Source organism: Physella acuta, unplaced genomic scaffold (assembly GCF_028476545.2).
Source record: "Physella acuta isolate Inbredline_101_S28 unplaced genomic scaffold, ASM2847654v3 ptg000124l, whole genome shotgun sequence".
Lineage (NCBI taxonomy): Eukaryota > Metazoa > Mollusca > Gastropoda > Physidae > Physella > Physella acuta.
The window spans coordinates 410,342-551,554 of NW_026731643.1; the positions used below are offsets into that span (position 1 = coordinate 410,342).

Here is a 141,213-nt window from a genome sequence, read left to right on the forward strand (position 1 = left end):
TTTCATGTAGACTTAGAAAATCTTCGGTATCCAACGTTGTCAACCGCTGTCTACTTTCTATATTATATACTAAATATCTAAAGTGGTCACGTGACTAAAATATGACCTCCATATTGGACAATTTTAAGACAGATTAAATAGGATCTGTGTATTACACAACAATGTACTAAAAATAAACTGGTTGTTTTGCAACAGTGGTACGTGTAATGTTTCAGAAGAGCTTGTAAGTGTCAACTTGTCTTTACATTCCCCGACAAGTTGAGTAAGTGTTTGTACACTGATATTTTGTGGCACAGAGCTGTTCATACAAGAAGCTGACTGTTAAGTTTTTCAAGATGTAGCACACAATTGTCGAGTGGAAACATTTACAGTGAAAGGATGCAGCTGGCGACATATGAAGTGACTTAATTGTGTAAGTAGCTTGGATTTTTATAAAGAACAGAATGGTACACTAAGTGAGATGTTATTTTTTTTTACTTATGATGCGCTTATAATGAGAACCCCTGATAAAAATAAAGTTACAGCTATTTAATTCAAAATTATCTTTCTCACTTTAAGCTGCCTAAATTATTTTTTGATGAGTTACTGAATCCCCTTCCCCCTCTTACTAAAAAACCTAGAGTTAACAGATGTTTTCAGAGTCATTTTTAATAAAAACAAGTAATGAAATAATCTTTAAATCTCCCTTCAAAACAATAATACCGGTATCTACTCGGCTGTTGCATTGTGTCATTGTGGCTTCACAAAGTTGAGTATTTTTTTCTCACTTTAAGCTGCTCAAATTAGTTAGATAAGTTACTGAATTCCCCTCACCCCCCCCCCCCAAAAAAAAACACACACACACACACACAAACAACAACCTCAGAGTTAACAGATATTTTTAGAGTCAATTTAATTAAAACTAGTGATGAAGTAATATTTCAATCTCCGTTTAAAACTATAATACCGTTATCTGCTCGTCTGTTTCACTGTCTTAGTGGCTTCACAAAGTTGAATATTCAATTTGATTTTACTGTTTATTTTAAAAATTATCATAATATTTATATTTTTATTATTTTTAAATGAGTAATCATTAAAGATTTAAATATATACGTTTATACATTAACAATTAAAACCTTACTATATATTACGTCAATCATAGTTTTTTTCTTCCTTATCTATACATATAATACTAGTCAGAGAGGCACCATGCGGGACACCACGTTAGCACGCCGAACCGCCCACTCACTCGCTCTCTAGGCATATCGCTACAACAACACCCCCACCTGTCTGATGAGCTGTGGTCCATCACAAATGTTTATAGTCGTAGAGCCAGGTCGAATTAGTGACAGCAATTACTAGTATTGGAAACTAAGAGGAGGTAATAACAAGTTATGCTTGATCTTTTCAATGTTGTCTGTAAACTGTCGTCACGGACGGCTGCTTTCACGGAGTTCGGGGTAGGGGGTGGGAGTGGGAGTGGGGATGGTGAGGATAATCGTCCTTCACGAGCAACTGATAGTGATTTAAAGCAAAATATTTTCACTCGCAACATTGGTAGTGTTGAATTCACTTTACAAATTAGGAATTACTAAATAGTAGAAAATAAAACAACTGAATAGCGGCGAAAACTTACAGCGCGCGTCCGCTCGTTAATTGTAAATTTAGAATACATTTTCCCAAACACAAATAAGTATTTCGTGTAAACTTATTATGCACTTTATTAGCCTTTTACTCTAATTCCAGCCTGATTTTCATTCTGGATTTTCTCTCTTAGGTGTAGTGGCTCTCCCCAGTTATCGAGCCTCTTCAGCCTGAGGGTCGAACACGTGACTTTTCGGTTCAGCAACAAAGACCTTTACCTACCCGACTACCCCGACCCCGTTAATAACACTACTACTGCTGCCATTGGATTAACATCTTCCAATAATTACAATGTACGTTTCAGAATTTAGTTTACTTATTAACACGTTTTTATTTAGTTCGATTGTCGGAAATGTATTCTGAAATGAATGTTACGTCTGTTTGTGCGTTTGTTGCAAATCTTGCAACTAATTTTTGTGTTCATCAAAAAATTACGTCACACTTTTTAAAACGATTCTTATCTGCCCTACCCCCCTTTGCTCCGTCACACATATTCACAACAAGCCAGACTCCCATCCCATAAAACGAAGTCACATGTCCGCCTACAACCCCCCCCCCCCTTCAAAATTGCAATTGAATTTTTCTTAAAATATCAATATTTATAAAAAAAAATCTGAACGGAAATAGAAACTTTTAATCAATTCCTATTTCAATTAATTAAGTTTTCTAAAACGCGAAATAACGGCTAAAATTCGTTTTCTAACATTGCTTTTTTATAATGCAAGAGTATGGCGTCACACATCTGAACCCCCCCCCCCACTCTCCCTCATCACACACCCTCACAAAATAACGGATCTCCCACTCCCCCCTACGAGTGTGACGTCATTTATTGACGACCACTTTGACCCATTTCTAGTGCAGCGATTCCGTTCAATCTGTTCAGATACGTTCCACTTCGAAGACAATACAAATCTTTCTATTTTTAATTAATTAGTTGTTTAATTAGTCATTAAATTTAATTAGGTTCATTTTCTTATTTTCAGTGTATTTTATAGCTTGTCGCTATTAGGATTTTATATTTGTTTTATTACTATTGTTCGTTTCTGAATTTTAAATTTAGGAGTTTTTGGTGAACGTATTTACTCTACGTTATGAAGATATATTCTACTCTAAAAAGTCTTCACTGTTGACAATTATGAATGAAGCACACCTGGATACATCAATATCATAATCAGGAGTATTAGCTTATTGGCAATTAATTTAGGAAAACTCGAAATAATAAGATAGCTAGAATTGGTGTAATTGGTGCAAAACAAATCTGGAAGGATGCTTGCATTATAATTGTTTTTTTAGTTACATCTCTTTGCTTTTTAGCATCAATAATTAATTACTTGGCTTATTCCTTTGCTGCACCAGGGGAGCTAAGTGTTATGGATATTAGAAGGCTAAGTATTTTTTATAGAGCCTCTTGTTTTTCATAATCAAGGTTTTACAGCTACTCTTCATGCGACACTATCTGAAACTGAGTAGAACTCTAAAAAATCTGAGGGGTTCGTTTGTCGGAGGTGTATTCTACAATGAATATTACAACTTGTATAATATCTATATCTCCGCCGGTAATTAATACAGGTAATTGTATAGACTTCTTATAAGCACATCTGACAAACAACAAAACAACAGCCGATAGACAGGTATATTAAAGACTGCAAATAAGGATGGATTAGGAACGCAATGAGAAAAGTTGACTTCAACATCGCGAGGAAAGTGAGGAACTGGAACTTCCAGGGGAAAATAAAAGTTGGTGTAGCTGCAGCCATTTGTTCCTTATAGGCTTAAAAAAATAAATTCCGTCAAGTTGAAGAAAATTAATCTAAATACATATACTTCTAGGGTCCCTATATAAAGTAAGGCGGCTATTGTCTGCTTAGACTGCTTTTAGTCTCCAAGTCACACTTGTCATTGTCTGTCTTATTTTTCCTTACAGTGCCAAACTCTGAGTCATTAATCTTATTTATTCTGGTTTCATCTTAATTACATGACCCTTCTAGTATTTACTTCATCTATTTACTTCTGAGACGGCTTCATCTCCAATACCGATTGTAATGAATTTATTAAAATAACAACACTATAATTATAAAGATAATTTTTTAATGTATTAACAAATAAAATTAATTCCATAATATTAAGAGTTATAGAAAGCTAATAAATTTATTGAATACAACATTTTAATGCATCCAGCGTTAACTTAACTTACTGAAATATTCCTAAACAGAAACAGTAACAGTAACAGTAAACAGTAATTATTTAAATTATGTATAAAAATGTATTTTTATACTACGAAACATAACAGTACAACATTTTAAAATATTTCAAATCTTCTAGCAAGTATTTAAGCAAATATTGTACAGAATATTGTCCACACTATTAGCACTGAACAAATTTCCTTTTCTGCTTATATCGAGCGTAATTTCATCTCAACAAACTTGGCATATCCATCCCAAAAAATTCCTTCATCTGAAGAGAGATTCCATACACCATTTAGATTTGTGTGGTAACAATTTATATTATACCACCAGCCACCCTTGTATAGCTGGGCACAGTTCTCAGTATTAACGTCGTTATCATTGTCTATTGTAGAAAACATCATTCCATTGTGGTAACTTAAACGGTCTGTAGCGTTTCCCCTAAATGATGATAAGCTCATCTTGTACTTGGCCGCTTCGTTGTCAACTTTAAAATTACTGTACTCTGCATACAGTCTTGTATTTCCAATGATTAAATCAACCCTCAACTCAGTGTAGTCATGAAATAAGTGTAGATTGTAGTTAGATAAGCGTTTAGTTATAACGTCGCCAATCAAGAGAGAACATCAACCCAGTCTTCAATATCACTAAAAACTTATTACATACCTTTATCCTCTCTATTTACATATTTCATTTATTATTTTAATGCACAGAGGAAACAACAAGACGTAACACTTTAGTAATGTAAATCCTGGACTATCTTATGACCCTTTGGGAAGGCGTGGTCGAATGGTACAGCAAACAGATTTTTACCGCAACGTCTTGAGTTTTAATCACAGTTTTATGTCAATACACCTTCCCTGAGTCCACTCAGCTCTAATGGGTACATGATTTACGAAAGAGAAAGTCATGTCGTCTCAGTGCAAAGTGCTTACAACAATAACTCTTTATATACCGAGAACACTAAAAGTGGTGAACTCTACTTCGATTGTTCACTTGACGTCAGATTTGAAAGAGCATCTTGTTTATATTGCATATCTGAATAAGATTTGTTCTACGCTTACGACTTAATAACTATTATTATAATTGCACATATTTTAATTTTTTTAAATTTATTACCATTGTAGTATTGAGGTGTTGCAGATGCATATTCTCAAAAAATTGATTACAGGCATGTAGGCATAAAAAGTGTAATCCTCTTTTGAGTATTACTCTTTGAAACCTTTTTAAACCTTGAGATACGTTGAGCAGAAGAATTATAGTTCATATGTTTCTGGACATGGGCACATGAAGGGAAGGTGTGGTCAGCACTTTGCCCAGCCACTTTTACTTTCCCTAACATGAGTTAAGAACCCATCAGTCTACTGACTTGGCCCCAGATTCGAACTCGAAACTTTCGAGTTAGCAGCCTAGCGCTCAGCCGCTTAAGCTAGGCCATCTCAAGTATGTATGGATGTTTAATTGTTCTACAAGTTAATGATAAGTAAAAGAATAATCAACACTGCATAAATTGTTTGCTTTCTCATTATAAATTTCAATATAGAAACAGTGTGTGAGATATAGATTTTAACTGACTATCGCAGTAAGCCACAAGATCCAGTCATTACCAAGCCAAAAATCTCATGCCGTTGATCCAAATCCATTTTTATAATCGTCCCATTCTCTCGTGAGGTTTAGAAAATGTGTCTATTTGCGATAATATCGTACGACATTTTAGAATATCGTTTGGATTTAAAATCTTTAAATCAGCTCATTCTCAGACACTTAGTTCATTTCCACAAATTGTGATTAACTAAAAATTTAAATTTAATAATACAGTAATCTAGAAGGGTTTTTGTTGTTGTAAATAGAAAACTATAAGTATAGGAAATATGCTACAACCATGAATACAAATAATACGGTGTTTTTTAACATACCCATAACCACATCATTCAGTATGATATGCAAATGCAAAAAAAAAAAAACATTTTCAAACATTTTTTTAAATAAAAAAATATCAGGCTTAAGCTAGCATACTTTAGATTTTAGTTTTACACAAATAAACTTTACATGGCGAAGTAAGAGATAAAGTATAACTCACTATCTTAGTAAGATAGGAGATCCAGTCATTCCCAAGCCAAAAATCTCCTGCCGTTGATCCAAACCCATGTTTGTAGTCGTCTCATCCTCTGGTGAAGTTTACATAGCCCACAACACGGCGCTGGTGTAGAATTTAGTAAAATACATTTAAAATATGTACGAACTAATGTTTAATCTATAATTAATTTACCTTGTTTTGGTGATTTACTGTTAGTAAGCATCTGCCATACCACCTTGCATAAATCGGTGAAAATAAAAGATTATTTATAAAAACAAGTATACGCCTACATCATAAGTTTACAGTCGTTTACTACTACGTTTTATCCACAATAACCTAACATTTTCTTCACAGTACCTGTATTAGGATCCATCCACCGTAGTCAGTTTTAGTGTCACACCAGGTCAATTTTGATACGTCCAATTGCACAATCTGACGACTTGGCCATTGTGAATTGAAATTTTTTGTACACTGAAAAGAGATTGAAACATAAAGACATGAATAGTTATTTTTAAATTACAATATTTTTTAAGAACGGCAGAAATGTCCGATTTAAATATGTCGATTTGTGTCCTTAATCTCGCATAAGAGAAGCTAAACAGCTGATTCACAAATTATTTGACATATATATATATATATATATATATATATATATATATATATATATATATATATATATATATATATATATATATATATTTCACACATAGCCTACCTGATCTATTGCCCATTCTGAAGACATATTTTTTTCCTCTACGATATCATTAGGGGTAATACATAAGCTTTTGGTTTTATTTAGTTCAGTTAAAGTTTTGTTTAGTTCCTCTTCGACCCCACTTAATCGTTCATTGATAAAGTTCATTTGCTCTCTAAAATCACGTGTTAACTTGTTTAATGTTGATTGAATGATGTCCAGTCCATTAGAAGATTCATTTTGTTTATGATTATCCGTGATTCCTTTGTTCACAAGATGGCTGATACTGTCAAGTTTATGTTCATCGCTACTTGAATGTGACATCTGTAATGACATTGACATGTCAGCTCCCTTAAGTTTATCTGGATCTTCAAACGTTTTTAGAAAACCGGTCATAGTGTCCACCGTTTTAACATAGTTCACAGTTTTCGCTTTTAAATTCATCATCAAATCTGATTTCCGAATGCTCTCTTTTCTGTATGCTGCAGTCTTTTCTTCTGCGAACCCAATCTCTCCTGTCTTATACGTGAAGTATATTTCACATTTCAATGTTTTTTCGTAGCAAGCGGAATCATTGGACAAAAACAACTGCAGCTCTCCGTCATGGTGGGATATATTCCCGTCCACAAAAACCCCAGGCACTTTGTAATCTCGAGCCTTTGAATCTGATCCTGAAACAGACGCCAACATTAGCTTGTCCCCTGGTTCGTTGACCACATAGACTGACATGTTGACCAGAGTTGATATCTGAGTGTCTTCTCTTATGTTTTCTGTACACTGGAGTTGTGCACAAAACAAATCCCTCCCCTGGTAAAATAATTCTCTCTTCATGTCTATTATTATACCTACAAATTGTAAATACACAAAACATTAACTGTTTCATTTTGCAATTGTTTCATGATTTAACGTTTTCAAAAAATAATTTAAATTCTTGTGATTCAGAACTTATTTTCGGAAAAAGTAAAATAAAGAGTGATACTTAAAACAGATTATCTTTAATTAAATATATTTCATAATACATATATTTAAACAGAATGTGATGTTTTATCGATTAATAAATAAATAGATTTTTGTGAAATTCAATGAGCACTGGACAGTTATATTTAACAAACTTATAAAGTATTAATCAATAAGAATTCTTGAAAATGTGTAAAATTAATTTTCATATAGTTTACCTACCATAGCTCACAAAGAAAAGTGTGGTCAACAGAGTGTACAACACTGTTGAAGACATTTTCATGTAGACTTAAAAAAATCTCCGGTGTCCAACGTTGTCAACCGCTGTCTACTTTCTATATTATATACTAAATATCTAAAGTGGTCACGTGGCTAAAATATGACCTCCAGATTGGACAATTTTAAGACAGATTAAATAGGATCTGAGTATTATACAACAATGTACTAAAAATAAACTTGTTGTTTTGCAACAGTGGTACGTTTAATGTTTCAGAAGAGCTTGTAAGTGTCAACTTGTCTTTACATTCCCCGACAAGTTGAGTAAGTGTTTGTACACTGATATTTTGTGTCACAGAGCTGTTCATACAAGAAGCTGACTGTTAAGTTTTTCAAGATGTAGCACACAATTGTTGAGTGGAAACATTTACAGTGAAAGGATGCAGCTGGTGATATCTGAAGTGACTTGACTGTAATAGTACTAGCTTTGTACAGAGAAGATACTGGTACACGAAAGAAGATGTTATATTTTAAAAAATCTTTTGATGTACTAAATATTACAATGGCTCTTTACAATAAAATCGCTGCTATTTAAAGCACATATTTTTCTCACTTTAGACTCCTCAAAATTAGTTTTTTGTGTAACTGTAACTACAATATTTTTTTTCACCAAAAACAGATCTAAAAGACACTTTAGAGTAGTTTTTGTTAAACCAAGTGATGAAGTAAAGTTTAAATCACTCTTTATTTTAAAAAGTACCGATATCTAACCCGCTATTTTACATTCTAGTGTCTGCAATTTTTATTTCTTTTTTAATTTTACATTTTTTTTTCGATTTTATTCTCATTAAGTAAATAATCAGTATACGTTTCTATACATAGGCCTACGTTTATTCATTTACATTTAGAATATTTTTTTAAAAATATAAGTCAATCAAGCCTAGTCATGGAACAATAATTATAGATAAACACATTATACTTTCCGTTAATTATACTTCGTTCTTCATTGTAACGTTGAAAAATATTTCCTCCAACACAAAAATTAAGCAATTGTCAATGAAAGTGTCAAATTATTTTACATTATTTGGGTTGTTGTCTTCAACTCCAGCCTATTGTTTTTTTCTGGATTTGCTTCCATAGCGTTTGTTCAACGAAGAAAAAACTACAAGCCAGTTGTTTGATTTTATACTTATCTCCGCTAGATGGGTTGCTGTCCTAAAGTATCGAGATCATCTACAGAAGTCGAACTCAGGACATTTAGTTTAACAACAAGAGCCATACCGACTCGACCACGCCAACCTCCATTAATCGTACTGCATTACAGATGCGTGAACAGTATAATCTCTGTCATTTAAATAACACCTTCTAGAAATCACAATGTACTTTTCAGAATACGGTTTAAATGTTTTCCGCTAATTTTTAAAACATATTTGTTAAACTATCATAACAATTAAAAACAACAATATTACGATTGCTAGTGTAATAATTTTTATCTATCATTATATATTCTTGAGTTAAATAAAATACAAACAATACTAAATCAATAAATCACTACACGTATATGACTTAATCAAAGGTGACTGGCTGTGTCCAATAGGCCCGGGACATTTTAAAGGGTCCAAAGGCCCTGATTGAAAAATTTTTATTGTGCATTTTTTTACCCAACCAATCATTAATCTATAAACGCCTTGGTATGAAATAATGGTTAAATTTTAAAATACCAGCAATTTAAAAAAAATAATCAAAATTCTGATAGGACTATTACAACACTGTTCATAAGGGCCCACATAGAGATTCCTAGGATGTAACAGGAATTTTTCCCAGTAGACTAGAGGGCCAGTCATCATGTGGACTAAATAGGCTCTATTTTAATGAATATTTTAATTCATATTTTAATTCATATTGAAATTTATGGACAAATTAATTTCGTCATTATTAGAAAAAAAGGCGGTTTTAAAAACGCAACTCTCTAGACTATTTTAAAAAGGCTCGATATAAACTTGCCCGATAAACCGGATCGACTACATACTTGATTTATAGCTTGATAACACTGTTAGAATACAACATCAATAGCATTTATTTAATACAAATATTTTTAATATTACGAATAAGTTTAGAATAATAACAATAAAACACAGTGTATATTAAAGCGATGTGACCAAAATATAATTGATAAATCATGATTTACGTCATTTTTAAAACAATGTCTTAAGTTATAGTAATTTTTACTATTCTTGAGAATAATTGACACAAAAATATCTTTCTATAGGTTTTTGCAAATTTCGGACTCAATCTGACATAAATGATGAAATTAACTGAGGCGTTGAGTCCATAAATTAAATTTACAAATGTTTCTACAATTCTTAGGGCGTCATAGGTAAAGAGCTGACCATAACCAGCTTCAAGGGTGAAGGCGTATGCATTCGTTGGAATCAACACTAGACAAATTGCAGATAAACAAATTGTCAGTGATATTTTAGCTGTTCGAACATCCTTAGTTCGCTTGGAGTGTGACTCAAATGTTGATATTCCCTTCATATTTCTGCTTGACGCTTTAAGTTTTATAATTATAGAAAACGTACAAATCATAATTATCGCTGTTGGAAACAAAATGACTAGTACTCCGAGTCCAGTGTTGTATAATGTAAACAAGTCATAATTGTATCGTATAAATTCACCTTAGTCAAGAACCGGAATTGTACTATTGATTTTATCGTAGAATATCCAAACAACAGTATAAAAAAATGCCCGAGGAATATAAAACAATGCTGAAATTATATAAAAACTAACCACAATACACTTGATTCTAAATGTTGTAAGTAGTTTAGATGCAGCGAAAGGAAACACCACAGCTATCATTCTCTCTACTGCAATGACTGTAGCCATCTGTATACTGGTGCATATGGCATACTGGTTCCATCCTAGAACATACGCGGTGAAATGCGAGAAGATGTAGTAAAACACGGCGTCATCAATCAAGCGAGCCAAGCTCTCCAGTGGAAAATGTAGCTGCGTAAGGGAGAAGAACAGATCCGACACGGCCAAAGCGGTTAAAATAATAGTGGTTATTTCCCTTAGTCCATTGTAAACTAGGATTAAAATTTTGAGGCTGTTCCCCGCAATTCCAATGAAACAAAAAGCTGGAAGAATGATGCCACTGAATATAAGATTGATATAAAACAAGTCTGTTTTAGAAATATCAAACATTGCGTCTGCTACAATACTATTGTTTTTGTATTCCATCTCTTGTTTATCTCTTGCTATGTAAATTAGATTAACTATTCAAGTAATTATACGTGAAAACAAAAAATACATACATCTTCGTGCCACAAGACAATTATTTTTAAAGAAAAAATTACTCGAACCTTTACAAACACACACTAAAGAATTTTACTATGAATAAGATATCAAGCTCTTTTTACTATTGATCTTATTTCTATTTTAAATTTAAGAGTTTTTAATGATCGTATTCATGTTTACTGCTTGCAACTTTTATGAATATCCTAATATATAAAACCCCACGTTCGCACCTCTCTCTCTCTCTCTCTCTCTGTCCGCAAAATATTTTCCCCGGACATCACGTCAGAATCGGCAGCGATATATGGATACCTTTATACGGACTTTTGTTGAAAATAATATGTTAGATGTTTTAAATGTATAACCACAATTTTATTTAAAGAAGAAAAATAAAAAATAAAGGCGTATTCGAATGTAAAGAAACAGTACTATTTATGCAACCGGAAAAGTATTTAAACTTGGGAAAGAACGCATTTAACAATGACGTCGCTTATTGTTTACACTTAAAAAAGAGCACTAAACTGATGACGTCATCTTCCGAGTTTAGAATAAAAAGAAATGAACTATTTCATTCAAATATGATTTAGAGCTATGTACGCTATGAAATGTATACAATACGATTTTCTCGGCCTAAACTTAAAAAAAATTATTTTATATATTTGGATTCTGGATCTAGATATTCTAGATCTAGATATTGATCTAGATCTAGATATTCTAGATCATCTAGATCTAGAGATTCTAGATCATATAGATCTAGAGATTCTAGATCTAGATCTAGATGATCTATAAAGCTAAGTTGTCGGGTGCCCGATAGGGGACTTCCCGGCGCCGCAGGCGCTTCAAATTTTGCAGGATCTTGCCTTGGGGCGACAGAACACGGGGGCCGGTTGGCCGAAAAGTCTACGATGAGGGGGTCAAAACTGACCTCGACTGACCGGCGCCTTATATGGGCGAATTAATTAAGCATTCAAATTCTCAATGTTTTCGAAAGCCTAAGCGAAGCTGGGCAGCATGCCTAGTATTACCTAAATAGCGTAACGTTAAAAGATGTGTTATATTCCAATAAATCTTCGGTTTAGAAAATTAAAAAGGAAGCACACATCGATACATCGATCCCGTAAACAGGGTTATCAATTTCTTGTCTACTCATTTAGAAAACCTAGATATAATTAGATAGCTGGAACTGATTGTGTGTAATTATTGCAAACGTTAAATTGAAAGGTTTGCAGCATAAAAATTATGTTTGCTAGTTGTGTGACAATGTCGCATTTTATTTAACATAAATATTTTTTTGTTTGTTATCTATTTTGTAGGGTTTCTATAATAATATTGACTATGTAAAATTTGTCTTTTTTATTCGTCGATAGGTTAGCATTTTTCCTCTCCTAGGCCGTAGACCACTGACAAGAACTTTCCAAGCACCTCTGTCAAATCAAATTTTTTTTGTCTTTTTCCAGGTTCGGTCTCCGGGATTTCATTAGTCCGATTTTTTTTTCATTTATCTAATGGATTCCAGTTGAAGACGTAGGCCGCTGACAAGAGCACTTCAGGCTTGGATGTCCTGGACTATGTTACGGGTCAGTTGTAGGTTATATAGAAATAGGTTAGAATAATCTAGAACTAGGGGAGAGTTCGTATGTGGGTTGAGTTTACCCAAAAGTATTGTTAACCCCGGTGTCTTTATGTATTGTTATCCCAAGTGCAAATGCGGTATAAACGGGGATTAGTTGGTAACGGTTAGGACGAGGGCTGCTCTGTTATGTAAAGAATTGAGTGCAAATAAAAGTATTAAAGTTAATTACGGATCGTTTCCTGAGTTTAACCAAACAAGGAAGTAACAGGCTAGTCTTTTTTACTGTCCTTAGGTGTATCGAATTTTCATGGCGTCATTAGCAAGATCAAATTTTCAGGTCTTCCTATGTTGGTCTCTTCTACTGTTAGCCCTGTGGATTTAGCAAGGTGAGGGCCTGTATTGTTTTTCGTTTTAATATTTCCCTTTTTTTTTAACAAGATTTATGTTGTTTTTCTAAATATAATTGTCACCCTAACAAACATATTAATTTGCATGACTGAATCACTTGCTAGAGTGTTAAAAAATAATTACATCATTTCAATTAAAGTGTAAACATTTTTTGTACTTAATCGAACCACTGCGTTTTTCGTTTCGTCGTTATTGTTTTAACTTACCCTGGAAATATTTCTATTTTCGATCTTTTTATTTATTATTCAAATGTACAAAATTTAATCACGACAAATGCAAAGTATCATGTAATAAAGTTCATGTTTAAATTTTATTCTATGTTACACACACATGATACAAATAAAATGTGTTTTTAATTAGTTTAATCGTGATAAATGGTTTAGAAAAATATATAGCAGCGGCAGAAATATTTCAAGATATAAACAAATTGTAACCCTTTTAATAATTATTGTTTTAATGTTAACTGAAAAAAAGTTATTATATTAATTACGATATACTATCTCGAATGTATGCATTAAAAAAAAATATGTTCACTATTTTTTACAAGCTTTTTATTAACTTGCTTCCTCTGATTTTTCTTTCTGTCTTTCTGTCTGTCGTTGTAGATTACGACTACCGAGCGACATTTCAATCACATGTAACTGACCGATTCGTTTCAAACTTGGCACTTCGGAAAAAACCGATGACAATGCAATCTGACATAAAATTTGACTAAATTGGATGCCTATTTCTTTTTAATGAATTAATGAAAATGTACTGATTAAATGAGTGGTGGTGTATTATTACTGCTCACTTATAAACGCGCATTTTCATTTGGTGATCAATTGTTTTTAGTAATGAAAATCTAGTGTATAAAAAACAATTTAAAGCACTAAAGGCAAACAGCATACAATCTTTTTACTAACAAGCTTTTATCTAATAACACACCTTAAAGGAGAATATATATATATATATATATATATATATATATATATATATATATATATATATATATATATATTCACTACTAATTAAATAACTATAAAAAAAGGCAAGGGTCTCTTCCTGAATATTATTAAAGCTATCCAATAGATAGTAAGCTGACCTCCGCTTTTCACTATAGATATTTAACTAGTAGTGAATTATTATATTTTTAAAGACAATTATTGATGTTCTTTCTTTTAGTGTATTATTATATACAAATTTGTTATTATAGCGTTTTGACAGTTTTCACCGTTTTACACCTCAGTCTTTCAACACATCCGGTGTATATATGACTTATTTTAATCGGGCAAAAATTATGATTCCAGATATTTCAAAATTTCTGCGTTTTATGCGTAATCGTTGGAAAAAACTGGGCTTTGCAATTCTATCCGTATGTGTGTGTGTGTGTTTGTGTGTTTGTGTGTGTGTGTGTGTGTGTGTGTGTATAAACACGATAACTTGATTACCGTTACAGCTAATTTGGTAAATTTTCATATTGAAGTATTGTATCAAATTTTTGGTTCTGTGTCTACTCTTCAGTGATTTCCGATAATCGGAAGTGGAACTTTTTTTACTTTCAATTATTCAAAAGCCTGTAAATTAGGTACTGTTTCGGATAGATAAATGAAATTTCACAGATAAGTAAAAGATCTAATTCTCTGCTTTTAGTTACTTTTTTATTAATTTCCGTTGACCGGAAGTAGTAATTTACGCTATTTGTGAATTCTAAAAAAACGCATATGAGTTTATAAAGTACTAATAATATTCCGCACTATTATATACATATTGTTCTTCGTTCACTTGGTGTACAATTCTTTTTTCTACAAGATTTTATTCTTTCTTACAAAGTTTAAGTTATTAAAAATGGATTAAAAATCATTTCTATATCTTGTTGTGTCATCTTCTGTAGTGCTATATAAGAAAATTTAGGGAGATCACTCCCTTTTTTTTATATTTCATGTGCCAATAATTTATTCCTCATAAAATGGTTAACACATGTATATACAGGAGGACAATATCTTTATAGAAAATATCCAATTTCAACTGTATTGCTTGTTGGTTTTAATATCAGTATCAAATACGGTTATTGTATTAATAATGATATACTATTTTTGTACACGCTATATATATATATATATATATATATATATATATATATATATATATATATATATATATATATATATGTCGGGCACACTCGGTTTTCTTACTTAAAAAAATTTTGTATTATTTTTGTTTATTAATCATTAACGTAAGTAGAGCTACATTATCAGACCTTACTATACATTTGGCAGATAAGGTAGATTCAGTCTGTTTCTGTGATGTCTTCATATTTTTGCTTATTTGTAATCATTAACGTAAGTAAAGCTACCATTTTTAGACCTTAGTATACATAAGGCATATGATGTAGATTCAGCCTGTTTCTTTGATGTCGTATTAAGAAGGGATACTGTTGTGAGTACTATGCCTACCGCTTTATTTTCCTAAAGTAAATCAAGTACTCATTAGATTTGAGTTAATACACTGCAGTGTTCTACGGCATTTATCCCGGAATCCGAACTCGAAACAATTGGGTTAATATCATTTTCTCTGCTCTTCAACCACGCCTTCCCAGATGCAAAGCGATACTAAAATGACAATAGATCTCAAACAAACAAAAATTATTTAAAATGTTCTAAATGATATGCAGATAGGATTAACAAAAACTCATTTATTATAGGAATGCTCGATATTTCTCAATGATTATATTTTACGTAGTTTGATCTCCACAGACTTCACATCTCCAATCCAATAAACCCCTGTAGTTCCAGAAACGTTCCATATTCCATTTAGATTGGAATAATGACAATTATTATACCACCACCCACCGTTGAATGACTGAGCACAGTTACCACTGTTTTCATCGTTATCGCTGTCTATAGTGGTGAACTTCATACCATTATGGTAGCTTAAACCGTCTGTAGCGTTTCCCCTAAATGATGATAAGCTCATCCTGTACTTGGCCGCTTCGTTGTCAACTTTAAAATTGCTGTACTCTGCATATTGTCTTGTATTTCCAATGATTAAATCAACCCTCAACTCAGTGTAACCCTAAAATGTAAAACGTATGTAGATTGTGGGCAGATTAGTGTTAATTATAAGAGTAAAAATAAAGTAAAAACCAGTACAGACAAGCAAAGTAGAACCTTAACGGAAATCTTTGAGCAAAATATTCTCACAACGAATGCTTTTTCTTTTGAAAAAAAAACTTGAGCCACTCTACAAATAAAGTCGTTTCCGAAATTCTAGACATTTTAAATTACTCTTCGTTTTAAGCACTATTCAACAGAACGTTTGTGCTTGATCGTTAACTTAACCACAATTTAGTCACATAATAATCGGGCTGTTTTTGGTACATATTGTATAAACAAAGGTTCTTTTGCATGAAAATATTTTCTCTTTTATCCGAAAATGTTACTCTGGTATTTTGCAGGATTATAAACGTTTAAGACCAGCCACGATCTATTTGATTTTAGAAAATGTGTCTATTTGCGATTATTAACCTATCTCTCCGAAATGTGATTAACTTAAAATCTTAGGTTATGAAGGATTTTTGTCGTTATAGACAGAAAACTACAAGTGTAAGAAATATGTTTCAAGCATGGATTTTAAAATAAAATGGGTGGATTTTAACATTCCTAATCGGATTCTCAAACATATCTTCATGAATAATATGCAAATGTAAAAACATTTTAAAATAATTTTAACAATTGAAAAAGAACAGGTTTAAGCTAACATTATTTTCATTTTATTTTTATCAATTAAATTTTGCGAAGCAATATAAGAGACAAAGTTTAACTCACTATCCTAGTAAGCCATGAGATCCAATCATTTCCAAGCCAGAAATCTCCTGCCGTTGATCCAAACCCATGTTTGTAGTCGTCCCATCCTCTGGTGAAGTTTGCATCGCCCACAACACGACGCTGGTGAGGAAGTTAATAAAATACAATTAAAATAAGTACGAATTAATTTTTAATCTATAATTAATTTACCTTGTTTTGATGAGTAACTATAAGTAAGACTCAGCCATACCACATTGCATAAATTGGTGAAAATAAATGATTATTTATAAAAACAAGTGTACGCCTACATCATAAGTTTACAATCGTTTACTACTACTTTTTATCCACAATAATCTAGCATTTTCTTCACAGTACCTGTATTAGGATCCATCCACCGTAGTCAGTTTTAGTGTCACACCAAGTCAATTTTGATACGTCCAATTGCACAATCTGACGACTTGGCCATTGTGAATTGAAATTGTTTGTACACTGAAAAGAGAATGAAACATAAGGACATGAACAGTTATTTTTTATTTACAATTTTTTTTCAGAACGGCATAAATGACCGATTGAATTATGTCGATTTGTGTCCTTAATATCGCATAAGAGAAGCTATATATATATATATATATATATATATATATATATATATATATATATATATATATATATATATATATATATATATATATATATATATATATATATATATATATATATATTTCACACATAGCCTACATGATCCATTGCCCATACTGAAGACCTATTTTTTTCCTCTACGATATCATTAGGGGTAATACATAAGCTTTTGCTTTTATTAAGTTCAGTTAAAGTTTTGTTTAGTTCCTCTTCCACCCCACTTAATCGTTCATTAATAAAGCTCATTTGGACTCTAAACTCTTGTGTCAACTTGTTTAAAGTTGATTGGATGATGTCCATTCCATTAGAAGATTCATTTTGTTTATGATTGTCCGTGACTTCTTTGTTGTCAGGATGGCTAATACTGTCAATTTTATGTTCATGGCTACTTGAATGTGACATCTGTAATAACATTTACATGTCAGCTCCCTTAAGTTTATCTGGATCTTCAAAAGTTTTTAGAAAACCGGCCATAGTGTCCACCGTTTTAACATAGTTTACAGTTTTAGCTTTTAAACTCATCATCAAATCTGATTTCCGCATGTTCTCTTTTCGGTATGCTGCAGTTTCTTTTTCTGTGAACCCAATCTCTCCTGTCTTATACGTGAAGTATATTTCACATTTCAATGTTTTTTCGTGGCAAGCGGAATCATTGGACAAAAACAACTGCAGCTCTCCGCCATGGTGGGATATATTCCCGTCCACAAAAACCCCAGGCACTTTGTAATCTCGAGCCTTTGAATCTGATCCTGAAACAGACGCCAACATGAGCTTGTCCCCTGGTTCGTTGATCACATAGACTGACATGTTGACCAGAGCTGATATCTGAGTGTCTTCTCTTATGTTTTCTGTACACTGGAGTTGTGCACAAAACAATTCCCTCCCCTGGTAAAATAATTCTCTCTTCATATCGATTTTTATACCTACAAATTGTAAAAAAAAACATTAACTGTTTCTTTTAACGCTAGTTTAATTTCATGATTTTACTTTTTTTTTAAAATATAATTTAATTTTTTTTGTGATTCGTAACTTATTTTTGGAAAAAGTAAAATAAAGATTGATGCTTAAAAAATATTATATTTAATATCTTAAATAATACATATATTAAAAAAGATTACTTAAATTGAATGTGATGTTTTATCGATTAATAACATACAGACGTTTGATCGAATTCAATGAACACTTGACAGTTGTATTTAACAATCTTATAAAGTATTAATTCATAATAATTCTTGAAAAAGGCGTAAAATTAATTCTCGAATAATTTACCTACCATAGCACACAAAAAAAATGTGTGGTCAACAGAGTGTACAACACTGTTGAAGACATTTTCATGTAGACTTAGAAAATCTTCGGTGTCCAACGTTGTTAACCGCTGTCTACTTTCTATATTATATACTAAATATCTAAAGTGGTCACGTGGCTAAAATATGACCTCCAGATTGGACAATTTTAAGACAGATTAAATAGGATCTGAGTATTATACAACAATGTACTAAAAATAAACTCGTTTTTTTGCAACAGTGGTACGTGTAATGTTTCAGAAGAGCTTGTAAGTATCAGCTTCTTGAGACATTCCCCGACAAGTTGAGTAAGTGTTTGTACACTGATATTTTGTGTCACAGAGCTGTTCATACAAGAAACTGACTGTTAAGTTTTTCAAGATGTAGCACACAATTGTCGAGTGGAAACATTTACAGTGAAAGGATGCAGCTGGTGACATCTGAAGTGACTTGACTGTAATAGTACTTGCTTTGTACACAGAACGGACTGGTACGCGAAAAGAGATCGTATATTTTTTTTAAATCTTGTGATGCACTAAAAATTACAATACTATCTCTATACTACTAAAACTCAAGCTTGTCTACATGTTTGAATATTTATTTGTTTGTTGTTTTGTTTGTCTGATTGAGTACTGGAAAGTTGTTAGTGTAATCGGCTTGCATGCGGGTGGCACAGGTTCTAGACCAATAGGTCAATGATACATATTTTTTTTTCAATTTTTATTTAATTTTTAGATGCGAATGATACAATTGCATTTCTGAACTTGGCGGGATACAGGGCAGGTGAAGTAGAGTTAATCTGTTTCTTTGTCCTAAGCATTATGAAGGGATAGTTTATTCAGAGATATGCTCGGCTGGAATCGTTTTTTAAACGATAAAAACATGATGTCTGAGACTTGGAAGTACACTGGGCAGGTGAAGTAGAGTTGAGTAGGTCACCTGTCACGTCAGTATATGAAGGGATAGTCAAAAATCGGTGTTTTCGGTGTTTATAAAAGATAAAAAACATCTTTTTGAATGTGGGGTCTGGTTTTTTATGACGATAAGTGACAGACGTGATGTTTTTATGGATGACCCCCGAAACCCACAGTTATCCAACGGATGACGGGTAGTCTAGTTAACAATAAGATCGCTGCTATTTAAAGCACAATTATTTTTCTCACTTCATACTATTCAAAATAAGTGTTTTGTGTTACTGCAAGTTCAATTTTTTCCTTACCAAAAGAGACCTAAAAGATACTTAAGAGTTTTTTTTTAAACCAAGTTATGAAGTAATATTTAAATCACCCTTCATAAAAATAATACCGAAACCTGCCACGTTATTGTATATTCTAAGTGTCTTCATAAAAAACTACACTTGTCATTCCTTTTTTATTTTTCAAATTTGCTTAATATTTTCGATTTTAATATTATTAAGTAAATAATCAGTATTCGTTTCTATATATAGACCTATAGGCCTACGTTTATTGATTTACATTTAGAATTGCATTTAAAAATCTAAGTCAATCAAACCTTTAATGTTTATTATTTAAACTAAATATGTGAAAATAATATGTCTCTATGACGGGAAAAGCTTCAATTGTTTACACAAAGATCTAAAGCTGCATAGATCATCCGAATTACATTAATAAGATTTTATATATAAATATATCTAGTCATGGAATAATATAAGCACATTCTTATTTTACATTCCGTTTATCATACTTCTTAATTTCTTCGTTCTTAATTGTAATGTTGGAAGATATTTCCTCCAACAAAGAAAAGTATTTTGCACTATGTGGGCCGTTGTCACAAATTCCAGCTTGTTTTATTTCTGGAATTGCTTCCATAGCCATTGTCCAACCAAGAAAAAACGACATGGCTTCTGTTTGAATTTGGAGTTATCTCCCCTAGATGGGTCGCTGTCCTAGGTTATCTTGCATCATATGCCAGGGGATCAACCTCGGGACATTTATGATGAACAACAAGAGCTCTACCGACCCGACCGCGTTGACCTCCGTTAATGGTAATGCATTAACGATGCGTGAACAATAGTATCTCTGCCATTGTATTAACGTCTTCTAATAATTACAATATAGGGCCTACTTTTCAGAATATATCTCTTGCACTATAAATATAATTTAAAAAAACAAAACAATAATACGATTGCAGGTGTAGTACTATTTATTTTTTAATATATATATTCTTGAGTCAAATAAAACACAAACAACAGTATCACTTATTCAGAGGCGACTGCCTTTGCCCAAGAGACCCAGGATATTATTAAAAAGACGAATAATTTTTGTCATTATTGGGCGACATTATTATATTACATCATTATTATGTTGATAACACTATTAGAAAACAACATCAATATGAATTGAATTTTTTTTATAATGAATAAGTATTTAAGAATAATAGCTGTAAGACAACGTCTATAATTAAGCGGTTGGACAAAAATATGATTAATTAACTAATATTAACGTCATATACCATCGAAAGTTTCATTAAATTTTAATATTCTTGAGAATCATTGACACAAAAATATTTTTCGATATGTTTTTGCAAATTTCGGACTCAATCTGACATAAACGATAAAATTAACTGAGGCATTAAGTCCATAAATTAAATTTAGGGCGTCATAGGTAAAGAGCCGACCATAACCAGCTTCAAGGGTGAAGGCGTATGCATTCGTTGGAATCAACACTAGACAAATTGCAGATAAACAAATTGTCAGTGAGATTTTAGCTGTTCGAACATTCTTAGTTCGCTTGGAGTGTGACTCAAATGTTGACATTCTCTTCACATTTCTGCTTGACGCTTTAAGTTTTATAATGATAGAAAACGTACAAATCATTTAATCGCTGTTGGAAACAAAATGACCAATACTCCGAGTCCAGTGTTGCATAATGTAAACATGTCATAATTGTATCGTATAAATACACCGTAGTCAAGAACTGGAATCGTACTATTGATTTTATCGTAGAATATCTAAATAACAGTATAAAAAAATGCCCGAGGAATATAAAATCCTGCTGAAATTATATAAAAACTAACTACAATACACTTGATTCTAAATGTTGTAAGCAGTTTAGATGCACCTAAAGGAAACACCACAGCTATCATTCTCTCTACGGCAATGACTGTAGCCATCTGTACGCTGGTGCATATGGCATACTGGTTCTATTCCAGAATATACGCGGTGAAATGCGAGAAGATGTAGTAAAACACGGCGTCGTCAATCAAGCGAGCCAAGCTCTCCATTGGAAAATGTAGCTGTGTAAGGGAGAAGAACAGATCCGACACGGTCAAAGCGTTTAAAATAATAGTGGTTGTTTCCCTTAGTCCATTGTAAACAAGGATTAAAATTGTGAGGCTGTTCCCCACAATTCCAGTGAAACATAAAACTGGAAGGATGATGCCGCTGAATATAAGATTGATATAAAACAAGTCTGTTTTAGAAATATCAAACACTACGTCTGCTACTATACTATGCATAAGATGAAGTTATAGAGACGTTCACTAAAAATAACCAGGCGTGTCTGCGGTCACACCAATAGGGTACGATTTGGCGCCCTGTGCTATCCTATGAGCACTATGGTGCATACGTTATTTTTAATTAGCACCTCTAAATATTGACAAGATGGCACACGACATTCAACGATTGTACCGAGCCAGGGGCCGTACGCGGCAACGCTGCATAATGTAATCGGGGGCTCACAAGAGTGTCCCCTAAGTATCTGCATTCGGTGAGTAATTGATAGTGGTGTTACTGTTAGTAATAGATGTACACTCATGGACATCCGTGCCCCGATAAATATGATTCAAGTTAGTACAGGCGTTGCCCCGGCAGGTTGCAATATGACGACCCGATTATCTCGTGAGCACTATGGCACCTACCATCGTTTTAACCACTTCGATTGACTATTTATAAGATGGGGCATTATAGACGTTCACCAAACGAATCAGGCGCGTCCGCCGACGCCTCTGGAGCATTCGCTTTGCCCCGAGCTTCATCGGATTTTTTTCTAGCCCGGCGTAAATGCGCGGGGACGGGCACTCTGTAACATGTCATTTTCATTTGTGCACACATTTTTCCAAGGCAGAAAGATCTATGTCAACCTAATGTGTGATATAATCAATCCACAACCAGATATAAGCGGTGACTCAGATTTTAACCACATATTCAAAGCTGTCAATATTTACTTATTTTTAATGTAGCAGATGGTGTGTTTAGAAGGTTTTCTATTGTTATGAAGCATATCATTTTTTCCAAATCAATGTAATCCATATTTATTACAACATAAAGATTAAAACCCCTAAGAACAATTTTTTTTAAATTGCATAAAAACGTTTTAATAACAAGCTTTTATGTAATTATGCACTAAAAAGAGGAAAATAAATAAATGTCTTTAAATATATAATAATAGACTATAAAAAAGCGTGGGTACCTATATTATCTATTGGATACCTTTACTAATATTTTGAATCGACCCACGCTTTTCTTTATAATTATATAAATAGTATTATATTATTATATATTTAAAGAATTTTATTTATTTTCTTCTTTTTAGTGCGTAATTACATAAAAGCTTAATCTTAAAACGTTTTTCATGAAAATAATATCAGTACTTTGAATGTTCTTAATTTTACAATAGAGTTGCATAACTAAAAACCATTGCGCACCTAATGAACATGATAACGCGAGTATAATAGTGCGGAATAGTTGGTTAAGACAACCTACAAATTTGGACACAATTTTAATTAATTCATAAAAATTAATTAGGCATCCAATTAAGCCAAATTTAATGTCAGATTGCATTCTTTTCATGTCTTGACCCGCGTGCCAACTTTGAGCCGAATCGGTGAGTAAGAAGTGCCAAACATTTCGCTCGGGCGTTTTGATCTAGACAGACAAACTGATAACAGACTGACGACAGATAGACAGACTGTCGACAGACAGAGGAAGCAAGTTAAATAAAAGAATGTAAAAATATGTCTGTTATTTTAATTATTTTATCATCGCATGATTTTAGAACTAAATCGAGGATCATGCTTAGAAATATGTTATTCTGTATGATTTTAATAATGAAAGAAGCTTTTTTTAAAAACTCTTGCCTGTTTTAATTCTTTCAAAACACTTTAATACAAGTTCTGTGTTATATTTCAGAAACTGTACAACCTATTACCGGGCATGGAATATTTTCTGACCAGCCAATATTTCACAACCAATCAGCAACAAACAGAAGATAATTCTAAAAACATCTTTTAACGAAAGACAAAAATATTAACTTGCATGAATGGATCACCTGCTAGAGTAGAGAAAATAATTACATGGTTTTACTTACAGTGTAAAAATGTCAGTTTATTTTGTCTAAACTCCCACTGTTCTTGCGTGCGATACATGCCAATAATCAGAGGCGCAGCTAGGGGGGGAGCGGTGGGGGGGGCGGCCGCCCCGGGTGCCGACCCTAGGGGGGCGCCAAAAGGGGTGAATTTTTTTTTAAAAGCTGGTTTTATGCTGCAGTTTTGAATTATAAACAGTTTAAGTTAAGAAATGTAATGGCTAAGAGCCTTTACCTACTGATTTAACTGTTTTCTACCTTGATTATTAACTGTAAAACATATACTCTTAAGAAGCAGTGACCGGCAAAACCGCTTTCCAGCTTTTCATAGATTGTGTGTTTGCGGGGGGTGGGGAGCGCTTTTTTGAGACTAAAATCGGAAGAATTTACACTAGATTAATGGATCAATCAGCGCTACCACTTATCACAACAATCAATTGTATTAAAATGTATTGTACGATTGTTTAACCGCAAAATACGTTAGTGACTTATCAAGATGTTGAAGGGGGGGGGGGCGCTTTTAGGCTTACTAAATTTGCCAAATTACACTGGATTTTGAGTAAACAACCTTTAGCACTTCTTTAAGAAACTAATTGTGCTAAAGTGCATTGTACGATTGTGTAACATTTTTTTTAAAAGTTAGAAAGTTGGTTGCATTAAAACCCGCTCTACAAACTTTGTCCAATATGGTTAGGAGATGTGCGGGGGGCGCTTTTTTCGCGAACAAAAATCGCAAAGTATTTGTACTGGATCGGTAAGTAGATAACTCTTTTCAAACTTAGAAAAGAAACCAATTTTATTAACGCGTCATGTACAATTTCACTAGCCAGTGTTATTAAGTAATGACGCGACGTTAGAGATCAGATACGTTTACTTGAATGCATTACATCTTGCCTGGATCACTGTATTAATGAGGACTAAACATCACGGATTCTTGAATCGCTATCCGATCAGTAAAATATCATACGTTCGGAGCGGGTGGTAGGAAGACGATATTCTTGCCGAAATTTTAAGAGATAAAAACATAAGTATATTGTTTGAATAGATGTTTGTTTGTTTGTTTTTCCAATCAAATCTTGCGATCGAAATTTCGGGCACTTCCCAGTTAGCTAGCGCGCTGAAATTTTCAGGGAAGCTTTGTTTCGGATGACAATAGAATATTCAACTGTTATTATAACTAAATTGATCCATGGAAACATTTTATTGATCATTTTAGACCGCTATATAATTGTACAAAAAAACGTGGGGAAGAAGGGACATAACCCAGTAACTGTAATTTGATGAAAACAAGGTTCGGTACTCTCCCTCTTTTTGCTTACTGAGTAGTTGTCACGCGGTGTATGTCTACAAACAACCAGAACGTAACAACTGGTGGCCAGTATGGGGGAGACGATATGGTCGAGTGGTTGGGCATACGATTGCTAACCCACTCGACACGGGTTCAAATCTATGTGTTCTAGTCAGTAACGTATTCACACAACGTGTTTTTTACGAGTTGTCTTTTCCCACGTTTTCTTTAACTTGCTTTCGTCTCTGTCTTTCCAATCAAATCTTGTGATCGAAATTTCTGGCACTTCCCAGTTAGCTAGCGCTCTGAAATTTTCAGGGAAGATTTGTTTTGGATGACAATAGAATATTAAATTGATATTATTACTAAATTGATCCATGGAAACATTTTATTGAGCATTTTAGAGCGCTATATAATTGTAGTAAAAACGTGTGGAAAAAGGGACATAACCCAGTAACTGTAATTTGATGAAAACAAGGTTCGGTACTCTCCCTCTTTGCTTACTGAGTAGTGTTCACGCGGTGTTTGTGTACAAACAACCGTAACAACTGGTGGCCAGTATGGTGGAGACGATATGGTCGAGTGGTTGGGCACACGATTGCTAATCCACTCGACACGGGTTCAAGGCACGTGTTTTTTACGATTTGTCTTCGTTTACCCAAAAAAAAGTGAATGCGAAAAGATAAAATCGATAGCAAGATTTTAATGCAAACAAACAGACAAAGACTAAAAAGTAGAAAATAATTATCATTAAAAAAGTTAAAAAAAAACCCACGTTTTCTGATTGAACTAAAAAGTAGAAAATAAATGCTATACATCACAATAATGCAAGCGATCACTCTACTATAAGCGATGAAAAACGTGGGGCTCCGTGATTTTCTTACAGTTTCTAATACTGTTGACTCTCTACAAGCTCCCTAAAAAAAGTCAATAGTATTATCTAATCAATAGTAATATAACTTTTACTTCGGCGCCCCACGTTTTTCATCGCTTATAGTAGAGTGATCGCTTGCATTATTGTGATGTATAGCATTTTTTTTCTACTTTTTAGTTCAATCAGAAAACGTGGGTTTTTTTAAACTTTTTTAATGATAATTATTATTGCTTGTTTCATTACAAGTCCTATTACTGCAATTTTCATATAGTTAAGGCCACTAGACCTACTAAACGATGTAAGCAACACGACAACAGGTGATGCTTTATCACTTTGTTCAACCTAACTGACAATTTAAAACTATAATACACTATTATCAAAATTGTTCTAAAGACATATCCAAACTTAGACCAAATAAGCTTGCATCTTATACAAACTACACTCTAAAGCTGTGTTTCTTAACCTTTTGGAGGTACCGAACCCTACCAGTTTCATATGCGCCTTCACTGAATTCTTCTTAATAGTTTTATCGTCCATATTGAAAAAATCTTATCTGGAATCATATATACATATATATATAAGGGGGGCGCCAAATTGAAAGTTCGCCCCAGGCGCCGGGAAGGGTCGCTACGCCTCTGCCAATAATGAACAGTAATTTGTGTTAGCACATGTGCTAGTATTTCGCCGTCATTGTTTCAATCTCCTGTAGAATTAATTTTCTGTCGATAATTTTTTTGCTCATTATTCTAAAGTGGTATGTTTTTTGTTTCCAACGCAAAAGTATTACTGCATTGATGGTTGTTAATACAATAATCCTTTATGTTCTTGCACCATAATACATCAAAATACGATTTTATTCGGATTATTTGAAAATCTGTATTTCATTAAATAAAGTTCATATTTAACGTTATATTTTAGAAATGCAGGGGTAAGCATAAAATTTGTTTTTAATAGTTTATTCGTGATTAATGTTTTACAAATACATATTCATTTAGCATTCCTATTTTTAAAAATGAACAAACAGTAACTTGTTTTATGATTAGTTTTTATGTAAATTGAAAATAAAAATACTGTATTAATTATGAAGCATTACCTCGAATGCATGCTTTAAGTTTTTTAATGTTCACGACATTTACATTTAACGTAGCTAATTTAATTTAAGTAACGTAAAGTGCATGTAAAGGTGAATGTGTTAGATGTTGTGTTAGAATCCATCTGATTCTGTCACCTGGGCATATGAAGGGATAGTGTAGTCAGCACCTTTATTTTCTTTAAAGTCAGCTAGATACACATTAAAGCTGCGTAGACTTAGAGACGGCCTAAGGACATGAGTCCGCAATTCGAACTCGAAACTGTTGGATTAATGTTGTGCGCTATGCTGTTCTACCACGCCGACCCAAACTCAGTAATATAAAGCGTCACTAATGACAATCTCTTTACTACAAAAACTCAATTTGTTTACATGTTTGAATATTTATTTGTTTTTTTTTTGTTTGTCTGATTGACTAGTGGAGAGAATCTGCTCTATGTGGAGAGCTGTAAAATAGTATGTAGGTAGAGAACAATTTTTGTTTTCAGACAGACTGTTAATCACACATTTATTTAAAGACGTTAATTAATTTATTGATTTATTCATAGGTAGATTAACCACATTAATTTTAAAAGTTTAAAACATTGACTTTACTTTGTGGGAATAGTGACGTCTCATGATTTGTTTACTTTTTAGTACAATGAATGGCGGCTTCAATCCAAGATTTAGTTTCCGATTCAGATGTTAAACGCGTTTTTAAACTAATTTTCTGTGGGCGATAACTTTAACAATACGTCCGTTTGTTATTTTTATTACTTTTCAACACTATTATCAATGTTTTAACACTTCTTTTTATTTTATTATACAATACATTTCTCTAGATCTACAGAAATATGTCTACATTCTTACGCCGCTTAGATGTAAAATATATAATTTATTAACTTCTCCAGAGTACGAGCCTAGATATCTAAAAGGCTAACACATTAGGTTACCATGCCGGTGGCATGGGTTCTTGACATGTCGGTGTTTCTTTTTTTCTTTTCTTTTTTTTGTTTTTAGTTGTGAATTATAATGTTGCCTTTGCAAATTGGAACTTAACGGGATACAGGGCAGGTGAAGTAGAGTTCACCTGTTTCTTTGTCCTCAGTCTATAGCGTGGATAGTGTAGTCAGAGCCATGCTCGGCCGGACTCTTTTTTTTTTTAAAGATAAAACATATTGTCCGAGACTTGGCGGAACACTGGGCAGGTGAAGTAGTGTTGGGTAGGTGTAAATTTCACCTGTGACGACAACATATGAAGAGATAGTGTGGTCAGACCCACGCTCAGCCAAAATTTGTGTTTTCACAGACAAAAACATGTCTCAGTTGGGAGGACACTGGGCAGGTGAAGTAGAGTTTACTTGTTTTTTATGACCTCAGCATATGAAAAGATTATGTTGTCAGACCCATGCTCAGACGAAGTCAGTGTTTTTAAAAGACAAAAACGTCTAAGGTTTGACGCCTTTTTTAATGTGTAGTCTGGTTATTTTGTGATGATAAGTGACAGAGGTGATGTCATTTATGGATAACCCCCGAAACCCACAGTAGTAACAGTTAGTCTAGTTTATATCTAATAATTCTATAAAGTCAGTATTCTAATCAATGTTTTAAATGGTGTAGACTATTTAGACAGCTCGTTTACATAATACTGCTTCAAGATTTTCAATGATTATATTTTGCGTAGTTTCATCTCAGCAGATTTAACAGTATCGGTATTCCAATAAATCCTTACGAGGCCTGTACCATTCCAGATTCCATTTAGATTGGACATAAAACAATTGCTATACCACCACCCACACTTGTATTTCTGAGAACAGCTTTCACTATCGCCGTCGTTATCATTGTCTATCGTGGAGAACTCCATACCATTGTGGTAGCTTAGATTGTCTGTAGCGTTACCTCTAAATGACGATAAGCTCATCTTGTACTTGGCCGCTTCGTTGTCAACTTTAAAATTACTGTACTCTGCGTATTGGTTTTTACTTTCATAGATTAAATCAACCCTCAACTCAGTGTAACCCTGAAATGTAAACAGTATGTAGATCGTAGACAGTTAATTAATAAGCATAGGCATAAAAATAAAGACATTTTTAATTAAGCTTAGTTTTAAGCACTACTCAACTAAACTCTTGTGTTTAATTTTTAACTAAACAATTTAGTCGCATAATAATTGCACTATTTTGGTACAAATGTTAATAGCATTTTTTTTAAGTTTATTTATGGTTTCTCGTTTGTTCGAATAAGCAACTATTGTATTTTGCAGCATTAGATTTCCATAGATATATTTTATTATAGAAAGTGTGCGATACTATTTTACTACATTTTAAGATATCGTTTCAATTTGAAACACATCATTTTCAGAAATTTAGCCTATGCCCAAATGTGATTAACTAAAAATCTTAATTTATTGATACAGTAATCAAAAGAGTTTTTGTAGTTATAGAAAGAAAAATACAAGTGTAGGAAACATGCTACAGCCATTAATAAACATTCCCGTGTTGATTTATTTTGAAATCACACCATACCGTATGATATGCAATTGTAAAAAAAAAACATTCTTTAATACATTTTTAACAACTAAAAACCACGCTTAACTAACATACTTTAAATTTTATTTTAAAAATTAAGTTTTGCGAAGCAGTATAAGAGACAAAGTATAACTCACTATAAAAGTAAGATAGGAGATCCAGTCATTCCCAAGCCAAAAATCTCCTGCCGTTGATCCAAACCCATGTTTGTAGTCGTCCCATCCTCTGGTAAAGTTAACATCGCCCACAACACGACGCTGGTGAGGAAGTATTGAAAATACATTTAAAATGTGTGCGTATTTTTTTAAAACTATAATTAATTTACTTTGTTTTGGTAGAGTTTAGGATCAATTATTATTAAGACGCAGCCATCACCACCTTGCATAAATCGGTGAAAATTAATGATTATTTACAAAAACAAGTAAACACCATTAGTTTACAACTGTTTATTGTTACGTTTTATCCATAATAATCTTAAATTGTCTTAACAATACCTGAATTAAGATCCATCCGCCATAGTCAGTTTTAGTGTCACACAAAGTCAATTTTGATACGTCCAATTGCACAATCTGACGGCTTGGCCATTGTGAATTGAAATTTTTTGTGCACTGAAATGAGATTAAAACAAAATACATGTTCAGTTAGTTTTCATTTACAATTTTTTTTAAGAACGGCATAAATCACCGATATAATTATGTCGATTTATGTCCTTAATCTTGCATAAGAGAAACTAAACAGCTGATTCACAAAATATTTGACATATATATAACACGATTTTCACACATAGTCTACCTGTTCTATTGCCCATACTGAAGATTGATTTTTTTCTTCCACTGTATCCTTTGGGGTAATACATACGTTTTTGGTTTTATTAAGTTCAGTTAAAGTTTTGTTTAATTCCTCTTCCACCCTACTTAATCGTTCATTGATAAAGTTCATTTGGACTCTAAAATCTTGTGTCAACTTGTTTAAAGATGATTGGATGATGTCCATTCCATTAGAAGATTCATTTTGTTTATAATTATCTGTGATTCCTTTGTTGACTGGAAGGCTGTTAATGTCATTTCTATGTTCATCGCTACTTGAATGTGACATCTGTAATGACATTGACATGTCAGCTCCTTTAAGTTTATCCAGATCTTCAAAAGTTTTTAGAAAACCTGCCATAGTGTCCACAGTTTTAACATAGTTTAGAGTTTTAGCTTTTAAACTCATCATCAAATCTGATTTCCGCATGTTTTCTTTTCGGTATGGTGCAGTCTTTTCTTCTGTGAACCCAATCTCTCCTGTCTTATACGTGAAATATATTTCACATTTCAATATCTTTTCATGGCAAGCGGAATCATTGGACAAAAACAACTGCAGTTCCTCGCCATGGTGGGATATATTCCCGTCCACAAAAACCCCAGGCACTTTGTAATCTCGAGCCTTTGAATCTGATCCTGAAACAGACGCCAACATTATCTTGTCCCCTGGTTCGTTGATCACATAGACTGACATGTTGACCAGAGCTGATATCTGAGTGTCTTCTCTTATGTTTTCTGTACACTGGAGTTGTGCACAAAACAATTCCCTGCCCTGGTAAAATAATTCTCTCTTCATGTCTATTTTTAAACCTACAAATTGTAAAAAAGACAAAACATTTACTGTTTCATTTTGCAATTGTTTTATGATTTAACTTTTTCAAAAACTAATTGAAATTTTTGTGATTTAGAACTTATTTTTAGAAAAAGTAAAATAAAGAGTGATACTTAAAACAGAGTGTCTTTAATTAAATATATTTCATAATACATATATTTAACAGAATGTGATGTTTATCGATTAATAAAAATATGGATGTATAATGGAGTTTAATGAACACTTGACAGCTATAATTAACAAATTTATGAAGTATTAATTAATAAGAATACTTGAATTCTCGAAAAATTTGTAAAATTAATTTTCGAAGAATTTACCTACCATAGCACACAAAGAAACATATGGTCAACAGAGTGTACAACACTGTTGAAGACATTTTCATGTAGACTTAGAAAATCTTCGGTGTCCAACGTTGTCAACCGCTGTCTACTTTCTATATTATATACTAAATATCTAAAGTGGTCACGTGGTTAAAATATGACCTCCAGATTGGACGATTTTAAGACAGATTAAATAGTATATGAGTATTATACAACAATGTACTAAAAATAAACTTGTTGTTTTGCAACAGTGGTGCGTGTAATGTTTCAGAAGAGCTTGTAAGTGTCAACATGTCGAGACATTCCCGGACAAGTTGAGTAAGTGTTTGTACACTGATATTTTGTGTCACAGAGCTGTTCATACAAGAAGCTGACTGTTAAGTTTTTCAAGATGTAGCACACAATTGTCGAGTGGAAACATTTACAGTGAAAGGATGCAGCTGGCGATATCTGAAGTGACTTGATTGTATAAGTAGCTTGGATTTTTATAAAGAACAGAATGGTACGCTAAGTTAGATGTTATTTCTTTTTAATTGTGATGCGCTAATAAATAGAATACATGATAATAATAAAGTTACAGCTATTTAATTCAAAAAATATTTTTTTCTTATTTTATGCTGCTCAAATTATTTTCATGAGTTACTGAATCCCCCCCCCCCCCCCCCCCCCCCGTCACCAAAAAATACCCCAGAGTTAACAGATGTTTTCAAAGTCATTATTATTTAAATAAGTAATGAAGTAATAATTATTTAAATCTCCCTTCAAAACAATAAAACCGGTATCTGCTCGGCTGTATCATTGTGTCTTAGTGGCTTCACAAAGTTGAATATTCAATTTTTATTACTGTTTATTTTAAAAATTATCATATTATTTTTGTTTTTATTATTTTTAAATATCTAATCATTAAACATTCCAATATATAAGCTTATTTAATTATAAATGGAACTGAACTTTTTTAAAAATCAATAGTCAATTTGGCCTACAATGTTCATCTATATATATAAAGCAAAGTGGTCTAGTGCCCGATAGGGCACTTCCCGGCGCCGCAGGCGCGTCAAATTTGGCACGATGGTGCCTTGGGGCGATAGAACACGAGGACCGGTGACGGTTTGCCGAAAAGTCCACGGACAGGGGGTCAAAACTGACCTCGACTGACCGGCGCCTAATATGGGCTATATTACGAAAAACAATTTCATCCGACGACCCCTCTTGAAATTGTGTGAGGTGGTAGAAGAACACCTTGGGGTGTCATAAAAAACTCGGCATATCTGGGAAAACTTCGTAAAGGGGTCAAAACTGACCAGTTGTATTTCCCTATATAATCTTTGTATTTTATGGGAAAAACAGGTGGTCATTTCAACGCGGATTTTAGGGTACTTAAACTCAGTATATCTGGCTAATGTTTTGCATACTCTTAGGTAAATGGCTTGACCTTTAGGGGTAACTGTCGGTTTGACTCAAAGCCCTCGTCGAGGGCTACAAAGTGACCACGAGTGAAATTCTCTTTATATGAGCTCTATTGTGAAAAACATTTTCCTTCGACGACCCCCCCTTAAAATTTTGTGAGGTGGTAGGAGAACGCCTTGGGGTGTCAGAAAAAAATCGCCATGTCCGGGAAAAATCGGGAAATGGGTCAAAACTGACCAGTCGTATTTCCCTATATAATCTTTGTATTTTATAACAAAAACAGGGAAAGTTTAACACAATTTTTAGGTTACTTAACGTCTGTACATCATGCTAAGTTTTTGCATATATAGATGACTAGGCCGTCTGGAAAAACTGTTGGTCAGACTCAAAGCCCTCGACGAGGGCTAAAAGATGATCGTGAGTGAAATTCTCCTTATATGAGATATATATATATATAAATAAATTGACGAACGATCCCCTTAATATTATGTGACGTCGTAGACCGACCCTGGATGGTAACAAAAAAAACTTTATTCCCGTCGGAAACAGCCATTATAGTCGTTAAATATGTTCATATACCGTAATTTCTTATATAAGCATAGCAACTGTTTGTTTAAAAAAAAGTAAACAAAGACATACGTCATACGTTCAGTTTTCACTATTTTAAACTGTTTTCACTGTTTTAGTACAAAATTAAGTTGTTAATTTATGTTCGTATCCTAATTAAATAAATTAATTAATTTCAAAAGGCAATGTAATATAAATTATGAGATATACTGTTCATGGAAACTGTGTAGTTATAATTCCATTTTAGTTATACATAGTGTACTTTCCAATATTTTGTCTGAGAACGGAATTTAAACCACAAACATTTTTTCTAAAGTAAGCATTACTGTTTAAATGTAAGCACTCCACACCTACTCCATCGCTAAATGATCTAGGTCTATCTATATACTACTAAAAGTCAAGTTTGTTTACATGTTTGAATATTTATTTTTTTTGTTTTTTTTTGTTTGTTTTTTTGTTTGGCTGATCGAGTATTGTACATGGTTCTATTCATCGTGGAGAGCTGTAAAATAGTATGTAGGTAGAGAACAATTTTTGTTTTAAGACAGACTGTTAATCACAAATTTATTTAAAGACGTTAATTAATTTATTGATTTATGCATAGGTAGATTAACCACATTTTTTTTTAAATGTTAATACATTGACTAAACTTTGTGGGAATAGTGACGTCCCTTGATGTGTTTACTTTTTGGTACAATAAAAATGGCGGACTCCATCATAGACTTTGTGGCCCATTCAAAAGTTTAACGTGTTACAAAGCTAATTTTCTGCCGGCTATAACTTAAACAATATGCCCGTTTGCTGTATTTATTACGTTCCAACACTTATATCAATTTTCAACTCTCTTTTTTCATTTATTTTTACAATAAATATCTCTAGATCTAAAGATCAGCTGTCGAAGGAAAGTTATGAATCTAGCCTAGACCTAGATCTAGAAATCTAGATTCTAGATCTAGAAATCTAGATCTAGCCTAGATCTAGATCTTGGTCACTAGACTCAATGTAAATTCTAGATCTAGACTTAATGTAAATTCTACATCTACAATCTATTTCAGGCCTTAATTATTTGATATAAATCTTTGTTTAGCTTCAATGATCATCTAATTCTAGAATACATGGGATTTTTTTTTTATCTAGGTTCTAGATCTATATATAGTAGGATTACTCTCTAACTTGGAGGCGTGGTCGGCTGCTAACAACAATATGGCGTCCGGACCGGACGCATGACTTCCTACCATTTTTAGGCCATGTTTACCACAAGCAAAATGGCGGGTGTTCACATTATTTAAACATGGTATAGGTGGCCAGGGCTAGATATGCCAGAAAAGCATTTTAAAATTTGCTTTGGAGAATGAAGGCTAAATTTTAAAGTCAGTGTCATTAAAATTAATAGAACTTTTTTTTTTACAACGTTTTCAATTATATTTTAAGCCCTATATGTGAATGATTAGGGTGGCTATCAGGACCTCGCGGGGCACAGGGCAGGTGAAGTAGGGTTCACCTGTTTCTATGTTCTCAGCATATGAAGGGATAGTGTGGTCAGTTAGCAAAGAGTAGAACATAATCTCAAACCAGAGAGTGCACACAGTAATATGACGTCATTGATTCTCGCGTATTCCACATTTTCAGTGCTATGTGTTACTGCTATGTGTTATTGAATTGCTTTATTTGTTTAAACGGCCAATGTGAAAAAAGGCCTTTGTGCCTACAATTGTAACCGTTGTTTGAATAAATTTGAAATTTGAAATTTAGAGCCATGCTCGGCCGGAATAGTTTTTTTTAAAATTCAAACATGTCTGAGACTTGGCGGGACACTTGGCAGGTGAAGTAGAGTTTAGTAGAGTTTTTAAAATATAAAAACATCTTTTTGAATGTGGGGTCTGGTTTTTTGTGACGATAAGTGACAGTCGTGATGTTTTTTTTTATGGATGACCCCCGAAACCCACAGTTATCCAACGGTTGACGGGTAGTCTAGTTAAGCAAAGTGGTCTAGTGCCCGATAGGGCACTTCCCGGCGCCGCAGGCGCGTCAAATTTGGCACGATGGTGCCTTGGGGCGATAGAACACGAGGACCGGTGACGGTTTGCCGAAAAGTCCACGGACAGGGGGTCAAAACTGACCTCGACTGACCGGCGCCTAATATGGGCTATATTACGAAAAACAATTTCATCCGACGACCCCTCTTGAAATTGTGTGAGGTGGTAGAAGAACACCTTGGGGTGTCATAAAAAACTCGGCATATCTGGGAAAACTTCGTAAAGGGGTCAAAACTGACCAGTTGTATTTCCCTATATAATCTTTGTATTTTATGGGAAAAACAGGTGGTCATTTCAACGCGGATTTTAGGGTACTTAAACTCAGTATATCTGGCTAATGTTTTGCATACTCTTAGGTAAATGGCTTGACCTTTAGGGGTAACTGTCGGTTTGACTCAAAGCCCTCGTCGAGGGCTACAAAGTGACCACGAGTGAAATTCTCTTTATATGAGCTCTATTGTGAAAAACATTTTCCTTCGACGACCCCCCCTTAAAATTTTGTGAGGTGGTAGGAGAACGCCTTGGGGTGTCAGAAAAAAATCGCCATGTCCGGGAAAAATCGGGAAATGGGTCAAAACTGACCAGTCGTATTTCCCTATATAATCTTTGTATTTTATAACAAAAACAGGGAAAGTTTAACACAATTTTTAGGTTACTTAACGTCTGTACATCATGCTAAGTTTTTGCATATATAGATGACTAGGCCGTCTGGAAAAACTGTTGGTCAGACTCAAAGCCCTCGACGAGGGCTAAAAGATGATCGTGAGTGAAATTCTCCTTATATGAGATATATATATATATAAATAAATTGACGAACGATCCCCTTAATATTATGTGACGTCGTAGACCGACCCTGGATGGTAACAAAAAAAACTTTATTCCCGTCGGAAACAGCCATTATAGTCGTTAAATATGTTCATATACCGTAATTTCTTATATAAGCATAGCAACTGTTTGTTTAAAAAAAAGTAAACAAAGACATACGTCATACGTTCAGTTTTCACTATTTTAAACTGTTTTCACTGTTTTAGTACAAAATTAAGTTGTTAATTTATGTTCGTATCCTAATTAAATAAATAAATTAATTTCAAAAGGCAATGTAATATAAATTATGAGATATACTGTTCATGGAAACTGTGTAGTTATAATTCCATTTTAGTTATACATAGTGTACTTTCCAATATTTTGTCTGAGAACGGAATTTAAACCACAAACATTTTTTCTAAAGTAAGCATTACTGTTTAAATGTAAGCACTCCACACCTACTCCATCGCTAAATGATCTAGGTCTATCTATATACTACTAAAAGTCAAGTTTGTTTACATGTTTGAATATTTATTTTTTTGTTTTTTTTTGTTTGTTTTTTTGTTTGGCTGATCGAGTATTGTACATGGTTCTATTCATCGTGGAGAGCTGTAAAATAGTATGTAGGTAGAGAACAATTTTTGTTTTAAGACAGACTGTTAATCACAAATTTATTTAAAGACGTTAATTAATTTATTGATTTATGCATAGGTAGATTAACCACATTTTTTAAAAAATGTTAATACATTGACTAAACTTTGTGGGAATAGTGACGTCCCTTGATGTGTTTACTTTTTGGTACAATAAAAATGGTTGACTCCATCATAGACTTTGTGGCCCATTCAAAAGTTTAACGTGTTACAAAGCTAATTTTCTGCCGGCTATAACTTAAACAATATGTCCGTTTGCTGTATTTATTACGTTCCAACACTTATATCAATTTTCAACTCTCTTTTTTCATTTATTTTTACAATAAATATCTCTAGATCTAAAGATCAGCTGTCGAAGGAAAGTTATGAATCTAGCCTAGACCTAGATCTAGAAATCTAGATTCTAGATCTAGAAATCTAGATCTAGCCTAGATCTAGATCTTGGTCACTAGACTCAATGTAAATTCTAGATCTAGACTTAATGTAAATTCTACATCTACAATCTATTTCAGGCCTTAATTATTTGATATAAATCTTTGTTTAGCTTCAATGATCATCTAATTCTAGAATACATGGGATTTTTTTTTTTATCTAGGTTCTAGATCTATATATAGTAGGATTACTCTCTAACTTGGAGGCGTGGTCTGCTGCTAACAACAATATGGCGTCCGGACCGGACGCATGACTTCCTACCATTTTTAGGCCATGTTTACCACAAGCAAAATGGCGGGTGTTCACATTATTTAAACATGGTATAGGTGGCCAGGGCTAGATATGCCAGAAAAGCATTTTAAAATTTGCTTTGGAGAATGAAGGCTAAATTTTAAAGTCAGTGTCATTAAAATTAATAGAACTTTTTTTTTACAACGTTTTCAATTATATTTTAAGCCCTATATGTGAATGATTAGGGTGGCTATCAGGACCTCGCGGGGCACAGGGCAGGTGAAGTAGGGTTCACCTGTTTCTATGTTCTCAGCATATGAAGGGATAGTGTGGTCAGAGCCATGCTCGGCCGGAATAGTTTTTTTTTAAATTCAAACATGTCTGAGACTTGGCGGGACACTTGGCAGGTGAAGTAGAGTTTAGTAGAGTTTTTAAAATATAAAAACATCTTTTTGAATGTGGGGTCTGGTTTTTTGTGACGATAAGTGACAGTCGTGATGTTTTTTTTTTATGGATGACCCCCGAAACCCACAGTTATCCAACGGTTGACGGGTAGTCTAGTTAAGCAAAGTGGTCTAGTGCCCGATAGGGCACTTCCCGGCGCCGCAGGCGCGTCAAATTTGGCACGATGGTGCCTTGGGGCGATAGAACACGAGGACCGGTGACGGTTTGCCGAAAAGTCCACGGACAGGGGGTCAAAACTGACCTCGACTGACCGGCGCCTAATATGGGCTATATTACGAAAAACAATTTCATCCGACGACCCCTCTTGAAATTGTGTGAGGTGGTAGAAGAACACCTTGGGGTGTCATAAAAAACTCGGCATATCTGGGAAAACTTCGTAAAGGGGTCAAAACTGACCAGTTGTATTTCCCTATATAATCTTTGTATTTTATGGGAAAAACAGGTGGTCATTTCAACGCGGATTTTAGGGTACTTAAACTCAGTATATCTGGCTAATGTTTTGCATACTCTTAGGTAAATGGCTTGACCTTTAGGGGTAACTGTCGGTTTGACTCAAAGCCCTCGTCGAGGGCTACAAAGTGACCACGAGTGAAATTCTCTTTATATGAGCTCTATTGTGAAAAACATTTTCCTTCGACGACCCCCCCTTAAAATTTTGTGAGGTGGTAGGAGAACGCCTTGGGGTGTCAGAAAAAAATCGCCATGTCCGGGAAAAATCGGGAAATGGGTCAAAACTGACCAGTCGTATTTCCCTATATAATCTTTGTATTTTATAACAAAAACAGGGAAAGTTTAACACAATTTTTAGGTTACTTAACGTCTGTACATCATGCTAAGTTTTTGCATATATAGATGACTAGGCCGTCTGGAAAAACTGTTGGTCAGACTCAAAGCCCTCGACGAGGGCTAAAAGATGATCGTGAGTGAAATTCTCCTTATATGAGATATATATATATATAAATAAATTGACGAACGATCCCCTTAATATTATGTGACGTCGTAGACCGACCCTGGATGGTAACAAAAAAAACTTTATTCCCGTCGGAAACAGCCATTATAGTCGTTAAATATGTTCATATACCGTAATTTCTTATATAAGCATAGCAACTGTTTGTTTAAAAAAAAGTAAACAAAGACATACGTCATACGTTCAGTTTTCACTATTTTAAACTGTTTTCACTGTTTTAGTACAAAATTAAGTTGTTAATTTATGTTCGTATCCTAATTAAATAAATAAATTAATTTCAAAAGGCAATGTAATATAAATTATGAGATATACTGTTCATGGAAACTGTGTAGTTATAATTCCATTTTAGTTATACATAGTGTACTTTCCAATATTTTGTCTGAGAACGGAATTTAAACCACAAACATTTTTTCTAAAGTAAGCATTACTGTTTAAATGTAAGCACTCCACACCTACTCCATCGCTAAATGATCTAGGTCTATCTATATACTACTAAAAGTCAAGTTTGTTTACATGTTTGAATATTTATTTTTTTGTTTTTTTTTGTTTGTTTTTTTGTTTGGCTGATCGAGTATTGTACATGGTTCTATTCATCGTGGAGAGCTGTAAAATAGTATGTAGGTAGAGAACAATTTTTGTTTTAAGACAGACTGTTAATCACAAATTTATTTAAAGACGTTAATTAATTTATTGATTTATGCATAGGTAGATTAACCACATTTTTTTAAAAATGTTAATACATTGACTAAACTTTGTGGGAATAGTGACGTCCCTTGATGTGTTTACTTTTTGGTACAATAAAAATGGCGGACTCCATCATAGACTTTGTGGCCCATTCAAAAGTTTAACGTGTTACAAAGCTAATTTTCTGCCGGCTATAACTTAAACAATATGTCCGTTTGCTGTATTTATTACGTTCCAACACTTATATCAATTTTCAACTCTCTTTTTTCATTTATTTTTACAATAAATATCTCTAGATCTAAAGATCAGCTGTCGAAGGAAAGTTATGAATCTAGCCTAGACCTAGATCTAGAAATCTAGATTCTAGATCTAGAAATCTAGATCTAGCCTAGATCTAGATCTTGGTCACTAGACTCAATGTAAATTCTAGATCTAGACTTAATGTAAATTCTACATCTACAATCTATTTCAGGCCTTAATTATTTGATATAAATCTTTGTTTAGCTTCAATGATCATCTAATTCTAGAATACATGGGATTTTTTTTTATCTAGGTTCTAGATCTATATATAGTAGGATTACTCTCTAACTTAGAGATAGGTCTGCTGCTAACAACAATATGGCGTCCGGACCGGACGCATGACTTCCTACCATTTTTAGGCCATGTTTACCACAAACAAAATGGCGGGTGTTCACATTATTTAAACATGGTATAGGTGGCCAGGGCTAGATATGCCAGAAAAGCATTTTAAAATTTGCTTTGGAGAATGAAGGCTAAATTTTAAAGTCAGTATCATTAAAATTAATAGAACTTTTTTTTTTACAACGTTTTCAATTATATTTTAAGCCCTATATGTGAATGATTAGGGTGGCTATCAGGACCTCGCGGGGCACAGGGCAGGTGAAGTAGGGTTCACCTGTTTCTATGTTCTCAGCATATGAAGGGATAGTGTGGTCAGAGCCATGCTCGGCCGGAATAGTTTTTTTTTAAAATTCAAACATGTCTGAGACTTGGCGGGACACTTGGCAGGTGAAGTAGAGTTTAGTAGAGTTTTTAAAATATAAAAACATCTTTTTGAATGTGGGGTCTGGTTTTTTGTGACGATAAGTGACAGTCGTGATGTTTTTTTTTTATGGATGACCCCCGAAACCCACAGTTATCCAACGGTTGACGGGTAGTCTAGTTAAGTATTAAAATTCTCAAATGTTTTTTAAAAACCTAAGCCTCCTAAGCGAAGCTAGGCAGTATGCCTAGTTATTAAATATGTGATAATATTATATTTATAAATCAGGAAAAATTACCATTTTTAACATAGAAGTACTTAAGCTGTCTGGACCCGAAAAACAGTGATCAGATTTTATAAATTAATAATTTTAATCATGGAATTGTAAGCACAAATAAACACATTCAGACGTGCTTATTATATATATTGTCAATCATACTTTTTTTCTTCCTAATCTATACATATAATTCTCGTCTTAGTGGGACCATGCGATACACCACGTAAGCACGCCGACCCACCCCCTCACTCGCTTTCTCTGCATATTGCTACCACCTATCCCCCACCATTCTGGTGAGCTGTGGTTCACGACAAATGTTTACAATTGCAGAGCCGGGTCGAATTAGTGCTAATGTAGTTTTTAAACCATTGGAAATTAAGGGGAGGTAATAACAAGTTCTGCTTGATCTTTTCAATGTCGTCTGTAAACTGTCGTCACGGATGGCTGCTTTCACGGAGTTCGGGGGAGGGGGGTGGAGGAGGGATCGTGAGAATAAACGTCCTTCCTGAGCTACTGATAGTGTTTTAAAACAAAATATTTTCAGTCGCAGCATTGGTAGTGTGGAATTCACTAATTATGAATTAATGAACAGTAGAAAATAAAACAACTAAATAGCTGCGCATATTTACGACGCGGGGCAGCTCGTTAATTGTAAAGTTAGACGAGATTTTCCCAACACATATAAATATTACATATAAACTTATTATGCATTTTATTAGCCTTTGACTCCAATTACAGACTGATTTTCATTCTGTATTTTCTCTCTGAGGTGTAGTGGCTCTCCCCAGTTATCGAGCCTCATCAGCCTGAGGGTCGAACACGTGACTTTTCGGTTGAGCAACAAAGATCTTTACCTACCCGACCACGCCGACCCCCTTTATAAACAATTCTACCGCTGCCATTGGATTAACGTCTTCCAATAATTACAATATACTTTTCAGAATATAGTTTACACTGTTACACTTTTTTATTTAGTTCGATTGCTGGAAATGTATTCTATAATAAATGTTACGTCTATTTGTGGGTTTGTTGCAAAACTTGCAACTCAATTATGGGTTCATCCATATACGAGGTCATGTTTTTTACCTCCCCCTCACATACGTCACACATCTTCACAAAAAGCCAGAACCCCCCCCCCCTTAAATGACGTCACATGTCAGCCAACAACCCCTTCCAAAACTGCAATTAAATTTTTCATAAAACATCGATATTTTTTTTAAAATCTTGTCTGAACTCTGTCAACATAGGGCTTTTTAATCAATTCCTATTACAATTTATTAAGTTTTCTGAAACGCGAAATAACGGCTAAAATTCGTTTTCCAACATTAGTTAGTTAGTCCTCTTTGCTCCTTATGGAGCATAGGGCCTCCACCATTTCCTTCCATTTCTTCCTATCCTCGGCTATTAATTTTGACATCTCCCAAGACATCCCTATTGGCTTCAGTTCTTCAAGAAGACTCCGCCTCCAGGTCTGTCTTGGGCGCCCTCTCTTCCGCTTTCCCTGGGGGTTCCACTCAAGCGCTTGGCGTGTAACATTTGTGTGAGCCTTTCGCAGTGTGTGACCCACCCAGCGCCACTTCCTCCTTCTTATTTGCACACATATAGGCTCCTGCCTAGCTTTCCTCCATAGTTCCAAATTCGGCACTTTGTCCTGCCATCTCAGTTTCAGTATCTGTCTAAGGCATCTATTCATGAAGGTCTGTATCTTTGCTGTGCTTGCCTTGGAGACTCTCCATGTCTCTGCTCCATACAGCAGAACTGCCTTGACATTAGAGTTAAATATCCTAATTTTTGTGGTAATGGAGATGGCCGAACTTTTCCATATGGGTCGCAGGACTGTGAAAGCGCAGCGGGCTTTATTAACTCTAGCGCGTATGTCCTCCTCTGTGCCTCCCGTTTTGCTGATCTTGCTGCCAAGGTAGACAAACTCTTGCACATCATTTACCTGTCTTCCGTCTATTGACACTGGAGCCTCCTTTTTATTGTTAATTCTCATCATTTCCGTCTTTACTTTGTTGATCTTCAGACCTACGCGCTGCGAGATGGCTCCTAATGCATCAACTTTTTCTTGCATGTCCTGTAGCCTGTGTTTTCCAACATTGCTTTTTTATAAATCATGAGTGCGACGTCACACATCTGAACATCCCCTCCCTCACCGTCACAAAAATACCGACCCCCCTTCCCCCTACGAGGGTGACGTCATTTATCGACGACCGCTTCGACCCACTTCTAATGCAGCGAATCCGTTAAATCTGCTCAGATACGTTCGATGACAATACAGGTCTATTTATTTTTTTAATTTAATTAGATGTTTAATTATTATTATTATTGGCTAATAATTTAGGAACCCTCGAAATAAAAAGATAGCTTGAATTGGTGTAATTGTTGCAAAAAAAAAATCTGAAAGGATGCTTGAATCATAATTGTTTTTGTTAGTTATGTTTTCACATCTCTTTTTTTTTAACATAAAAAATTAATTACTTGGCTTATTCCTTTTTTTGCACCAGAGGACCTAAGTGTTATAGATGTTAGGGCTATGTCTTTTTTTATTAAGCCTCTAGTTTTTCTTAATCAAGGTTTTACAGCTACTCTTCAAGCAACACTAACTGAAACGGGGAAAGACTCGGAATAAACTGAGGGGTTCGTTTGTCGGAGGTGTATTCTACAATGAATATTACATTTTGTATAATATCTATATCTCCGCAAGTATAAAATATTATATATAGGGGCCTATATATATATATATATATATATATATATATATATATATATATATATATATATATATATATATATATATATATGTGTGTGTGTGTGTTTATGACACATGATCTCATCGTAGCATAGCAACATTGTTTAAAGTGTTTCGGGATTTTTTAGGTATATAGCGTCATCTAACTCAATGATTTTAATAAAACACAGAGTATTTTTTAAAATATATATCCAAATAGCCTGTTAGAAATAATTGTTCCGGCTTTGTCAAAGTAACAGTTTTCAACAGTAATTAATACATGTAATTGTATAAACTTCTTTTAAGCACATCTGACAAACAACAAAACAACAGCCGATAGACAGGTATATTAAAGACTGCAAATAACGATGGATCAGGAACGCACTAAAAAAAGTTGATTTCAACATCGCGAGGCAAATGATGGACTGGAACTTCCAGGGGAAAATAAAAGTAGGTGTAGCTGCAGCTCTTTGTTCCTCATAGACTTAAGAAAATGAATTCAGTCAAGTTGAAGAAAATAAATCTAAATACTTATTCTTATAGGGCCCCAACAAAAAGGTAGTCGGCTCTTGTCTGCTAAGCGTTTCCAAGTCTAACTTGTCATTGTCTGTCTTATTTCCCATTACAGCGTCAAACTCCAGTCATTAATTAAATTTTAATCTAGTTTCATCTTAATTACATGACCCTTCTAGTATTTACTTCATCTATTTACTTCTGAGACGGCTTCATCTTCAATACCGATTGTAATACATTTATTGACATGACAACACTTTTAGTTTAAAGATTATTTTTTTAATGTATTAAAAATTAAATAAATCCATAATATTAAGAGTTATAGAAACCTAATAAATTTATTGAATACAACATTTTAATGCACCTAGCGTTAACTTAACTTACTGAAATATTCCTAAACAGTAACAGCAAATAGTAATTATTTAAATCATGCATAAAAAACAACGAAACATAACAGTACAACAATTTAAAATATTTCAAATATTCTAGCAAGTATTTAAGAAAAAATTGTACATAATATTGTCCACACTATTAGCACTGAACAAATTTCCTTTTCTGATTATGTGGAGCGTAATTTCATCTCAACAAACTTGGCATATCCATTCCAATAAATTCCTTCACCAAAAGAGACATTCCATACACCATTTAGATTTGTTTGGTAACAATGTTTTCTGTACCACCAGCCACCCTTGTATACCTGAGCACAGTTCTCAGTATAGGCATCGTTATCATTGTCTATCGTGGAGAACATCATCCCACTGTGGACACTTAAACTATCTGTAGTGTTTCCCCTAAATGATTATAAGCTCATCGTGTACTTGGCCGCTTCATTGTCAACTTTAAAATTGCTGTACTGTGCATATCGGATTTGATCTCCGATGATTAAATCAAACCTCAACTCAGTGTAGCCCTGAAATAAGTGTAGATTGTAGTTAGATAAGCGTTTAGTTATAACGTAAACCAATTAAGGGAGAACATCAACCCAGTCTTCAATATCACTTAAATCTTGTTTCATACCCTTATCCTCTCTACGGACATATTTCATTTATTATTTTAATGCACAGAGTAAACAACAAGACGTAATACTTTAGTAATAAAAATCATGGACTAACGTATGACCCTTTGAGAAGGCGTGGTCAAATGATACAGCAAACATATTTTTAAAATAGTTAAATGCTACTTCGCTTGGCCAAATGTACGTCAGGTTTAAAAGAGTATCTTGCTTTATATCGCATTTCTTTATAAGATGTGTTTTACGCCTACGACTTATTAACTATTATCATAATCGTAAATACTTTTTTTTATTTTGATAATACTATTGAGGTGTTGCAAATATATAATTAAAAAATACAAAATAGGCATTTAGACATACAAAGTGTAATCTGATTTCGACATTAATTAAGTATTATCACAGTCACGTGTATTTAGAACTATCATTCTCTTGATGATTAATTGTAAAAGGTTCGATTTTTTCGATTGTACAATTGTCGTAAATAAAGAATTTAAATGGAATGTAAAAAAATCGTAAAAATACAAGTAAATAATTATATATTCATCTCTTGAATCTGATCTTACTACATGCTTAATCCATTAGAAAGGTAAAGGGTTACTTTTATTTTGCCGAAATGTGTAAAGAAAAAAAAGAAACCTTCTTAATCCTTGAGATCTGTTGGTAGATGAATTAGAGTTCATATGTTTTTTAACATCAGCACATGTTATCTCTTTGCCTAGCCGCCTGTACTTTTCCCTAACATAAGCTAGGTTCTCAAACTAGGTGGGTGGACTCAGGGACAGTCTCATGAGTTGGCCCCTAACTTTCAAGTTACCAGTCTAGTGCTCAACCGCTTAAGCCAAGTGTCCCAAATATGTTCGTTTGTTTAATTGCTCTACAAGTTAATCATAGTTAAAGAATAAGAAAAACTGCATAAATTGTTTTCTTTCTAATTATAAATTTGAATACAGAAACGAATCATTAGATATAGATTTTAACTGACCATCGCAGTAAGCCAGGAGATCCAGTCATTCCCAAGCCAAAAATCTCCTGCCGTTGATCCAAACCCATGTTTGTAGTCGTCCCATCCTCTGGTGAAGTTTACATCGCCCACAACACGGCGCTAAAAGTATTTTTTAATTGAAATTATTTTAAACATGTGTTTAAAAAAATTGGAATTCGATAATTTATTGCGACAAACGGTCAAATAGTTGTCCAAGCAAATACATTCTAACTTCGTGTTATTTGAAATTTATTTGTAAATAATCTTTTTTATTAGTTTATGTGAGTATCATGTTATTTTTTTTAAATATACCTAAATGATTCTTATATTAAACACCTACTTTCTTAAAGTAATACCTGTATTACTACTGTATAATATACTACTATTTATGTTACTATAAAAAAAAAGCGTGGGTTCTTATTTTGTCTATTGGATACAATTACAAATATTGAGGAAGAAACCCGCGCTTTTCTTTATAGTAATTTAAATAGTAGTGTATTATTATATATTTAAAGAAAATCATTTATTTTCTATTTTTTATTACATAAAATCTTGTTATTAAACATTGTTTATGAATTTTTACGTTTTGGTATACGAAGTATAGAGGAAGTATTGTAATCATGCAAAAAATCAAAATCGAGATTTTCACGAATCTCGACTGTTAAAAAGTCTATGAGTTTGAAAAATATAGTTTTGCAATTTCGTTCGTATGTCTGTGGGTGTATGTATATATATATATATATATATATATGTGTGTGTGTGTGTGTGTATCTGTCAACACCATAATTTGAGTACCTTTACAGTTAGGTTGATAAAATTTAATATATAAGTATTGTAAAAAATGCGTAGTTCTGTATCAACTTCTCAGAGATTTCCGATGACCGAAAGTTTAACGTATTTTACTTTTAGTTTTTTCAAAAGCCTATAATTTTAGTACTGATTCAGATTGATTAATAAAATAAATTGCACAGATAAGTACAAGATCTAATTTTCTGCCTTCTGGCAAATTTTAAGTAATTTCTGTATACCGAAAGTAGTAATTTACGCTGTTTCCGATTTCTAAAAAAAAACGCATATAAATTTACCAAGTACTAATAATGTTTAGCTCTATTATACATATATTGTTTGCCGTTCAAGTTAATAAGGCATCCAATGAATTCATATTTAATGCCATATTGCATTGCTTTCAAGTTTTGACCCACTTGCCAACTTAAAAACGAATCCGTTTGTTAGAAATTGAAAAGTTTCACTCGCCCATTTCGTTCTATGACGACAAACTGACGACAGACGTACTGTCGATAGAGGAAGTAAGGTAAATTAAAGCTTGTAAAAATGTACCTATATGACTATTTGTGCATACTATAACCTCCTTTATTTTTATAGTAATACCTGTATTAAAATCCAGCCGCCACCGTCAGTTTCCGTGTCACAGAATGTTAACTTTGATTGGTTGAGTTGAACAAGCTGTCTACTTGTTAAGTTGAAGTTATGTGTTCTTTTACACTAAAAATAGAAAAATATTACAAGTTATTTAACTAAAGTTTTATAAACAAATTTTGAATTCAATGTTCTTTAACACGTAAATATAATGTAAATTAACTAGCAATTACGAGAAAACTTTAACTTGACTTAATAAGAAAGAAAATAAAGAAATACAGTTGTTGTCTATTATAATATTTCTAAATGCTAATTTTCCTTCGAAAATTTTAGTAACATGTCTTTATTATGAAAACATAATACCATTTCCTTTGTCCAGATTAGCAAGTTGGTGTTTTGTTCCTTTTCCGTATTTTGCTCTGTCATGTTTAAACGTTTATCTTTTAAATTATTGAATCTCTCATTTACAAACTGTAACTGTGCTGTCAGGTTGTTTAATCTTGTTTCAAAAATCTGTAGACCATTAGAAGATTCTATTTGTTTACGAGTGACATTTTGCTCTTTAACTGGGAAAATACTGTCATCGCTACTTGAATGTGACATCTGTAATGACATTGACATGTCAGCTCCCTTAAGTTTACTTGGATCTTCAAACGTTTTTAGGAAATCGGCCATAGTGTCCACCGTTTTAACATAGTTCACAGTTTTAGCTTTTAAACTCATCACTAAATCTGATTTCCGCATGTTCTCTTTTCGTAATGCTGCAGTCTCTTTTTCCGCAAACCCAATCTCTCCTGTCTTATACGTGAAGTATATTTAACATTTAAATGTCTTATCATGGCAAGCGGAATCATTGGACAAAAACAACTGCAGTTCTCCGACATGGTGGGATATATTCCCATCCACAAAAACCCCAGGCACTTTGTAATCTCGAGCCTTTGAATCTGATCCTGAAACAGACGCCAACATTAGCTTGTCCCCTGGTTGGTTGATCACATAGACTGACATGTTGACCAGAGCTGATATATGAGTGTCTTCTCTTATGTTTTCTGTACACTGGAGTTGTGCACAAAACAATTCCCTCCCCTGGTAAAATAATTCTCTCTTCATGTCTATTTTTAAACCTACAAATAGCGAAAAAAGACAAAACATTTACTGTTTCATTTTGCGATTGTTTTATGATTTAACTTTTTCAAAAACTAATATAAATTTTTGTGATTTAGAACTTTTTCGGGAAAAAGTAAAAAAAAGAGTGATACTTAAAAAGAGTATCTTAAATTAAATATATTTCATAATACATATATTTAAACAGAATGTGATGTTTATCGATTAATAAAAATATGGATGTATGATGGAATTTAGTAAACACTTGACAGTTATATTTAAAAAATTGATGAAGTATTAATTAATAAGAATCTCGAAAAATGCGTAAAATTAATTTTTGAATATTTACCTACCATAGCTCACAGAAAAACATATTATCAACAGAGTGTACAACACTGTTGAAGACATTTTTATGTAGGCTTAAAAAATCTTCGGTGTCCAACGTTGTCAACCGCTGTCTACTTTCTATATTATATACTAAATGTCTAAAGTGGTCACGTGGTTAAAATATGACCTCCAGATTGGATAATTTTAAGGCAGATAAAATAGGATTAAAATGTTTTACAGCAATGTACTAAAATAAACTTGTTGTTTTGCAACAGTGGTACGTGTAATGTTTCAGAAGAGCTTATAAGTGTCAGCTTTTTGAGACATTCCCCGACAAGTTGAGTAAGTGTTTGTACACTGATATTTTGTGTCACAGAGCAGTTCATACAAGAAGCTGACTGTTAAGTATTTCAAGATGTAGCACACAATTCTCGAGTGGAAACAATTACAGTGAAAGGATGCAGCTGGCTACATCTGAAGTGACTTGACTGTAGTAGCACTTGGATTGTACAGAGAACAAACTGGTACGCGAAAGAAGATGGTATAATTTTAAAAATCTTTTGATGTACTAAATATTACAATTGCTCTTAACAATAAAATCGCTACTATTTAATGCACATTTTTTCTCACTTTAGACTACTGAAAATTAGTTGTTTTTTTTTGTTTTAATGTAACTACAATATTTTTCTTCACCAAAACAGACTAAACAGATACTTAAGAGTAGGTTTTGTTAAACCATGTAATGAAGTAAAATTTAAATAACTCTTTAAAAAAAATACCGATATGTGCCCCGCTATTGTACATTCTAGTGTCTTCATACACATAAATATGCAATTTTTATTCCTTTTATATTTTTACATTTTAATATTATTAAATAAATAATCAGTATACGTTTCTATATATAGGCCTCCGTTTATTCATTTACATTCAGAATTGTATTTAAAAATATACCACGATCGAGTTTCAATGTTTATTATTTATATTAAGTATGTGATAATAAAATATCTATATGACGCGAAAAATTACAATTATGCTAATACAAAGATCTAATGCTGGCTAGATATGATTTACAGTATTAAGGTTTTATTAATAAATGTATGTAGTCATGGAACAATAATTGCAGATAAGCACATTCTCATTATACTTTACGTTAATTATACTTCTTTCTTTCTTCATTCTTCATTGTAACGTTGGAAAATATTTCCTCTAACAAAAAAAGTTAAGTAATTGTCAATGAAAGTGTCAAATTGTTTAGCACTAATTGGGATGTTGACTACAATTCCAGCCTATTGTTTTTTTTTTCTAGATTTGCTTCCATAGCCTTTGTCCAACGAAGAAAAAACTACAAGCCAGTTGTTTGATTTTGTACTTGACTCCGCTGGGTTGCTCTCGATAAGTATCGAGATCATCTGCAGAAGGACATTTAGTTTAACAACAAGAGCCATACCGACTCGACCACGCCAATCTCCGTTAATCGTACTGCATTACGGATGAGTGAACAGTATTATTATTCCAGAAATCACAAAGTATTTTTAAAGTACTTTTCAGAATACGGCTTAAATCTTTTTCGTTAATTTTTAAAACATATTTGTTGAACTATCATAACAATTAAAAAACAACAATATTACGATTGCTAGTGTAATATTTTATATTTATCATTATATATTCTTGAGTTAAATAAAATACAAACAATACTAAATCAATAAATTACTACACGAATACGACTTAATCAAAGGTGACTGGCTGTGTCCAATAGACCGGGGAAATTTTAAAGTGTCCAAAGGCCCTGATTGAAAAATGTGTATTGTGTATAGGCCTATTTTTTCACAACCAATCATTAATCTATAAACGCCTTGGTATGAAGTAATGTTTAAATTTTAAAAAACAAACAATTTTTAAAAATAATCACAATTCTGCTAGGACTATTACAAGACTGTTCATGAGGGCCTACATAGATAGATTCCTATGAGGTCTCAGGGATTTTTTCTAGTAGACTGCCGGGCCAGTTATCAATTGGAATAAGTAGAAAAAAATATTAAATGGAAACTTGTGGACAAATTAATTTCGTCATTATAAGAGTTCTAAAAATATCACTCTCTATACTATTTTAGAAAGGCCCGAGTTAAACTCGCCCGATAAAGCGGATTGACTACATACTTGATTTATAGCTTGATAACACTGTTAGAAAACAATATCAATAGAATTTTTTTTAAATACAAATATTTTTAATCTAATGAATTAGAAGTTGAGAATAATAACAGAAAGACAAAGTTTATATTTAAATAATGTGACCATAATATCTATGATCAATCATGATTTACGTCATATTTAAAACAATGTCTAAAGTTATAGTAATTTTTACTATTCTTGAGAATCATTGACACAAAATATCTTTCTATAGGTTTTTGCAAATTTCGGACTCAATCTGACATAAATGATAAAATTAACTGAGGCGTTGAGTCCATAAATTAAATTTACAAATGTTTCTACAATTCTTAGGGCATCATAAGTAAAGAGCCGGCCATAGCCAGCTTCAAGGGTGAAGGCGTATGCATTTGTTGGAATCAACACTAAACAAATTGCAGATAAACAAATTGTCAGTGAGATTTTAGCTGTTCGAACATCCTTAGTTCGTTTGGAGTGTGACTCAAATGTTGACATTCTTTTCATATTTCTGCTTGACGCTTTAAGTTTTATAATGATAGAAAACGTACATATCATTATTATCGCTGTTGTAAACAAAATTACCAATATTCCGAGTCCAGTGTTGTATAATGTAAACATGTCATAATTGTATCGTATAAATACACCGTAGTCAAGAACCGGAATTGTACTATTGATTTTATCGTAGAATATCCAAATAACTGCAATATACAAAAATGCCCGAGGAATATAAAATCCTGCTGAAATTATATAAAAACTAACCACAATACACTTGATTCTAAATGTTGTAAGTAGTTTAGATGCAGCGAAAGGAAACAGCACAGCTATCATTCTCTCTACGGCAATGACTGTAGCCATCTGTACGCTGGTGCATATGGCATACTGGTTCCATCCTAGAACATAGGCGGTGAAATGCGAGAAGATGTAGTAAAACACGGCATTGTCAATCAAGCGAGCCAAGCTCTCCAGTGGAAAATGTAGCTGTGTAAGGGAGGAGAACAGATCCGACACGGCCAAAGCGGTTAAAATAATAGTGGTTGTTTCCCTTAGGCAAGTGTAAACAAGGATTAAAATTGTGAGGCTGTTCCCCACAATTCCAGTGAAACATAAAGTTGGAAGGATGATGCCGCTGAATATAAGTTTGAAATAAAACAAGTCTGTTTTAGAAATATCAAGCACTACGTCTGCTACAATACTTTTGTTTATGTCTCCCATCTCCACGTATGTATCTCTTGCTATGTTATTTACATTAACTATTCAAGTAATTAGATCTAACATGATTGTTACACAATGACACAAAACAATTTTTTTTAAAATTACTCGTTACATTCTATGTTAGCGACAAACTAATTCGCTGTAGGATAAATAATGTATCAAGTTAATGAAGCACTCTTTTTACCATTCTTATTGTTTCTATTTTAAATTTAAGAGTTTTTAGTTAACGTATTTACAATTACAAATTATAATTATTTTAACGAAACATTACTCGTCACATTCTATGCTGGTGATAAACATGCACTAAAGAATTTTACTATAAAAATACATCAAGCTAAAGAAGCGGTTTTTTTTTTTTTTACATTTTTTTCTTATTTCTATTTTAAATTTAAGATTTTTAGTGAACGTTTTCACGTTTACTGCTTGTAAATTGACTGAATATATTACCTAAAAAGCGAAACGTTAAGCCATTTTTTTCTATTTCAAATAAATCTCAGTTTAGATAATTATAAAGGAAGCTAAATGAAGCGGGGGGTTTTCGTCCAGGGGGTTTATGTCGCGGGGGGGGGGGGGGTTTGTCCAGGAGGTTTACAGTCCTCGTGCTGTGAGTTGTGACAATCCGTTTTTTACCAGTTTATGTAATGTTATGTGAAAACGTGTTTGATTGCCTCAGTTTCGTCCAGATCTCCAAGGTTAGTATAGGTTTGGTCTGGTGTCCGGTCAAAAACCCCCTGGACATAAACCCCCTGGACAAAAACCCCCCGCGACGTAAACCCCCTGGACAAAACCCCCCCGCGACATAAACCCCCTGGACGAAAACCCCCCCGCGATATAAACCCCCCGGATAATAACCCCCGGACTGAGGTTTATATAAAGATAAAATAACGATGATGTGAACCAAGAAATTTTAAAAAATTACATTAAATTAATTATTTTTTTTACGACTAAGAAAAGAGTTTCTACCTAAAAAATGCTTTTTGAAATCAAGGAGTGACCTTAGTTGTATTTGATCAAAGATCGGGCACCGACAACACCTTAGATATAAGCCATCCACATGTGGGAGCCATGCGGATCAAAGCAACACATTCTTAACAATTCAAAAGATACAGAAAAATTCAGGACTCTGGCCTTCAACAACTATACCAAGTTGATATCGGATGTTTCCACTCAAATATTTGGATATTTATTGACTTTTATTAAAAAGGAACAATCTCTCCAAGAGGTTTATTGTACACAGATCAATTCAGGTCACTGTTTACCAAAACAGAAATATATATATATATATATATTGATAGCAGCTCTCGAATTTTAACTGTTGTAAAAAAATTTAATGAGTCCACCATTATTGAGTATTTGCGAGGCATCGCTCACAATCTGTCTTTTTAAAGTTATAATAAAAATAAAAGTTCATGTTCAAGTGAAAGTAATCTTTCTTTTCATTTGAGCTAGTTTTTTTTCGAGCTTGTTTTTACTGTGTACAATCTTTAATATCCAAACGAATAATTAACCGATGTCTTTCTAAACGAACCTAAAAATGCCTCCAGCACATTCCACACTTCCTCAACTTACTTAAGTCTTCGTAAGCCTATACCTCATAACTGGTTAAATCCCTTTGTGAAATACAAGCACAGCTGCGCATTTCTTTGATAGAAAGCTCTTGCTATTTGACGTGAGAAGAAAGTTTTCAATACAAATCAATCTGCTCACCGCTGATGTCGGTTTCTTTGAACCTGCATGTGGCTATTGGTATTGCTTTGGCTTGAATAGTTTTCTGGGGTCTAATGTCAGGTTTGTTTTAAGAAGCAACAATGGAAGGACAAAAGTGAATTGGTAAGCGTTAAATATGTTGGTGAATTTTGCCTTTTTTTCTGCGTGTTTCTAGTTTGTTGGTTGGCTAATTAATAAAAGCACTTTTGGAACTGTTTCAATCTTCTGTAGAACCAAACGGACAAACAAAAAAATAAAATAAAATAAACAAACAAACAAATAAATATCCAAACATGTAAACAAACGAGTTTTAGTAGTATATTGATATCAAATTAGGTTATTTTATTAATAATGATATACTATTTTAATATACGCTTTATACATTTTTGTCAGGCAACTATTTTTTCTTACATTTAACTTTTATAAAAAAAAAAAAGAATATTGCCTTTTTGTAATTATTAACGTAAGTAAAGCTGCCTTCTCAGACATTACTATACATAAGGTAGATGATGTAAATTCAGCCTGTTTATTTGACGTCTTCATATGAAATGATACTATTGTAAGCACTATCATACATAAAGTAAATCATGTACTTATTAGAGCTGAGGATACACTGTGATGTTCCAAGGCAATAATCCCGGAGTCCGAACTCGAAACATTGGGGTTAATATCATTTTCTCTACTCTTCAACGACACATTTAGATCACAATATATTTCTAACAAAAACATCCTTTAAAAAGTCAATATTCTACATGTAATTTAAGTATGATTATGAAACTCATTAATTCTAGTAATGCTCGATATTGATCAATGATTATATTTTACGTAGTTTGATTTCCACAAACTTGACATCTCCATTCCAAAAAATCCCTGTATTTCCAGAAACGTTCCATAATCCATTTAGATTGGAACTATGACAGCTTTTATACCACCACGCACCCTTGTATAACTGAGCACAGTTACCACTGTTTTCATCGTTATCGCTATCTATAGTGGTGAACTTCATACCATTGTGGTGACTTAAACGGTCTGTAGCGTTTCCCCTAAATGACGACAAGTTCATCTTGTATTTGGCCGCTTCGTTGTCAACTGTAAAATTGATATACTCTGCATATTGTCTTGTATTTCCAATGTCTAAATCGACCCTCAACTCAGTGTAACCCTGAAACATGTGTAGATTATGGCAAGAGATTAATTTATCTTCACCTTTATTAAACATGAGAGAACATCAACACAGTGCTCAATCACATAATTTAACATATATTTCATAGATATTTATCATTTTGGCGTATATTTTGTGAGTATAACGGAAATTTTGTATTTGTAAAAATAATGGTCCTTGAACTATCCAAATTCTACAGACACTATTTTGTAAAACATATACGTTATTATAGCTCTTGTCTGTCGCGTGCTTTAAGAAGGTGTTCACTGCTTACGAATTGCATTAAGTTTTATCACACTCGCATATATTTAAAACTTTTTTTCTCCTTTTGATTATTTCTAACGTTTTGATTATTTTGATAGTAATATTGCTGATTGGCAAATCTAGAATCTAAAACGATATAATAAAGAAATAATTAATTTACTATTAGTACCTAGTTTTCACGTTCATCTCTAGATTGTGATCTAAACGCTTAATTAGTGTATGGGAAAGGGCTATACTTTTAAACATTAATGAAAGGTAAAAGAATCATAAATACAGAAACTGTATATATATATATATGGTTCCATGACAAATGATCTCAGGACAAATGATCTCAAGGACAAATGATCTCAAGGACAAAAGATACCAGGACAAAATATATCAGGACAAATGATATCATGGACAAATGATCTCAGACAAAATATCTCAGACAAAATATCTCACAGCAAAATGTTGATAGTATGTACAATGATTTTAGTTCATTTGAACTTTTTTTTAAATTGACTGTCAATATGGTTTTGTTTACTTTCTTTACGCATCATAATTGTGAATAAAATGAATTTGTTAAACTTAATAAACCATCAAAAGATTTATTTAACTTAATCTTTGTAATGGCCTTCGATTTGAAAAAAAAAATTAAAACAAACTTTCTCCTTTAGCCTGAAAGGTATGATAAATGATAATGTATTAAACAAAGTAACGGTAGCTATACAACAATAATGTTTAGAACATGCGAAATATCTTTCAAAAATGTTAATGGGTCTCTAGGTTCGTAACGTAAAATTATTGTTTTTATTGCATGATCAACACAAACATAACGTTTACGTTTCTTTGCTGACAGTACATCGTTATGATCACACCTCTCCAATACTATGTGATCATGTATTGTGTGAACTCTTGCTTGACATGTTCTAACTCCGCGATGATCGCTGTTTGTCTTAAATAAGCATTAGTCACCTGATCACTATTGTGTGACCGACGCATAACTATTGAATTTAGCTATTAGTTGTATTGTTCATGGAGGGCGGATGTCTTTCCCTTAAGGCATGTCTCTACCATCAAAGCGGGCTGCCACCTTGATACGAAGGTGTTTCTCTATTGTTATTTCATCCTCTTTGATCTAGTTTCGTCCACCTGACATGGTTGGGTTGTCTCATGTTTGGCAAGCCCGCCTACGCGGTCTATCGAACAATTTCTTTAATCTTCTATAGTAATAATCCTAATTTTAAAATGCAATATACAATTTTTAAAGTGCAATATGATAAATTTATACGGCCAACATTTCTTACACTTATTATATAGGCCTATAAACAATATTAAACATATTAAACAAAACCATACGACAGTTAATAAAAATTGTTCAGATCAACTAAAGTCACCCAATACACTATTAAAATTTAGGTGTGAGATATTTTGTCTGAGATATTTTGTCTGAGATCAATTGTCCGTGGTATCATTTGTCCTGATATATTTTGTCCTGGTATCTTTTGTCCGTGAGATCATTTGTCCTTGAGATCATTTGTCCTGAGATCATTTGTCCTGAGATCATTTGTCCGTGAGATATTTTGTCTGAGATATTTTGTCTGAGATCATTTGTCCTGAGATCATTTGTCCTGTCACCATATATATATATATATATATATATATATATATATATATATATATATATATATATATATATATATTTTTATATATGTAACTAGTGTAATTACAAAAACAACGTAATAGTGTCTGTCAATATGGACAAGGTCAAGGCTATTATTGAACTGAATTATTAAGTAGTTATTATGAAACTGTGGTGACGTAGTTAGTGTTACTAAAAATAGAATTTGACTTGTAAAGTTGAAGATAAATGGAAAAGCTGTTAATAGAAAAGATGCAATAGATGGTATCGAAATAGAATGGTTTGACATTGTCGACAACCCCGGATGTACAACTGTGTGTGTCTGGGGTATATAAAGGGCGATCCTTTTGGGTATGAGGGAGCAAGCAGAGTTTCTTCCAGGTATATCTTCTACTGCCCCCACCCCCCGAACGAAATGGAATTTATATAGAAAATATATACATTTAACAGTGTCCGCCCCCCCCCCCCCCCGAAGAGTCTACCGCCCCCCCCCCCCCACCCGAAAATTTCAAGTGCCCCCCAGGAGAAAAAAGTCTGGAAGAAACACTGGGAGCCAGACGAAAGATGTAGAACGAGACAGATGTATGCAGAAACGTAGAGATCAAAGATGTGAGCTGAGATACAGAAGATGGAACGATCGGGCGCTGGAATGAAGAGAGATATAGAATGGACTGAATGCAGAGACAAGTGTTAGTAGATTGAGTTACGGAGTGATACAGTGTGTGGACCTGTGACTTTGGAGGTCTGTTGAGTATCACCTAATTATCGGATCTGTTATTATTCATTAAAAAATAAAGTGTTGTAATATTGAACTTGCGGGCAGAGTGTGTTTCTCTATATGAGGTGGGAGAATCGGTGCCAAATGAGCTGTCAACTGTCTAGAGGTGGGAATTCCTAAGCCACGGGCGAATACCTACACACAGGAGGTTGAACACCAATCTAACAAAGAACGTCGAACATGCTGCTGCTGCAACTTGGTCACACACACATACATATATATATATATAAATATATATATATATATATATATATATATATATATATATATATATATATATATATATATATATATATATATATATATATATATATATATATACATACATATATATATATATATATATATATATATATATATATATATATATATATATATATATATATACATATATATATATATATATATATATATATATATATATATATAGTATTAACTGACCATCCCAGTTAGCCATGAGATCCAGTCATTCCCAAGCCAGAAATCTCCTGCCGTTGATCCAAACCCATGTTTGTAGTCGTCCCATCCTCTGATGAAGTTTACATCGCCCACAACACGGCGCTAAAAATAATTTTAAAAATCAAATTGAAATGATTTAAAAAATTTGTTTTAAAAAATTTCTGGAATTCGATTATTTGTTGATCATGTAGCTGCGACTAATGGTCAAATAGTGATGCTAGCAAATACTTTAACTTAGTTCTAGCTTCTAGTTATTTTTCCTCTATGTTTGTAGTTGGTAAAAGTGGGTAACATTTTATAATATTTTTCGAATTTTTGTTTTTTAAATTGCATTACAAACGTTTCAATAACACGTTTTCATGTAATAGTGTTCTAAAAAGTAAAAAAGAAACTATTTTCTTCAAATATATAATAATATACTACTATTTATGTTACTATAAAGAAAAGCGTGGGTTTTTAGTTTATCTAATGGATACAATTACAAATATTTAGAAAGAGACCAGCGGTTTTCTTTATAGTAATTTATATAGTCGTGTATTATTATATATTTAAAGAAAGTCATTTATTTTCTATTTATCAGTACATAAAATCTTGTTATTAAACATTGTTTATGATTTTTTACGTTTTCGTATACGAAGTGTAGAGGAAGTATTGTAATCATACAAAAAATCAAAATCGAGATTTACACGAATCTCGACTGTTTACAAGTCTCTGACATGGAAAAATATAGTTTTGCCTATTTGTTCGTATGTTTGTGGGTGTATGTGTGTGTGTGTGTGTCTGTCTGTCAACACAATTATTTGAATACCGTTAAAGCTAGATTGATAAAATTTAATATATAAGAATTATACAAAATTTGTAGTTCTGTATCAACTTTTCCGATGACCGAATGTGGAACGTATTTTACTTTTAGATTTTTCAAAAGCCTATAATTTTAGTACTGGCAAACTTTGAGTAATTTCTGTATAACGAAAGTAGTAATTTACGCTGTTTCGATTTCTCAAAAAAAAAACGCATATAAATTTACCAAGTACTAAGAATGTTTAGCTCTATTATACATATATTGTTTGCCGTTCAAGTTAATTAGGCATCCAATGAATTCATATTTAATGTCATATTGCATTGCTTTCAAGTCTTGACCCACTTGCCAACTCTAAAACGAATCTGTATGTTAGAAATCGTAAAGTTTCACTCGCCCATTTCGATCTATGACGACAAACTGACGACAGACGTACTGTCGATAGAGGAAGTAAAACAAAATTAAAGCTTGTAAAAATGTACCTATATGAATATTTGTGCATAATATAACCACCTTTATTTTTATAGTAATACCTGTATTAAAATCCAGCCGCCATCGTCCGTTTTCGTGTCACAGAATGTTAACTTTGATTGGTTTAGCTGAACAAGCTGTCTACTTGTTAACTTGAAGTTATGTGTTCTTTTACACTAAAATTTGAAAAATAGTGCATGTTATTTTACTAAACTATTAGAAACATATTGACAACTGTCCAATATTTCTTATTTCTGTAAGTAAGACAAAACCACACAGATATCTACTGCATTGTTTACTTTTGTAGACTTCGATTTGAATGGTTATTTACTAAAAGACTTGTCAAGTATAAAACAATCAAAAACCGTCAACGTTTGTGTAATAAAAAGAACACCGTAAAACAAAGACCAAAACAGAAGTATACCAATTATGCCATGTTTTTAGACGGGCTATTAGCTGCATAAAATTATATTCTACTTATTAGGAGCAAACGGTGTAATAACCATGTTGTGATTATATTTTCATTTTGAATTTTGTGTTCCTTAGCTCGTAAATAAAATCTAAATTAACTAGCAATTACAATAAGACTTTAACACGACATATTATGAAAGAAACTAAACTAGTAGTCTATTAATTAATTACAAAATGCTAATGTTGCTTTAAAAATGTCGGTAACATGTCAATATTATGCATTAATCAATCAACGTTTATAAACAAATAATACCATTTCTTTGGTCCAGATTAGCGAATTGGTGTTTTGTTCCTTTTCCGTATTTTGTTCAGTCATGTTTAAACGTTTATCTTTTAAATTATTGAACCTCTCATTTACAAACTGTAACTGTGCTGTCAGGTTGTTTAATCTTGTTTCAAAAATCTGTAGACTATTAGAAGATTCTATTTGTTTATGAGTGTCAGTAAAGTTTTTCCTTGGAAAACCGCTGTCATCTCTACTTAAATGTGACATCTGTAATGACATTGACATGTCAGCTCCCTTAAGTTTATCTGGATCTTCAAAGGCTTTCAGAAAAGCGGCCATAGTGTCCACAGTTTTAACATAGTTTACAGTTTTAGCTTTTAAACTCATCATCAAATCTGATTTCCGCATGTTCTCTTTTTGTAATGGTGCAGTCTCTTCTTCTGCGAACCCAATCTGTCCTTTCTTATACGTGAAGTATATTTCACATTTCAAAGTTTTATCATGGCAAGCGGAATCATTGGACAAAAACAACTGCAGCTCCCCGCCATGATGGGATATATTCCCGTCCACAAAAACCCCAGGCACTTTGTAATCTCGAGCCTTTGAATCTGATCCTGAAACAGACGCCAACATTAGCTTGTCCCCTGGTTCGTTGATCACATAGACTGACATGTTGACCAGAGCTGATATCTGAGTGTCTTCTCTTATGTTTTCTGTACACTGGAGTTGTGCACAAAACAGTTCCCTCCCCTGGTAAAATAATTCTCTCTTCATGTCTATTTTTATACCTACAAATTGTAAAAACACATAATATTAGCTGTTTCATTTTGCCATTGTTTTATGAGTTAACCTTTTCAAAACCTAATTTAAATTGTTGTGTTTCAGAACTTATTTTCGGAAAAAGTAAAATAAAGATTGATACTTAAAACAGAGTATCTTTAATTAAATATATTTTATAATACATATATTTAAATATAATGTGATATTTTATCGATTAATAATAATATGGATTTATGATGGAATTTAATGAACACTTGACAGTTATATTTAACAAACTTATGAAGTATTAATTAATAAGAATTCTTTACAAATGTGTAGAATTAATTTTCATACTGTTTACCTACCATAGCTCACAAAGAAATGTATGGTCAGCAGAGTGTAAAACACTGTTGAAGACATTTTCATGTAGACTTAGAAAATCTTCGGTATCCAACGTTGTCAACCGCTGTCTACTTTCTATATTATATACTAAATATCTAAAGTGGTCACGTGGCTAAAATATGACCTCCAGATTGGACAATTTTATGACAGATTAAATAGGATCTGAGTATTATACAACAATGTACTAAAAATAAACTCGTTGTTTTGCAACAGTGGTACGTGTAATGTTTCAGAAGAGCTTGTAAGTGTCAACTTGTCTTTACATTCCCCGACAAGTTGAGTAAGTGTTTGTACACTGATATTTTGTGTCACAGAGCTGTTCATACAAGAAGCTGACTGTTAAGTTTTTCAAGATGTAGCACACAATGGTCGAGTGGAAACATTTACAGTGAAAGGATGCAGCTTGCCACATCTGAAGTGACTTGACTGTAATAGTGCTTGCTTTGTACAGAGAATAGACTGGTACGCGAAAGGAGATGTTATATTTTTAAAAATCGTTTGATGTACTAATATTACAATGGCTCTTAACAATAAAATCGCTGCTATTTAAAGCACATATTTTTCTCACTTTAGACTACTCAAAATTAGTTTTTTGTGTTACTGTAACTACATTATTTTTCATCACCAAAACAGATCTAAAAAAGATACTTTATATTAGGTTTAGTTAAAACAAGTAACGAAGTAATATTTAAATCACTCTTTATTAAACAAATACCGATATCTGACCCGCTATTTTACATTCTAGTGTCTTCATAAATATAAATATGCAATTTTTATTCCTTTTTTAATTTTACATTTTTTCGATTTTAATATTATTAAGTAAATAATCAGTATACGTTTCTATATATAAGCCCACGTTTATTCGTTTACATTTAGAATATTATTTAAAAATATAAGTCAATCAAACCTACAATGTTTATTATTTAAACTAAATATGTGATAGTAATGTATCTATATGACGGGAAAAGTTACAATAAATTGTTAACACAAAGATCTAAAGCTGCCTAGATCCGATTTACAGTAATAAGATTTTATTAAATAAATGTATGTAGTCATGGATCAATAATTGCAGATAAGCACATTATCATTATACATTCCGTTAATTATACTTCTTTCTTTCTTCGTTCTTCATTGTAACGATGGAAAATATTTCCTCTAACACAAAATTTAAGTAATTGTCAATGAAAGTGTCAAATTGTTTTACAGTATATGGGTTGTTGTCTTGAATTCCAGCCAGTTTCTTTCTGGATTTGCTTCCATAGCCTTTGTCCAACGAAGAAAAAACTACAAGCCAGTTGTTTGATTTTGTACCTGTTCTCCGCTAGATGGGTTGCTGTCCTCAAGGATCGAGATCATCTTGCAGGGTGTGGAACTCAGGACATTTAGGTTGAGCAACAAAGAGATTTCCCGACCCGACCACGCCAACCTCCGTTAATGGTACTGCATTAAGGATGCGTGAAATGTATTATCTCAGCCATCGGATTAACATATTCCAATAATTACAATGTAATTTCTAGAATATAGTTTACATGTTTTCATTAATAGAATATTGATCTATAAACATATTTTTAAACTATAACTACAATTTTAAAAAAAATACATGATTACGACTTCAAGAGTAATACTGTTTATTTTTCTTTATGAGTTAAATAAAACACAAACACTGATAAATCATTTACTACAAAAGTATAACTTAATTAGAGGTGACTGGCTTTGCCAAAGATACCTAGGTTGTTTTTTTTTAAAAAGACGAATAAGCTTTGACATTATTAGGCGACGGAACGAAATAGGCGGTTTTAAAAACATCACTCTATTGACAAATTTATATTCGCTGGAAATTAACTTGTTAACACTGTTAGAAAACAATATAAATATTATAAATAAGAACATGAGAATAATAACAGTAATAATCGATTAGACAAAAATATCATTAATTAACCATTATTTACGTCATATTTAAACAACATCTAAGGTTATAATACATTTGTAATATTTTATAGAATCATTGACACAAAGACTTGTGTTCAACATTTAATAATTTATTTGAGTAATTTACAGCATTATAACACTGTTAGAAAACAACATCTATAGGGATCGAAAAAAAATATTTTTAAAATAATGAATAAGAACTTAAGACAACGTCTATAATTAAGCGGTTTCACAAAAATATCATTAATTAACCATTATTTACGTCATATAAAATCACCATCGAAAGTTATATTAAATTTTTATAATCTTGAGAATCATTGACACAAAAATATTGTTCTATAGGTTTTTGCAAATTTCGGACTCAATCTGACATAAATGATAAAATTAACTGAGGCGTTGAGTCCATAAATTAAATTTACAAAAGTTTCTACAATTCTTAGGGCATCATAAGTAAAGAGCCGACCATAGCCAGCTTCAAGGGTGAAGGCATATGCATTCGTTGGAATCAACACTAGACAAATTGCAGATAAACAAATTGTCAGTGATATTTTAGCTGTTCGAACCTCCTTAGTTCGCTTGGAGTGTGACTCAAATGTTGACATTCTCTTCACATTTTTGCTTGACGCTTTAAGTTTTATAACGATAGAAAACGTACATATCATTATTAGCGCTGTTGGAAACAAAATGACCAATATTCCGAGTCCAGTGTTGTATAATGTAAACAAGTCATAATTGTATCGTATAAATTCACCGTAGTCGAGAACCGGAAACGTACTATTGATTTTATCGTAGAATATCCAAATAACAATATAAAAAAATGCCCGAGGAATATAAAACAATGCTGAAATTATATAAAAACTAACCACAATACACTTGATTCTAAATGTTGTAAGTAGTTTAGATGCAGCGAAAGGAAACACCACAGCTATCATTCTCTCTACGGCAATGACTGTAGCCATCTGTACACTGGTGCATATGGCATACTGGTTCCATCCTAGAACATACGCGGTGAAATGCGAGAAGATGTAGTAAAACACGGCGTCGTCAATCAAGCGAGCCAAGCTCTCCAGTGGAAAATGTAGCTGTGTAAGGGAGAAGAACAGATCCGACACAGCCAAAGCGGTTAAAATAATAGTGGCTGTTTCCCTTAGTCCATTGTAAACAAGGATTAAAATAGTGAGGCTGTTCCCCACAATTCCAATGAAACATAAAGCTGGAAGAATGATGCCGCTGAATATAAGATTGATATAAAACAAGTCTGTTTTAGAAATATCAAACATTGCGTCTGCTACAATACTATTGTTTTTGTATTTCATCTCTTGTTTATCTCTTGCTATGTAAATTAGATTAACTATTCAAGTAATTAGACGTGAAAACAAAAACTAATACATCTTCGTGATTGTTACACAATGCCACAAGACAATTATTTTTAAAGAAAAAATTCCTCGATACTCGACAAACACACACTAAAGAATTTTACTATGAATAACATATCAAGCTAATGGAGCGCTCTTGTTACTATTGCTCTCATTTCTATTTTAAATTTAAGAGTTTATAATGAACCTATTCATGTTTACTGCTTGTAACTTGTCTGAATATATTACCTAAAGAGCGTAACGTTAAAAGATGTATTATATTCCAAATAAGTCTTCGGTTTAGAAAATTAAAAAGGATGCAAACATCGATCCCGTAAACAGGGTTATCAGCTTCTTGTCTACTAATTTATAAAACCTAGATATAATTAGATAGCTGTAACTGATTGTGTATAATGGTTGCAAACGTAAAATTAAAAGGTTTGTAGCATAAAAATTATGTTTTTTAGTTGTGTAACAACGTCTCTTTTTATTTAACATAAATAATTGTTTGTTTGTAATCTATTTTGTAGGGCTGCTATATTGACTATGCAAAATTAGTCTTCTATCTTCGTCGGTTTTAATAATTTTATGTTATTATATGCATTATCATATATTTATATGACGTCGAACAAAGTAGATGTGATTATAAACTCAAAAAACAAATGTGTAAAATTTACATTGTCAATAAAATTATCCTAAAATATATATTACTATTACACAATACTGTTATGATGTTTTTTTTAAAATATAGAGCAATATACTGATGAGTAATTTTCTTAATTGATGTGCTACAGTCACTCTCGATGTGCTTTTGAGTGGGACGGCGAAGAATTGAAATATCTCGCGCGGTTCATTTTGCGGAAATGTGTACTATACTAAATGTTACGGCTGGTATAATATATGTGTATATGTATATATATATATATATATATATATATATATATATATATATATATATATATATAATATATAACTCAATGATTTTTTTATAAAACACAGTATAATAAATAACTGTTCATGTTTTGTCAAAAAAGTCACTTTTCAAAATGAATTCAGATAAAAAAGAGAAGCTGGTTCTTTGAGTTTTTGAACACAGATATTTTGTGTCACAGATCTGTTCATACAAGAAGCTGACCCATAAAACTCTGAGCGCATCTTTATCGTTGTCTGTTGTGGAGAACTTCATACTATTGTGGGGACTTAGTTGGTCTTTAGTGTTATCATAAAGGTTTTACATTTTTTGTGACGTTTTGCTTACCAAGCGCTCTTTAGATGATTTTTATAAACACAAGGCAGATTTTCTTTTAAATGTATCGTCATTTTCCATATTTTGCGGAGCTGTTAGACTGGCAATCGGAGTTTTAGTATTATATGTACACATGACTTTATTTGCACGATTAGATAATACTATTGTTGTTTGGGTTATTTTTCGTTGGTAATCAAGTTGACTCAATAAATTTTGTACTGTCTGTAAATTGTAAAAATGTAGATTTATATTTGTGTTGCTAAACATTTTACATTAACTGTAGATATTTTTAATGAGTTGAGCTATTTCCACCTGTGTTTATTTTAACTTTCTATCTGACGTACTCAAATTTAAAAAAAAAGTATTAATAGATATGTTTGTTATAAGCAAATAACTATTACCTTTCATTTGATTTTCGTCAAATAAAGTACATTTTTCAGTGAAATTAACAATTTACCTTATATATACTTTTTTCAAATTAAATCACACGCCACAAAAATACCAAACACATAAGCTTCTCAATGTATTTTTAATACTTTATTTATAATAAAAGGTTTACATAAATAAGAAAAATATATATATCATTTTAAAGAAACTAAGAATTATTAAATGTAGCCTATAGATCAATAGTTTTAAATAATAAAGTAAAAATGTGATAAAATGTCAAGAAAGCATACTTCGCATGCTTTTTAACGTTTTTTGTGTGGCTAAACTTCAATCAACCGTTATACTTATACACGTAAAATAAACAATCAATAGTTTAAATGTTGAATTATCTACATGCAAAGTGAATAAAATGTCACTTATTAATTTTTTACAGACAAATCACGTTAATCCTTTTGTACTTTAACAAAATCCCACGAGTCATACCTATTTCGAATGCTGTTATATAGCAAGAATTTTAGAAGCTATTGTGGAGAATGTATTTATTTTTCTCTGAATAACTCTTGATATTATAATGTGCGTAGTTTCATTTCAACTGATTTGACATAGCCGCCCCAAAAAAATCCCTGTATTGTCGTTTACATTCCAAACTCCGTTAAGATTTGTTTGATAACAATTGGTATACCACCATCCACCCATAAAAATCTGAGCGCAGTTACGACCGTCGGCATCGTTATCGTTGTCTATTGTGGAGAACTTCATACTGTTGTGGGGACTTAGTTGATCTTTTGTGTTACCTTGATATTTGGAAAACGTCATAAAATACTTTGAGGATTCGTCGTCAACTTTGAAATTGTTGTACACTGCATAATAATTTTTACTTTCTATAGTCAGATCAATTCTTAATTCAGTGTAACCCTGAAACATATGTATGGAAATTGTAGTTATATGTCAGTTTGTTTTAAATGTATAACTATGTTTAGTTGTTTGGACCCGATGCAAAATGTCATGTATATCTGTACTTAAAACTAATTTATATTATTCTATTTCTCACCATCATACTCTACGTACTATAAAACAATTATACACAATGTATAACAGGTGTTAAGTGCACTAAAATAATTTAAAGTATACATAACTCATATCAATAATATATACTAGTGAAAAAAAAATTCATCACTTAAATTATCTTTTCAAAACAAATTTGCGAACAACGTTAGATTTACTATTATTTCTAAACATAATTCTTTGTTTGTTTCTCATTTTTAGCGCATTTGTAATTTTAATAATAGATATTTGTATTATTATATGCTAGTGTGCATTGGTCATAATCACGACCTGACAATCTTTAAAATTCCGAAATTTTAAAGCTACTGTCAACTTTATAAAAACCAAAGGAAAAAGACAGATGAAACTCTATACTCTTGAGACACACTGATATAAAATAAATATTACTAGATTAAAAATATAATATTGCGTTGTCATTGAAAATAAATTGATTTAGAAAGATAAACAAAACAAAACCAACACAGCCTTACACCGACTTAGTAAAAATCCGGTGTGTGTGTGTGATGTAAATAAAAAGCTTGTAAAATTACAAACTATATTACTTTAACAATTTTACTAGTATTAACGTAAAGGGAATTAACTCACCACATGTGTAAGCCAGGAAATCCAGTCATTTCCAAGCCAAAAATCTCCTGCCGTTGATCCAAACCCATGTTTGTAGTCGTCCCATCCTCTGGTGAAGTTTACATCGCCCATAACACGACGCTTAAAATAATTTAAAACAAAATGTTTTTAATAACAAATGTTTACAAAAAATAAATAAAACAAAGTGATTTCCTCTAAACATTTTCAAATATTTTTCTATGACACTACGCGGGATAGTCACTCGGGATATAGAGAATAGTTTTAATCCATTATTATTATTAACTTAACCTTTTTGAAATAGAATAGAATCTCATAGAAAAAAAGAATTGCGCACCAAGTGAACGCAAAACAATCTGTTCATAATAGTGCGGAATATTATTAGTACTTTATAAATTCATATGCGTTTTTTGAGAAATCGGAAATGGCGTAAATTACTACTTCCGGTTAATAGGTAATTACTCAAAATTTGTCAGAAGGCAGAGAATTAGATATTATACTTACATGTGAAATTTCAGTTATCTATCTGAAAAAAGTACTCAAATTATAGGTTTAAAAAAAAATTGAAAGTAGAAAAGTTTTACTTCCGTTTATCGGAAATCGTTGAAAAGTTATACAGATCTACAAATTTGATCCAATACTTATATATGAAATTTCATCAACCTAGCTTTAACGGTACTAAAGTTATCGTGTTTACAGATACACACACACAAAACACACACATACATACTCACAAACACAGACATACAGAAAAGATTGCAACAATATGTTTTCCGACTCAGGGAGGTGTAAAACGTCGAGATTTGCAAAAATCAAGATTTTTTTTGCACGATTACAATACTTTCTCTATACTTTGTGTACGAGAAAGTAAAAATGGAATTCGATTATTCGTAATACATGTCGCAAAATGGTCAAGTAGTGATTCTTGTGAATACTTTAACTGCATTTTAGCTTCGTGTTATTTCACCTTTACGCCTGTAAATAATCTTTTTATTTGGTAAAAGTGGATGACATATTATTCGTTTCTAAAAAAAAAAAAATATTATGATAATTTTTTTTTGCATTATGTTAAATATCTACATTTTCAAAGTAATACCTGTATTAAAATCCAGGCGCCGCCGTCCGTTTTCGTGTCACATAATGTTAACTTTGATTGGTTGAGCTGAACAAGCTGTCTACTTGTTAAGTTGAAGTTATGTGTTCTTTTACACTACAATTAGAGGAATAGTACAGGTTATTTTACTAAAGTATAATAAACATATCTACAACAGTGCACTATTCTTTCATTTTTATATGTAAGACAAAACCGCCCAGACAACGATTACAGTTTGTAGACTTCAATTTGAATGGCTGGATACTTAGGCACTAAGAAAACGTGTCAAGTATAAAACAGTAATTGGCCGTCATATTAGTGTAATGGAAAAAAGACTGCAATCAAAAACATTAAACAGATGTATATAAATTATGCTATGTAATTATTCTACTATTGTATTCTAATTATCTAGAATAATATGGAGTGTAATATTCATTCAATAATTCATACACATAATATATGTTAACTAGCAATCGAGAGAAAACTTTAAATTGACATAATAAAAACGAAAACACTTACACAGAAGTAGTCTATTATATTGTTTTAAATTTTAAAACAACTATATATTTTATATTCGACATTAATCAATCAAAGCTTATGAACAAATAATACCATTTTCTTTGTCCAGATTAGCGAATTGGTGTTTTGTTCCTTTTCCGTATTTTCTTCATTCATGTTTAAACGTTTATCTTTTAAATGATTAAACCTCTCATTTACAAACTGTAACTGTGCTGTCAGGTTGTTTAATCTTGTTTCAAAAATATGTAGACTATTAGAAGATTCTATTGGTTTATGAGTGTCAGTAAAGTTTTTCCTTGGAAAACCGTTGTCATCGCTACTTGAATGTGACATCTGTAATGACATTGACATGTCAGCTCCCTTAAGTTTACTTGGATCTTCAAACGTTTTTAGGAAATCGGCCATAGTGTCCACAGTTTTAACATAGTTTACGGTTTTAGCCTTTAAACTCATCATTAAATCTGATTTCCGCGTGTTTTCTTTTCGGTATGGTGCAGTCTCTTCTTCTGCAAACCCAATCTCTCCTGTCTTATACGTGAAATATATTTCACATTTAAATGTCTTATCGTAGCAAGCGGAATCATTGGACAAAAACAACTGCAGTTTCCCAGCCATGGTGGGATATATTCCCGTCCACAAAAACCCCAGGCACTTTATAATCTCGAGCCTTTGAATCTGATCCTGAAACAGACGCCAACATTAGCTTGTCCCCTGGTTCGTTGATCACATAGACTGACATGTTGACCAGAGCTGATATCTGAGTGTTTTCTCTTATGTTTTCTGTACACTGGAGTTGTGCACAAAACAAATCCCTCCCCTGGTAAAATAATTCTCTCTTCATGTCTATTTTCATACCTACAAATTATAAAAAACACAAAACATTAACTGTTTCATTTTGCAATGGTTTCATAAGTTAACTTTTTCAAAACCTAATTCAAATTTTTGTGATGCAGAACTTATATTCGGAAAAAAGTAAAATAAAGAGTGATACTTAAAAAATAGTATCTTTAATTAAATATATTTCGTAATACATATATTTAAACAGAATATGATGTTTTATCGATTAATAAAAATATGGATGTAGGATGGAATTTAATGAACACTTGACAGTTATATTTAACAAATTTATGAAATATTAATTAATAAGAATTCTTGAAAAATGTGTAAAATTGATTTTCGAATAATAGACCTACCATAGCTCACAAAGAAATGTATGGTCAGCAGAGTGTACAACACTGTTGAAGACATTTTCATGTAGACTTAGAAAATCTTCTGTGCCCAACGTTGACAATCGCTGTCTACTTTCTATATTATATACTAAATATCTAAAGTGGTCACGTGGTTAAAATGTGACCTCCAGATTGGACAATTTTAAGTCAGATTAAATAGGATATGAGTATTATACAACAATGTACTAAAAATAAACTCGTTGTTTTGCAACAGTGGTACGTGTAATGTTTCAGAAGAGCTTGTAAGTGTCAACTTGTCTTTACATTCCCCGACAAGTAGAGTAAGTGTTTGTACACTGATATTTTGTGTCACAGAGCTGTTCATACAAGAAGCTGACTGTTAAGTTTTTCAAGATGTAGCACACAATTGTCGAGTGGAAACATTTACTGTGATAAGTGCAGCTGGCGACATCTGAAGTGACTTAATTGTGTAAGTAGCTTTGATTTTTATAAAGAACAGAATGGTACGCTAAGCGAGATGTTATTTTTTTTACTTGTGATGCACTCATGAGAACCCCTGATAATAATAAAGTTACAGTTATTTAATTCAAAGATTATCTTTCTCACTTTAAGCTGCTTAAATTATTTTCATGAGTTACTGAATTCCCTCCCCCCTTCACAAAAAAAACATAGAGTTAACAGATGTTTTCAGAGTCATTTTTAATAAGACAAGTAATGAAATAATCTTTAAATCTCCCTTCAAAACAATAATACCGGTAACTGCTCGGCTGTTTTATTGTCTTAGTGGCTTCACAAAGTTGAATATTCAATTTTTATTACTGTTTATTTTAAAAATTATCCTATTATTCACGTCGTTCAGGGCGGGGGGGAGGAGGGATGGTGAGGATAATCGTCATTCACGAGCTACTTATAGTGTTTTAAAGCAAAATATTTTCAGTTGCAGCATTGTTAGTGCTGAGATCACAAATTATGAATTACTGAAAATAGCGGCGTAAGCTTACGGCGAGAGTCAGCTCGTTAATTGTAAAGAGATTGTCCCAACTAAAAAAGTATTACATGAAAATATATTTTGCCGTTTATAAGCCTTTGACTCCAATTACATCCTGATTTTCATTCTTTACTTTCTCTCTTAGGTGTAGTGGCTCTCCCCAGTTATCGAGCCTCTTAAGCCTGAGGGTCGAACACGGGACTTTTCGGTTCAGCAACATAGATCTTTACTTACCCGACCACGCCAACCCCCGTAATAAACAATTCTACTGCTGCCATTGGATTAAAGTCTTCCAATAATTACAATATACTTTTCAGAATATAGTTTACATTTTTACACGATTTTATTTAGTTTGATTGTTGGGATTGGATTCTATAATGAATGTTACGTCTATTTGTGGGTTTGTTGCAAAACTTGCAACTCAATTTGGAGTTCATCCATATAAGAGATCATGTTTTTTACCTCCCCCACCCTCTCTTACGTCTCACATCTTCACAAAAAGCCAGACCCGACCCCCTTTAAATGACGTCACATGTCAGCCTACAACCCCCTCCTCAAAAACTGCGATTGATCTTCTCTTAAAACTTCGATATTTTTCCCAAACTTCGTCTTAGCTCTCTCAACAGAGTTTTTTAATCTAAACCCATTACAATTGATTAAGTTTTCTAAAACGCGAAATAACATCTAAAATTCGTTTTCCAACATTGATTTTTCATAAATCAAGAGTGCGACATCACACCATCTGAACACCCCCCCCCCCCCCTCATTAAACACCGTTACAAAAATACGGACCCCTCAGTCCCCTACGAGGGTGACGTCATTTATCGACGACCGCTTTGACCCACTTCTAATGCAGCGATTCCTTTCAATCTGCTCCGATACGTTCCACTTCGATGACAATACAAGTCTTTTTATTTTTTTAATTTTATTAGATATTTAATTATTATTATTATTGGCTAATAATTTAGGAACACTCGAAATAATAAGATTGCTAGAATTGGTGTAATTGTTACAAAAAATATCTGAAAGGATGCTTGCACCATAATTGTTTTTGTTAGTTATGTTATCACATCTTTGCTTTTTAACATCAATAATTAATGACTTGACTTATTCCTTTGTTGCACCAGGGGAGCTAAGGGTTATGGATATTAGGGCTATGTCTTTTTTTATAGAGCCACTTGTTTTTCTTAATCAAGGTTTTACAGCCAGCTACTCTACATGCGACACTAACTGAAACGGGGAAGGACTCGGACAATTCTGAGAAGTTCTTTTGTACAATTTCTATCTCTCCGCCGGTATAAAAGTATATATATATATATATATATATATATATATATATATATATATATATATATATATATATATATATATATATATATATATATATATATATATAATTAGACCGTCCCTGAGTCCATCCAACTCTGATAGGTACCTAACTCTCATTAGGGAAAGTAAAGGCAGCTGGGTATAGTGCTGACCACACTATCTCTTCATATGCCGAGGTCACAGAAACAAGTGAACTCTACTTCACTTGGCCATCGACCGTAAGGTTTGAAAATGGAACTACTCTCTCTCTCTCTCTATATATATATATATATATATATATATATATATATATATATCAGTAGCGTATGCAGGGGGGAGCAGGGGGAGCGGCCGCCCCCCTCTGGCCATTTTTAGCAAAGTGGCGTCTTTTTGGAAACTTTTTAAACTCAAAGTCTTAAACATTGATATTTGTTAAAAAATTATCTTTGGTCGGCACATCTATGCAAATCACAAGATTTATTTCATGCAGCAATTAATTATAACAGTAATAGACTAGTAGAGTCAACGTTTACAACACGTATTAGCAGCTGTATCAGTTTGTCATTCTAAAAATTATCATTACGATGCATTTCAATGTTTAAAAAAACTCTACGGGTAGTACCACTTGGCAAGAGGGTGTTAAGTTTAAGGCAACTGTATTATGTATTTGCTTACGAATAATTGAATTAGAAAATGTTACTTATAAAACTTTAAAATTAAGTACTTTATATATACAGTTTAAATCGCGTAATTTATTTTTAAAAATTACAATACAGACACAAATACAACTAATATGGCACATCTAATTAAATTTACTTATGGGCGAACTGCGTAGCGGTGGGGAAATTTTGACAAGGTGAACAACGTTATCACAATGAAGTAGTAGTTTTATGACAGTTTGATTACAATTACAAATTATATCAAACAGTATCAACTTTCTATTAATTATTATTTTAGTTTACTAGATCTAGATCTATATTATATTTGAATAATGCTATATCTTGTATTAAAAAAACGGACCTTTGACCACAGGTGCTTTGACCATAGGGGGTTTGACCAAAAGGGGTTTTGACCACAGCGGGGCTTTGACAATAGCGGTGCTTTGACAATAGGGGATTTTACCACAGGTGTTTTCTCAGCAGAGGGTCTTTGATCACAGGCGGTTTGATCACAAGCGCTGTGTCCCGCTTTATTCACAGGTGTTTTGTCCATATAGGGTCTATGATCACAGGTGGTTTGTCCAATGCTGTTCACATATGGTAAGGATTTATATTAAAAGTTGCTAAATTATATTTTAAATTGCGACATGCTGTAAATAATATGTTAAATCATCATGTATAAATTCGTACACCGTCAAACGCGTGATCCATCCTGGCGTTCTCTGTGAAACCAAAATTCATGACCACGAGACAACAAAGTTCTTTTACCTTTTTTTGACGTGCTATACTCTCCAAGATTCTCCATGGTTTTGACATAGCTTGGTTTAGAAGACAAGGTGTCGCGGTAGCAAGCTAACCAGCTGAGAAGCGATACAAGATGCTGGTGCTGTAATTAGGCTGAGCAACCGTATAAATGAACGCGAAAATTTTGTTCTAAACCAATTCGACTTAGGACTTCAAACCAAGCATCTCCGCGACTTATCCTGCCTGAGACCTCCGTTGACTCCTGAGACTAACCCACCCCAGCTTTACCAACCATCACACCTACCTAACCCTCCACGGACCACATCTTTTGTGCGTGTTTATTCTATTAAAGGTAAGGTTAATATTACTTTTTGTTTTATGGGAGCTAACCCCATTAAAATACCCTTTAAGCAAATCTTATTAAAATAAGTAGTCACATGTATTTACTTTACTTTTGTATCGTACACCTACGTAAGGTTAATAGTACGTATTGTTTTAAGGGAGCTAACCTCATTAAAATATCCTTTAAATAAATATGTATCTAAATAAGTCGTCAACTGTATTCCTTTTTAGTGTACAACCGACCCTACGAGACAGACTAGCCATCCATTGACCCTATTGAGCTACCTACCCATCCCCCGAGGCATCCACTGAACCAAACGTTCCATCCACATCCAACTACACCACTTCGGATCCGGCTTAGACGTTCAAACACTGAGGTACGTTTCATTTTCAATCTAGTTTTAAGTATGTTATTTTATTTTATGTATTTTATTTTATGTAATTATTTTTATTCTACAGCCAACGACCTACCCAAGCATCCATCTGATTAAACCAATAGACACTTCGTCAATAATGCAATCATCCCAAACAACCAGCCACCCAGCCAAGACCCGCTTCACATGCGAGATCTGCGACCGAGTATTCACCCGTAATCAACTTTTCACACGCCATCAAGAGACAGGACACGGACGACAAAGACATCCCTGTACAACTTGCGGGAAAGTATTTACACGACTTGACAATTTGACAAGACACTTTACGAAAGCACACAGCAACCAAACCTTACCGACCGACACTCCATAAGCAACCGACAAACTCCACAACCACTATACGTGACCGATAGACAAACACACCAACCCACATCAGCAACCAACAGACAAACCGGTCAACCCCCATCAGCGAGCCAAACAGCTCGTACCGCTAACAACACTATCCCCTTAAAACGACAAAGGACGTATGACGACATAGCAAACAACAAACGCGTAAAGACTAACAACGACAGTAACCTTAATTCACACACCACTATTTTTCCTGTAGACAACCTTAGGGGAGATGCGGTAGACTTTCACACGACCACCGACAAACCTTCACCGACATGCCTTCTCACAGACATTCCTGACTTTATTAAACATAATCACGCCATTAACATGTTACAACAGGATTCCCATTCCAAACCCTACACAGACAACTTCTCCTTTTTTAGATGTTTAGCCAGACATTTAAGAGCACCCGTAAAAGGTCTTAGAATTCCAACATTAAATCTCGCGAAACAGTGGCAAGCGCACCAAGATCTCGGGACCTTGGATAATTTTAGTGGGGTTAGTTTGGTCGAAATTCCCCTCTTAGAGTCCTGTTTTAGTGTAAATATTGAGATTTTTGAATTTTACGAAAACCAGATCCTTTCCCCGAAACTTAGAAGTAGTGATAGGTTTAGGGAGACTGTGTATCTTTTATTTTTCCAAAATCAGTTTATGTACATTAATAATATAGGTGGGGCGGGTCACTCTTTCGCGTGTTCTGTGTGTAACAAATTATGGCCTACCGTTCAACAATTGAACAGACACGTGAAAGGGTGTAATGGGGGCAAACCCGTAGATAGGTATAAGGGAGGGCTTTATCAGACACAGCAAACAATCTGGGAGTTTTTAGCGTCCTATGGGGTAGATGTAAATAGTAACTTTGTTTATCCCTTCCGAGCAACTTACGATTTCGAATGCTATTTTGACCATACCGAGTTACCCACGTTAGGTAGAGTTACAAAAAGCGTAGCCAAACACGTGCCTTTGTCTTGCTCTGTCGCCTCAAACGTAGATGGGTTTTATTTCGACTGGTGACCCTCAAGAATTGGTGACTAGAGTTATTGACAGACTCCACATAATCGCTGAGGCAGCTTATGGACTTTTGAGAAAACAGTTCGATCCTATTTTTAAGCAAATCAGGAAGCTATTTCCACCTAAATCTAGGGGTAGTGATAATAAGTCGAACGACAAAGGGTTTGATAGGTTTCTTAGCGGTAGATTAGATGAGTATTTGCGACAAATGCCGGTTATAGGGTTTAATTCAGGAAAATATGATATAAATCTCGTTAAACCGTATTTTATTCAGTACTTTTTAGCTTATTCAAACACAGAAGAAGGGTTAGAAGAGGGACCTAGTTGTAACGATGATGAAGACGACGTAGAAGATAAACAAACACCGTTTAAATATGTAGTTAAAAGAAATAATAATTTTATGTGTATATCAACAAATAAATTAAAGTTCTTAGATATAGTAAATTATCTAGCACCTGGGTTTAGCTATAGTAAATACCTCGCCGCGTATAATGTTAAAGAGACCAAGGGATTTTTTCCGTACGAATATGTCAAAAATTTAGCCGTCTTAGATGAAACGTCTTTACCTCCGCATTCGGCCTTTTTTTCATCATTAAAAAATTCTAACATTTCAGACGAGGAGTACGCGATGTGTAGGCAAATTTGGGTAGAGAAGGGGATGCAAACTTTTAAAGATTATCTTATTTGGTATAACAATATTGATGTACAACCGTTTATCGTTTACAAAAATTTAGGGGTTGATATTTTCAAAGACGCGATTTCTGTCCCTGGGGGTAACGTTAAAATACTTATTCAAAACACTTCCCAAAGACGTTTCTTTTTCTTTGTGTTCCGAGCGCGAATCAGAGTTAAATAAAACAATCCGAAATAATATCGTAGGGGGCCCCTCCATTATTTTTCATAGACATCACGAAAAGGGTGAAACGTTCATTAGGGGGAATAGTAAAAAGGTGGTACAGGCAATTAAGGGGTACAACGCGAATGGTCTTTAATGCAAAAAATGCCGACGGGATTTCCGATTATTAGAAATAGTGAGGATGGGTTTAGACCGCGTAAAGCGAATCATTATGGGGCACAGGCCTTTCAGTGGTTATCGTGGGTTTCAAAAACAAAGGGGGTAACTTTAAAAACCGCGTTTAACGGGGGCAAAGTTAGCTTAGGATCCCGCCATATAAGAGTAGACGGGTGGGACGCGAACAGTCGAACAGTTTATCAGTTCCATGGCTGCATCTTTCATGGACACCCTGACTGCCCCTTAACCAAAGACCGAACAGTAAATCCTATTAGTAACAGACCCTTTACTGACTTATTTAAAAAGACAACCGAAATTACGAAAAACCTTACAGATACTGTTGACGTTAAAGTCGCAGAAATGTGGGAATGTGAGTGGGGGAACCAGAAAAAGACGAACCCAACTATTATAGAGTATTTAAAATCTATTGACAAATCACAAAAGACACCGACACCGACCTATGGTAAAAAATGGCCCCTGACTGAAAAACAGATCATCGATTCTGTTTTAGACGACTCGTGTTTTGGTCTGATAGAATGCGACATTAAAGTGCCGGATAGTTTAAGAGAACATTTTAGTGAGATGACACCGATTTTTAAAAATACTGACGTTGCGCGGGACGACATCGGACCGTTTATGAGACAATACGCGATCGACAACAACTTATTAACTAGCGGTAGACGGACTTTAATCGGTAGCTTTACAGGGGAGAAAATTTTATTAGCGACCCCCCTTTTAAAGTGGTATTTAAATCATGGGTTGGTAGTAGCTAAAATTTATCAAGTAGTTGAATATAATCCTATTTCGTGTTTTAAGACATTTGGGGATACAGTTTCAGACGCGCGAAGAAAGGGGGACATAGGGATATAGGGGATTGTATTAATAATCCGCGATTTAAAAAAATGACAAAACTTACCGACGATGTTTACGAAGTAGAAACGTTAAAAAAGAAGATAGTTTGGGATCTCCCTCTTCAGATAGGCCTTTTCGTTTATCAGTACGCGAAACTTAGGATGTTAGAATTTTATAATGATTTTGTAGACAGGTATATAGATAGAACCGACTTTCAGCTCTGCGAGATGGACACTGACAGTTTATACTTAGCCTTAAGTACCGATGACTTGTTAAAAGCCGCTAGACCGGGACTAGAACACGAGTTTTTTTTACATTTACGATAAATGGTTCCCCTCAGAAGTATGCGACTCACATAGACCCCAATTTATAAGCGGCAAAGGTACGGTAGATAGTCATTGTCTGGAGTGTAGGGCTAGGAAAATTTATGAAAAGAGAACACCGGGGTTGTTTAAGTTAGAATATGAAGGGGATGGGATGGTATCTTTATGTAGTAAGACGTACCACTGTTTCGGCGACTATAATAAAACATCAACCAAGGGATTATCTAAAAATCACAACACACTAGGCAAAGAATCTTTCATGCAGGTCCTCACAACAAAGGAACCAAGTGGTGGGACAAACACAGGGTTCAGAGCATACAACACGGGGATATATACTTACACCCAACACAGAAACTCACTTTCTTACTTTTACATTAAAAGACAAGTAGACGCAGACAATGTCACAACATCTCCCCTAGACATATAAGACCTTTTAGTTTAGCAACCGTGACTTTAACGAGACTTTAATGTAAATATGTAAATAAGACAGAACCATGACTGTATGCTTATGGGGTTGCTTTATTCATTAAAAACGTATTATATGAACGGTCTTTTTTGATTTTTTGGTGTGTGTTATTGTTTTGTTACTTGTCCTTGAAAGTTATGTAACTCGGTATCCTGTATAAGATGTATGACTGGAATCAAAATCAACCATTTAAAATACTGGATCCGAGTTGGAAACATCCCTTTACAGTTCTGATCGGTAGCCCAACCAGGCGTGGTTAAACAGGATTCAGGGAATACTATAAACACCGCAGTATAAGAACCCTATACCATGTCCGGTGAATGTTTTTGTCTTCAGTGCTGTGGTTGGGATTCCACTGAGAGCACGGGAATGATGGACCAAATGGAAACTGGTCTTGATATTTGACCAGATGAAGTGAGATTGTATCCTGTACAGATGATCAGTAGGTTTCATGAGACTAATCAAGGGGAGATGAATCTAGGTTATGAGGGAGTGTTTGTACAGCGACCGATAGGTGGAACCTTTATTGAACCCATTGATGAGACGCCACCACCACCCAACCCAGCTTCCGTGAGGGACAATGACTTCAGGTTCCATGATGAGGAGGAAAGTTTGCAAACATTTTCGGGGTGTTGGTCCGACGTCTACCCTGTGGACCCTATCAGTTTGGCTAAAAATGGTTTTATTTTCATTGGACCTGGCGACTTTGTCAAGTGTGTTTTCTGTTTGAATACATTTAGGGGCTGGGAAACGGGTGATGTGGTAGAAGAGGAACATCGACTCCATTATCCAGACTGTCGTTTTGTACGGGGTGCACATTCACACACACACACACAGACAAACACACAACACACTAACAGGAGTTGTTTTAAGTAAATATAATTTTTATATACATTTAAATGATCTTTTGTGATTTATTGTGATAGCTGATTAAAAGGTGTGACAACTTTCCCATCCAAATTTTGAAGTCCTACGCGGTCCAAACATCGGTGTCTGTTACACACCGCAAACCAAACTTTTTTCAGTCAAACCAAAAAGCTCACACACACACACACACACACACACACACACACACACACACACTCAAACACACACACACACACACACACACACTCAAACACACACACACACACACACACACACACACACACACACACACACACACACTCCATCACAAAGCGAACTGGTAAAGACAAAAAATAATATTGCATCGTTGAAAACTTCACCGACCCTAGTATAAATTCTACCCGCAACAATTCTAAGAACATGCATGGACAGAGTTTGAAACACGCCTCGGAGAAAACGTCACCGACCCTAGTATAAACGTTACCCCAACCAATTCCGAAACATGGATATACCAACTACATACAACACACGGGTTCGACGCGGGTCGATCCACATTATTTCTTTACTCGATCAAAAACCTATGACACTGTATGTATAACTGTTAGTGGAAAGTGTAGCACCAGCTGTCGCCACACTTAACGGTGGCTTCACGGATAACCACTTAGCGCATTCGATTAATTACCATAACCCCTGCGGTGTTCGCTTCAGCGAACTCGACATAAATCGATGATGCGTGACCAAATTTAATTAGGCGGGCTATCATTTGATGGCCCCGTGGCTGCGATCAATATTAACTCGGACCGTGTAGGGCCCTTATCAAAAGCAATGCTTCAAGGGGGATCGATAAGTAACAGCTGTTGATAACGAGTAACAGGTGTCGCTAATGGAAGTCAGGACACAAAGAACTTTCTAATTTTGTCGGCGTTAGCGCAACCCTCTCCTCCACCGCCGCCATTACTCCCCCTCTCATTCACCACCACCACCACCCCTCTCAACCACCACCACCCCTCTCAACCACCACCACCCCTCTCAACCACGTGGTTTATTATTTAACATACATACAATCAAATAAACAAACCAACAAATTAAACAAACAAATTAAAATCAAACTAATTAAAATCAAACAAATAATCAAATTAATTTAAAATCAAACTAATAATAAATTAAAATTACAAAATTAAAATTTGAAAAATTAAACTAATTAAAAAAATAAACAAACAACAAGTAAACAACAATTAAAAAATAAAATTTAAAAATAAAAAATTATAATTTTAAAAATTTAAAAATTTAAAAAATTTAAAAATTTAAAAAATTAAAAAAATTAAAAAATTTAAAAAGTTAAAATCCAATTACGTAACTAGTTAATATTAATTAAACTAATTAAAAATTAAAATTTAAAATTAAAAAATTAAAAATAATTAAAAATCAAACAAATATTCAAATTACGTAACTCGTTAATAAAATTTAATTAAAATTAAAAAATTAAAATCAAACTAATTAAAAAACTCATTAAAATTACGTAACTAGGTCACTGATTACGTCACAAGGTTACCGAAGGTGATTACGTCACAAGGTCACCGGTGGTGACCCACCCTCACCCTCCGCCAACGCCAGTTGGGGGAGTATTTTACTATATTTCATTGTACCTCCGCACCCTTCACCCTCACCCTTCATCCTTCACCCCTGCGCCAGTTGGCGTAGTATTTTACTATATAACATGTCTAACCCTCACCCACCTGCTCCGCCAGTTGGCGTAGTATTTTACTATATGTCGATGTACCTCACCCTCCGCCAGGGAGTTTTTTACTATATCTCGTTGTACCTCCGGCTCCTTCACCCTCACCCTGGTGGGTGAGTATTTTGCTATATGTCATTGTACCTGCGGGTGCGCCAGGCGGGGAGTATTTTCCTATATAGCCTTTGCTCACCCTCACCCTGCGCCTGCGCCTGCGCCTGCGGTCCAAAAGTGACCAAATATACTACTACTCATATTTGCGTGATATAGCACATCTGTCATTTAGTTAACCATTTTAAGTATTACTTCTTTGACTATATTGTTGGCAAGTTTTTTTATCATTTTTTATCCTTTATATATGCTATGCATTTTAAAGTACATCTACATTATTTATTTGTGAAACTTGTTATATGTCGCATTATTTGTGTTCCATTTATATTTAAAATAAATCTATGAGGCCTAACACCAGCCGTTATGTGGAGACTAATTATATCGTTCTTGACTTTTTTAAAATACATGTTAATTTCTATTAACATACTCCCAGGAAAAATGTATAAAACCGTATTAATTGTATCATATATTTAAATCAAATAACAGTTTATAGTTTATATTTTAAAATCTATATATTATGGTTAACCCCCCTCTGTGGTCAAAGCCCCGTTGTGGTCAAACCCCCCTATGATCAAACCCCCTATGGTCAAAGCCCATCCGTGGTCAAAGCCCCTATGGTCAAACCCCTTATGGTCAAAGCACCTGTGGTCAAAACACCTAGGACCAAAAAACAACAACTCAATTTAAACTTACATTGATCGCACAGTTAATTATCCGCTACTTATTTAAATCTATTTTTGAATCAGTATACATGCGTAATTGAATATGTAATACATAATGTTTAGAACAGTCATCTAAAAACTGACGTTATGTTCACTCTGAGTTGGTTATCCACCCCACCTCACCACCACAATTGTGTAGAGCGACATTAATGTAATACCTAGGTATACGCTGGGTTGGATAATTGACCTAAAGTGACCGGACAGTGGTGAATGAAGTTAAACCCCTACTCCTCCTCCCCCCTTCCCCAACACACCCCGAACTGATCTGATAAGTACATTTGGGAAGACGCGTAATGATGTACCAAAGTACTATGCTCCAGAATCATAGCTTTTGAAACGTAAGTCTCTGTGAATATTGTTTTTGCAATTACCAGTAAAAGGTGTGTGAGCAATACAGTGATCTAACCCATACCTTCTCATTATGTTAAAAACTTATCTTCAAAGAACACAAAAAGTCAGTAGCTAATTAAAAAAGCGCATGATCTGAAATGTAAGACCGATACTTTGTTACATGTAGACTATGATACCGAATATTTTTCTATTAAAATGAAAAGCTGGGTTTTATACCAACTCTGATTTAAAAAACGTTCGATATGCTGTAATACTTTAGCATTTATGATGACAATATATATATATATATATATATATATATATATATATATATATATATATATATATATATATATATATATATAATTCTTATTGTAGACAAAATATTTGTTTAAGATCGAATAGTGTTTAGATACTTTATTAGATTCTTAAGTAATTATTGATTTGTTTTGATATTTATAATAAAATGTGTAGACATATACATATTTATACATATTTATATTAAGATATTGATTATTTCCCCCTTTTGCTTGTCTTAATTAATGTCCCAGGAATTATTATGTACTTTTTTACAAGGATTACAAAACAGATTATGCTGCGTTCATTGTTCTTGGTTGTAGTATATATATATATATATATATATATATATATATATATATATATATATATATATATATATATATATATATATATATATATATATATATATATACACAGTGGCGTAGCGAGGTCGGGTGTCACCCGGTGCGGCACCTAATGGTGTCACCCCCCCCCCCCAGGGACAAACTTTCAAATTTTCGATTTGCACCCCCCCCCCTCAAGTTTTTCTCTATATATTTTGCTATTTTTTGCCTTGGTGTCACCACCTAAATTGTGTCACCCAGTGCGGTCCGCACCCCCCCCTCGCTACGCCCCAGTATATATATACATTTATATATATATATATATATATATATATATATATATATATATATATATATATATATATATATATATATATATATATATATATATATATATATATATATTTAGAGTGCTACAATTTTTTTTTTTGTCGGCCTACATTGTGTGTTTTTTTTTATTTCTTCAGAGTGCTACTTTTAATTTATTTTACATCATAATGAAGCACTAACATACAGCTAACATATATATACGAGAAAAATGGCCCGTTGAGGAAGGGTACAACGGGCGCTAGGCTGATAGTGCTGTCTCTATTCTCTAAACTAAAACCAACCCACCCCCCCACACACCACCCCCACCCCCACACACCACCCCCACCCCCCCACACACACCACTGCCAGTGGGTTTGAACTCGAGACTTTGTTCGAATTTATCAACCATGAGCTTTTTGCCGACTCGACCACGCCTCCAACACAATTAAGCGTTACGTGTCAACTGGTTATGCGCCATTCAGGCCATTGACTCCAATTTCAGCCTGCTTTTCTTTTTGGATTTGCTTCCATAGCCTTTGTCCAACCAAGAACAAACTACAAGGCAGCAGTTGTTTAATTTTGGAGTTGTCTCTCCTAGAAGAGTGGCTGTCCCAAGCTAACGAGCCTCGTCTGCCCGAGGGTTCGAACTCGAGACTTTTCGGTTTAGCAACCATGAGCTTTACCGACTCGACCACGCCTAGTGTTGTCTTTTGTGTTTGTGTTTTGCTTTTGTGTTTTCGTTTGTGTTTGCATTGTGTTTGTTTTCATTGTGTATGTTTACATTGTGTTTGTGTTTCTTTTGTGTTTGTGTTTTCTTTTGTGTTTTTATTTGTGTTGTGTTTTGTTTGTGTTGTGTTTCTGTTGCGATTGTGATGCGTTCGTGTTGTGTTTGTGTTGCGTTTAGTTTTGTTCTGTTCCCAAGTTGCTACTTTTAAAAAAGATTTAACGTGGCGGAGCACGGGTAAGCTGCTAGTATAAATATATATGGCTCCATGACAAATGATCTCAGGACAAATTATCACAGACAAAATATCTCAGACAAAATATCTCATGGACAAATTATCTCTGGACAAATGATCTCAGGGACAAATGATCTCAGGACAAAACATACCAGGACAAAATATATCAGGACAAATGATATCATGGACAAATAATCTCAGACAAAATATCTCAGACAAAATATATCAGACAAAATATCTCAGACAAAATATCTCAAAGGGAAATTTTAATAGTATGTACGATGATTTTAGTTGATTTGAACTTTTTTTATTGACTGTTAATATCGGTTTGTTTACTTTTTTTACGCATAATAATTGTGAATAAAATGAATTTGTTAAACCTAGCAAACCATCTAAAGATTTATTAAACTTTGTCGTAGCATTTGATTCGGAAAAGTAAAAATTATAACAAACTTACTCCTTTAGCCTGAAAGTTATAATAAATGGTAATGTATAAAACAAATAAAGTAATGATTGTTATACAACATTAAGGTTCAAAACACGCGAAATATTTTTCAAAAATGTGAATGGGTCTTCAGGTTCGTAATACTATGTGATCATGTATTGGGTGGCCGGAAAGAACCGCAACGGAAAAAAGCGCAACGGAAAAAAGCGCAAAACAAAAAGCGCAACGGAAATAAGCGCACACGGAAAAAAGCGCAAAGAGAAAAAAGCGCACACGGAAGAAAGCGCAAAGAGAAAAAAGCGCAAAGAGAAAAAAGCGCAAAAAGAAAAAAGCGCACACAGAAAAAAGCGCAAACAGAAAAAAGCGCACACGGAAAAAAGCGCAAACGGAAAAAAGCGCACACGGAAAAAAGCGCAAAGAGAAAAAAGCGCAAACGGAAAAAAGCGCAAACAGAAAAAAGCGCACACAGAAAAAAGCGCAAACGGAAAAAAGCGTAAACGGAAAAAACGCAAACAGAAAAAAAGCGCAAACGGAAAAAAGCGCAAAGAGGAAAAAGCGCACACAGAAAAAAGCGCAAACAGAAAAAAGCGCAAACAGAAAAAAGCGCAAACAGAAAAAAGCGCACACAGAAAAAAGCGCAAACGGAAAAAAGCGCAAACAGAAAAATGCGCAACCAGAAAAAACAACGAAAAATTTGATCACGTGATTTACTACCATTTAAAGCGTACCACTACCATGTTCATTCCCCTCACCACGATACAGGCGATAATCGCTTTACACAATGCTTATTATTTTCTTGGTCAATAATTATTCAACTACTATTCTCGTATAAATAAACATAAAACTATCCTTGATATCGACATTACACGAAGTATCTCTCACATTCTCCCTAGTCCGAACTACCTAGCTTGCATACCATAACTACCCGTTCCTATGGCAAAACTTCACTCTCTTTCATCCGCGGTAGATGTGTGGGTGGGTAGTTAGGTAGGTGGTTGGGTGTTTGTGTAGATGATATAGATTATGCACATTTCCATTTTGCTAGTTTAGTAACAGTGTTACAAAACTCGAAATTTCAAACTGGTTTGGCGTAAGGTTAGTTCATTGATCCTGTTGAGCCCTACATTACATAGTTAATCAGTTTAACAATGTAGATGATATTGGAGGAGGTGTAAGTCAAAGCTTGATGTTATTATAAAACTTCATCTCTCTTTGTTTCTTTATAAAAAGGTTTTGGAAGGTTTTTTAAGGTTTTTTACTGAAAGGTTTACCGGACGAATGCAAAATGATATAAACAACCATAGCTCTTCTGTTATATAGGCTACATGCAGTGTTTCTTCCAGACTTTTTCTCCGGGGCTAAGGGGGGGGGGGGGTGAAGGGGATTTTCGGGGGGGGGGGGGGGGCGGACACTAGTAAAAGTGTATGTTTACATGTTTTCATTACCCTTCAAACAATAGTCTATTTTAGTTATATAGAGATTAAAGAATGTAAATATATAGTACACACAATTCTGTAGAATAGGAACGATTGGGAGGGAAGTGACATATAGCGCAAGAAATTTAGAGGTTAGGTAGGGTATAATAAATGGTGGGGTTAGGAAAGTTAGGGGGTCCAATCTATGTCTCCTTCGTACTTTCGTGGTGGTTTATTATCGAACCTGTCCTCACATCACAACAGGTGGGTGACGCTTACCGTGTAATGATAAAATAAATAGCATGTAATTGAGTTAGTTCGAAGTGAGTTTTCATACAAGCCCAACGCACTAATTAAGATTGTCGCAAAATGTAACATATATGTAACATATGTCAATGATGTCAATGAATTTTCATTAAAAAAAAAGTAAAGTTTACGAAACTAACGAACTTCGCCGATCCTTTTTCGGTGGGTAGGTGGGTAAGTGGGTAGGCGGGTAGGTGGGTAGGTGGGTAAGTGGGTAGGCGGGTAGGTGGGTAGGTGGGTAAGTGGGTAGGTGGGTAAGTGGGTAGGTGGGTAAGTGGGTAGGTGGGTAGGTAGGTAGGTAGGTGTGTAGGAGGGTAGGTGGGTAAGTGTGTAGGTGGGTAGGTAGGTAGGTAGTAGGTAGTAGGTAGGTAGGTAGGTAAGTGTGTCATGATGTGAAATAATATTAAATACATAATTGTTATTTTGGTGCGAATGAATGTTGTTGCGAGAGATATGAGAGATATGACGAATGCATGTTAGATGACGCGGATGAAAGAGAGTGAAGTTTTGCCATAGGAACGGGTAGTTATGGTATGCAAGCTAGGTAGTTCGGACTAGGGAGAATGTGAGAGATACTTCGTGTAATGTCGATATCAAGGATAGTTTTATGTTTATTTATACGAGAATAGTAGTTGAATAATTATTGACCAAGAAAATAATAGGCATTGTGTAAAGCGATGATCGCCTGTATCGTGGTGAGGGGAATGAACATGGTAGTGGTACGCTTTAAATGGTAGTAAATCACGTGATCAAACACGACACTCTCACAGCAGCCCTAACGTCATGTATAAATGTGTCATCTAGTCGATATAGGTATTTGTGCTAAATTTCTCTTTTGCAAATTTTTCCTTGTTTTTTCTGGTTGCGCATTTTTCTGTTTGCGCTTTTTTCCGTTTGCGCTTTTTCTGTGTGCGCTTTTTTTCTGTTTGCGCTTTTTTTCCGTTTGCTCTTTTTTCTGTTTGCGCTTTTTTCTGTGTGCGCTTTTTTCTGTTTGCGCTTTTTTCTGTGTGCGCTTTTTTCTGTTTGCGCTTTTTTCCGTTTGCGCTTTTTTCCGTTTGCGCTTTTTTCTGTGTGCGCTTTTTTCTGTTTGCGCTTTTTTCCGTTTGCGCTTTTTTCTGTTTGCGCTTTTTTCCGTTTGCGCTTTTTTCTGTTTGCGCTTTTTTCTGTGTGCGCTTTTTTCTTTTTGCGCTTTTTTCTCTTTGCGCTTTTTTCCGTTTGCGCTTTTTTCCGTGTGCGCTTTTTTCTCTTTGCGCTTTTTTCCGTGTGCGCTTTTTTCTCTTTGCGCTTTTTTCCGTGTGCGCTTTTTTCTATTTGCGCTTTTTTCTCTTTGCGCTTTTTTCTCTTTGCGCTTTTTTCCGTGTGCGCTTTTTTCTCTTTGCGCTTTTTTCCGTGTGCGCTTATTTCCGTTGCGCTTTTTGTTTTGCTCTTTTTTCCGTTGCGCTTTTTTCCGTTGCGCTTCTTTCTGGGAACCCATGTATTGTGTGAACTCTTGCTCGACATGTCCTAATTTCTCATTTCCAAATCTCTTTGCCTGCTTATGGCAAACATAAATTCGCCAGAAACTAATGCCCTAAAACCTTTCTGAAAGAGGACTAATACTGTTTTTTTATGCACACTGCGACAAACTTAGCTCCGCAATGACCGCTGTTTGTTTAAATAAGCTTTTTTCACCTGATCACTAAGGTGTGACCGACGCATAACAATTGACTGTTGATGCTTGTTGTATTGTCCACGGATGTTTTTCCCTTAAGGCATGTCTCTGCCATCAAAGCAGGCGGCCACCTTGATACAAAGGTGTGTCTTTATTGTTATTTCATCCTCTTTTATCTAGTTTCGTCCACCTGACCTGGTAGGATTGTCTCATGTTTGGCAAGCTCACCTACGTTGTCTATCGAAAAAAATCTTTAATCTTTGTATACAATTGTACACAATATATATATATATATATATATATATATATATATATATATATATATATATATATATATATATATATATATATATATATATATATATATATAAACAGTAGCCTTCTTTAATGAATTTTAAATATTTACTGAGTAATCTAATCTATTTCATTGTCATGTATAACCACCCTGAGGCAACAAACCAGTCAAATTTGGTTTAAACTAATTTCATGACTTAACTAATCGTGTTTTACAATTGTTTGGATTGCATGTTATATGTAGTGATAACTGTGAATAGAATTATATAATAAAAGCTAGCTGGTCAAAAGTATATAAACGCGTATGTATATTATTAATTTTATTTTTTTATTTTTATAGCTATAAAGTTTTTTAGTATGTCTTATTCAAATAAGAATTAAGAGAATGAATTGCTTTTAAATTTACATAGTACAAAACTATTTAAATGAGCTTTATTTGGAAGTAGCCCGAACGATTGCCTATCTTTCAAACTACAGCTCTTGTAGATTTTAAAATATTTTTCTACGCAATAGTGAGTGTTAGTTACTGTAGAACAATCACTGATATAGTATGCCTGTTTCTTTTTATAAAACCCCTATCAAGGTGCACAAAAAGCGTTATTTATGAAAAAAATAACTGTTTTTTAGTCAGAATTGGGCCCCTAAACGTCCTCCCCCCCCCCCCCACCCCCACCCCGCATTGCGGGGTCTGGTGGCATGGTAGTTCCGCCCCTGCTTATATGTCCCCAACATAAAGGTAGTCGGCTCTTGTCCACTAAGCGTCTCCAAGTCACACTTGTCATGGTCTGTCTTATTTTCCATTACAGCGTCAAACTCCGAGTCATTAATCTTATTTAATCTGGTTTCATTTTAATTATATGACCCCTTCTAGTATTTACTTCATCTATTTACTTCTGAGACTTCTTCATCTTCAATACCGATTGTAATGAATTTATTGAAATAAAAAAAACCTAAGTATAAGGATTATTTTTTTAATGTAATAACAAATAAAATAAATTCCATAATATTAAAAGTAATAGAAAGCTAATAAATTTATTGAATACAACACTTTAATGCACCCAGCGCTAATTTAACTTACTGAAATATTCCTGAACAGTAACAGTAACAGCAAACAGTACTTATTTAAAATATGCATAAAAATGTATTTTTAAATTACGAAACATAACAGTGCAACATTTTAAAATATTTTAAACAAATAGTCTAGCAAATATTTAAGAAAATAGTGTACATAATATTGTCCAAACTATTAGCACTGAATAATTTTTCTTTTCTACTTATAGGGAGCGTAATTTCATCTCAACAAACTTGACATATCTATCCCAATGAATACCCTTAATGGAAACGTCATTCCATACACCATTTAGATTTGTTTGGTAACAATTTCTATACCACCAGCCCCCCTTGTATAACTGGGCACAGTTCTCAGTATGGACGTCGTTATCGCTGTCTATCGTGGAGAACATCATCCCATTATGATAGCTTAAACTGTCTGCAAAGTTTCCCCAATATGATGAAAAGCTCATCCTGTACTTGGCCGCTTCGTTGTCAACTTTAAAATTGCTGTACTGTGCAAATTGTCTTGTATCTGTGATGATGAAATCAACCCTCAACTCAGTGTAGCCCTGAAACATGTGTAGATTGTAGTTAGATAAGCGTTCAGTTATAACGTCGCCAATCAAGGGAGAACATCAACCCAGTCTTCAATATCGCTTAAAACTTTTCTCATACCTTTATCCTCTCTACGGACATATTTTATTTGTTATTGCAATGCATAAAGTAAACAACAAGACGTAACACTTTAGTAATAAAAATCCTAGACTAACGTATGTCCCATTTGGAAGGCGTGATCAAATGGTACAGCAAACAGATTTTAACCGTAAAGTCTTGAGTTGTAATCTAAGTTTTTTTCACTACACCTTCCCTGAGTCCACCCAGCTCTGATGGATACATGATTTACGAAAGAGAAATCTAAGGCGTCTCAGAGCAAAGGGCTTAACACAATAACACTTGATATACTAAGGTCACTAAACCTGGTGAACTCTACTACGCTTGTTCACTGGAAGTCAGATTTGAAAGAGTATATTGCTTTATATCGCATATCTTAATAAGGTTTGTTGTAAGCTTACTAATATTATAATCGTAAATATTTTAATTTAATTTATTTATTTTGATAGTACTATTGAAGTGTTATAAATGTATAATTTGAAAACAAAATTGAATACAGGCATAAAGTCATAAAATGTTTAATCAGCCTTTGACTTGAATTAAGTACTATTCATATGAAACCTTCTTAAACCTTGAGATCCATTTGGCAGACGGATTATAGTTCATATGTTTTTGACATCGGCACATGAAGGGAAGGTGTGATCAGTACTTTGCCCAACTGCGTTTACTTTCCCTAACATGAGTTACGTACTAACAAGAGCTGGGTGGGCTAACGGACGGTCTACTTACTTGGTCCCAGATTCGAACTCATAACTTTTGAGTTAGTAGCATAGCGCTCAAACGCTTAAGCTGAGCCAACATTATTTCTCATTATAAATTTGAATTCAGAAAGAATGTGTGAGATATAGATTTTACTGATTATCGCAGTAAGCCAGGAGATCGGGTCATTCCCAAGCCAAAAATCTCCGGCCGTAAATCTAAATCCATTTTTTAATCGTCCCATTCTCTAGTGAAGGTTAGAAAATGTGCTTATCTGCAATAATATTGTACTACATTATAGAATATTGCTTGGATTTAAAATATTTAGCTCAGTTCATTCTCAGACATTTAGCATATTTCTACAAAATGTGATTAACTAAAAATCTTAATTTATTGATATAGTAATTAAGAAGGGGTTTTGTTGATATAAATAGAAAACTATAAGTGTTGTAAATATGATGTAAACATAAATAAAAGTAATACCGTGGTTTTTAACATTCTCATAACCACATCATTCAGTATGATATACAAATGCGAAAAACAATAACATTTTCATCCATTTTTAAGAATAAAAAAATATCAGGCATAAGCTAACATACTTTAGATTTTATTTCTATAAATTAAATTTTACAAAGCGAAATAGGAGATAAGTATAACTCACTATCGCAGTAAGCCAGGAGATCCAGTCATTCCCAAGCCAAAAATCCCCTGCCTCTGATCCAAACCCATGTTTGTAGTCGTCCCATCCTCTGGTAAAGTTTACATCGCCCACAACACGACGCTAAAATAGAATTTTAACAAAACAATGAAGTTATTTTAAACTTTTGCTTTTACAAACAACTAGAATTCGATTATTTCGTTACACATGTGGACAAATGGTCAAGTAGTGATTCTTGCTAATACTTTGAGCTTATTCTAGCTTCGTGTAAATACACGTAATTTGTTTTATTTAGTTCTATCACGTTTATGTTTATTTGTACAAACAAATAAATCAACAAAATTCTCGCTTCGTCTGTGAATAAATTTTTGTATTTGGTATAAATGGTATTTTAAAAATATACTTATATGCTTATTTTTTTGTATAATATAAGCACCTTCATTTTCTCAATAATACCTGTATTAAAATCCATCCGCCACCGCCCGTTTTCGTGTCACATAATGTTAACTTTGATTGGTTGAGCTGAACAGGCTGTATACTTGTTAAGTTGAAGTTATTTGTTCTTTTACACTAAAATAAGTAAAATATTACGGTTTATTCTTTACTAAAGTTTTACAAATATACCGACAACGTACATTACTTTTTGTAAATAAGACAAAACGACCAAGTTACCCACTACATTTTTTACTTATGTAGACTTCTATTTTAATTATGTGTTTTTCAATTCTTAAATAAAATAAACATTACCTCGCAATCTTAGTGTCACATTAAGTCAATTTTGATATGTTCAATTGCACAAGCTGACGCCTTGGCCATTGTAAATTGAAATTTTTTGTAGACCGAATTCAGATTGAATCAAAATAACATGTTCACATTGAGTGTTGGTTCACTTGAATTACGCCTACTTAACTTAATCCGTTTTACTCCTTGCTGAGCTTGGGACCTCAGCCATAACCTTCCATTTTCTAAAGGTCCCCGACTCATAATTTTTGCAACTTCTCACTCTAGACCTCTAGTGGTTTTTAGCTCTTCAAAAAGACTCCGAAAATGTTCATAGCAAGGCGTTAAGGACAGATTTATTTATCTCTGTCGATTTATATCGCAATTCTAGATTATGGTAATAAATTACTATACATAATATTGACAACAGATGTGATATAATTTTCATACATACCTGTTCTATTGTCCAGATACGATTTTCGTCACCTTTAGTATCATGTTTAATACTTAATGTGCTTTTTGTTGTATTTAGTTTACTAACAGTTTTGTTTAGTTGTCCTTCTAAATCACTAAATCGATCATTAATAAACTTCATTTGGTCTCTAAAATCATCTTGTGTTACATTGTTTATTTTTTCTTGGATGACGTCCAACCCAGTAGAAGATTCGATTTGCTTACGATGATCAACAATCTCTTTGTTGACAGGAAAGCGGATATTGTCATATATATGTTCGTCGCTACTTGAATGTGACATCTGTAATGACATTGACATGTCAGCTCCCTTAAGTTTATCTGGATCTTCAAAAGATTTCAGAAAAGCGGCCATAGTGTCCACCGTTTTAACATAGTTCACAGTTTTTGCTTTTAAACTCATCATTAAATATGATTTCCGCATGTTCTCTTTACATATTGGCGCAGTCTCTTCTTCTGCGAATCCTATCTCTCCTGTCTTATAAGTGAAGTATATTTCACATTTCAAAGTTGTATCATGGCAAGTGGAATCATTCGACAAAAACAACTGCAGTTCCCCGCCATGGTGGGATATATTCCCGTCCACAAAAACCCCAGGCACTTTGTAATCTCGAGCCTTTGAATCTGATCCTGAAACAGACGCCAACATTATCTTGTCCCCTGGTTCGTTGATCACATAGACTGACATGTTGACCAGAGCTGATATCTGAGTGTCTTCTCTTATGTTTTCTGTACACTGGAGTTGTGCACAAAACAATTCCCTGCCCTGGTAAAATAATTCTCTCTTCATGTCTGTTTTTATACCTACAAATTATAAAAAACAAAATATTAACTGTTTCTTTTAACGCGGATTAAGTTTCATGATTTAACTTTTTTAAATATAATTTATATTTTTTGTGATTAAGATCTTATTTTCGGAAAAAAAGTAAAATAAAGAGTGCTGCTTAAAAAAAAATTATATTTAATTTATTAAATAATACATATATTTAAACCGATTACTTAAATTGAATGTGATGTTTTATCGATTTCTAAAATATAGACGTATGATAGATTTCAATGAACACTTGACAGTTATATTAAACAAACTTATAAAGTATTAATTAATAAGAATTATCGAAAAATGTGTAAAATTAATTTTCATACAGTTTACCTACCATAGCTCACAAAGAAATGTATGATCAACAGTGTGTACAACACTGTTGAAGACATTTTCATGTAGACTTAGAAAATCTTCGGTGTCCAACATTGTCAACCGCTGTCTACTTTCTATATTATATACTAAATATCTAAAGTGGTCACGTGGCTAAAATATGACCTCCAGATTGGACAATTTTAAGACAGGTTAAATAGGTTATGAGTATTATACAACAATGTACTAAAAATAAACTTGTTGTTTTGCAACAGTGGTACGTGTAATGTTTCAGAAGAGCTTGTAAGTGTCAACTTGTTTAGACCATCCCCGACAAGTTGAGTAAGTGTTTGTACACTGATATTTTGTGTCACAGAGCTGTTCATACAAGAAGCTGACTGTTAAGTGTTCAAGATGTAGCACACAATTGTCGAGTGGAAACATTTACAGTGAAAGGATGCAGCTGGCGACATCTGAAGTGACTTGAATGTAATAGTACTTGCTTTGTACAGAGAACAGACTGGTACGCGAAAGGAGATGGTATATTTTTAAAAATCTTGTGATGTACTAAATATTACAATTGCTCTTAACAATAACATCGCTGCTATTTAAAGCAATTTTTTTTCTCACTTTAGACTACTTAAAATGTGTTGTTTTTCTTGTGTTACTGTAACTACCATATTTTTCTTCACCAAACAGACCTAACAGATACTTTAGAGTAGGTTTTGTTAAACAAATAAATGAAGTCAATTTTAAATTACTCTTTATTAAAAAAATACCGATATCTGCCCCGCTATTGTACATTCTAGTGTCTTCATAAAAATAAATATGCAATTTTTATTCCTTTTTTAATTTAACATTTTTTTCTATTTTAATATTATTAAGTAAATAATTAGTATAGGCCTACGTGTCTATATATAAGCCCACGTTTATTCATTTACATTTAGAATATTATTTCAAAATATTAGTCAATCAAGCCTACAATGTTTATTATTTAAACTAAATATGTGATAGTAATGTATCTATATGACGGGAAAAGATACAATTGTTAACACAAAATCTAAAGCTGCCTAGATCCGATTTACATTAATAAGGTTTTACTAATAAATATATGTAGTCATAGAACAATAATTGCAGATAAGCACATTCTCATTATACCTTCAGTTAATTATACTTCTTCCTTTCTTTGTTCTTCATTGTAACGTTAGGAAATATTTCCTCTAAGACAAAACTTAAGTAATTGTCAATGAAAGTGTCTCAATTGTTTTACACCATGTGGGTTTTTGTCTTCAATTCCAGCCTGTTTTTTTCTGGATTTGCTTGCATAGCGTTTGTCCAACGAGAAAAAACTACAATCCAGTTGTTTGATTTTGTACTTATCTCCGCTAGATGGGTTGCTGTCCTCACGTATCAAGATCATCTGCAGATGTCGAACTCAGGACATTTAGTTCAATAACAAGAGCCATACCACGCAAATATCCGTTAATCGTACTGCGTTACGGATGCGTGAACAGTATTATCTCTGTCATTTAATTAACATCTTGCAGAAATCACAATGTACTTTTCAGAATACGGTTGAAATGTATTTTCGATAATTTTAAAACATATTTGTTGAACTATCATAACAATTAAAAACAACAATATTACGATTGCTAGTGTAATACTTTTTATTTATCATTATATATTGTTGAGTTAAATAAAATACAAACAATACAAAATCAATAAATTACTACAACAATACGACTTAATCAAAGGTGACGGGCTGTGTCCAATAGGCCCTGGAAATTTAAGAAAGGGTCCAAAGGCCCGGCTTGAAAATTTTTTATTGTGCATTTTTTTCCCAACCAATCAATAATCTATAAACGCCTTGGTATGAAGTAATGGTTAAATTTTAAAATACCAACAATTTAAAAAATAATCAAAATTCTTATAGGACTATTACAACACACTTCACGAGATCCCATATAGATTTCTTGGAGGTCACAGGGATTTTTCCCAGTAGACTGGAGGGCCAGTCATGTGGACTAAATAGACTCTATATTTTAATTAATATGGAATATTATGGACAAATATTAATTTCGTCATTATTAGAAAAAAAGGCGGTTCAAAAAACGTCACTCTCTAGACTATTTTAAAAAGGTCCGATTTAAACTTGTCTGATGAACCGGATCGACTATATACTTGATTTATAGCTTGATAACACTGTTAGAAAACAGCCTCAATAGCATTTATTTAATACAAATATTTTTAATATTACGAATAAGAAGTTGAGAATAATAACAGTAAAACACAGTGTATATTAAAGCGATGTGACCAAAATATAATTGATAAATCATGATTTACATCATATTTAAACAATGTCTAAAGTTATAGTAATTTTTACTATTCTTGAGAATCATTGACAGAAAAATATCTTTCTGTAGGTTTTTGCAAATTTCGGACTCAATCTGACATAAATGATAAAATTAACTGAGGCGTTGAGTCCATAAATTAAATTTACAAAAGTTTCTATAATTCTTAGGGCGTCATAGGTAAAGAGCCGACCATAACCAGCTTCAAGGGTGAAGGCGTATGCATTCGTGGGAATCAACACTAGACAAATTGCAGATAAACAAATTGTCAGTGAGATTTTAGCTGTTCGAACATCCTTAGTTCGCTTGGAGTGTGACTCAAATTTTGACATTCTCTTCATATTGCTGCTTGACGCTTTAAGTTTTATAATGATAGAAAACGTACATATCATTATTATCGCTGTTGGAAACAAAATGACCAATATTCCGAGCCCAGTGTTGTATAATGTAAACAAGTCATAATTGTAACCTATAAATACACCGTAGTCAAGAACCGGAATTGTACTATTGATTTTATCGTAGAATATCCAAATAACAGTATAAAAAAAATGCCCGAGGAATTTAAAATCCTGCTGAAATTATATAAAAACTAACCACAATACACTTGATTCTAAATGTTGTAAGTAGTTTAGATGCAGCGAAAGGAAACACCACAGCTATCATTCTCTCCACGGCAATGACTGTAGCCATCTGTACGCTGGTGCATATGGCATACTGGTTCCATCCTAGAACATAGGCGGTGAAATGCGAGAAGATGTAGTAAAACACGGCGTCGTCAATCAAGCGAGCCAAGTTCTCCAGTGGAAAATGTAGCTGTGTAAGGGAGAAGAACAGATCCGACACAGCCAAAGCGGTTAAAATAATAGTGGTTGTTTCCCTTAGTCCATTGTAAACAAGGATTAAAATAGTGAGGCTGTTCCCCACAATTCCAGTGAAACATAAAGCTGGAAGAATGATGCCGCTGAATATAAGATTGATATAAAACAAGTCTGTTTTAGAAATATCAAACATTGCGTCTGCTACAATACTATTGTTTTTGTATTCCATCTCTTGTTTATCTCTTGCTATGTAAATTAGATTAACTATTCAAGTAATTAGACGTGAAAACAAAAAATACATACATCTTCGTGATTGTTACACAATGCCACAAGACAATTATTTTTAAAGAAAAAATTACTCGATACTCGACAAACACACACTAAAGAATTTTACTATGAATAATATATCAAGCTTGTTACTATTGCTCTTATTTCTTTTTTAAATTTAAGAGTTTATAGTGAACCTATTCATGTTTACTGCTTGTAACTTGTCTGAATATATTACCTAAAGAGCGTAACGTTAAAAGATTATATTCCAAATAAATCTTCAGTTTAGAAAATTAAAAAGGAAGCAAACATCGATACATCGATACATCGATCCCGTAAACAGGGTTATAATCTTCTTGTCTACTAATTTAAATCTTAGAAATAATAAGATAGCTGTAAACGATTGTGTGTAATGGTTGCAAACGTAAAATTAAAAGGTGTGTAGCATAACAATTATGTTTCTTAGATGTATAACAACGTCTCTTTTTATTTAACATAAATAATTGTTTGTTATCTATTTTGTATGGTTGCTATATTGACTATGTAAGATTAGTCTTCTATCTTCGTCGGTTTTAATAATTTTATGTTATTATATGCATTATCATATATTTATATGACGTCGAACAAAATAGATATGATTATAAACTCAAAAAAAAAATGTGTATAATTTACATTGTCAATAAAAAGATCCTAAATAATATATTACTATTACACAATACTGTTATGATATTTAAAAAAAAATATAGAGCAACTTAACGATGATTAATTTTCTTAATTGATGTGCTACAGCCACTCTCGATGTGCTTTTGGGTGGGACGGCGAAGAATTCGAAATATCTCGCGCGGATAATTTTGCGGAAATGTGTTTTATACTAAATGTTACGGCTGATATAATATATATATATATATATATATATATATATATATATATATATATATATATATATATATATATATATATATATATATATAACTCAATGTTTTTTTATGAAACACAGTGTAATAAATAACTTGATGTTTTGTCAAAAAAGTCACATTTCCAAATAAATTCAATTCAAAAAGAGAAGTTTGTTCCTTGAGTGTTTGTACACTGATATTTTGTGTCACAGAGCTGTTCATACAAGAAGCTGACCCATAAAACTCCTAGCGCAGTTACGACTGCTGTCTGCATCTTTATCGTTGTCTGTTGTGGAGAACTTCATACTATTGTGGGACTTAGTTGGTCTTTTGTGTTATCATAAAGGTTTTACATTTTTTGTGACGTTTTGCTTACCAAACGCTCTTTAGAAGATTTTTATAAACACAAGGCAGATTTTCTTTTAAAGGTATCATCATTTTCCATATTTCGCGGAGCTGTTCGACTGGCAATCGAAGTTTTATTATTATATTTACATATAACTTTATTTGCACGATTAGATAATACTATTGTTGTTTGGGTTATTTTTCGTTGTTAATCCAGTTGACTCAATAAATTTTGTACTGTCTGTAAATTGTAAAAATGTAGATTTATATTTCTGTTGCTAAACATTTTACATTTACTGTAGATATGTTTAATAAGTTGAGCAATTTCCACTTGTGTTTATTTTAACTTTCTATCTGACGTACTCAAATTTTAAAAAAATATTAATATATATGTTTGTTATAAGCAAATAATTATTACCTTTCATTTGATTTTTGTCAAATAAAGTACATTTTTCAGTGAAATTAACAATTTACCTTATATATACCTTTTTTCAAATTAAATCACACGCCACAAAAATACCAAACACATAAGCTTCTCAATGTATTTTTAATACTTTATTTATAATAAAAGGTTTACATAAATAAGAAAAAGATATATATCATTTTAAAGCTACTAAGAACTATTAAATGTAGCCTATAGATCAATAATTTTAAATAATAAAGTAAAAATGTGATAAAAATGTCAAGAAAGCATACTTCGCATGCTTTTTAACGTTTTTTGTGTGTCTAAGCTAAAATCAACCGTTATACTTATACACGTAAAATAAACGATCAATAGTTAAAATGTTGAATTGTCTACATGCAAAGTGAATAAAATGTCATATTAATTTTTTTACAGACAAATCACTTTAATCCTTTTGTACTTTAACAAAATCCCACGAGTCATACCTATTTCGAATGCAGTATTATAGCAGGAATTTCTGAAGCTATTGTTGAGAATCTATTTATTTTTCTCTAAATTATTCTTGATATTAAAATGTGCGTAGTTTCATTTCAACTGATTTGACATAGCCGCCCCAAAACATCCCTGTATTGTCATTTATATTCCAAACTCCGTTAAGATTTGTTTGATAACAGTTGGTATACCACCATCCACCCATGAAACTCTGAGCGCAGTTACGACCGTCGGCATCGTTATCGTTGTCTGTTGTGGAGAACTTCATATTTTTGTGGGGACTTAGTTGGTCTTTTGTGTTACCTTCATATTTCAAAAACGTCATAAAATACTTTGAGGATTCGTCGTCAACTTTGAAATTGTTGTACACTGCATAATAATTTGTACTTTCAATAGTCAGATCAATTCTTAAGTCAGTGTAACCCTGAAACATATGTATGGAAATTGTAGTTATATGTCAGTTTGTTTTAAAGGTTTAACTATGTTTAGTTGTTTGGACCAAATACAAAATTGCATGTTTATCTATACTTAAAACTAATATATAGTGTATGTCTCACCATCATACTCTACGTATTATAAAACAATTATACACAATGTATAACAGGTGTTAAGTGCACTAAAATAATTTAAAGTATACATAAATCATATCAATAATATATTCTAGTAAAAAAAAATTACAAATTCATCACTTAAGTAATCTTTTCAAAACAAATTTACGAACAACGTTAGATTTACTATTATATCTAAACATAATTCTTTGTTTGTTTCTCATTTTTAGCGCATTTGTAATTTTAATAATAGATTTTTGTATTATTATATGCTAGTGTGCATTGGTCATAATCACGACCTGACAATCTTTAAAATTCCGAAATTTTAAAGCTACTGTCAACTTTATAAAAACCAAAGGAAAAAGACAGATGAAACTCTATAATCTTGAGACACACTAATATAAAATAAATATTACTAGATTAAAAATATAATATTGCGTTGTCATTGAAAATAAATTGATTTAGAAAGATAAACAAAACAAAACCAACACAGCCTTACACCGACTTAGTAAAAATCCGGTGTGTGTGTGATGTAAATAAAAAGCTTGTAAAATTACAAACTATATTACTTTAACAATTTTACTAGTATTAACGTAAAGGGAATTAACTCACCACATGTGTAAGCCAGGAAATCCAGTCATTTCCAAGCCAAAAATCTCCTGCCGTTGATCCAAACCCATGTTTGTAGTCGTCCCATCCTCTGGTGAAGTTTACATCGCCCATAACACGACGCTTAAAATAATTTAAAACAAAATGTTTTTAAAAACAAATGTTTACAAAAAATAAATAAAACAAGAGTGATTTCCTCTAAACATTTTCAAATATTTTTATGACACTACGCGGGATAGTCACTCGGGTAATAGAGAATAGTTTTAATCCATTATTATTATTTACTTAACCTTTTTGAAATAGAATAGAATCTCATAGAAAAAAATAATAGCGCACCAAGTGAACGCCAAAACAATCTGGTCATAATAGTGCGGAATATTATTAGTACTTTATAAATTCATATGCGTTTTTTGAGAAATCGGAAATGGCGTAAATTACTACTTCCGGTTAATAGGTAATTACTCAAAATTTGTCAGAAGGCAGAGAATTAGATATTTTACTTACATGTGCAATTTCAGTTATCTATCTGAAAAAAGTACTCAAATTATAGGTTTAAAAAAAATTGAAAGTAGAAAGGTTTTACTTCCGTTTATCGGAAATCGTTGAAAAGTTATACAGATCTACAAATTTGATCCAATACTTATATATGAAATTTCATCAACCTAGCTTTAACGGTACTAAAGTTATCGTGTTTACAGATACACACACACAAAACACACACATACATACTCACAAACACAGACATACAGAAAAGATTGCAACAATATGTTTTCCGACTCAGGGAGGTGTAAAACGTCGAGATTTGCAAAAATCAAGATTTTTTTTTGCACGATTACAATACTTTCTCTATACTTCGTGTACGAGAAAGTAAAAATGGAATTCGATTATTCGTAATACATGTCGCAAAATGGTCAAGTAGTGATTCTTGTGAATACTTTAACTGCATTTTAGCTTCGTGTTATTTCACCTTTACGCCTGTAAATAATCTTTTTATTTGGTAAAAGTGGATGACATATTATTCGTTTCTAAAAAAATTAAAAATATTATGATAATTTTTTTGCATTATGTTAAATATCTACATTTTCAAAGTAATACCTGTAAGTAATATTAAAATCCAGCCGCCGCCGTCCGTTTTCGTGTCACATAATGTTAACTTTGATTGGTTGAGCTGAACAAGCTGTCTACTTGTTAAGTTGAAGTTACGTGTTCTTTTACACTACAATTAGAGGAATAGTACAGGTTATTTAACTAAAGTATAATAAACATATCTACAACAGTGCACTATTCTTTCATTTTTATTTGTAAGACAAAACCACCCAGACAACGATTACAGTTTGTAGACTTCAATTTGAATGGCTGGATACTTAGGCACTAAAAAAACGTGTCAAGTATAAAACAGTAATTGGCCGTCATATTAGTGTAATGGAAAAAAGACTGCAATCAAAAACATTAAACAGATGTATATAAGATATGCTATGTAATTATTCTACTATTGTATTCTAATTATCTAGAATAATATGGAGTGTAATATTCATTCAATAATTCATACACATAATATATGTTAACTAGCAATCGAGAGAAAACTTTAAATTGACATAATAAAAACGAAAACACTTACACAGAAGTAGTCTATTATATTGTTTTAAATTTTAAAAAAACTATATATTTTATATTCGACATTAATCAATCAAAGCTTATGAACAAATAATACCATTTTCTTTGTCCAGATTAGCGAATTGGTGTTTTGTTCCTTTTCCGTATTTTCTTCATTCATGTTTAAACGTTTATCTTTTAAATGATTGAACCTCTCATTTACAAACTGTAACTGTGCTGTCAGGTTATTTATTCTTGTTTCAAAACTCTGTAGACTATTAGAAGATTCTATTTGTTTATGAGTGTCAGTAAAGTTTTTTCTTGGAAAACCGTTGTCATCGCTACTTGAATGTGACATCTGTAATGACATTGACATGTCAGCTCCCTTAAGTTTACTTGGATCTTCAAACGTTTTTAGGAAATCGGCCATAGTGTCCACAGTTTTAACATAGTTCACAGTTTTAGCTTTTAAATTCAGCATCAAATCTGATTTTCGCATGTTCTCTTTTCGTAACGAAGCCGTCTGTTCTTCTGCGAACCTAATCTCTCCTGTCTTATACGTGAAGTATATTTCACATGTCAGTATCTTTTCATAGCAAGCGGAATCATTGGACAAAAACAACTGCAGCTCTCCGCCATGGTGGGATATATTCCCGTTCACAAAAACCCCTGGCACTTTGTAATCTCGAGCCTTTGAATCTGATCCTGAAACAGACGCCAACATTAGCTTGTCCCCTGGTTCGTTGATCACATAGACTGACATGTTGACCAGAGCTGATATCTGAGTGTCTTCTCTTATGTTTTCTGTACACTGGAGTTGTGCACAAAACAGTTCCCTGCCCTGGTAAAATAATTCTCTCTTCATGTCGACGTTTAGGCCTATAATTTTATAAATGCATGAAAACATTAGTAGGCTACACAAATATTAGCGAGTGTATATTAAAAGAGCTAAACTTTAAAAATATGATTTTAAAAAATTAAAGATTAAATGTGATCTGGTTTTTGAAACGGAAAATATAAATAATAAAATGAAAAAGTAAACACATCTTTTAAAAACTTTTTCTGCACTTAATGTGACATGTTTCAATAAATCAAAATAGAGTCGTATGATGTAGATTCTTTGATATGTATTTCTTTTTTCAATTTTAACAAATATGTTCCAAATTAAATACACATGATATTTGATGTAGATTTTTAACCACTTATTGAGAAATTGTATTTCAAACGGAAAATTTGAATGGTAAAGAAATATCTTAACTGTAACCATATTTTTCTAAAATTTCGTTAAGTTAATTGTAAATTTGTATTAATGAATAAAATACTGACATTTTTATAGCAACTTCCATGTGAATATCAGTGTGAACTAACAGGTATACCCGAAAGTTAAATGAAATAATTTCAGAAAATATTTCTTACCATAGATCACAACTAAATGTATGGCTAACACGAAGAACACTTTCGTGGCAGACATTGTCAATTAAAATTTGTAAAACGTTTCGTTGGTTAGGTTTTTATCCTTATATACCATTTTTACACAAGTGGATAATTTGGTAAAAGTTGACCTACACTTTTGACATCTTAAAACTGCTTAAAACAAAATCTAAATCTTATACAAAATGCGCTTGGTAAAATAAACACTTTGTTTTTTGCAATAGTTGTACTGGTACGTGAAACGTTAGTTAAGAGCTTGTGTCAACTTGTCGAGACATCGCCCGACAAGTTGAACAAGTGTTTGTACACTGATATTTTGTGGCACAGAGCTGTTCATACAAGAAGCTGACTGTTAAGTTTTTCAAGATGTAGCATACAATTGTCGAGTGGAAACATTTACAGTGAAAGGATGCAGCTGGCTACATCTGAAGTGACTTTAGTGCTTTAAAAAATAGTTTATAAACAAGAAGTAATTAGTTATGTTTTGTTGAGTATTTTATCTAAGTTAAATGTACATAAAATATTAAATAAACTACTTAATACACGTAAAAGGATTATTGTTTATAGATTTTATTTGACTAATATTTTATTGTAACAGTTTCGAATGATTGCAACACTTTTGGATGATTGCAAAGTAAATAAAATAATTTTTTTAAAGTGGCTTTCCAACCAAGTCATTGCTGACCTTTCCAATTGACTTGATTACATTTGAGTTTTACATCTACTTTAAACAATCTTACCACTATTTCTTGTGAATAATTATACACATTATAAAAAATGCTGTTGTCTAGGCAACATTTGTGTCATTCTAACTCCAATCCGTCTTGCAATTTCCCGATTGTATCTTTCACTGTTAAACCTTTTCATTCCTTGATGTTGCCTTTTTTGTTGTCTTAATTTGCCCTAAATTGGAAGGATGCACACTTTTATATTTTTTTAAAAATTATGTTTGCATTTTTTCCAGAGCCTACCACCTACGATAATTCAAGATGAGATTTGCATGTTCACAAGAAAAATAAATTATTTGTCTACTTATCAGATTCAGCAACACATGTATACCATCTCTCACAAGGGCAATTCAATCAATTTTAATCAAATTCTAAACAAACAACTCAACAGGCTTAATATTATTCGGCAGAAGCATTACAATCTTGTTTTAATTCAATGGACATAAAAAAATCAAAAGATTATTTATATGATATATTGCTTCTCCAGCAGGTACATACGCTGGTAATTGTAAATTACATAAGGTGGTCTAGATATAGATAATGTAATAACCTTTTCAGGCTTGCTTTTTTTCTTTGCTGCAATAGATTGATGTAAAATGTGATTTTGTTTGAGAAATTACATTCAGATTTTTATTAGCGTTTTAGCATCATTCAGAATTATTTTTTTCGTTTATTTATATTTAATTTTAACTGTAAATTAGGCTTTATATTTATTGTGGCCACAGAAAAATCTGTGCCAAAAACCATAATTTCTCCCAAATATGCATATTTATATTTAGTTATAGATTATTTCAGTTTGCTTTTTAAAATGTTATCTAGCCAGTTATATAGACATCTTTAATCTCACATACAAGGTATACATCACAAACTGGTAAAGTTATTTTACATTCGTAAATAAGATATGACCGATTGAAAAAAGTATGTTCATAGTCACCGATGCTTTGGGCATTGTGGCGGAAAATTGCGCTAGTATTAACATTGTTGAATTTAACACGATTAATTTAGGCCTAATTAGCAAACATACACCATACAACATAGTCCACTTTGATACAATTTATCTTCAAAACATATTATTTGAAAATATTAAACTTTGCTATTTATTTGTGATTTTAAAGAAACAATCTTAAGAGTATAATATGTGAAAATTATTAACTGTATCAGTTATTTTAGCAACAAAAAGATTTTGTATAAGGCATGCATATTATTATATAAAGCAAAATATATCTCTTCCTAATCGTGTCGATTTAAAAAAAAAAAAAATAGGTATATTGCGTGTTTTATATGAACATTCTTTTTTTTAGAATAAGAACAATGAGATTGCATTAAAGGCTAATAGCTCTAACACCTTTTATAAAATAATGCTTTGTTTGTGTTATAAGTCGATATGACTTATAACTTTCAGAAAATAATGTATAGCAGTCAGAAAACACAAAATAATACCTAACCTGAAGTAGTAAAAAACATTAATATACTAATTCAAGTTTAACGAAAATAATCTAGAGAAACATATATTTCATTTTATTATTTCCATTAATTGTTTTTCTGAAATAGTTATTTTCTTACTTGTATTGCACATTTTCATAAATCAACGATTACACATCATAAATTATCTCAATAATAAAACTTGGCACAAAGTGAATACTAAATTGTGCTTTACAATTTTATCTAAAAGTTCTTTTTACGCAGTTATTCTGTGGATCTATTAGCAATAATATTAGTAAAAAAATTCATAAAAAACGTTTTAATAACAAGCTTTTATGTAATGATGCACTAAAAAGTAGAAAATAAATTATAGACTACTATTTAAATAACTATAAAGAAAAGCGTGGGTCACTTTAGTATCTATTGGATACCTTTACTAATGTTAAGGAAGACACCCACGCTTTTCTTTATAGTTATTTAAATAGTAGTCTATAATTTATTTTCTACTTTTTAGTGCATCATTACATAAAAGCTTGTTATTAAAACGTTTTTTATGAATTTTTTTTTCAGTACTTTGTTTTATTTACAATAGAGTTACATGACTAAAAACCATTGCGCGCCTACTGAACATCACGTTCAGTAGGCGCGCAATGGTTTTTGAACGCAGCCATTGAAGCTATTGAAGGTGATGACGCGTGTGGTGTGGTTGGCTAGACATGCCTACTAATTCGGTCCAAATTTTAATTAATTCGTAAAAAAAAATTAATTAGGCATCCAATTAAGTCAAATTTAGTTTCAGATTGCATTGTCTTCATGTCTTGACCCACGTGCCAACTGTGAATCGTATCGGTCAAGTAGAACTGTCCGAATTTTCACTCCTGCGTTTCCGTCTAGACAGACTGACGAGGAAGTGAGTTAAATAAAAGCTTGTAAAAATTAAATGAGTAAACAAATACTGTTCGTAAATTACTACGTAAAAACTTAAAACTAAATTATACGTTTGTAGCTATCAGCACCAGTACTACACAGAAGCTTCATAATAGCTTTAACACTAGGATTATATTATTTACCTATACGTAACTTATTTACATTTCTGAAATATTGTGTTAAGCAGATATAACCACAAATGTCCACTTTGTCGACAAAAATCCAGTTTAATCATCATTCCACTTTTAAGTTTCTAGCTTTTAAGATGACCTGGCAACCTGATTGATCACGTGAAAACCTGCCGCCATCTTTAAACACACGAATTCATGCGTATAAGAAACGTTACAGAAATTTGATAAGGTTAGCAAAAACGTAATTAATATAAAAATCCTCTGTTTGTTTTATTAATCTGTGAGCCAGGTCCCGCAAATCGAAATGTATGTAGAGTTACGTTTTTTGTACGTTTAAGAAACATTTCCAAACCGTCTAACCACTTTTACTTTTATGTTCATATTGTATACGTTATACAAGAAACTGTGTTGTAGATAATGGGATATAAAGGATGATGTAACCCACACTTGTAGACTATCAAAAAGACAGATCTCTTAATAAGTGACGCCTGTTTGAGAAATTGTCCTCGTGTCACTCCAACATGCTGACAATTTTAAAAATTTTCAATTTTAAAACCACAAATTTAGCTTCTTCGAATCATTATAGAATATATATATATATATATATATATATATATATATATATATATATATATATATATATATATATATATATATATATATATGTATATATATGTGTGTGTTTGTGTGTGTGTGTGTAATTTGTTTGTGTTTGCGCGAATCATTTAAAGCCCCGCTTCACCAGTATTCCAAAATTATGCATCGGCATCTAAATATAAAGTAGGCTACTAAATTTTGAAGTACTGTATTTTTTATTTATTTATGTAGTCTATATGGATAATAGTCCTACAATGGTAAAAAAAAGTTACCTGAACTACAAAAACAAAGTGCAACCAGGTTCACAAACACATAAGAGTAGCTTAATCAACATATATCAAGAGTTATTGTTTAACATTTTTTGGCCTTCTTGTAAAACATTTTCTAACATGATCGTTGGAAAACTTATTTACTTTTTTATGTTGATCATCTCGTTAACCATTTTAACCATTTTGTTGACCATGTTTTTATTATTTAGTTTATTTATTTTGTTCTTTATTGCGTTGACCAACTCGTTTACCATTTTGTTAAATATTTTGTTGACTTGTTTACTGTATTGTTCCTTATGTTGACTTAATTGTTTGCAAACACTTTTTTTGCCAAGAAAACTTGACATTATATAGGCCTATATATATATATATATATTTAAGTATAATAGCTAAATTTTTTAATCTTCCTTTTTACCACTTAAAATACAACTAGAGCAACAAACATCTTATTATTAGTTGCAAAATTAAACAAAAACTTTAAACAGACCATGTATGCTGCAGTGGCGTAGGCAGGGGGGGGGATTAGGGGGGGTCATAACCCCCCCCCCATAGACCCCTCGGTATATATAAAAAGTATGAGGGGGGTGCAAATCGAAAGTTTGAGGGAGGGATGCAAATCGAAAGTTTGATGGGGGGGGGGGTGCAGATCGAAAGTTTGTCCCCGGGTAAAAATTGGAACCCCCCCTTGAGACGATTCTGGCTACGCCACTAGTACGCTAGCTTAAGTATTTTAATAATTGAATATTTTCAACGAAAGCATAATTAAACTGATAAAAAGATCACTTAATGTTATTATGACGTGGCACCAACAAGTATATTTTTAGCAAGTTGAAATATCAAAATTCGCGAAAAGAGTCAACTGAAATTCCCGATACTATACGTAAGTTATAAAAATGTAATATTTATTCGGAATCTTTATATATATATATATATATATATATATATATATATATATATATATATATATATATATATATATATATATATATTACTGATAATCACATGCATTACATTAAACAGGTATTTTAATCTAATTTAAACTATTTTTAAAATACGATATATTAGCATTGGATATCACTAGAATAGAATATTAAATAAAAAACATATATAATAATGTTTTTTAAGTTGTAAGTTTTTTTTTATTCCATTTTTAGTGTTGTTTGTTTTTCACAAGCTTTTATTTAACTTCCTACCTCTGTCTGTCGACTGTCTCTATATCTGTCGTCAATCTGTCTTCAGTCTGTCTGTCTAGATCAAAACGCCAGAGCGAAATTTCCTGTACTTCTAACTGAAAGTTTTTTTATAAATTTGGATCGTGGGTCAAGACATGAAGACAACGTAATCTGACATTAAATTTGACTTAATTTGATGCCCAATTAATTTTTTATGAATTAATTAAAATTAAAATTGTGTCCAAATTTGTATTTACAGATTCTATTTACAGTATTAGTGTAATAATTCAAACGACACAGTAAACATGCACGTCTATCAAGTTATAGCAGTATTTATTGTAAACTATATAACCATGGCTGCCACAGCACCTTCTATTTTTACATGTCAGAAGGGGGAGTATATTTTACCTGAAGAAAACCTTTGTCTGCCCTGCCCACCAGGCACCTATATGGACCAAGACGATCACGTCAACGTAAACTGTGAACCTTGCACCGTGACACATGTCTACAACTACGAGAAGACCATCAGAGAATGTGAGCCAACACGTGATACGGTGGTGGGGTGCACAGATCATCACTACAGAATCCAGTACATTGGAGCTATAGACAACGAGCCACAATCCCATTACAAGGGGATCATTGAAGCTGACTGCATGAGGTGTACTGAATGCTCCCTGCTTGGGTTGGTTACCATGACACCATGTAGCGAGACGGCTGATGCTGTGTGTGTTGGAGGGGTGTTTCGTTCATCAGCTACCAATGTAACGTCAACAATTTGTTTTGTTGTATGGAAGTTTGTTGTGGTTCTATGGCTCTACTTCATATAACCAGACTTGATATGTTGTGTTTTTAAATCTATTACTTGTGTAAACATATCTTTCAACGCATGTAATTAGAAATGTATTTTTTTAATTTAAATCTATATACATATTATAAAGTGTTATAATTTATACAAATCAAATCTAATGGCTTATTACAACACAATATGACGATGGCTACGTTATAAACTAAAACTAAGAAATGACTGTGGTTTACAGGCAAATATATATATATATATATATATATATATATATATATATATATATATATATATATTTGCCTGTAAACCACAGTCATTTCTTATATATATATATATATATATATATATATATGTATATAACAAATATACAAAATGACAAATTAACTTTAAAAACATCATTTTACTCCAATATGATTCTTAAAATTGAGTCTTCCATTGCTTAAAAAAACTTACTTTTGTACATTAGAAAATGGCGTGTAATATGCAGAAGTCATATTTACGATCTTAAACTAATATGTAATAGGGCTTGTAAGTCTCCTTTCTCTCACTTAAAATTCGAAGTCACTTTAGCCAAGGAGAGATATAAATGTTTAACTAAATTAAGTGTTGTGAACATAATTTCCATTGATAACAAAAATATAGCGGCCATTTGTTTCAAGGCCCCACTTTAAGATTTTAAAATACCTAGAGTACCCAAAGTGCATCAATTATAAACATTTTACTAATACTATATTATAATAAAGTACCGGTAGGCTTACATTCATTATAATGTTCTATTCATATTGTAATTACATTTAGTACGCCTTCTTATGGATTCAAATAAAGAATAACTAACAGTAAGCTTCTTTAAAATTAAAATAAAATTAACGAACGCCATATTTTTCTTTAGGCTAGCCTACATCTTGTAATCAATCTTTACCATTGTTTCTGATTTTGAATAACTTAACATAGGGGAAGTAACTTTTCTAAAAAAAAATTCCGATGTTATAAACATATTAAAATGGATGTAGAAAAATACTAGCTATTTGTTGAGAGATAAATGTTACACGAACGTTGTTGTTTGTTTTTCGGTTTTTTTTTTCGTTTTTGAAACTAACTTATTGATCTCATTCCTTCAACAACAGCGGCACTAAATCAACAGGTTCAGTCAAGCCACAGAGTATCTTTAAAAATATTTTTAAAACTCAGATAAAAAACGAAATTTTATACAAAATCCCCTTATTGATATATAGTTGGGTCATATCATACAATTGATATCAGCATAATAAAATTGTTTAAGGATTTAGTAAAGTAAAGTGACATTCCCTTTTCAAATTGACGGTCTATAGGGCAAATGAAGTAGGGTTAACTTGTTTCTGTGACCTCGGCATATGACTGGTCTACTGAATTGGACCCGGATTTGAACTCGAAACTTACTGGTAAGCAGTCCAGCTCTCTACTGCTCCGTCCCGTTATTGATTTAACTAATACAAATTCAAATATAATACGGAACCCGTTAAAACGTATACATTAATTAAAGTACAAAATATGTAAATGATGTATACTTAGTGTATTTTTGTGAACTGGGTTCATTAACAGTTCTAATTATAGCTTATTCTTCTTCTTCTTCGTTCTTAGTTTTTAGTGTTGGGAGGGATCGCGCCTTATCTGCCAGATGGTTATGAGCTTTGCCGACTCGACCATGCTTCCATCACAATTAAGGACAGAGGCGTAGCGACCCTTCCCGGCGCCCGGAGACAAACTTTCGATTTGCACCCCCCCCCCCCCTCCCCCCTCGAACTTTTCATTTGCAACCCCCCCCCCCCCTCAAACTTTCGATTTGCACACCCCCCTCGAACTTTACATTTGCACCCCCTCGTCAATCTTTCAATTTGGCGCCCCCCCCCCCCCCCCCCTTAAGGTCGGCGCCCGGGGATATATGTCCCTACGCCTCTGATTAAGGTTTACGTGTCAACTGGTTATGATGCCATTGACTCCGATTTCAGCCTGCTTTTCTTTTTGGATTCTTATTAATTACTGGTAAAATAGCATTTTAGTTCTAATTTGTTGAAACATTATTAAATGATACATTGAAGTATCACTCAAGGAAAACAAAGTTAAAATCACATAAGTCTGATTCATTTGTGATAATTTTATAAAACAAAATAAAGAAATTGCGATGTGTAAAAAAGAGAGTACATTTTTACATTTTTAATGAAAATCCTGGGGAAACAAAACAAAATAGCAAACAAGATGCTAATTTATATGTTAAACACTGCCATTTTTGTTTACACTAAATAAAACGTGAAACAATTTTAATATATATATTTTTTAAATATTGTGAAACAGGGCAATAAAAATTAAAATAACAATGAATATTATTTTAACTTGATAAATTTGTAAAAGTTACTTATGTTTTGAGTAAGCTTTTAAAAAAAAATGTCATTTTAAAATTAGTGCTGTCAATAAAACATATTCACATCTGTGAAAATTTTCTTTTAGTCGATAGACAAACAATTTAAGTAAAACATAAGTACATGAGACAGAAAAAGTTACCAAATTAATAATCCATTGTTTTCATGATCGCATTCAGCATTATTTTATATATGTAACTCCATGTAATCTGGTTACGCTGGCGTTTATAATATATCTTTCTTTTGTTTTTGTCTGTGGAGTCAAAAACAAACTACGTTATTATATTTGTAGTTTTTTTTGAGTAAATGAGTATATTTTAATTCTCATAAATAAATAGTGTTACGTAATTTATACATTTTGTTAAAAGTTATACTTTTTAAAGAAAAATATGTTTTTTAAAAAATTGTGTATTTAATACATGTTTTTCGTTTTATGTAAATTCTTTGGTGATAAAGAAGGCGGCTTAGTCGGGTAGTAGCGCATGCTACAACTAACACGAAAGTCGAGAGTTTAGATCTATGGAAGAGATGCCTGGAAGAAACTCTGATGGACAGTTTCGAAAGGGTGCAAATATTTATTACTTATCAGCCAGTAACTAGTAAGTAGCCATAAATTTAAACGAAATAACTGCTTAAATGAAATATAGTCTCAATAAGTTTTAAAAGGCAGCAAAACTTTAAGTTAAAATTAGATTGATGTAATAAAAATATATGTTTAAAGAATATACGTGTTTTTTTTATTAATGTTAAGTTTTGAAATAGAAATGTATTTTTCTTAAAAGTATTTATGTTGAAATGTTAAAATCATAATAAATAAACAATATCTTTATTTTTATGTGGGTGATTAAAACATGTGGTTTTTAATTAATGTTTTAATGGTGTGGGTTTTTGTGAGTCAGTATTTCCGTGTGGCTGTGTGAGGGTATCAGTGTGTGATGTTGTGTGGGGTGTTTGTGTTAGGGTGTGTAGATTTTCGGTGAGTGCTGGAATGCTTAATGTGAGTCTCGAGTTCAACCAGATTTAACGGTTAACAACTTGGCTTGAATAAGCCATGGTTTCGGTAGCACTTTGCCCTTTTTCGAGAAATTGTAGACTTTATACTCAGCAGTCAAACAGTCGGAGAATCGTTTGTCAAAGACTTTTGTTTGTGTTCTGTTTAGTCGAGTTCCCTTTTCTGATAAGCACTCTCAATTTAATTTATCAAAGAGCCATTTTAAGGTGAAAATCAGCTGTGTGGTTGTATCTATATATTTACATATTTACAAGTTCCTTGTTAATTTAAAATGGGGAAAATAGATATAGTTGGTTAAAAAATGTATAAGCAAATTGCATGTAATTTCTTACAATACGTATAAATACTAAGTGGATTCAAATTGACCCACAGTGCAGAGGCAAGGTCCGTCAGATAGGGGTCACGTGGTCCACGTTCACTGTGTGAGGACAAGATTTATTCGCATTTCAAACATATCAGATAATTCGGGTTCAGGGCATCATTACACCCCCGTTATCTCCCTCTGTACATTCCCCACACGTATTTTACCACCGGAGGAATTACCCCATGTCAATTACCCCCCATGCCAATTACCCCCTTCCACACCCTATGCTGTTATCCCACTTCCCCTTTAACACCCTGGCACCCGCAAAAAAATATATTCATAGGAGATAAATGCCCCATTGAGGGAGAAATACAAAGGATGCTAGGTTGATAGTGTCTTTTACTATAAACCGAAATCAAAACGAAAATCCCCACCTTAACCTCAAATATACCCGCAGACGAAAAATGTCATTAAAAACGAATGTTAATCTAGAATCGGCATTTTAATCGGATCCGGAAGTTTAAACTGAAATAAAACAGATAATAACCCAAAGCGGTATTTTTTGTTTGTATGTGTACAGTCCATTCTAAAATAGACAATTCAATTAGGCGTTTAATGTTTTTTGTCTCTATTATCAATGACGTCCCTATTATTGTGTATCGTTTTCGGCATTCGATTCCTCAAACTATTTTCAATTCAATAATCAATGTAGACATTATATTTTGTGTATAGATGCTAAATGTAGACATTACCACAATATTGTGTCTGTTAACCTTCATCTACACGTATTTAATGCATTCTCATACATAATATATTTGTAGATCATAATCCTTAACCTTGCAGCTAAGCTCAAACTTAACAAAAGTCGGATTCAGTTTCTTTCAGCGATCTCTTTGTGAGGGGGGGGGGACGTCCCCCGAAGAACGTCTACCGCCCCCCTCGAATTAAATAGAAGTTATATAGAAAAATATATTCTTGTCTTCCCCCCCCCCCCCCCCCCCCCCCCCCCCGCGGAGAAAAAGTTTAAAAGGGCATTTACATCTGCTGTTTATGTTATCAAACTTAGAAGTGTAGTCTTTTCTTGAGTTATCCGGCTAAATTCAGCTATGTTTTTTATACGGAAGGTCTATCATCATTTGAATATTGTTTACCTAAAGTGTGCCCAGAGGAAAATACTATTTTGCTTATCTTTGTTAGGTCAATATTAGCAGGAAACTGCAGGTCCCTTGCCTGTCAGCTGATCTAGAATATTTTCCAAAGGCATCTTATACAGATGCACACATTTTTAGATGGATGGTGTTAAAAACTCAATGTAAATATATGTGGGAGGGGGGGGAGTTTGAGGAAGCTGAATAAATATACAGAAAAATAAACATTCTCACACATCTTCAAGAATGTTAGTATGGGTCAAGACTATCGGCACGAACATATGTACTTAACGAATATATACTTTACTATCTCGGGTCAATTTAGGTAAAACAATATAAAAACACTGCGGATAAGAATAACTGCCTCAACTATAGTTGTTTATTTTATTCAGAATCATAGCTTTTGAAACCGCTAAAACTTTATAAATCATTTTTTTTTACCAGGAAAGACGTGCGTGAGCTATTAAGTGACCTAACCCATACATTATCATTTTGTTAAAAAATACTCTTTAAAGAACACCAAAACCAGTAACTAAAACTTTTGTACGATTTTATATTAAATCCTCTTTTACAAACTTTTTTTTATTCTGTGTGATTTTAGCATTTATAATAAAATTATAATTAATTCTGATTATAAACAGCATTTGTTTGTACAAATAGTAATAAAATATTATATTGAATAGTAAAGAGATTACTGAATCTGGTTGATTTTGACGGTTAGAATTGAACGTGTAGGCCTTTACATATCTATATTAAGAGAGTGATTATTTCCCCAAATTTAATTCGCTTGGCTTATAAATATTCTATTTTGTTAGATGTTTTTAGAAGGTTTACAAAAGGGATTGTGTTGCGTTTGTTGTTTTTTGTTATATTGTGTGTATATATAGTGTTTTTGTTTTGTTTTATGTGATAAATTATTTTGTATTGTCGTCCTACACTGTATTTTCTTATTTAGTTTTCTACAGAGTACTCTGTGTGTATTTACACAGTATCGAAGCAATGACGTACAGCTGTGTCGCAACAATCCCGTCCGATGACTCATATCGCTACCTCAGTTCCATCCCATAATCTATGCCTCGCAAGCATCGAATAAATAAATGCATCGTTGTTAAATTTCTAAACGTACAATCTTCACTTCAGCACGTGTTTTCAGATAATATTAAACATTAATCAGCAGCTATTAATTTATATGCTTAGTATAGTATTTGATGGATCTAATTATCAAAACAAGGAAGGTAAGACTATTTTTTTTATTTTCCGAGTCACTCGCAACTTTTTCTATTTTTTTGGTATGAATCTTAGCCTTTAGTTAGATCCTCATATCACTCACTGCTGTTGCTAATAATTCTCCGCTTTGTCAAAACGTTATATCTGACCTCTTTTCCACCTTTTTGTCTAGTTTTATTTTATTTTAAAGAATACACTATTTTCAGACAATGATCACCCTGATATCGATATTGATGCTCTTCGTTGGGTGTGTGAATTCGGCGTGTGATACGGGTCAGTGTATGGCAGGAGAGATGTTGGCACCCGATCGGAATTGTGTTCGATGTCCTGATGGGTCCTACAACACGATGGTGTTCCACGCCTGTTTATCGTGCTACAGATGTCCAGTGGCTGACCACCATCTACACGAGGTTGTAATTTCGCCCTGTAACGCCACGTCGTCTTCTGAGATTGGTTGCTTACCAGAATATGAGAGACAAGGAGACATCTGTGTGCGCAGAGGTCAGCCTTGTAAGCTTTATTGTTCTGTTTCCCTCTTAAGTACAGTAAATTATTACAGGTCAGAATTTAACAGGTCCAACTTTAACCTCCCATTCTTTATGAATTTGCTTCCACGGCGTATGACCACCGAAAAATAACATCCAAGGCAGCAGTTGTTCGGTTTTAATCTTTATATTACGGTTAGCTGGCACGAACTCGGGACTTTCAGAGTTAGCAATCATACGCACTCCCTTCCCTTTATATATATATATATATATATATATATATATATATATATATATATATATATATATATATAGAGAGAGAGAGAGAGAGAGAGAGAGAGAGAGAGAGAGAGAGAGAAAGAGAGAGAGAGAGAGAGAGAGAGAGAGAGAGAAACTACCAATAAGATCTCAGGGAATAAATAAGTCTAATGGAAAAAAGACTGGCATTCAAACTCGAGATATTTAGTGTGTTCAAACTGTATAGATTTGTGTCAATTTCGTTAGTTATCTACGTTTAGGCATAGCTTATAGCCATTGTGTCATGTTGGCTATTTAAAACGTAGGTATCAATCAGTCTTTCTTGCGAAAACATGTTTTTAAAAATCACAAGAATCAGCTTTTAAATGAGTGACATAATATATTTGTTTCGTGCAGCTCATGTTAAAATCAACATTTTCATGTTTCGACTTTCCAGATTCAACAAATAGCACACCTACATCCGAAGGACCTGTGATAGTTCCCAAAACCGACATGCAAGCTGGAGCAAAAAATGAAAGTAATATCATCCCCAGGGGTAATGTTGCGACCAGCACAATGCAAGGGAGACGTAGTTTCTTGTACTTTCTTAAACCTCTCATTGTGACGCCAATCTTCATTGTGTATGTAGTATAGTGTTACTTCATGCAAAACCGGGATTATGGAAAGCTAACACGTCAGATTTAGTCTATGGCTGTGTGTTGACATACTTGACTTAATCCTCTTTACTCCTTGTGGGACACATGGCCTCCATCATAACCCTCCATTTTCCCGGTCCCCGGCTGTTAAATTTGCAATCTCCAAAGACATCACTGCTCTCTTCAGATTCAGAAGAAGACTCCACCTCAAGGTCTGACTTGGGCGCCCTATCTTCCGCTTTCTAAGGTATTCCACTTAAGAATCTTTCGTGTTAGAGTGAGTCTTTCGCAGTGTGTGTCCCACCCAGCACCAATTCCTCCTTCATAATTGTACTTTCAGGTGTTCCTGTCTTTCTCCATGAGTCTATATTCAGATTTTTGTTCTGCAACCTCAACTTTAAAATCTCTCTAAGACATGTCTTCTCTGTGCCTTCCGTTGAGACTCAATGGCTCTGCTCCATATTGGAAAACTGTATTGACATTTTAATTTTAGTATACCTATTTTTGTTGTGTTAGAGATCGCAGAATTTGTCCATATATTAGACTGATAATGATATTTCTTTTTTATTAAAACGTGTTATGCATAATTTATTTTTGCATTAACTGATACATAATTTAAAACATATTACTTAACATATATGTACATCATTGTTGCCGTATTAAGTATTATATATCGGCCTATATATCAAAAGCATTTCAATTTAAAACTTTAAATCAATGGTGTTGGGTTACTGCATGCTTCGGTATATTGATGTTTTTTTCTGCTAAATATACTTAAGAGGAGGCCATGAATCATGTAGCTATATTTATATCATGGTGTACGGTGGGTACTTATTTTTAAGAGACTTACTGTCGATATTTTTTTCATATGTATTGCTAGTACATTTTGCGGCTGCTGAGCAAATTTGATAACCAATGTGAGATTTTGGTTAGGTTTTAATCGCTGTAGTACACTAACTGCTGATGTTCAATAACAATATGAGGAGAGACTTAGCAAATTAAAAACTTTTGAAGTCAACTGTTACAATATAACATAGACATTAACAATAATACATTCAACTCAATATTTACATGACTAAAAATAAACTACAATGGCTTGTATGTAAAATCGAAAATAACATGTTACTTACCACAAATAGTAGTCCGTAATCGATTTAAAAAACTGAACTGTATAAACATGAATAATGCGTGCTTTGTTTAACACGACTCACTATAAAATGCATCTTTAGACGTTGTTGACGAATTATTTTCATAAGACTTGAATCAACTTGTTTCTTCCAAATATTGGTTAATCCAATTTATTTCTTGAGCTGTTATAACACGTTTACAGTAACTTTACCACTCAATATCTATAGGCCCTGTAACAGATATACTATTGTTATAATGGTATACTATTTTATAAACACTGTTTGGAACGTTTAAGTTATTTTGTATAAAAATGCATTTCTCTTTAGGAATTTTATGAAATTTTATAATATCTATTTTCTCACCAAACAGTCTAGAAGTAACATAACTTAAATGTTTCTTTATCAAAATAATTAATTATTTCAGAGATTTAATACTTTGCAACTTATAAAAGTTAATTTTTAAATGTAAAAATTGTTCATTAAAAGCTGTTCTAGTGATCAAATGAGTTTAGAAAATAAAGTTTCGCCAAAGATATGTATAACTTACCCAAACAAATGGTCTGAGAGGACCAAAATTTAAAAAAAAACGAATCTAATTTCATGAAAATCGCAATAATCAATTTTAAATGACTATTTTTCCCGAAATGATGTCAACTTTTTCGAAGCCTATTTTAAAATGCTTTCATAAATTCTACCAATAATTAATTAATAAGACATTGCTATATTTGTATCCAGAAATAGACAATAAATCATTTATATGCGGGTCATAATAAATTGCTATTCAAAGCTACACATAATTCATTAGAAAAAAACATAAACGACTTTTGTAGTGCTTAGGAAAATTGAACTCCGTTACCATGGTTTTTCTAAGCATTCAGTAAAATCAGATCGTATTTTATCAAAATATATCAACATTTAGTCATAACTTAATCATTTTTTTCACTGGTAATGGATTTTTATACTAATCAACATTTTTTAAATTTTATTAAAATGAAATAAAGTTGAAATTCGTGTTTCTTTTCACTGTGTTTGGAGCAATTAATTGTGAAAAATCTAGAATAATGTCTTAACAGTAAAACCTTGAACACAATGCCCTGATCATGAAATCCTTAACATTAACCCCTGGAAATAAACCCATTGACTTAAAAGCCCTGGACTTAATCATCTTTACTTTACACCATAGTTATAAACAAATTGAACAAAATCCAAGCACATAAACCCATGTATATAAGCTCCCTTATTAATCGACTAAAAACAAAACTCCATATCAAATAAACAGCCTGTCTAAAAGAGTTCTTTTGAGGTTTATGTAATGAGAAACGTTTAAAATTAAAGAGCAAAAAGAAAATTTTACAATTAGCTATTTAATTTTGTATTCAAATTCATATATTTTTGGTACAGTATTGATTATACGGCCTTTAAAGAATGCGACTCAGTGATAGAGAAAATATGTATTTTTTGTATTCGTTCAACATAAGTGATTATAGAGTTATAAATACAGACAACACCGAGATATATCATGACAATAGTTATTCGGCTGTATTTAACTTAAACAGTTTTTACAAGCTTTTATTTAACTTGCTACCATAGTCTGTCTATTTATTTATCTATCTGTCTGTCGTGCTTATTCATGGATCGAAACTATCGAGCAAAATTTAGATCATGTCAAACTGACTGAATCCTTTCAAACTCGGCGCGTGGGTCAGGGTCCGATTACAACGGAATCTGACATCAAAATTGATTTACGGCGATATGCTCAGTTTATTTCTTTTTCACACTTTAAGATCCAAAGCCATTAGAATAATTTTACCATGTTTGGCAAATAAAAGTAAATATAAAACACCACAAAAAAGGGTTGAAAACAATTTTGGTTGTCGAAAAAAAAACTACGCAATTTTTAATTTTTTGGTAATTTTATAAGCTCTAAGGATTTTTTCACTTGCTCGTGCATACGTAATATAGAGAAATTCATGTAATCGTGCAAAAATAATCGAGATTATTACAAACCTCGACGTTTTACACCTCCCTGAGTCGGAAAAACATAGTTTTGCAATCTTGTCCGTATGTCTGTGTGTCTGTCTGTGTGTCTGTCTTTAAACACGATAACTTGAGTACCGTTACAGCTATGTTAATGAAATTTCATATATAAGTAGTATATAAAATTTGTAGATCCGTATCAAGTGGAATTTTTTCTACTTTGAATGTTTCAAAAGCCTATAACTTGAGTACTATTTCAGATAGATAAATGAAATTTCACACGTAAAAAAAAGATGTAATTATCTGCCTTCTTTTAAATTCTGAGTAATTTTCATTGACAGCAAGTTGTAATTTACGCTATTTCCGACTTCTCAAAAAACACATGTAAATTTAAAAATTACTAATAATATTCCGCACTATTATGCATATTTTGTTTGGCATTCGTCTGATGCGCAATTCTTTTTTCTACGAGATTCTATTCTATTTTAAAAGTGTAATTAATTAAAAATCATGTCTATAGGGCTGGTAAGTAGGTCACCTTCTTCTTCTTCGTTCTTAATTTTTAGTGTTGGGAGGGATCGAGCCTTATCTGCCAGAGGGTTTGAACTCGAGACTTTTTTCGACTTTATCATCCATGTGCTTTTGCCGACTCGACCATTTTTCCATCTAAATTAAGGATTACGTGTCAACTAGTTATGCGCCATTGAGGCCATTGACTCTGATTTCAGCCTGCTTTTCTTTTTAGATTTGCTTCCATAGCCTTTGTCCAACCAAGAACAAACTACAAGGCAGCAGTTGTTTGATTTTGGAGTTGTCTCTCATAGAAGAATGGCTGTCCCCAGCTATAACGAGCCTCATCTGCCCGAGAAGTAGGTCACCAACCAGTTCTACGGCTTAATAAAACCTGCATGAGCCATAGCACTGGTTGGTGACCTACTTACCTGCCCTTCCCGAGTTGCCATCCCACGTAGTGTTATATAAGATTTAAACGATTACGATACTTTCTCTATACTTCGTAAAAGAGAAAGTAAAAAAATGCAAAAACAGTTTTAATAACAATTACATATTGCATATATACATATACATATATATATATATATATATATATATATATATATATATATATATATATATATATATATATTATATATAAATATATATATATATATATATATATATATATATATATATATATATATATATATGCCTATATATTTTATTTATTTATATATATATATATATATATATATATATATATATATATATATATATATATATATATATATATATATGATTATTTTTTATTTTAAAATAATTTATATAATAATCAATTATTACTTAAAAATCTAAAAATAACAGCGTGGGTCTCTTCTTAAATTCTAGTAAAAGTATTCAATACTTAATATACTTAACACACCCACGCTTTTCTTTTATGTTATTTAAATAGTAGTGGAAGGGGTCTGAGTATTAAAAATTCGGCTACATGTCCCGAAATGTGTAGGATAGTCCACACACATTCATTCTTTGTCAAGTGCAAACACAGCGCATTCAAAGCTTTCAATGGGTTTTGTGCAAACATAACCGCTTTAATAGAGTCTTCTAGGCACAGTCTCTTTTAAAGCACACCTCACCAAGTAAAGAAAATCCAAAACAAACAAAAAAGTGTAAGTCAACAAAATCTTACTGTCTAGCACGCTAACCCTGCAACGCCATATTGCGTTTCTGCCTTACGCGTTAATTTTGCATTTTCACTTTAGTGTTACCCTTACCCTCTACTATCTTATTATTTTAACTGGATTAAATATAGTTTTGAATAGTTCGATTTTTTCTATTTCCTGCCACCCTTTGATGAAGTCACCGCCATACCACCCCGCCCCGTCTGGTGACGCTACGGGGAACGTCAATTAGTTTTTAAAATACTCATTTAAAAAATACCCTTGGTATTTGTCAGGTTGTTGTATTGAACAAAAATAATACATTGAAATTATTAAAATAGCAAATAGCAAATAAATGATGATTCAAACCATGCAAACATCATGATGACATGAATATGCTGGATTTTTACTAGTTAGCCAATATTTGCAATGTAGCAGTATGAGCTTTGTTTAATTAAATGAACATAATTAAAAACCAATAAAAATATGCGATAATGAAATCAAAATGGTTTACTTAGCATTATAACATTTAAAATGGAAGTATGAAATAAGGATTACAATCACATGTGTGCGGTAGATTTGTTTTTAATATCTAAAATGCATGTAAGCATTTCTCTTTTTTTTAAATCTACAATTTCTTTTCATGTGTAGCTATTGTATTGTTCGAAATAAAGTATTTATTATTATTTTTTAAAATTTTAGGGAGAGATTACAGTATGTTTATTTAAATCGTAACCTAAAATAGGAGTTATGACTTTAAGTAAATGAATTGCCTTATACTTACAGGACGCTACCGGCTCCTGGATTACTAAGACTTTTTAACAGGGTGTGGTTACTTTTTAGAGTAAGAGGGAATTTTCTGTAAGGCGTTTTAAATTTATATGAGAACCAAGAACGTTGTGCACAAATCAAATAACGCAATGCCCGGATTCTTTTTTAGATGGTCTTAGGCTGATGACTTACGAAGCTAAAAAGACTACCAGATAACAAAAACTCTTCGTGGACTCGAATCTAATGTCTAGGGTAAAAACACACACGAAGGCCTTCTGCAACTAATAATACTTTTAATCAATCTCGAACCTTCTAAAATGCATACAAGTCTAAATAATAAATAGCTATGTAAAAAAAATAGAAATATACACATGAAAGACCGAACTTACGATTTAAAGAATAACACACTGAAACTACTAACACTGGATAAGGTACCTAAGTAATCAACACAGCCTACACGTTATTAAATTGAGATACAGAAAAATACCGAATACACTGGAGCTAAGGGATAATTACTGCTTCATCTAGAAAATACAACATGGCGTCGTACGTGGCTCTCTCTCTCTCCTGGATGTCTAGTGGGCTGCCTCGTGTCTGGAATACTCCTGCTTTATATACCACTCTGAAGTTTTGGGATGTCGACCTCAATGCTAAGGACCATTGAGGGGGGGGGGGTTAGAGCCAAAGCACGAGCCACACGAACTCAGTGGTGAATACTATCACAGGATTGTGATGGAAAATTTCTTTAGTCTGAACGACAGACCACTCAAGGCCATTTAAATATTCATAAAATTAAACAATTAAAAAAAGAAGACCTAAGTAGGTCACAACATGTAAAATGTGTAGTTTATGATATTTACAATTATAAAGCTAACTAGGCATGCTGCCCAGCTTCGCTTAGGCTTTCGAAAACATTGAGAATTTGAATGCTTAATTAATTCGCCCGAGGGTCGGTCTACGACCTCAGGAGTTATGAAGAGGTTCCTCCGTGGACATTTTTTCGATTTATAGCTCATATAAGGCGCCGGTCAGTCGAGGTCAGTTTTGACCCCCTCATCGTAGACTTTTCGGCCAACCGGCCCCCGTGTTCTGTCACCCCAAGGCAAGATCCTGCCAAATTTGAAGCGCCTGCGGCGACGGGAAGTGCCCTATCGGGCACCCGACAACTTTGCTTTTTAAATTATAGAGATTAGCAAATTGCATAGATAAACAAAGATTTCAATAAAGTAATTAGGGCCTGAAATACTTTAGTATAGAAATGTATTGTTTGAATAGATTCTAGATCTAGGTAGGGTCTACATCTGTGTAAGTCTAGTTTTCCGTAGATCTAGATTATCTAGATCTAGATCTAGAATCTCTAGATCTAGATGATCTAGAATCTCTAGATCTAGATGATCTAGAATATCTAGATCTAGATGATCTAGATCTAGAATCCTAATAGAATTTTTTTTAAAGTTTAGCCCGAGCAAAATTGTATTGTATAAATTTTATAGCGTACGTAGCTCTAAATCATATTTGAATGAAATAGTTCATTTCTTTATTTTATTCTTAACTGGGAAGATGACGTCAACAGTTTCGTGCTCTTTTTTTTAGTGTAAACAATAAGCGACGTCATTGTTAAATGCGTTCTTGTCCCAAGTGTATACATTTTTCCGGTTGCATAATTAAAATTGTTTTTCTACATTCGAATACGCCTTTATTTTTTATTTTTCTTCTTTAAATAAAATTGTGGTTATACATTTAAAACATCTAACATATATAGCTGCAGATTCTGATGTGATGTCCGGCGAAAATATTTTGCGGACAGAGAGAGAGAGAGAGAGAGAGAGAGAGAGAGAGAGAGAAAGATAGAGAGAGAGAGAGAGAAGTGCGCACAGGGTCTTTTATATATTAGGATAGAACTGAACAAGATATCATCTACATGTCGACATGATCAATAGCGTATTGTAGTATATGTATTATGTTGTGTTTCACCCTTAACTAACGACTTTGTAGACCTAATTCCATTCTACCTCTTTATTAAACATAATAAAAGATCAAAAGGCATAATTTAAATGACATTTGTAATACTTTTACTTTAGAAATAAAATAGGTTAATAGGTTTATAACAAAAATCTAAATTATAATTACATTTATTCGATAAGGAAACTAATCAAGTAACTGTCAATGTATTTTATAAATTAATAGAATAACAGCAATATAAGACAAAAATGAAATCTGCAGTATCTGAATGCGTTTAAATGCACTGTTAATATTTTTATTAAATATTGATTTGAAAACTAAAACACGGACGAATATTGTAGGGTAATATGTGCAAAGCTTTGATTCTCAGCAAATGTAATCTTTAAAACATATGATTACATACTTTCCAAACTTATTTCGGATTATGAAAACATTAACACAACTGACGTATCAATCTGTGAGTATAATATTATTACACTTTGCATTCGTTACAGATAAACCGTGTCCAAAAAAGTTCAATCAGTATTTTGTACATCGAATAGGTATCCTCACATCCGTACAAAAAATCTATTCAAATTTATTCAAAAAACGGTTACAATTGTAGGCACGAAGGCCTTTTTTCACAATGGCCGTTTAAACAAATAAAACAATTCAATAACACATAGCAGTAACATAGCACTAAAAATGTGGAATAAAGAAATAATGTTACATAGTTATAATACAAAATGAGTTTAAAAAAGAATATAATAGATGATTGAGAAATGTTTCAATGAGTCAGTTAGAGAGGTCATTAAATAATTGTAGTTTTAATTTAGATTTAAATATATTTTCAGATCTAGATAGCTTTATTTTATTAGGAAGATTGTTCCACAAATTAGAACCAGTACAAACAATTAAGCCGGTGTGAACCCTAATAAGCTTAGGAAGAAACCGATGTGTCATTGTTATTTTCAGATTTCCGGGTAAAAAGTATAAACAGTTCGAGAATAAAAAGCTTCTTGCCAGTTCTTATCACACCTGTCATCCAGTGGCGCTTATTGTACACAATCCTGTGATTAAAAAATTCTCATAATTTAGTGCTATTAAAACCATTCTTATCTATACACATTTACAAGATCTAATCGAACTACATGTTATCAATCATCTTTAGCTATAATAAATTTAAAACCTACCGGTTGATGTATATGTAAGCTTATTAATTTTGGTCGTTATCAATAGATAGGAAAATATGCAATAGGTAGCATATAACTTTACAACGCGTGATTATGTAGGAAAAATATTTTTAAAAGGCATGTATAAGTTAAATTTTATAAAATACATTAAATTAAATGGCTTTTTCTATTTACAAACACAATAATTATTTTAGGGCCCCAACACTAGAAGTGTGACAGTGTTGTTTTTAAAATACAGGAAATTCGTTTTGAAGTGCAAACATGGCGTCAATGGAAACACGACACATTTAAGACTGAAAAAGTTGAATACAATGTTTTTTTCAGCTAGTTTTATTGATATATTTGTTTGTTATTTCTGTTAGGTTTTGACAGTGTTGCTCATTTTCAATGTTTTTTGTAGGTCCTAAATTTGAGAGTAGGAAGGTATTAATAGTTTTTTTTTAATTTCTTTATTATTTACTGATTATAGAATTAACAATGTAGATTTCGTTTCTTTCAGCCGAAAACAAAAAAAATTGGGTAACGGTAGTTCAATTGACAAACAAATACTAATGAATATCGGTGTTTATAAATGAATTATTTAAAGCTATAAATCAGTTTGTGCATTTATTGCGATGTAACATTGAATAAAACATTTATATATTTTTAGTTTTCAAATGGTATGTGAAAGAGATATTTGAAGTGTGGAAGTTAACATTCCAACAACCCAACAATCGTACACACTCGACTTTTTCTTCTTCTTTTCTTCTTCGTTCTTAATTATTAGTGTTGAAGGGGATCGAGATTTATCTGCCAGTGGGTTTGAACTAGAGATTTTGTTTGAATTTATCAACTCGACTTTTGATAACTCTCACTCTCCCGTTTAAACTTCTTATGGAGGAACTAGAGAGACAAAGCAGGAGTTCATGTATGGGAATAAGCTGTCATTTGTCATGAAGAAGTTTAATAGGGGTATGCTAGGCGTTGTAGGATATTGATTGTAGTGCAAAATTAACGGCACAGTTTTCCAAAGGAAAACTGGATCGTCTTGTATTATATAAATATAAATTAAACTTTTTTCAGGGAAAAGTATACAAAATAAATCAATACTAATGTAAATTTTCTTAAATAAAGCTTACAATGTCGTATTTTTATTCTGTATTTCTATTTCGCTCTGGCCTGACACGCGAAGTGAGGATGATGTGGCTCTTGAGTCTGTACATTACAGAAAAAAAAATTAAATTTTAGCTACTTTAAATCGATTGCGAATGTGTAAATAAATTAATAAAGTATAGTAGTGCAAGCACAAATTTTAGGCTGAATAGCGATTCTTGTCTAAAAGTGAACCAGAAAACATTTCAGATACTGCAGTCAATTAATTATTTTACAAGACACTTAACGAATTTTCTCAAGGTATGCAATCGAATTATTCTTGGCCATTTACCCCCCCCCCCCCCCACTGAAGATTTATACATAAAACTAATATCCTATGCTCTCATAATAACAAACGGTATGTCTCTTATTGTTTAAAATTCTAAAATTCTATTACTTTCCTGAGAAACGTCGAATTAAAAAATGTAGTTCATTTGCTATTAATTCAAAAAAAAAAGATATTTCTAAATGTTAATACATGTAGATTAAACACAGGTCAAAACAGACAGAGATTTTGGATAATGTCTTCTGCATTATACAGTTTAAGGAGGACAAAAAGAAGATTAAAATTATTTTAATTTAAAAGACAAAATCTCTTCTTTCCGACAAAACCCCTAATCACAAAACAGAAAATATGAATTTTTTTTAAAAGAAAAAGGATAAAAATACTTAATTGGTGGATAGAGCGGCCTAGCGATTGAGAGCTAGACTGCTAGGCCGTAAGTCTCGAGTTTTAATCCGGGTTAAAGTCAGTTGAACGTCTCGGACTTCAACCATCACTGATGAGTTGCAAACTCTCGTTAGGGAAAGTAAAGGCGGCTTGTGCTGACCACACTATCTCCTCATATAATGTGGTTAGGTTGCATAAACAGGTGAACTCTACTTCACTTGCCCCATAGACTGTCAGGCTTTGAAGGGGAACTCTACTTCATTGGTGGTTAGTAATCACAAAACTTCTGCAGTTAAATGTGAACAAATTACTTACTCTTTTTTTATATCAGAGAACTTATCTTTACCACAGAATAATTTTTTTTTAAATATTCAAAACTTCAAAATGTGGGTACTCAGTGCCACAGGTGAGGGTACTCGGTGCTGAAGCTGTAGATACACGGTGCTGAAGCTGTGGGTACTCGGTACTGAAGCTGTGGGTACTCGGTACTGAAGCTGTGGGTACTCGGTACTGAAGCTGTGTGTACTCGGTACTGAAGCTGTGTGTACTCGGTACTAAAGCTGTGTGTACACATCAACACTGCTCTGGGTATTGATGTGTATACTCAACACTACCCTTGTGAGTACACATCGATACTGTATTTTTTACGCATGTAGATCTTGTTTTAGTGTTATTTTTGTCAAGGTCTGTGACGCCACCTAATTCCCTATAGTCCTATTTTGTCTTTATATTCTTCTAATTCAGCTTAGTGGTAATAAATTAGTGCGAGTTTTTTTCCATCCCATTGTCTGGTGATTCTATCTTCTTGATAGATTACACGTGAAATAATAAATAATCTGCGAACTTAACAACAAACCTGAGTAATTACAAGAGCTAATAACTAATTTGTTAAGTTAATAAAATACCTATGAATTAAAATTAAACTGCAGACTTTATAAGTGACCAGCACATGTAGGAACAAACATGAAAAAAAATAACGAACCATCGACCCGATATCTCATCTCAAACCTTAAAACTTACCTGCGGAACTAGTGACTCACCTGTGTGTTTAATGACTCACCTGTAGAATAATGACTCATCTGTAGAGCTAATGACTTACCTGCAGATATAATGAATCATATGTAGAGCTAATGACTCACCTGTATAATAATGATTTACCTGTGGAGCTACTAACTCACCTGTAAAACTAATGACACATGTAGGTATAATGACTCACCTCTAGTGAGCTAAAGACTCACCTGTAGTGAGCTAAACAACGCGAACAAGTATGTGAAAAACATATCTGCTGCTCCTATAGCCAGAAACGCAGGACAAACAAGCCTACGGCTGAACGAAAATGTTGCATCTTCCTGAAGAAAAGATAGAACCTGTCATATGTAATGTCAACGGTTAATTAATTATGCATGGCGGTAGGGGTTGCACGGTCCAAACGGCCCCTTTAAAAAGACCCATGACAAAACGATCGAGTCAAAATAGCCTTAACAAAGAGCCCAGACATATAGGCTCTCGATAAATGGGCACCCGACATTTAGGCTTCAAGAAATAGGCTCACGGCATAGTGGCTCCCAATTAACGGACTTATGATAAATGGGCTCCCGACAAGTGGGCTCCCGACAAAATGAATCCCGATATATTGAATCCAGACAAAAAAAAATCGAATGACCACTTTTGGCATGGACGTTACAATTTTGTCCAACCCACCAACCACATACAGTTCCTTTCTCTATAATCTCTTTTAAATGCCTGGATTAAAAAAATTATGAACCAACAGCAATTCATAAGCAAATCGATCTCTTAACAGCAAACTTCCACTAATTTTAAAATTATATAATGTTTAAAACGATTATAGGCGCCGTAGAGCCCGGGGCACCTCGGTTTACACGACCGCCGGGGCGTCGGCTGATGCGCCTGTGCAATTTGACAGCTGAATCAAGTAGTAACACTGTCGCATTGGGAAGCCCCCCCCCCCCCCAATCAAACGGACCCCAGGTGCAAAGATAGCCGTTGGGAAACTCAGGGTGGGAAACCACACCACCTTACGGCCGGGGTGCCGCCCTCCGAAATAAAATAAACGTTCAATGGTAGAAACATTCCCAAAAGTTTCTTTCAGGCACCTTTTCAAAAAATTGTTTGGAATTAAAACTATGCATCAAGTATTCTCAACGACTTCCCAAAGTTTCTTGGCAATTAGATGAAAATGAAAACCAAAAAACGGTTAGTGTTAGTAGCGCCATATTGTTAAAGATTAATTAGATCAACAAATGAAATGCCATTAAGGTAAAAATGAGAAAATCCTTGATAAATGTTGGACTTGGCTTGTTGTGAAAACACTGTCCATGTTTTTTTAATGCCTCAATTGTTATCATGACGGTTTAATAGGATGAAAGTTCGGGGAGGACACACAGTTTGGAGGGAAGGGGTAGAGAATTTCCAAGTCAGTTGAGGTTCATAGTGATGTATGTACATTTACGGGTGCCAGATACCTATCTCACAAAAGAGTCAAAGTTCACGTTTATTTATAGGCTAATTCTTTCTATAGTGTTATTACTAAGGATGGGCCCTGCCCGACGCCAACACCCCCCCCCCCCCACAACCACACTTACTGAATGTCACTGCCTGTACAGTAAGAAACTACTGGGGGCCGTTTTGAAAATTGTAATTATTTCCAAAGTAGAAAGAAACTGGATTTCCATGTTCTTTTTAAACTTATTTATATGAAACAAATATTAAAATCCCCATGTAAAAGTTTTAATTAATTTTTTTAAAGAAGGAAAAGGGCCCCTATTTGCCTTGGGCCCCTATGCCTTGCTTACGCTAGCTTTACGGTGGCTACGCCACTGGAAAGATTACAAAATGTTCAAAAAAAAAATTGTAATTAAAATTTATAAGGGAAGTAACTATTAGAAGGAATACAAAATGTACAAAAAAATGTAAATAAAATTATTATAAGGGAAGTAACTCTACATTTTTAAATAACGTTATTTACGTTGTTTTTTCCCTTTGATTGTTAACACTGGGGGACAAAATTAAAAATTTTCAACACAAAGAAAAGGGATGGTGATATTTGTAGTCTGAGAAAAATATTGTTGTATCGTTACATTGGTATTAAAAAGTAAAAGAAAGGAATACAGATTTGAATTAATTACAACTGCTTATGTTTATTTTGTTTTTTAAAGTGTGCTATTTAAAAAGGAAAAGAAATGTTGAATAAAGAAAACTATTTCGGGTTATAAATGAGTGCATTAACAAAAACTGAAACTCAAGAAAATTGTTTACAATACCAAGTACATCACAACCCTAAGCACAGAGGCGTAGCGACCCCTCCCGGCGCCCGGGTACAAACTTTCGATTTGCACCCCCCCCCCCCCTCGAACTTTTCATTTGCACCCCCCCCCCCTCAAACTTTCGATTTGCACCCCCCCCTAAGGTCGGCGCCCGGGGACATATGTCCCCCTCCCCCCCCCCCCTCGCTACGCCTCTGCCTAAGCATGAAAACGAATATACGCCGTATTACAATGATAGCCTTAATGTATAAAAATAATGTATGAAAAATGTTTAAAAATAATGACAAAAATTGTAGAAAGAAATATCTACATTTCAAGCTTACATGTATCAACGCCATTTTCTACAGCTAGATCTGCCTTAATCGTGCATGATATGTGTGTTTGCGTGTGTTCTTGTCTATCCTGTTTCTAATAATATTGCAACAAGATGCCTCTATCTAGGATGTAAATAAGTTAAAGACAATGAGAGTAGTTTCCCCTGTGTAAGTGTATACATGAGAGACGATGATTTTTTAATTGTTTCTACTAGAAATCTCTACCAAAGTACGCCCCTCCCTTTCCCCCCCCCCCCCCCCCACACACACATACATACACAAGAAAGAATTGCTAGCTAATAAACATTTGCACCAGTGTCCGCCACTTCGGAAATTTTTTTATTTTATTTTCATTATTGCTCTAATCATGTTGCATCTTTCACAAAACTACAATTAAAACATCTAAAAATTACAACACGGCAATAATGTAAAACACAAACACTTCTCAACGAGGCGTGTTCAATCGGTTCATCATTGGGGCGAATTACATTGAGTAAAGTGTTGGATAAAATGTTAACGTTATGGATGTTATACGAGCTCAACAACCCCCTTTTACAATTATGTTGTAGTCTATAACATATGCAGCATGTAGGTTAGCCTACTTAACATAACATCAATATCTCTATCGTAATACGACATATTAATTTGCTAAACATGTTAATACATTTACACATTTAAAAAGCAAATGGCTCAATATGTTTATAGAAGAGATATCAATTTCACGATCCCTGTGTATAAAATCCCTATGTGCACCATCATTGTGTGCACGATTCCCAATTCACACAATTTGTGTGTGTACGCGCCCCATAATTTACTTCACAAATTCATATCACAACACGCCATAAACAGAACAGTTTCCGCCCCCCACCCACCCCCCGAAAATATCAAGTGCCTCCCCCCCCCCCCCCCCCCGGCCATCAACTGCTCTAGTAACATGTTAACCATTGACATAATTCACAAAAAAAGTGATTACAACGACATCATTGTATCATTAGTGTATACGATCATGTATTTAAGTTTTGTTAAAATGTATTTGGGGACCATATGTCACATCAGCGCCTAGACGGTTTTATCCACCAAAGTTTTGTTAATATGTATCTGCAGTTGTAGACCATATGTCACATAAGCAGCTAGACGGTTTTATCCACCAAAGTTTTGTTAAAATGTATTTGGAGTTGCAGACCATATGTCACATAAGCAGCTAGACGGTTTTATCCACCAAAGTTTTGTTAAAATGTATTTGGAGTTGCAGACCATATGAAACATCAGCAGCTAGACGGTTTTATCCACCAAAGTTTTGTTAAAATGTATTTGGAGTTGCAGACCATATGTCACATCAGCACCTAGACCAGGGGTCGGCAACCTTTTGAAGCGGAAGAGCCAAAAGTTACAATTTTCAATATTTCCCTGGTTTTGAAGAGCCACTAACATTTTTTTTTTTTTCAAATATTTTATTTTTTAATTAAGATTATTAGTGTTTGTTCAAGGAGCTGGAGAGCCGCATCTTGATATCAAAAGAGCCGCATGCGGCTCGCGAGCCGCAGGTTGCCGACCCCTGACCAAGACGGTTTTATCCACCAAAGTTTTGTTAAAATGTATCTGGAGTTTTGCATCGATCACTGGGGAGCCGGCTTGTCACAGACAAAAAGGGTGTATTAATTACTGCAAGATAATTAACCAGGTTAATTAATCTAAATAAATTATCCACAATTAACTCAGACTAAATCGTCTTGTCTTCACTGGCTGGAAAATTCGAAGTAATCCGAATTACGTTTAGTCGCAATAATGTATTAGTTCTTCTTTAAAATCAATACAACAAAAAATATAAGTAGCTGTTTTGTTATAATATTAATCTAATCTTCAAATATATTCATCAAAATATGTTTTATTGTGATGTTTTTATGAATGGTTGGATAATTTTTAAAGAGCAATATATCCTTCAGCGGAATATAAAGGTAATAAATAGAGTATTCTTAAAATTTATTTTACTTTTGTTTTTTGGTTAATTACAATTATATTGATAGTAAAATTAGCAGGTAATTTTCACCGTTAATTATGCTTAATTATCGTTACGGGATAAACGTTGAGACCAATCAGCTACTACTTAGATAATGATACGTCGCAAGTGACGGCTATCTTAAGACGGTAGGCTCCGGTATAAAAAAGAAAAACAACTTTATTTACACTCGTTAGGAAACAATATTTTCTCTACCCCGTTTTAAACGTATATCCGCATATCCATTTAAAAAATTGGTAGAAAATCCTTGGTAACTATGACAACGGCAGCCGTCTTGAAAAATTAACCGTAGGATTTCCACCATTCACAAAGTATTATATTTTAAGCCCAACAAACAATCAATTCATAATCTTCAACCATATTATGGGGTACTCAGCTAAACATTTTTTAATTCATTTCTTCAAACTTATTTATTAAAGTTTTTTTAACGGAGCCTACCCCCTTAATAAAGATGACTCTCAAGATGTAGATAAATGCTCTAGCGCTGGTAAGCTAGAGATACTTTCTTTGTTAAAGGTCAAGTACTTAAAACATAGCGATTTTTAAAAATTTTATTTGATGTAGACATCTTTTTTAACTATGTTTGGCTTTACTTGAATATTGCCATCATTTCAAAAGCACGCCCGGGAACAAACTTTCAATTTGGCGCCCCCCCCCCCCCCGCCCCATGTATTTTTTATATTTTAATTCAAAATAGCAGCTAAAATTAGCTTATTTTGGTGCCCCTAGGGTCAGCGCCCGCGGAAATATGTACCACCCCCCGCCCTCCGTCGTTACGCCTCTGTGAGGTAGCGTTTACCTACTTCAGTAAACACGGAAAGAAGGGACAGTGTGGTCAGCAGGGCTAGTAAGTAGGTCACCAACCAATTCTATGGCTCAATAAAACCTGCATGAGCCATAGAACTAGTTGGTGACCTACTATATGCCCAGCCAACCCAACTTTTCCTAATCTGGATGAGGTACTTATCAGAGCTGGAGCAGGTACCTGTCAGAGCTGGGTCAGAGCTGGAGCAGGTACCTATCAGAGCTGGGTCAGAACTGGAGCAGGTACCTATCAGAGCTGGAGCAGGTACCTATCAGAGCTGGAGCAGGTACCTATCAGAGCTGGAGCAGGTACCTATCAGAGCTGGAGCAGGTACCTATCAGAGCTGGGTCAGAGCTGGAGCAGGTACCTATCAGAGCTGGGTCAGAGCTGGAGCAGGTACCTATCAGAGCTGGAGCAGGTACCTATCAGAGCTGGGTCAGAGCTGGAGCAGGTACCTATCAGAGCTGGGTCAGAGCTGGATCAGGTACCTATCAGAGCTGGAGCAGGTACTTATCAGAGCTGGAGCAGGTACCTATCATAGCTGGGTCAGAGCTGGAGCAGGTACCTATCAGAGCTGGAGCAGGTACCTATCAGAGCTGGGTCAGAGCTGGAGCAGGTACCTATCAGAGCTGGGTCAGAGCTGGAGCAGGTACCTATCAGAGCTGGAGCAGGTACCTATCAGAGCTGGGTCAGAGCTGGAGCAGGTACCTATCAGAGCTGGGTCAGAGCTGGAGCAGGTACCTATCAGAGCTGGGTCAGGTACCTATCAGAGCTGGGTCAGAGCTGGAGCAGGTACCTATCAGAGCTGGAGCAGGTACCTATCAGAGCTGGGTCAGAGCTGGAGCAGGTACCTATCAGAGCTGGGTCAGAGCTGGATCAGGTACCTATCAGAGCTGGAGCAGGTACCTATCAGAGCTGGAGCAGGTACCTATCAGAGCTGGGTCAGAGCTGGAGCAGGTACCTATCAGAGCTGGGTCAGAGCTGGAGCAGGTACCTATCAGAGCTGGAGCAGGTACCTATCAGAGCTGGGTCAGAGCTGGAGCAGGTACCTATCAGAGCTGGGTCAGAGCTGGATCAGGTACCTATCAGAGCTGGAGCAGGTACCTATCAGAGCTGGGTCAGAGCTGGAGCAGGTACCTATCAGAGCTGGACCAGGTACCTATCAGAGCTGGAGCAGGTACCTATCAGAGCTGGAGCAGGTACCTATCAGAGCTGGAGCAGGTACCTATCAGAGCTGGGTCAGAGCTGGATCAGGTACCTATCAGAGCTGGAGCAGGTACCTATCAGAGCTGGGTCAGAGCTGGAGCAGGTACCTATCAGAGCTGGAGCAGGTACCTATCAGAGCTGGGTCAGAGCTGGAGCAGGTACCTATCAGAGCTGGGTCAGAGCTGGAGCAGGTACCTATCAGAGCTGGAGCAGGTACCTATCAGAGCTGGGTCAGAGCTGGAGCAGGTACCTATCAGAGCTGGGTCAGAGCTGGAGCAGGTACCTATCAGAGCTGGGTCAGGTACCTATCAGAGCTGGGTCAGAGCTGGAGCAGGTACCTATCAGAGCTGGAGCAGGTACCTATCAGAGCTGGGTCAGAGCTGGAGCAGGTACCTATCAGAGCTGGAGCAGGTACCTATCAGAGCTGGGTCAGAGCTGGAGCAGGTACCTATCAGAGCTGGAGCAGGTACCTATCAGAGCTGGAGCAGGTACCTATCAGAGCTGGGTCAGAGCTGGAGCAGGTACCTATCAGAGCTGGGTCAGAGCTGGAGCAGGTACCTATCAGAGCTGGGTCAGAGCTGGAGCAGGTACCTAACAGAGCTGGAGCAGGTACCTATCAGAGCTGGGTCAGAGCTGGAGCAGGTACCTATCAGAGCTGGATCAGAGCTGGAGCAGGTACCTATCAGAGCTGGAGCAGGTACCTATCAGAGCTGGGTCAGAGCTGGAGCAGGTACCTATCAGAGCTGGGTCAGAGCTGGAGCAGGTACCTATCAGAGCTGGGTCAGAGCTGGATCAGGTACCTATCAGAGCTGGAGGAGGTACCTATCAGAGCTGGAGCAGGTACCTATCAGAGCTGGGTCAGAGCTGGAGCAGGTACCTATCAGAGCTGGAGCAGGTACCTATCAGAGCTGGAGCAGGTACCTATCAGAGCTGGGTCAGAGCTGGAGCAGGTACCTATCAGAGCTGGAGCAGGTACCTATCAGAGCTGGGTCAGAGCTATAGCAGGTACCTATCAGAGCTGGGTCAGAGCTGGAGCAGGTACCTATCAGAGCTGGGTCAGAGCTGGAGCAGGTACCTAACAGAGCTGGAGCAGGTACCTATCAGAGCTGGAGCAGGTACCTATCAGAGCTGGGTCAGAGCTGGAGCAGGTACCTATCAGAGCTGGGTCAGAGCTGGAGCAGGTACCTATCAGAGCTGGGTCAGAGCTGGAGCAGGTACCTAACAGAGCTGGAGCAGGTACCTATCAGAGCTGGGTCAGAGCTGGAGCAGGTACCTATCAGAGCTGGAGCAGGTACCTATCAGAGCTGGGTCAGAGCTGGAGCAGGTACCTATCAGAGCTGGACCAGGTACCTATCAGAGCTGGAGCAGGTACCTATCAGAGCTGGAGCAGGTACCTATCAGAGCTGGAGCAGGTACCTATCAGAGCTGGGTCAGAGCTGGATCAGGTACCTATCAGAGCTGGAGCAGGTACCTATCAGAGCTGGGTCAGAGCTGGAGCAGGTACCTATCAGAGCTGGAGCAGGTACCTATCAGAGCTGGAGCAGGTACCTATTAGAGCTGGAGCAGGTACCTATCAGAGCTGGAGCAGGTACCTATCAGAGCTGGATCAGGTACCTATCAGAGCTGGGTCAGTTACCTATCAGAGCTGGATCAGGTACCTATCAGAGCTGGAGCAGGTACCTATTAGAGCTGGAGCAGGTACCTATCAGAGCTGGGTCAGTTACCTATCAGAGCTGGATCAGGTACCTATCAGAGCTGGAGCAGGTACCTATCAGAGCTGGAGCAGGTACCTATCAGAGCTTGGTCAGAGCTGGAGCAGGTACCTATCAGAGCTGGGTCAGAGCTGGAGCAGGTACCTATCAGAGCTGGGTCAGAGCTGGAGCAGGTACCTATCAGAGCTGGGTCAGAGCTGGAGCAGGTACCTATCAGAGCTGGATCAGAGCTGGAGCAGGTACCTATCAGAGCTGGAGCAGGTACCTATCAGAGCTGGGTCAGAGCTGGAGCAGGTACCTATCAGAGCTGGGTCAGAGCTGGAGCAGGTACCTATCAGAGCTGGGTCAGAGCTGGAGCAGGTACCTATCAGAGCTGGAGCAGGTACCTATCAGAGCTGGGTCAGAGCTGGGTCAGAGCTGGAGCAGGTACCTATCAGAGCTGTGTGGATTCGAAGACGACCTGCGGTGTCGAACCAGCAATCCGGATTCTAGAATTTCGGATTAGCAGTCGTACGCTCTGCTTTATGACCACGCCGTCTAAATTAGTTCTAAAGCGTTAGTTTAATAAGAACAAAATGTAAATTAGTTATACATTACGGCTAAAAACAGCTGGGCTCACGTGGGCACAGATAAAGGGAGCAGCCCAAAACCGAGTCCGCTGGAAATGTGTAAACGCAGCCCTTAGCTCCCTATGGGCCCACAAATGAATGATGATGATACATTATAGCCATTATTGTAACTTTAGACCATATCTAGTGGTGTATGGGAAAGTAATGCAAACTTTCTGGGGTAATGGATTGTCACATTAATGAAATACTTTGTTTTCTGTTTTTGAAGATTACATGATAGGCCTACATCGGTAAAGATAGGCGTTTATTTTTGTTACATTTTTGTTTCTTAATAAATACAATGCTTACATATAACTTGTTCCTGTCGCTCAAACTCAATCCATATGCTTAGGAAAATTTCTGAGCTGTAAAAAAACTTATGTGGCTGTAGCAATAGCCTAATTCATTACTAAGACATGTTCACAGTTGCATGAATTTAAAGATAAAAAAATATTTCTTTTTTTGCTAGTTACCCTCAACCTTTTTATTTACTGTGTTAATAAAATAATGCAAAAGATTGTTTCAATTGAAATGATAATGGAGCTACTTTGTAATAATTACTCTTACTCTTCCAGTGATTATTAGACACCACACCGTCAACAGACAAGTGGGAACCACAATCAGGCATTAATCAACTGGACACAATGTCGCTTGTCTTAATAATACTGATAGGGTTTTTCATGGTAGTCATTGTTGTGCTATTACAATGTCTGCTTTATATCTGTCTGCTTGAACTCCAAAAAGCCCATAACAATGTACTTGACGCAACAGTGGAGCTGGGTTATCTGTGATAGCTTAGTCCCTACAATACTGATTTACTCACCATTCATATTTGCAAAGTTGCTTTTTAAACTAAATAATTGACGGCTTTTTTGTTTGTTTTTTCTCACTACTAAGTGTATCATACAACATTGTAAGATGAAAAGGGCTAGTACAATTACAGTTGTAAGTGAAACTTTAGAAACAGTATGTTCAATGTATGTTGTTTTTTTACATTGTGTGTTTATTTTATAAGTCTCTTAAAAGTATCTTCATTTTCTTAATACATCTTTGCCTTACGCCTTCTTTCTTTCATTGTTCTTTCATAATCGTCGGAGGTATTCTTCTGTCACTTGTTAAAGTATTGTTATTTTAGCGCCTTTTCATTGTGAACTGTATTTATCATATTCAGTAACTCGTTATAAAATAAGTTTTGAATATGTTATAGTTTTGGGGCATAAATCGTTTGCTAGGTTTGGTCGTTGCTTATTTCGATGCACATACATAATAATATATACAGGTTAATATAAAATAAAAAACAATTTAAGTAAAATGTAAAATTAAGGGATATAACCCAATTTTTAAAACAATGCAGTAATTATCGCTGAAGCAAGTAATACAAAATTTAAATATTTTGACAAAAAGGGATTCGACTTGTGATTTTGTCAGTGGCGAATAATATCAATATAGCGTCCTCGAGCTAAAAAAATAAAACGAAAATTTGATTTGTTTCATTATTTCTTTGCTACTTTCCCCTTTGAGTTAGTCACATTACATTTGACAATAACAGAAATGAAATATTTTGATAAAAATGTGTCTGCTAAGGGAAGTAACACTACTTCTTGAGTAGCGCATTATTTTTTCTGTGTTGTTTCCCTTTGACCATAAAAAAAACTAATTTTAACTAACACCAAAGAAAATTGTGACTGGTTAATTCTGCTATTGGATTATAATATTATTGCATCTGGTAAAAAAAAATGCTTACTTAAAAAATATATATATTATTTACAGCTGTTCAGAAAAATTTTAAAAATAAAAATAACCAGATCTATATCATGTAAATTATAACTATTTTTACATGAAATAAACACAAGAAAATGAGTTGAAGCACTTAGCTTAAAAGAATTGCAATAAAATCATTATTAAAAAGTGAAGTTATCAATTTGGATCTATACTTTACAAATACAATGTTCATAAAGTGTTTTTCCTTACATAAATTTTAAAATTCAGGATGGACAGTGTTAATGAATTTTAAAATTTTGTAATGTTCACTAATAAAATAGTGTGGTTTACTTTTACTTTTCTGCCATTTATAGGCAAGTATGTGTATGTGTTTGTCAAACATGATCATTTTCTGTTTGTTTATTGTAGATGTTATTCCTTTAGGCAACATCCAAACATGTGAATGGGCTAGCTCTGTAGTATTTTTTGGAAGTACTTAACCCCACAAGTTTCATATGCGTGTTCGAACCTTTCTCAATAGTTATATCATCCACACTGACAACATCTGATTACAAATCCTGTGAATTTGGTGTGTATCTTGTTGTACTCCCCCACACCCTTGAGATTGGTTCCATTGAACCCAGGATAAGAACTACTGGGCTAGTTAAAGTATATTTAGTTTTAAATTCACTGTGCTGGTTGAGAGAAGCTCTTAAGCACACCATTGTTGGCCTGTAACTGTAATAGTACCACTCTACAGTTACAATACAGCCCTTGGGGAAACTATTGAAGAATCAGTCATCTCTGCAGATAAACATTTGATAGCCTATGTTCTACATAGTTTATATATAGATGCATGGGAAAAATAAAAATTGAGTTCTACATACTGGCATTGATATCTACCTATCTGAAGTGCATTTAAATAAAATCTTGGTTGTCAGGAAAAATCTGTTGCTGGAAATACTGGAATGTCATCTGATTTTTCTTATGAAATTGAAAACTACCATTCCAATCACCAT

General features: G+C 33.7%; 10 protein-coding genes across 10 annotated transcripts in view; all 10 read right to left on the reverse strand.

The window, feature by feature from the left end:
- LOC131934947 (angiopoietin-related protein 7) overlaps positions 1 to 64 on the reverse strand; it is a 3,539-nt gene extending 3,475 nt beyond the window's left edge. Inside the window, exon 1 of the mRNA XM_059291219.1 lies at positions 1 to 64. This exon is cut by the window's left edge and continues 55 nt beyond it. Coding sequence (XP_059147202.1) covers positions 1 to 6 — 6 coding nt within the window. The 5' untranslated portion in view covers positions 7 to 64.
- Positions 65 to 15,723: 15,659 nt separating this feature from the next.
- LOC131934951 (ficolin-2-like) lies at positions 15,724 to 17,854 on the reverse strand. The gene is made up of 4 exons (XM_059291222.1): positions 17,552 to 17,854; positions 17,189 to 17,302; positions 16,835 to 16,954; positions 15,724 to 16,082 (listed from the first exon to the last, which is right to left on the reverse strand). The coding sequence occupies exons 1-4, from the start codon at positions 17,852 to 17,854 to the stop codon at positions 15,735 to 15,737; spliced, it is 885 nt and encodes a 294-aa protein (XP_059147205.1). The 3' UTR covers positions 15,724 to 15,734.
- Positions 17,855 to 30,175: 12,321 nt separating this feature from the next.
- LOC131934952 (uncharacterized) lies at positions 30,176 to 31,883 on the reverse strand. The gene is made up of 4 exons (XM_059291223.1): positions 31,778 to 31,883; positions 30,611 to 31,434; positions 30,313 to 30,426; positions 30,176 to 30,196 (listed from the first exon to the last, which is right to left on the reverse strand). Exons 1-4 carry the CDS (start codon positions 31,836 to 31,838, stop codon positions 30,176 to 30,178), a joined length of 1,020 nt encoding a protein of 339 aa, XP_059147206.1. The 5' UTR covers positions 31,839 to 31,883.
- A 22,974-nt stretch (positions 31,884 to 54,857) lies between these two features.
- LOC131934966 (angiopoietin-related protein 7) lies at positions 54,858 to 61,907 on the reverse strand. Its single transcript, XM_059291240.1, has 5 exons — positions 61,806 to 61,907; positions 60,709 to 61,469; positions 60,047 to 60,160; positions 58,697 to 58,816; positions 54,858 to 55,592 (listed from the first exon to the last, which is right to left on the reverse strand). Exons 1-5 carry the CDS (start codon positions 61,864 to 61,866, stop codon positions 55,245 to 55,247), a joined length of 1,404 nt encoding a protein of 467 aa, XP_059147223.1. The 5' UTR covers positions 61,867 to 61,907; the 3' UTR covers positions 54,858 to 55,244.
- Positions 61,908 to 66,894: 4,987 nt separating this feature from the next.
- LOC131934956 (ficolin-2) lies at positions 66,895 to 70,450 on the reverse strand. The gene is made up of 4 exons (XM_059291228.1): positions 70,112 to 70,450; positions 69,503 to 69,616; positions 68,410 to 68,529; positions 66,895 to 67,674 (listed from the first exon to the last, which is right to left on the reverse strand). The coding sequence occupies exons 1-4, from the start codon at positions 70,421 to 70,423 to the stop codon at positions 67,348 to 67,350; spliced, it is 873 nt and encodes a 290-aa protein (XP_059147211.1). The 5' UTR covers positions 70,424 to 70,450; the 3' UTR covers positions 66,895 to 67,347.
- A 148-nt stretch (positions 70,451 to 70,598) lies between these two features.
- Positions 70,599 to 71,295, reverse strand: LOC131934953 (uncharacterized). Its single transcript, XM_059291224.1, has 2 exons — positions 71,212 to 71,295; positions 70,599 to 70,873 (listed from the first exon to the last, which is right to left on the reverse strand). The coding sequence occupies exons 1-2, from the start codon at positions 71,270 to 71,272 to the stop codon at positions 70,599 to 70,601; spliced, it is 336 nt and encodes a 111-aa protein (XP_059147207.1). The 5' UTR covers positions 71,273 to 71,295.
- Positions 71,296 to 90,449: 19,154 nt separating this feature from the next.
- Positions 90,450 to 94,934, reverse strand: LOC131934963 (fibrinogen beta chain-like). The gene is made up of 5 exons (XM_059291237.1): positions 94,848 to 94,934; positions 93,677 to 94,497; positions 92,959 to 93,072; positions 92,506 to 92,625; positions 90,450 to 91,042 (listed from the first exon to the last, which is right to left on the reverse strand). The coding sequence occupies exons 1-5, from the start codon at positions 94,906 to 94,908 to the stop codon at positions 90,695 to 90,697; spliced, it is 1,464 nt and encodes a 487-aa protein (XP_059147220.1). The 5' UTR covers positions 94,909 to 94,934; the 3' UTR covers positions 90,450 to 90,694.
- A 2,800-nt stretch (positions 94,935 to 97,734) lies between these two features.
- LOC131934954 (galanin-like G-protein coupled receptor npr-9) lies at positions 97,735 to 98,220 on the reverse strand. Its single transcript, XM_059291226.1, has one exon. The coding sequence runs from the start codon at positions 98,218 to 98,220 to the stop codon at positions 97,735 to 97,737; it is 486 nt and encodes a 161-aa protein (XP_059147209.1).
- A 1,874-nt stretch (positions 98,221 to 100,094) lies between these two features.
- LOC131934961 (ficolin-1-like) lies at positions 100,095 to 102,604 on the reverse strand. Its single transcript, XM_059291234.1, has 2 exons — positions 101,555 to 102,604; positions 100,095 to 100,818 (listed from the first exon to the last, which is right to left on the reverse strand). The coding sequence occupies exons 1-2, from the start codon at positions 101,663 to 101,665 to the stop codon at positions 100,471 to 100,473; spliced, it is 459 nt and encodes a 152-aa protein (XP_059147217.1). The 5' UTR covers positions 101,666 to 102,604; the 3' UTR covers positions 100,095 to 100,470.
- A 22-nt stretch (positions 102,605 to 102,626) lies between these two features.
- LOC131934955 (uncharacterized) lies at positions 102,627 to 104,773 on the reverse strand. The gene is made up of 3 exons (XM_059291227.1): positions 104,561 to 104,773; positions 103,263 to 104,023; positions 102,627 to 102,767 (listed from the first exon to the last, which is right to left on the reverse strand). The coding sequence occupies exons 1-3, from the start codon at positions 104,613 to 104,615 to the stop codon at positions 102,627 to 102,629; spliced, it is 957 nt and encodes a 318-aa protein (XP_059147210.1). The 5' UTR covers positions 104,616 to 104,773.
- Between the last annotated feature and the right edge of the window lie 36,440 nt (positions 104,774 to 141,213).

What these genes read in the sequence shown, in the direction of transcription:
- LOC131934951 (XM_059291222.1), bottom strand. Translation starts at nt 17,854, where the DNA reads ATGTCACATTCAAGTAGCCATGAACATAAAATTGACAGTATTAGCCAT. An exon ending in CAGTATGGGCAATGGATCAT is followed by an intron (nt 17,303 to 17,551) that starts GTAGGCTATGTG and finishes TTCTCTTTTCAG; the next exon opens with TGTACAAACAATTTCAATTC. An exon ending in GTGGATGGATCCTAATACAG is followed by an intron (nt 16,955 to 17,188) that starts GTACTGTGAAGA and finishes CTTCCTCACCAG; the next exon opens with CGTCGTGTTGTGGGCGATGC.
- LOC131934952 (XM_059291223.1), bottom strand. Translation starts at nt 31,838, where the DNA reads ATGAAAATGTCTTCAACAGTGTTGTACACTCTGTTGACCATATGTTTC. An exon ending in CAGTATGGGCAATAGAACAG is followed by an intron (nt 30,427 to 30,610) that starts GTAGACTATGTG and finishes ATCTCATTTCAG; the next exon opens with TGCACAAAAAATTTCAATTC. An exon ending in GCGGATGGATCTTAATTCAG is followed by an intron (nt 30,197 to 30,312) that starts GTATTGTTAAGA and finishes GATTTATGCAAG; the next exon opens with GTGGTGATGGCTGCGTCTTA.
- LOC131934966 (XM_059291240.1), bottom strand. Translation starts at nt 61,866, where the DNA reads ATGAAAATGTCTTCAACAGTGTTTTACACTCTGCTGACCATACATTTC. An exon ending in GCGGCTGGATTTTAATACAG is followed by an intron (nt 58,817 to 60,046) that starts GTATTACTATAA and finishes AATTATTTTTAG; the next exon opens with CGCCGTGTTGTGGGCGATGT. An exon ending in TCTCATGGCTAACTGGGATG is followed by an intron (nt 55,593 to 58,696) that starts GTCAGTTAATAC and finishes CACATGTTTCAG; the next exon opens with GGTTACACTGAGTTGAGGGT.
- LOC131934956 (XM_059291228.1), bottom strand. Translation starts at nt 70,423, where the DNA reads ATGGCCGATTTCCTAAAAACGTTTGAAGATCCAAGTAAACTTAAGGGA. An exon ending in TAATCTGGACAAAGAAAATG is followed by an intron (nt 69,617 to 70,111) that starts GTATTATTTGTT and finishes CTCTAATTGTAG; the next exon opens with TGTAAAAGAACACATAACTT. An exon ending in GCGCCTGGATTTTAATACAG is followed by an intron (nt 68,530 to 69,502) that starts GTATTACTTTGA and finishes AATTATTTTAAG; the next exon opens with CGTCGTGTTATGGGCGATGT.
- LOC131934953 (XM_059291224.1), bottom strand. Translation starts at nt 71,272, where the DNA reads ATGAAAATGTCTTCAACAGTGTTGTACACTCTGCTGACCATACATTTC. An exon ending in ACATTTCTTTGTGAGCTATG is followed by an intron (nt 70,874 to 71,211) that starts GTAGGTCTATTA and finishes TATAATTTGTAG; the next exon opens with GTATGAAAATAGACATGAAG.
- LOC131934963 (XM_059291237.1), bottom strand. Translation starts at nt 94,908, where the DNA reads ATGAAAATGTCTTCAACAGTGTTGTACACACTGTTGATCATACATTTC. An exon ending in GCGGATGGATTTTAATACAG is followed by an intron (nt 92,626 to 92,958) that starts GTATTATTGAGA and finishes ATTCTATTTTAG; the next exon opens with CGTCGTGTTGTGGGCGATGT. An exon ending in TCTCCTGGCTTACTGCGATA is followed by an intron (nt 91,043 to 92,505) that starts GTGAGTTATACT and finishes CACATGTTTCAG; the next exon opens with GGCTACACTGAGTTGAGGGT.
- LOC131934954 (XM_059291226.1), bottom strand. Translation starts at nt 98,220, where the DNA reads ATGGAATACAAAAACAATAGTATTGTAGCAGACGCAATGTTTGATATT.
- LOC131934961 (XM_059291234.1), bottom strand. Translation starts at nt 101,665, where the DNA reads ATGGGCGATGTAAACTTCACCAGAGGATGGGACGACTACAAACATGGG. An exon ending in TTTCCTGGCTTACACATGTG is followed by an intron (nt 100,819 to 101,554) that starts GTGAGTTAATTC and finishes CATATGTTTCAG; the next exon opens with GGTTACACTGACTTAAGAAT.
- LOC131934955 (XM_059291227.1), bottom strand. Translation starts at nt 104,615, where the DNA reads ATGTCTGCCACGAAAGTGTTCTTCGTGTTAGCCATACATTTAGTTGTG. An exon ending in ACATTTAGTTGTGATCTATG is followed by an intron (nt 104,024 to 104,560) that starts GTAAGAAATATT and finishes ATAAAATTATAG; the next exon opens with GCCTAAACGTCGACATGAAG. An exon ending in TAATCTGGACAAAGAAAATG is followed by an intron (nt 102,768 to 103,262) that starts GTATTATTTGTT and finishes CTCTAATTGTAG; the next exon opens with TGTAAAAGAACACGTAACTT.